This window comes from Rattus rattus, chromosome 7 (genome assembly GCF_011064425.1).
Source record: "Rattus rattus isolate New Zealand chromosome 7, Rrattus_CSIRO_v1, whole genome shotgun sequence".
Classification (NCBI taxonomy): Eukaryota; Metazoa; Chordata; class Mammalia; order Rodentia; family Muridae; genus Rattus; species Rattus rattus.
In genome coordinates, this window is record NC_046160.1 from 95,032,399 (window position 1) to 95,166,198 (window position 133,800).

A 133,800-nucleotide genomic window follows, 5' to 3' on the forward strand; every position below is an offset into this window, starting at 1 on the left:
GTTTCTAAAAGGCTAGGTTTTTAAAGGGCTGCTGGGGACCTTCATGTAGTGAAAGGTAAAGTGTCTGAAGTCAGGTTCTGCCAGGGGAATGTTGTCCTTGGCATTCATGGGAGTGCATTGTGGGTGAATATGTCACAAGCTATGAGTGTAATAAAAAAAGAAAATATGCAAGTCTTTCCATTTTGGAGAGTGATATATCTCATTATTTCATTTTAACCTACTTGTGGATTTCCTTCTGGGTTGACCGTTCCCATGTTTCTAACATAGAGGCTGAGGATGTTTGTTTAACTGTTAGACTTTCCTAATTAATCTCCCTTTTCTTGTCTAGCACTCTTAAAAGAAAAATGGAAGAAAAAGAAGAGAAAGTAACTAAGAATTAAGGAATTTGGAACAGAGATGCTCCTAAATAGAGCTCATCTGTCCCAACCCTCTCTTTCAAATGATGATAACAATAATAAGGATAGGTATTAATGATAATAGTAATTACCATTTCTGATGACTCATAATATGCCAGCATATGCCAGAAAAGCCATGGAGGTGAAGTAAGTAAGGAGACCAGGAGCCTGAGGTTCAAACATGTTGGATAATTATGCCAGGATTAGGACCGAAGGAGCCCCCCTTGTGAGGAGTCAAGTGTCTTTGTTTGCTGAAGGTCAGTTTTTCCAGGTAGAGGTGATACAGAAGCAGAGCCCACTTCTCTTGACTTTGACTTTTCATTGAGCACAGTTTTTGTTTTGTTTTGAACTCAAAATTCCTTCTCTGTGCTTATTTTCTCTCTTTTCTTGCTCTCTACCCTGTTTAATTTCAGTGAAATAGATGAAATAAAGGAAAGGATGGTTTAAGTTTGGGGGTTTTTTTGTGAGCTTTAAAGGTTTATTTTTAAATAGGCAGCCTTCCCAGACAGACTGGGAATGTAGCAGAAGGCCTGAGAACCAGGAAGTGACACAGACCTGTTTATATCATCCCACTTGAGGACCTTTGGAAAGCCATCCACGTAGATGGTAAAAAGTAAACACAAGTGCAGCAGCCTTTTCCTTTGGGTTTGCTATTTTTGACATGGAGGAGGTGTTTCCTGCACAGCCATAACTACTGTGAACACTAAAATGGCTCCTAAATATCCTCCCCAGTGACATATATAGATATGTATTTATTTCTTGTTACCAGACAAAAGGATTCTGTGATTCTACACAGACAAAATGAATTGCTCCCCTCTTCATCCTAAAAAAAATGACTTGGTCTTCTGAGTTTTTGTTTGTTTTGTTTTTGTTTTATCACTGCAAATAAGTAGTTTCTGCCTGCAAAAGATTGTTTTAGAATTGTGATCACCAGTGTGTGCTTGAGTTCAGGGTATAGCTTATACATATCCCGCCTGTACATAGTCTTTGCTCTTAACTCCTTTGTTTTCTCCTAGCACTGTAAAATATTTGTTTCTTTTAGGTCCTAGTAACATTGTGAATGCTGTAAATAAACAGCCTATTATGAGTTCCTTGAGAGCAAGATACCACCACATTTGAGCTCTGTGATTACCCAGACCTTGTACAGAGGACATCTAGTTGTCCTGAACTGCAGTATAATCGGTTCCTGGAAATGTAGAGGTGTGAGGGTGCAGACTGAACAAATTACTTTCTTGGATTTCTATTTGCAAAGTAAGTATCGGAGCCTTTTCAGCTCTGCTGTGAATCCTGTAGAGGGTATAATGACATAGAAGATCTATCTGTGGAGCCTAGAAACTAATCCCTACTGTTTCTGTGAGCATTTGCAACCTTCCTCAGACTTGAAGTTGATACAGCCCCTCCCCTCATGCTTCATGTCTGTTGCTGCTTTGCCATCTTTCTTGCACAAACTATCTGTGGGAGGTTTTTATCCCTTTGAGTTCAACAAGTATTTATTGAGTACTCTGGGTTGTGGAGAGAAGTAGACTTGGTGAAGTAGTCATTACCTGTGGTAGATGCAGCGTGTGGAGGAAACCTGTCTCTACCGCCTCCCAGGAGGGGGTATACTTGGTTGTCTCAAGGTAGAATTGCCTCAGGAGGCAGGGACAGCTTAGTCTTTTTGAGTTCAAGGACAGCTTGGTCTACACAGAGATCCAGGCCAGTCAGGGTTACATAGAGTGAATCCCTCCCCCCATCCCCAAACAAAAGAGCAGGGCACTCTTTACAAGCAGGCAAATGGGTATTTAATTTTTCATATATGCTTAGGTAAGTGCCTTTAAAAATATTTTGGAATTTGGAAAGAGCCTTGTTTAAGGTTGAAAAAGGAAGGTTTACTTGTTTTTTTTTTTTTTTTTTTTGGTTTTTTTTTTCGGTGCTGGGGACCGAACCAGGTTTACTTGTTTAACTCAAGTTGTTTTGGGGTTTTGCTTTTTTTAAATCTGAACTGACCTTGTGCTTTAAGCCTGATTTCCGGATGTTTCTAAACCACATTCACAGGCTGCCCTTAGAGAACCTTTGGGTATCAGCCACAGCCTGATGGAAGAAAGAACACTCACCGTCATGAACTGAAGTCAGTGTCAGATCCATTCTATAGCTCATGCTTCGTGTTTTCCACCTCACATAGTCCCAGAAGATCGGTGTCATCAGTTTGCAGATGGGAACTGAAAAATACTTTCCCTCGACCATCCAATTAATACTGTCCAAGTGGACCCGAGATCTGCCCTGGTCTGCAGTGCTGTTTCTGGGAGATACTTAGTGAAGCTTTTCCCTTCCATTGGTAAGGAAATAGAAGCATAGGAAGTGAAGTTTTTCATTGTAGGTCGGCCTATCAGTCCCTGGTAAGCCTCTGCCTTAAAAAAGTGGCTTCCTGGCTACACATTACACATTTATGGATGAGTTCTTCGCTTCCTCGATTTTTCTGTCAGAGTCAGTTTTGCTTTGTTTTCCCCTCCTCATTTCTCCTTCATTTCTCTCTCTTCCTTAGGCTCCTGCAGTGCTACATTGTTCTGCTGTGTTGAAGTGGTTGGCTTTTTGTTTTCTCTTTCTCTCTCTCTGTTAGATGTTTGTTGTTTTTGGAACACTATGTGCTAGATGCTGAGCAAATGTGCTGGTGGGTGCTTACGCTCTAAATGGAAAGTAGACTCTTGAGCTTACTGCAGTGCGTGGGGGAAAGACGCTAGAGTTCGGAAGATGGAGGTGGAGGGGCTGCTGGGAGAGATTTAGCATCTCTTCCTTTTAGTTAGAGTAGAACATCTGTAGAGTTTTTCAGAGGAAATACTTTTGGGTCACTTCTAGAAGGCTTTGAATTCCTTAGACCTGAAAGGGCCTTGGGAGCCAGCCAGGCCCATCCCTAACTAAGCACAGGGAAGACTAGGTGACTTGCTTGAGGACAGAACCACTGCCTAATGCTGAAGCTGGGCCTAGCTTAGCTGTCTCCTCCCGGGCCAGGTACCTGCTGTAGTCAAAACTGCGGCCAGGTCCTAGAAGACTGAGCGACTGAGCGAGGATATGGTAGTGTGTCACTGGTATTCCTGCTTGCCTGGGTCTGGGAGAAATGTGATGCACTGAGTGTATCAACAGCAAAGCAGCTTTTCTGGAGCATCACAGGTTGTAAGGAATATCAGAGCAATTCAAGAAAGTCTCTGGCACATTCCAGGAACGTTTAGGTGGCTTAAGAGGAAAGCTGAGGGTAATTTTTATAATTAGGAGCAGATTAAATTTCAACAAAAGTTATTTTTACCTAGGAGTGGTGGAGCATAGCTATAGTCCCAGCATTTGAGAGGTTGCTTGCAAATTCAACGACAGCCTGGATTACTACTCCCCCCACTTCTCTCCCCTTTCCCTTCCTCTCTCTTCCTTTTCTCCCCTCCCTCTCCTCCCTTCTGCTTCCTTGCTCTGCCCTGCAGTGCAATGGGTAAGGTAAGGTTCTGCCAAATGTTCCTCAAATCCCAATAGAAGAAATTGTGGCTGGTGAAGCACTGAAATGTTACTGACTCAGAGGAAATAGAAGTAGATGACTGGAAAATCCTGGAAATTCCAGGAGGAAGAAGGAAGGCACCTACAAAACCTCATACTGTTTATAGGGGTAGTAGGAGGTCTTCATGGTTCGAAGGTGAATGGGAGTGAAGGGGGAAATTCTGCAGTCCCTTCAAGGTAAGAGTTAAGGAAGGGCCTGGGGAGTCACCTTTTGATATTCTCCTCTGGGAACTTTGGGCTTCTTGTTACTATGTTCTGAAGTGTAATCAGGTGTTTCCATTCTGTTCAGACTTAGAAAATGGTCTTTGTCCTTTCCCATCATGTAGCAATGTGAGGGTTGGTGTAGATAGTTGCTCAAAGGAGTACAGTATCTTGTTCTACACTCTTACTCTCCCTCACCCCCTTCTGTATTAGTCTGAGATAAGAAAAGGTTTCAAATTGGTTTTCTCTTCCCAATCCCCTTTCCTGATTAATGGATACATGATTCATGGTTTATCTAATAATTCATCCTAAAAATTGTATGTGGACTGAAGTTAACATTCCAGTACCTGGGAATCAGGGTCTTCTGGGTCAGGCCCTTTTGAATCAAGAGAGGAAAGCTCAGCATGGCATGCATGGCCCCACTACTTCAGCAAGACTGACTTTCTCCACAGGAGTGGAGGCATCTGGGCAAGTGGACCAAGTGATGTGTGCCTGATCTACCTAGTGAATAGGGTGCCTGCTAGTTCTTGTTGCTCGACCAGTTGCTACTTTTCAAGCATTGAGATAGTTTTGAAGGTAACTCTTGGGCACCTTTAACCTTTCTTAGCCGGTTGTGTCATGAACCTGGACAGTAACAGTAAGCAAGTAGCATATAAACTGTGGGCTCAAGTTGCAGGTTCTGGCGAAGACTACACAGAAACCCCAGGTCTAGTTAACAGAATTTCTTCTCATTTTTCTTCTTGGACCGTCTGAGCTTCATCAGAACCTAGAAAGATAGTTAAGTAAATGATACCCCTCTCCCACTTTACAGAGGAGGAAACAGGTAGAGATGAGATAAGTGACTCCCCTAAGGTTAGAGTTACAGCTTAGGGATAGTATGGAAGTGTAGGGGCAGAAATGAGTGCTCTTTACATGGGCAGGACGCAGGTGCAGCCATAGGTTTATTGGTGTTGGTTCACAAACATGAAAGGCCAGCACCTTGTCTTTGTGGGGCTGACCATCTGTGATCTATAGCTCACGGAACTTATTGCTACTGCCTACTTTGAGGACAACAGCTATGTTCCTAAGAAAGAAAACCAGAACGGTGAATGTAGGCTTTCCATGTCTTCTCTTGCCCTGTGTTTTGGAGGGAAAAACTCTGCTTGAAGAGACCTGGGTTACACAAAGAGAAATATAAAAGCATTAAAGAAAAATTCTATGGATGAGATGAGACCTGAGAGTCATTCTTAGAAATGGAAATAGAAGCCAGAAAGCCTTGCTGTCTCTCACCCCTGCTCACCTAGAACTTCAATTGTCACATTTCTATGAGGGCGGACGAATACTCGCTTTGAAAATTGAGGTATGGCTTGCCTTTAATCCCAGCACTCACTTGGGAAACAGAGGCAGGAGAATCTCTGAGTTTGAGGACAGCCAGGGCTATGCAGTGAAACCCTATCTGGAAAAATAAAAACAAAAGAAAGGAAAAAAAAGAAGAAAACAGAGGCTTAGTTCCAGTTACTTGTTTTCAATCATGTATGGTTTGGGTTTTGTTTTTTAAATAGAGGCTCTAAGGCTGGAGATGATTCTGTGGTTTGAGCTCCTACTGCTCTTCTAGAAGACCCAAGTTCAAGTTTGATCCTAGCATCCACATCACATAGCTCACAATTATCTAAAACTCTTAAAACTACAAGGGTTTTGAAGCCCCTGGCCTCCATGGGACCTGCATGGGCGTGCATATACCTCTTACAGACACACAAGTATACGTAATTAAACATAATCAAAATAAATCTTTTTAAAAAGTAGAGGATGAAGCAGGAAGCACTATGGTACATGCCTGTAATTTCAAATTCCAGTTCTCTTTGGGAAGAGGGAACCTTAAGAAAATGCCCTCACCAGATTGTCCTGTGGGCAAGCCCGTGGTGCATTTTCTTGACTGCTAATTGATGTGGGATGACTAGCTCACTTGTGCAGTGCCACCCCTGAGTCATATAAGAAACAGGCTGAGCAAGCCACGGAGCAGGCCAATAAGCAGCATTTCCCCCATTGCCTCTGCATTACCTCTAGTTTCCAGTTTTCTGCCTTGTGTGAGTTCCTGCCCCTGACTTCCCTCAATATTAACAGTGCCTGGAAGTGCGTGTGCGTGTGTGTACGCGCGTGTACGCGCGTGCTTGTATACATGTATATGTACAGTCCTGACCCACTGACTTCAGGTTGCTTGTGTGAACATGGGTGGGAGATTATTTACTGGAGTGTGGCTGACTACTAAAGAAAGTGATACCCCTCTCCCAATTTGGTGTTGTTTGAAACAGGGTCTCTAATACCGTAACCCAGGTTGACCTTGAAGTTATAGCATTTCTGTCTTTCTGTTTTGAGTTCTGAGGTAATAGGTATATAGAACCATACCCAACTGAAGACTTTAAAATTCTGTGTTTAAAGCAGTTAATTCCTTATTTAGATCTGATTACTGTGACTTTTTGTCCAAATTAGCTGGGATTTCTTGCAGCTGGTGATATTCTGGGATCTTGCAAGTTACCTTTCCTTTGTTATTTGGAAGCAGTAACCTTAGCTCATCCTTCACATAAATACTCCATTGATGACACACGTTTGTTTTCCCATTTTGTAAAATCCACACACCACTCTGCATTTTGTATTTGATCAAGTACTAGGTTTTATTGGCCTCTTGGTTCAGGTAGCTGCCTAAGCAATAAGAGAGGCCAGCAGTTGGTGAGAGAGAACAATCGGGAGCTTGTACTCCTTCACCTTCTCTCCACTCTCTGTCTCCTCCCACAGTTTGGCAGTCTCCTGTCAAATGCAAGGGCCTATGCTATGCTAAAAATTCCAAAATGAGTGATATACTGTCTCCGCCTTCAAGGAACACTCAGTCCACTGAGGTGAGGTGGATAAATAGATTTACTAGCCAGTTCAAGTCGAAGTAGTAAAGGGTTCCAGGTAGCCAGTTCTCCTGGGAATAGGCATGGTAGGAAGTGTCAGAAAAGGACTCATCTGGAGATGACCATAGGGCTGACCCCTTAAAGTGACTATTCTTAGAAGTTTGTTGAAGAAATAGACACAAAAGTCATGCTACATTAAATTGATTTGTATTTTATCTCTTTGAAAAGTTAATATGCATACAAAGTACAGAGCTCAAGAAGATTGAGAGAATGCATATAGTAATTGTTTTTGTATTTTTTGCTTCTTGATTTTTAACCATTCAGTTCTCCTTTCTAAAGGCAATATTTCTTATGCATTATTCCTGAGGGAATTTGGTGTATATAAGTGTGTGTGTAACATACACCCTTTTAAAAACCCAAGCATGGGCTGGGCATAATGGCATGCACCTATAATCCTTGGGGGTTGAGGCAGCAGGATGCACTGAACAGTATTTTTAAGTACTATAACTAATTTAGCTTTTAATTTTCAGTGTTTTCCTTTTCTAAACAATGTTCTTGGGTGTCCTACAGATATATATATATCAGAGAATAAGTACTTTTCGGGACCTGTGTTATTAAGTTGCCTTCCAAAGGCATTATATATAACATAAAAAATGTTGAGATTATCATCTGTCTTGACACAAATTCTTTAAAATTCCTTCCAGAGTGGTCTTAAAAAATAAAATTGCTGTGCTGAGACAGAGAGGTGGATTAGTGGTTGAGAGTGCGATACTGTTCTTCCAGAAGACAGGAGCTGCCATATCTAGCAGCTCACAACTGTGGTCCTGCAGTTCCAAAGGATTAACACTCTTCCTCCAACCTCTGCATTCAATATGCATATACCTATACATAGAGAAAACATATATATATAACTTTAAAACAATAACTGTTTTAAAAATGTGCTTTTGTAACTTCCCTACTTAATACCCTTGTCAGTGTTACTTAATTTTCAAGTAGACTTTGAACTCCTTGGTCTAGCCTTCTTTTAACCTTTGCCAGGAGCACTCTCGATTCACCTGATATGGTAAAACCTCCCTGCTTCCTTCCTCTACAGCCCCCTCTCCAATATATCTCACACATCATTTAGGACTCAGACCAGCATCAGCTCCTCTGGGTAGTATTGTTTAACTCCTGATCCTCATGTGCAGGACACCTAAGGCATTACCTTACATATACCCACTCACCACTTAACTATGTATTGTGCATGTGCTGTGGTATGGCACATGCTGACGGCATTCTTGAAGTTTCTCAGCTGTTGCCTTAAAGAGATGACTGAAGAACTCCTCATAGGGTTATCTAGTGTGGATATACTGAAGTGGTAGCACCACGAGGCTCATTGCTCATCTGTCATTAGCCAGCTAGGGCACTGGACATACCCTGTAACATCTTTAACCTCTGACTTTAAATACCACCACCTCTTTTTGCATCTTGTCGAAAAGCAGTAGCAGCAACGAATAGGCTTAAATAGGCTGTACACTTTGCTTGAGTTAAAACCTTTCACAGAGAGGAAACTGAGCTAAGAGCTACAAGGAACAAATATTCCAATATAGGCGTTCCCACTCTCTGATTTGTATGAATGTGAACACAGCCTGCATATGCATAAACATACAGACCTCCCTGTGAACCCCTCTGTCCATAGCTTTAATGGCTCAGTTTAAAGTGAGTAAAAGCCAAGGACCAAAGATGCTTTTGTCACAATTGCCAGGGGAAAAGAGGTGAAGACTAGTTAGTGGCTAGCCCTGTTCTTGGTTTCTGACTAATGTTCACTGAAGAGTCTCATAACTGCTCTATTTATACTGAGAGAACTCCTGTTACCTCTTGTTTTCTCAGGGCAGGGAGGACATGGGTTTGAGTCAAGGCTTCAGACATATATTAAAGTCTGGTTAACATCTTTGGCCAATACTCAGGGAGTCCTTTGTTAGGATTGTAGATGGGAGGCCCTCTGATCTGTGCTGTTAGAGCTTTACATTGAGTGTATGGAAAAATTTTTTTTTCTTTTTTTTGGAGCTGGGGACCAAACCCAGGGCCTTGTGCTTGCTAGGCAAGCGCTCTACCGCTGAGCTAAATCCCCAACCCCTGGAAATTTTTTAAAAGGAAGTATGTTATTTTTAATTACCTTCTATAAGCTAAAATATATGAATAAGTAGTAAATAACTGAGTAAAATAGGCCCACTTTATGTTTTATCAACCCAGCATCTTCTCTACAGACATTTAGAAGAAAATACTCCTTAAATTCTTGACTGTTACTTGGTTTTGTTTGTTGTTTGATTGAGACAGGGTCTCTCTGTATTGGTTGATCTGTGACTCCTTTATAGACTAGGTTGGCCTTGAACTCACAGAGATCTCCCCAACTCTTCCTCCAGAACACTGAGATTAAAGATGTGTGCCACCACACTGGGCTTGATTTTATTTTTTTTTTTTTTTAAACGATACTTCTTACTATTCTTCCTAGGTCAGTCTGAACCAGAATGGGTGGTAGGGCCATTTAGCAACTACAGCCTATAACGTTACCCCCCCCCCCCAGTCATAGGTGTGTGGGTTGAGCCTTGAATAGTTTGAGATTCAGGGCTGTTGAAAGAGCTCCTCAGGGGCTTCTAGGCCTCTGATAAGCTAGCCTCCTTGCCCTTGGCTCCTGCTGCTGCATTCCTTCTCTAGGCGGTGTAGTTATTCCTTTAAGACGTGTGCTCACTCTGTTTTTCCTTTTGGTTAGCTGAAGTTGCTTTGAGGCCAAGTGACATAGGCGGAGCAGCTCTGTGTCAACAGCTGCTTTCTGCTGGAGCCCATAGGCCAGTGGTCCTGACAGAGCAGCCAGTTTCTGAAAGAGACACTGGCCTGGCCAGCCCAGCAGGTGATGTACAGGTGAGCTGGAACCGTCCCCTGTCCCTTTTCGAAAGGGTCTGCCTCCTAGATCAGATCCTGACAACAGCTGGTGGCAAGCTTTGGCAGCTCCCCACGAGGAGCTTCTGTGCTTGTCTCCTCTCGGCAGTGAAGATTCAGTCTCTAGAATTCTTCCAACTTTGTGTGTGATTGTGGCTTCCTTGCAGTGTTTGCATCTAACCGACTTACAGCTCAATTTTTCACTTTACTAAGTCTTTTCTGTTTATTTGTTTGTTTGTTATAGGTGAAGCTACTCCTCGCTGGCTTTAGGATTCTTCTGGATTTTAAAGTCGTTCTTTAAAAAAAGAAAAAAAAAAAAAACAAATAAGTAAAAACCTCGGACGGATAAAAGATGTGCCATGGCAGGATAGCACCAAAGAGCAGCTCAGAGTTTGTTGTGACTTCCGTCGGCCATGGAGTGCTTCTTCAACTGGTGATCCTTTGCAGTCTGCTGGGAGACGGATTAGCCTCCGGTAAGTCAGATCTGCCATTTGTGTTTGGGAGGGGAAGACTTTATACCAGGGTTTCTCCGGGAGCTTGTGTCTTGCTTTTTGTTAGGCAGTTCAGGAAGAGCTTTTTGTTTGATTGGTTGGTTTTGTTTTGTTTTATAGTGTGGTATGTACAGCAGGAAGCCAGTTCTTTGAAGCCTGATAGAGCGAGATGGGGAACCTGCTGCTGATTACTTTATCGTCTGTCCCCCCAGCTGTTGGCATCTTCAGCAAGAGAAAACCCAGGGGCTAGGGCACAATATACAGGGGAGGAAATGAGCTGAGTCAGACTGCCTGGGTTTAGAGCCCATTCCTATCACTGCCTGTGGCCCTGAGCACATCACTGCTACTGTGCGTTTCTGGTTTCCTCAGCTGCAGAGTGGGTTAATAACAGTACCTACCTCACTGAGGGTTGTAAAGGTATTATTAATGTTACATAGTAAAACACTTAATGATGTTCACTCTTTTGTTTTTGTTGTTTGCTCATTTTTCCCCTTGCTTTTCTATGCCTCTTCTCAGACCAGGTACATAGTTGAGATACTGTATCTTAGTGAAAATAGGGCCTAGTGACTGACGTATATATATTATAATTCTGGGCAAAGCCACCTAACTGTCCCATAGCTCATTTTCTTCATGTGTTAAGTGAAGAAGTTGACTATAGAACCTTGACTGTCATTTCTAGTTCCTCAGTCTGTATTTTTATAACTCTGAGAGCTTTTTTATTGAGGATGATAAGCTGGAATGTTCCTAGGAGAGACTGAGAATGCAGGAGTGAGCCATTTTGAATTTGTTGATTCTCGATGCATTGACAGTACTCTAAAGTCCCTAATCACTTCACTTTGTGCAATCCAGACCTGGCATTTCTTCCAAAAAACACATACTTGGATGTTCTGAGCAGACCACTGGATGGCAGGCCAGAACCATCTCTGTATCTGTGAGTCCTGGTGTGAACATTGGTGTTTGACAATAATGAAATCCTTGCCGGAGTTCCTTAGAACAACCGGGACGGCAGGTTTCTTGGATTTGTTCCCTGGAGCGGGATTGCAGAGTTATCCTGGAGTGGGACTTTAGTGGTGATGAGGCACATTATATATGGCCGAGGCCTTTCTCAACTCAGTGCTATCTCTTCTATTACTTATCATTTCTCGTACCCTCTTACCCATACATTCTGATAGGAGGGTGGGCTTATCCGTTTTTTGCATTATTCTGAACTGTTGAGAGAAACAGTTATTGACTCAGTTGTTCCCTTATAGCCTTCCCTACTATGCGCATACTTCTTTTCTGATTCCCCTCCTAGCCACGAGGAACCCCAGTACAACCTCTGGTACCATTGATGAATGGGATCATGCTTGTAGGAAAAGGAAAACAAGACTGGCCTACACAAGGTCTCCAGAAGTGATAGGTACAGAAACACAGTGTTAAAGTTGTCATGCTTACTGTTCTTAACTTCAGAGCAGAAGCTAGCAAACTGCTCCATGCTAACCCCCCACTATGTAGCGAGAGCTAGCCTGGAAAACTTGATTTAATGCTATAAGACAGGTTGGTCTTGAGTTTGAGGACCTCCTTCCTCTAACTCTTTAGTGCTGGGATTACAAATATGTACCACCACTTGGCTTGCTGCCTGCTTTGTATGACCTGCATGCTAACCATATTTTTAACATGCTAAAAAAAAAAAAGCAGAAAAGTAATATTTTATAACATGTAAAAATTACATGAAATTCAAATTTCAATGCCTATAAGTTGGATTTGAGTGGAACATGGTATGCTCATTCTTGAATATATATTGTTTCCGGCTACTTTTGTGCTGTAATGGCAAAAAGTTTAATAGGTATAGTAAAAACCAGTGGCTAAAGTATTTGGCTCTTTGCCTATAATCCCAGCATTTAGGAAATTTAGGCAGGAGGATTATCCATGAATTTAAGGCCAGCCTGGGCTGCACAGTGAGACCCTGAGTCAGACAGACAAACAGAGGATTGGGTTCTTTATAGAAGCTTTGTATTCCCTGCCCCCATTCCCCACAGTTAGCCTAGAACAAATGCTGCTTGGTAGGTATGTGCTTGAATGAGACAACTGTCAGAGCTAGAATAAGGGTGAACTGCTCAGCCAGATTTCAGAGGTTGTACATTTGCCTGAGGTCTTAACAGCTAATGGTAGGTCCTGGAGCAGAACCTGGACTAGTGCCTAGGAACCACTGCAAACTGCCTCTCCCAGGATTTCTCCTGGGAAGCCGCCCTAGCATGTTAAGCTGCATTGTCGCTGGCAGAGTATTGGAAGTCTTTAGCCCCTTTATTCTCATTAAGCCATCTCACCCTCTCCACCTTCCTTTTTATTGCTCTATGCTTTCTTCCTTCCATTTCCACCCATTTTCCACCTACCCAACCCCTTCCCTACTTTCCACCCAAAGTTTCAGACTGGCTCGATAAAGGAATTATTATTCTTCAATGTGGAAAAACTATCTGTTTATAATGTGGGCTCAGACTAGAATGGAAAAGTTGAAGCTGTTTTCTTTCCCTTCCTCACTGCAAAGACTCTTTCCTTCCACCCTAACATTCGAGTCATTTTTATTCCTCATGAAATATGTACTCTCTGGGAGCAGAGTGCAGACAGGGAGAAGGGGCTTCACCATTACTAAGATCCAGTGTGCCAACATTGCTGCCAGTGTTTTCTCTCTGTGAAGTAGCTTCTAGGGGAAGGTGATACTACTCTTTAGCCTGAAAACTCAGAGCACACCTGCAAGGCTGTGACTGCCATGAGCACTGTGTCAAGTGCGCACCAGGAAACCAAGACACTCAGATTCAGTGAAGCTAAAGAAGGGCAGTTCCTTTCAGGAAGAGCCCCTGCTTCCCCTTCGTGAGTGAGTGATGTGTGTGGAGGAAAGGGGGTATTGGGAGGTGTGCATGCATGTGAATGTGAGTTCCTATACCCAAACATGCGTGTGGAGGCCAGAATAAGACATTTGGTGTCTTCTATCATCTGAACTGCCTTGAGACAGGGCCTCTCACTGAACTAGAAGCATTGTTTTGGCTTCCTGGCTAGCCAGTGAGCTCCCAGGAGCCCCTTATTTCTAACCCACAGTATAGACACGTGTTTTACAAGCTTTTTATGTGGATGCTAGGGATTCTAACCTCGGTCCTCAGGTCCTCCAGCTTGAATGGCAAGTGATCTTAGCCTACTAAGCCATCCGCTCCAGACCCCACCTCCATTTCTTACCTGGTTTTGTAGCTGCTCCTGAACAACCTTTTCAGAGATATCTTAGAGTGAGGGTTTGTAAAAATCTGTAGCCTTGCCACCAGTGGACCTTAGTAGACAGTAGACATGCTCATATGTCATACGTATTCATGGCTGTGATAATCCCATTGGACCATAGATAATGCATTCCCTAGAGGCATTATGTGAGCCTAGCCTGTGATTATAAAATCACATAGAGTCTTGGCTATAATCTCAGCTTAGAAAGAAAAGAATCCAGTGTAAAGGGTCACTTGAGAGTTCTAGGGTAAAATTACATTATGTTTGGGGTTTGAGTTCCATAGCCATCCTGCCTGCCTGCCCTTTCTTCCATCTTCATTCTTCAGGGTGTTTGTTTGTTTGTTTTGGTTGTTTTTTGAGGGATATTGAGGCTGACCTTTAACTATTTAGTGATATTTCTTTTTCAACTTCTCTTTTTTTTTTTTTTTTTCCCGGAGCTGGGGACCAAACCCAGGGCCTTGCGCTTGTTAGGCAAGCGCTCTACCGCTGAGCTAAATCCCCAACCCCTCTTTTTCAACTTCTCAAGTGCTAGGATTACAGATGTGTGTTATCATATCTGATTTTGCCTCTCTCAGCTGTAGCTCAGGATTTGGGATTATACTAGCAAAAAAGTATTAGAGAAGCATTAACCAAAGGCCAAATTTTCCTTTGGTTTTTTCTTTAAACAGAGAAGATTACTGGAGAGTCCTTTTTTAGATATGACAGAGGAAGCATATCTTGTTATGCAGAAGCATATAGAAACACAAGTCATGGTCTTCATGGGAAGATCAGAATTAACAACAAACTGTGCGTATGCTACTCATATTGTTTTTCTTGGACTAGAGAGGAACTAGGATCCCACTGTGGGACAGTCTCTCCCAGCTCTGTCTCTGCTTGATCTGAAGAAACTTGAATTATGTATGACCTTGGGCAAATCACTTGACCTCTTCCCACTGCTATTAAAGAGGAACAACAATCTTTAAGGATGTCAGGTTGGTGTGTTGTATAGACTAATAAAAATGATTGGAGGGCACATGACATATGTAAGGCGTGATGTAACTTCTAAATAACAACAGAGTTGTTCTGTGACCTACGGTTGAGTCACTGCACAGGAGACTTGGAAGACAACACCTTTGCTCTCACGAAAACACGGAACTGAAGACCCTGAGTCACTGTTTGTCCAGGTTAAGAGATTTGGAGCAGGTGTTAAATTTGACTGGTGAGGAAGGATTGATTACTTGAGGAATCCCACTTGTTTTCTAGAAAGCTCATGTTTGCATATTTTGATGATCTCAGTTGAGGCGGCCTGCTGACTCAGATCAAAAGCTTTTCGTTCTCTGTCCAGAAGATGTTTACTGACAAACTCAGTATTCTTTGTTTCTGATCGCCCTCTCCCCTATTGCCATGATGCGTAAGACCATGTTAAGCATCACAGTTCACTATGCGATTTTGAGATAGTGGGAAAGGCAGCCATCTGCATCTCTACACAGCACAGTGAGAAAGAAAAGTACTTCATTTTGTTGAAGATAAAAGTGGTTGAGAACCAGATTCTCTGTGATAGGATGTGGCTTTGGCCCTAAGCGCTACCGTATCAGAGAGGTGTTGTCAGACCCCTTTGGCTCACCTTACCATCTCAGGAGAACCTGAGTTAGCTCTTGTCCACCACACTGGGGATGGTAGGGTAGCAGATAGGAAATGTGCATAAGGAGCACCATTTCTGTGCCTCGTGGAGAAAGGACCTGAGGTGGGTGTTGGGTAGCTTAGCTGGGCACATCGTTGCAAGTGGTGGGACTGGCTGATAGTTATGTGTAGTCTGACTGTTCTGACTTTGCTGATGTTGGCCTCTCAGTACTTAATAGTAGGTGTTCTTGGATCCATTTCTTAGGTTTCCTGATTGAAGGGTGAAGACCAGCTTCAGAGACTTGTTCTGCTAGTGAGTTAAGACTGTGTTCTTTCCTGTATCAAAATGGTATAGGAGTCATCTCTAGGTTCCATGTTTCCCTCTGAAGCTGTGTTCTTACCCACATGGCTGTTGGTTGTTTGGTTCCAGTTTAGGTACAGGGTTTGCCAAGGCAGTTCTATTCTTAGAAAACAATGGGGGCCATAGCAATGCGTTTCTAAACGAGGACATAGTTCCCAAAACATCCGCAAAGCATCTTCCTGTCAGCTGCAAACCCTTTGACAAAAGTGATGTAATCTCTCCATGGGGTAATTACCTGTGACTATAAAAAGACTGAGGATTGTGGTCGGAGGCTGGGTAGGTCAATTGCTGGGTTTGTCGAACCCTGATGTCATTGAAAAATTATTCTCCGTAGACTAATTGTGCCATGCTTAGAACATTCAGATACAGGATAACTTTGTACTGTCTTTCTGACAAAGAAGACCTGAGCCCACCAAACTGAATACCTGTTTGAATCTCAATTGGTTTAAAATCCTCATTAAGCAGAAACTCACATCTGTTCCCAGTTCATCCCTTTACTGTGGTCTAACTTGTTAACTTGGAGTTTTTTGGTTTTTTTTTTTTTTTTAACCTGTCTATCCTTTCATCAAAAGGAGACGACAACATGCTAAAATCAGAGGGGAGAAAAAGAAGAAGAAAAATTGAGTTGGTAATCAGAGTCTGTGATGTAGGTAGGTTTCTAGATGAACTCTTTGTATTACCTCCTACCCACTGGAAGATTCCAGTGTTCTTTGTCACTCACAGTATATGAAGGGTGTGAGCAGCTTCCCACTCTGGGTGGCTTATGTTACTATGGCTGTGTGCCAGGGCTGTGGTAAGATAGGCATGACCTTGGCCTGCCTGGTATTTACCTTTGGAGCCCAGAGAGACAGCAACATTTAGAAGACACCCTTTCCATGGTGCCCTGTGAATGAGACTTTATTGATAGCTTAGCGTTTCCAACTCACTTGAGCAAATTAAATACAAGGAAACCTGAATTCACAAGAGGTTAATATTAAATTAAGGTTAATATTAAATTCTTACAATTTATTTGTATAGAAGTGTGAATTGGTCAGATAGAGTCAATCCATGTGTACCTTCAGTAGCAGCTGTCATAGAGCCTCTGAGGTAGTATAGCTTTGTATTTATTGAATGTAGCTGTCATTGTGTCTGTATGTGTAGCATGTGTATATGTGGGGGCATATGTATATGGAAGCCTGAAGTCAACCTTTGGAGTCTTCCTTGATCACTGTCCACTTCATTCAGAGAGGGCCAAGGATCTCTTCTCACTTGAACCATAGCTTACCAATCTGACTAGTCTAGCTAACCAGCTTATTCTAGGGATCTTCCATTTTTTCCCCCCTTTTTTCTTTTTTTTTAAAAGATTTATTTTATTTATATAAGTACACTGTAGCTATCTTCAGACACACCAGAAGAGGGCATCAGATCCCATTACAGATGGTTGTGAGCCACCATGTGGTTGCTGGGAATTGAACTCAGGTCTTCTGGAAGAGCAGTCAGTGCTCTCCAACCCCCCTTTTTTCTTTTTTTAAACTAAATTAATTTTCTCTTCACTTTACATTCCAATATCAGACCCCCTCTCCAGTACTCCCTCATGCAGATTCTTCTCCCATTCTACCTTCCCCTTCTCCTTTGCAAAGGGGGAGCCCCCTCAGAGTGTTAGTGCCACCCCCAAATGCCTGACCCTCACTAGTCAAGTCTCTGTGGGACTAAGTGCATCCTCTCCCGCTGAGACCAGCCAAGGCAGACCATTTAGGGGAATGGGATCCACAAGCAGACAGGTAGCAGACTCAAAGACAGCCCCTGCTCTAGTTGCTCATAAGTTACATATGTACTAGGTTTAGCCTGTGCTTGCTCTTTGGTTGGAGATTCAGACTCTGAGAACCCCCAAGGGTCCAGGTTAATTGTTCTTCCTGTGGAGTCCCTCTCCTCTCCCCTCCCTCAATCCTTTTCCCAACTCTTCCATAAGACTCCTTGAGCTCTAGTTAATGTTTGCCTGTGGGTCTCTGCATCTCTTTCCACTGACTACTGGGTGGGAGCAGTTATGCTAGGTTCCTGTCTGTAAGCATAACAGTATCAATAGTGTCAGGTTCTTGCCCATGGGATGGGTCTCAATTTGGGACAGTCATTGGTTGGCCATTCCCTCCACCTCTGCTCTATCTTTGTCTCTGCACTTAGGCAAGACAAATTTTGGGTCGAAGGTTTTGTAGGTTACTGTCCTATCCTTCCACTGGGAGTCCTGCCTGGCTAGAGGAAGTGACCACTTCCAGATCCACATCCCCCCATTGCTAGGAATCTCAGCAAGAGTCACCCCATATATACCCTGGGCCTCTCCCATCCCAGGTCTCTGGCGCATCCTAGAGATTGCCACCACCACCACCACCACCCCCAGGCCAATTGCCCTTCTCTCTCTGGTCTCCTATCCCTATCCCCTCTCTCCACCAGGTCCTTCCTTCTATCAACATCTGGTACATGTTTTGTTTTGCTTTCTGAGAAAGATCGAACCATCTTCCCTTAGGCCCTCCCTGTTATTTGTCTTCTTTGAGTCTGTTGATTAGTGTGTGGTTATCCTGTACTTTATGGCTAATATCTGCTTATAAGTGAGTGCATACCATGCAAGTCCTTTTGGTTCTGGGTTAGCTCTCTCAGGATATTATTTCTAATTCCATCCATTTGCCTGTGAAGTTCATGATGTTCTTGTTTTTAATGACTGAGTAGTAGTACTCTATTGTATAAATGAACTACATTTCCTTTATCCATTCTTCAGTTGAGGACATCTGGGTTGTTTCCAGTTTCTGGATATTACGAAAAGGCTGCTAAGAGCGTAGTTAAGCAAGTATCCTTGTGAGGTAGTAGAACATCTTTTGGGTATATGATATAGCTGGTAGAAATATTAAGGTAGAAATTCCCAATTTTTTTGAGAAACTGCCAAATTGACTTTCAGAGTGGTTGCACAAGTTTGCACTGCTACCATCGGTGGAGGAATGTTCCCCTTGCTCCAAAGCCTCGCCAGCATGTGCTGTCGAGTGTTTTTGATCCGTGTAGCTCTGTATTCCATTTTTTAATTGGGTTATTTGGTTTGTTGGTGTCTAACTCCTTGAGTTCTTTATATATTTTGAGTATTAGCCCTCTGTAAGATGTAGGGTTGGTGAAGATCTTTTCCCAATCTGTAGGCTGTCATTTTGTCCTATTGACAGTGTCCTTTAACTTATAGAAGAAGCTTTTCAGTTTCATGAGGTCCCATTTATTAATTGTCGACTTTAGTGCTTAAGCCATTGGTGTTCTGTTCAGGAAGTTGTCTTCTATTCTGACAAGTTCAAGGCTATACCCTACTTTTTGTTCTATTATATTTAGTGTATCTGGTTTTAATTTGAGGTTTTGATCCATTTGGACTTGAGTTTGTGTACGGTGATAAGTATAGATCTATTTGTATTCTTTTACATGCTGACATCCAGTTAGACAAGCACCATTTAGTGAAGATGCTCTCCCCTTTCCAGTGTATGGTTTTGACTTCTTTGTCAAAAAATCAAGTAGGTACATGGGTTTATTTCTGTGTCTTCGACTTGATTCTATCGATCAATCTGTCTGTTTCATACCAATACCATGCAGTTTTCATTACTATTGTTCTGAGTACAGCTTGAAATCAAGGATGGTGACGCTCCAGAAGTTCTTCATTGGCCAGTGTTGTTTAGCTGTCCTGGGTTGTTGTTTTTCCATATGAAGTTGAGAATTGTTCCTTTAAGCTCTGTAAAGAATTGTGTTGCAATTTTGACTAGTCTAGCTAGCCAGCTTGTTCTGGGGAATCCTCCATTTCTACCTTTCCAATTCTGGAGTTAACAGGTAGGCTTTCATGCTCATCCAGCATTAACAAGATTCTAAAGGTCCAAATTCCAGTCCTCACATGTAAACAACACGCTCTTTAACCACTAAGCCATTTTCAACACAGAGTTCCTAATTTTAAGAGTCTTTTCTACCTAGATTCTTTGGCTTTCTAGAAATGGAGATTTCCCCTTGTTTGACTTGACTTGTTATCTTTGCTGATAGCTACATATTATTAACATACAATTGTTAAATTTCCAAGCAGCAATACAAGGAAAATAGATTTTTAGAGAGTAGAAAGTACTTTTGATATTGCAACTCTTACGGGTGGTGGGGCATATGTGGGTTTCAGAAAGGTAAGACTGAGTACATCAGGGTTACAAAATCTGCTATAGCTTTTATCATTCTGAGTAACAAGGAACACTTTATGAAATGTAGAGGGTGAGGTCAACACACGTCTCCTCCAGAGCAGGTGGAACATGTGTTGTCACTGGCTTAAGTTCAGCCTTGTTGACTCAGGAATGGCTGAGGACTGCTGCTGAGATTATTGCCTACAGACAACTGAGTGGTCATGATGGCAGCCTGCCCATGTTTCCCAAGCGTGGGGATAGGTGCAGATAGGGTCATAGGAAAAAGCCTCTCTCTCCTTACTGCTGGGTTGCAAAGGACCCAATGCTGGTTTGAACCAGTATACCTCACTGAGGTTCATTGATAGCTATGCACAGTTACTGAAACTTGCCAGTTCCTGTACTGTGACGTTAGCTAGAGAAAAAAGGAGAACTTTTTTGTTTTCTGAGCTTCCTGTTGTTTTGAGGTTGTTTATATTTAAGTTTCTCAGTCTTCAGTTCTTTTTTTCTTTTGGTTTTATGTGTATTAGCCCTTGATCTCATTGACGGCAGGGACAAAATTATATGTTGTTCCTTAGCTATACCCAGGCCAATAATAATCCCAAGAGTGTCCTGAGGAAAGTCCACTTTGGGTGTTAGCTCATTGTGGGTTGTCCTCTGTACGAGGACAGACAGAACTAATTCCAAGGCCCATGAGTAGTAGCAGCATGGGTACCTCCCTGTTGGTTTATAGTTCTTGGTAAGAAGATCTTTGTCCCCAACTTACTGGTGAGGAAGTTGAGAAGCATATGAAAGTTTTTTCAAACTGCTGGAATGGGAGTGGAGAGAAAAAAGAGAGGACTTAGTCAGATCCCAGAATCCATTGTAGAATGGGCTGATTTCCAGCCTGGGTAGGGATCTTGTAGCCCAAAGTAGAACCCTTTAGATCTGGAGTAAAGAAAAGGGAAGGGAGGAGAGAGGAGAAAAGAGGAAAATGAACAGGGTGAGGAAGACCAGAGTGGAGGGGAGAGATCAGTAGAAGAATATAAGTGAAAACCATGGCATCTCTGACCTCTTCCTTAGGCTGGAGTAGTGTTGTTTGAATGGGATTGACTTTATACTTTATCCATAGCCTCCTTTTTCCTGGCCACCTACCCTTTGTCCTTAAAGATCAAGGCTAAAAGGCATCTTATTCATCTTTGCTTGAAGATTAGCATCTTCAAGCCTATTCTCATCCTATTCTTCCCATGACTAGAATCCCACCTGCTTTCTCACCCTCCTTCCTACACATCTCTTTATCCTGCAAGATCCAGTTCAGGGTCACCTCTTTATAGGACACCACCTGTCCCTTACCACTTATGGGTTTGAATGAGAAATGTTACCCATAGGCTCGGGTGTTTGAAGACTTAGTTCCTAGTTGGTTAGGCGAGGTTTAAGTAGTGCATCCTTGCTGAAGGAAGCACATCTCAGTGGTGGGGCATGCTCTGAGAGCTCTCACTGTTCTTCCAGTGGCTTTCTCTCTGCTGTGTGCTTTTGATAAACCATGTGACCTCTCAGCTTCCTACTCCTGCTGCCATGCTTGTTAGTTGCTACCATTCCTCTGGAACCATAAGCCAAAGTGCACTCTTCCATTCACTGTTTGTGTTCATGGTATTTATTACAGCAATAGAAAGATGAACTAAGGGCTGGGGATATGGCTCAGTGGTTAAGAACACTGGCTGCTCTTCCAGAGGACTCAAATTCAATTCCCAGCACCCACATGAAAGCTCACAACTGTCTGTAACTCCTGTTCCAGGGCATCTGACACCATACATGCAGTCAAAACACCAATGTACATAAAATAAATGGCAAAATGTTTAGAAAGATGAACTAATAATATCTAAGGAACAAATAATATAATATGTACGTAAGTGGAGTGAACCAGAGTCTTTAGTCCTGGTCCTTTCTCTTAGGGGTATATCAGGATTTTCCCCAGGAATAGAATTCTAATGCCTGGATGTCTTTGATTTGAAAGAATCAACCAGTTTGATAAAACTTAGGAGATTGTGGCCTTGGAAAACTGAAACCTTTTGTTCTGAATAGTTGTATTAAAAGAGTTGTTCTAATTGTATTAAATTCTAAAAACTGGGGGCTGGAGAGATGGCTCAGCAGTTAAACTGAACGTACTGACTGTTCTTCCAGAGGTCCTGAGTTCAATTCCCAGCAACCACCTTGTGGCTCGCAACCATCTGTAATGGGATCTGATGCCCTCTTCTGGTGTGGCAGTATGTCTGAAGACAGCTACTGTGTATAAATAATCTTTAAAAAAAAAAAAATCCTAAAAACTTGTTCCAAACTCTAATGACCATGTGATGACTAGTAACTTGGTAGGATTTAGAATCATAATAGAATTATCTGGATATGTTTGTGAGGGGTTTTCTACTTTAGGTTAGTTGAGGCGGAAGACTTGCCCTAAATGTGAGTGGCACTGTTCTATAAGGCTGAGGTCCCCAAACCGAATAAAAAGGAGCAAGGAAAATGAGCAGCATTGCTCACGACTGCTTCTGACTGCCTGCCACACATGATTGCTGCTGCAACCGTCTGGTTGCAGTAGGAGCAGCTGTGTCACATTCTTGCCAACAGCCACAGTGGACTCTTCCCTCAGTGTGTGAACCGGAAGAAATCCTTTCTTCTTTATGTTACTTTTGTCAGGTGTTCTGTCACAGCAGCAGACAGATGACTAAAAGAGACCCAGACTTTCCCGGGTTGCTGTGCAACAGTTGGGTTTAGTATTTTCCTAATCAGCATCAAGTCCATTGTTTAGCAAGTTTGTGTTGACAGAGGTAAGCAGGAAGAGGTGTAGTAAGAGGAATGGCATGGAGGGCTCTCTGGGAGCCAGATACTAAACTGGTTTGTGATGGAAACTGTCACTTGTCAGCGCATGAGACCATCTGTGGCACCAGGAACAGCACCGTGCCCTGAGATTGAAGTGGCGCTATGGTATAGCACTCTGATTACTCTACAAGAACATGACGAGTGCAGGGCTAGGCTGAGGCCCTGCTCTGAGTTATGGTAGTTCCATGTGACATCTGCTCTAGTGAAGGAATCAAGCCCTACACTGGAATATACATAGAAAGGACTTCTGACAAAGATTGAGATAGTCACTGGGAAACTTTTTGTGGGGAGAGACCTGAAGGCAAACAGGAGTTAGTAGGCAGAAAAGGCAAGAAGGCATGGGAGGTCTAAAATGTCTTTTCAGTCAGGTTGGTTGGTATAAATAAATCCTAGTTCAGCCATGAACATGGTATGTTATTTTGAGCTAGATTCTCAAATTCTATCCCCTGTGGTTGAGTCTATAATGTTGGAATGGTACTGCACACACCAGGAAGGGTGGTGACAGATTAAATGTTGTGGATATGGTCACTGTTACAATATGGGGCCTTAAGGTAGCAGATCACAGCCAGCTGTTGGGGACCTTGGAAGGGAAGAAAGCAGTGTAGCATCTGCTGTGTGTCCTCTCAGAACTTGTCGTTTTGCTTTGGGGTGTGGGATGTTGTTTGTATTTGTGTGTACATATGCTTGTGGAGGCCAAATGGCTGGTCACCTGGGTGTCTTCCTTCATTGCTATTGATTTTTCTTTTTTGAGATAGGATCTCTCACTGAAGCTGGAGATCAACTAGGCTGGCAGGCTAAGACGTTCAGGGATCTTCAGTTTCTGTCTCCTCAGCAGCAGTTTATAGGCGCACCACCACGTCTGGGTTTTGACTGGGACTGGACTCTGAACTCAGACGTTCGCATGCCAATCAGTTTGCCAATTGGTACATCCCCTCAGCATTTCATTCCAGCTCCGTTAAAACTAGTAGTCAGGGAAACAAGATGAAACCTTAATGGAATCAAGGATACTGAACCCTGAACTGGCACACCCATTACTGTGGACGCTGAATGTATGATCACCTTCACTTTGGTAGAATATGTTCAGAAACCGAAGTTTCCAAAAAGAAAACTGGTGCCTGACCATGGCCTAAAATATTAATGAGCTTAAGACCACACAGCACTGAAAGGTTAGTGTCCTGAGTTTAGTGTCCTGCAGAGAGGCAGTGTGCTGCTGGTAGAGGTCGATACCGTTCCCAGTGAGTGTCGGAGCTGAAGAGGAAGAGGAACAAACTCTCCTGTAGGGTCTGAAGGATTAAAGCATGCAAGAAAAACAAGTGTTAAGGGATTGATTGAGTCTAATCAGGTAAGTAGGAAGGGTTAGAGGAAGAGAAAAGTACAAGTTGTGGGAGAAGACTGAGGATGGTAAGATTGGTAGTTGGTCTTCTATGTCCCTTTGAGACAGGAAGTGACAGGCTCATCTGTGCAGCCTGCCTGCGGGGAAGCGTCCACATAGGTCCCCCTTTTCCAGCCTCTCCTACCACTGCTCAGCTAGCCTGTGGAGACATGTCTGACAGAAGGTTCTTATTTCTCTGATGCACTGTGAAGAGTCCCCTGTGGATCTTGGCTAGTGTCATGGATTTCTTGGGGAGGCCAAAGGATGTGAGAGGTTCTTACTTGGTTAGGAAAGGGAGAATACTGAAGGTGCCATCTGGCCCACGTGGAGTCCTCATTTGAGATCTGCTCTCCTGGAGTAATTGGGGAAATCAGGTGAGGACTGCTCTATTTGATGTATTCTAGGTTGCAGAGAACTCTTAACAGAGATGGACTTTCAGTAAAGAAACCCATTGGTTCATACATCATTCTTAGTACCTTGTTAGGAAGCTCAGAGGCTTTGTGGTTCAGTTAGCTCTTCTTGCATTCAGAAGATAGGTCATTAGGCAATTTTAACAAATACAGTGTTGACCTTTTTTATGTCCTAGGTCATAATGGCTTTTGCTGGTAATCATTTTTAAAGTTGTATGTTTTATTTAGAGGATATTAATCAGTTTGTAATTTTTAATGTTAAAAAACAAGAGTGTGGGGGCTGGAGATTTAGCTCAGTGGTAGAGCGCTTGCCTAGCAAGCGCAAGGCCCTGGGTTCGGTCCCCAGCTCCGAAAAAAAAAAAAGGAAAAAAAAAAAAAAAAAAACAACAAGTGTGTGTGTGTGTGTGTGTGTGTGTGTGTGTGTGTGTGTGTGTGTGTGTATGTGTGTGTGTGTAAGTGTAAGTAGTGGCAAAACTATCAAAGTATGATCCAATGGAATTATTGTAGAATCATAATTATATGGAATTATTATGCTTTTTTCCTTCAAAATCTCTTTTCTGAATTAATATTGAGCTAATTTGCAGACTAAATTTATTGAGTGTATCTAGAACTTTCACATGTAATGATTTCTCATTTCTGAGAATAAAGAAAGTAAAAGAAGAAAGGGAAAGGTTATTGAAAAGGATTTTAAAACATTTAAAAATTTAAAAATTACGTGTGTGTGTGTGTGTGTGTGTGTGTGTGTGTGTGTGTGTGTGTGTGTGTGTGTGTGTACAGGTGCCTGCAGAGATCAGAGGATAGAATTCTCCTGGAACTGGAGTGACAAGCTATTTTGAGCTGTAGTTTTGGGTTCTGCAAACTAATCTCAGGTAGTCTGGAAGAGGAATATATGCCCTTAACTGCTCATCCAGCTCATCTCTTCAGCTCCCCAAATAATTTTTTTCAACAGACAATGGCCTATCAGACAAAGGTATTGTAGTTAGGACTGTGAATCTGGCATCTGTCTTTCTGTTCAGAATCAATCCTGTTGTGGACTAGAGAAACAAGAGTCCAAGGAAAGTATGCATGGGGCAAAGGACAGAGAGCAAAGATACCAGCAGAGTTGACAGTGTCGACCAGATTCCGAATGTGCATCTCAATACTGACTTCCTGGCACATACCAATGGAAACTCACTTCCTCCACTAGTGTGTACCAAAATTTGTCAGAGGACCCACAACATTTCTCATGATGAAACCCCTTATAAAAAGGAGTAGTACCTTCCTCGATATTATGTCCTGCCTCACTTTTGCCAGAAAACAAATACTTAGCCACTTTAGACAGGATTTGAGCAGAATGCCTTCATGCTAAATCTAGTCATTCAGAGAAGCTTGTGACCCATCTGGAACCTGGTCTCGCCAGTTAAAAACTGGTACAACCCTTCAGGTGGGGTTAGGGGCCAGGTATCAGACTTTTGTCCTAAGTCTATGCTGTCTACCCTCCAAATGGGGGTGCTTAAATGACTGTTCCATCATCACCTCGCATACTTGGAACCCTCAATGGCCTGGAACTCAGTATGTCCACCAGCTGGCCTTGAACTTAGATCTGCCTCCTGAGTTCTGGGGTTAAAGGTGTAGCCACCACTGCCCAGCACTTTGTGCTCATTTGCATGAAGTCTTGAGTGTTGAGCGGAGTAGAAGGGTGTGCTGGATCAAGAACCTAGTCCTACTTCAGTGGCAGTTATGTGGGCTCCAAACTAAAAATTCTGGACATTGCTTATGTTAAGAGGTTATATGTGAGGGAACTTACAGGTCATTTACCCCAGTGGCTCCCAGGTTTGAGTCTTCATACCCACTATAGTGTTTATTAAACACAGACTGTTAACCTGCACACAGCTTCTCATTCAGTAGATCTGGGATAAAGTTTGAAATTTTTACATTTCTCCTGAGTTCTGCTGGTCTGAGAATCGAATGTTAAGAACCACCAATTTACATATGGAGTGGACCTGTCTTACCCCTTTCAGAGCAAGTTTAGATCAGATGAGGAGAGGAAGTAAAGATCCTGAATCCACTCACCAACTTAATTTCATCTTTATGTATTTGGTAGGTAGGTTTGTTTTCGTTTTAGAGACAAGATGTGTAGCTCTGGCTGTTCTGGGATTCCATCTTGTTGACCAGGCAAACTCAACAGAGACAGACCCGCCTGCCTCTGCCTTCCAAGTGCTGGGACTAAAGGACTGCCCAGCAACAACTTAATTTTAAAACTAGAAAAATCTAAATGTTAAGGGAGGATCTGGAAGGCCTTTGCCTTGACTCCTCCAGATTTGCCTAGTTCTTGCAAACTATCCAACAGAAAGGGGCAGGACCTGGTAAGTCCCTGAGCTGGGTTACTTTGACCATTTCAATCCACCACTATTCTGCCCTTTCCGCAGACTGAGTTTTAAAAAGGGTGTTGTAGGGATCCTTTCCTGAGCTTGAACTTTGTGGTATGAAGGAACAAGAATCCTAACTGGGGTCCTGGCCATCGATAACCATTTCCAGGGACACTTTCCCAAAGGGCATGATGCCTCTAATGCTTAGATCTTTTTCTATGTCAGAAAGTTAAGCATGATTGTTAACTTGCTTTGATTTTTTTTTCTGTAAGGAGGGACTGTTAATATGCAGCACTGAATCAGAATGGCACCCAAAGACTGTCTTGCCAAAAGTGAGAAACTTGTGTGTTGCTTTCCTAATATCTGCTTCCAGAGAGGAGTGACTTAACATGCTGGTCATATCCCCACCCCTGTACCCCAAGGTCACCACACTACATTGCAAGGCCTCGTGGACTGATGGTCTGTTCTTATTTCCAGGGTGCACAGGATGATTAGTCAACATTCTCCACTGTCTGGCACAGTGTGGCTTGTGTGTGTGAGCCCCCCTTTCCTTACTGTAGTTTCTCCCTTAGTAAGACTTGGTACAGTTGTCTTCCTCTCCCTGCTCACTTCCATCCTTCCCTCCTTACCCAACATACTCCATAATTCCATTCTGTCAGAGCTGCTATGCATGTTGAGTGTATTAGCATATGCATGTTGATCACCAGAGATCATGTATAACTGTATGACATGTCACTCTAGGGCTCTCAGTTCCCTTCTTTTTGTCCATGTTATCCAGAGTAGCAGTGAGTTACAGAATGTTTTGTCCTAAGGGAGTTTGCTGTTGTGTGAGTTGAATTTGACCCTGTTTTCTGCCTTTCCTGCTGGAACTTGGTGATGTTTATATTGGCAAGCTAAAGGACTTCTGACTTAAAAGGAATTAACATACTGCCTCAGAACCATTGTCTTGCCCTGTCTTTCTACCCTGTGACTAGGGAGCCAAAGATTTCCCAGCCCTTGTTAATTGTTAGACTCTCTGATCCAGACTGGGCAGTTTTCAGGGAACTCAAGCACTGACTAGCCCAAGAACTTTATTGAAACAGGGAAAGACTGAGGTTGGTTTGATTCGTTTTAAGGAAAATCACCAGTCTTTTGATGATTCCATTAATTTCCTCCCTTCTAAACATGCTCTTGTTAGCAGTAATTGGAAACCATGACTGTTTCTCGTTTCCTTTACCACACTGCTTTAATCTAGGCAGCTGGATACTGCACACTGCCTTTTCATCTGCTGGAAGTATGGTTTGAAGATAATTTTAATGACTGTCTTTGGCTGGGTTTCCAAAAGTGGGACTGTTGCTGTGATTAAGTTCACACTCACCTGGAGCCTGGGTGGGACAGGTGGGGAAGAGTCCTACCACAGAGGGCTTCTGGTCCTAGAAAGTATGAGAGCATATTTTCAGAACCTCTTCTTGGCCGGCAGGAATGCGGAAGTCAGCCTCAGATTCCAGCAGGCCTGTAGTAACACCTGCGAACACTTTCACACATGTAGTTCTATTCTTGCACTTTCCTATTCTTGACTCTTAAGGAAAAATAAATGATACAAACCACTTCAAAAGGCCACAGAAGTGACAGATATTTGTAGTTACAGCTATGATGTAGAGCAGATTTGTGTGTATTTTATTGTGTTATTATATTGTTATCCTTGTAATAAACATGGCACAGGTCATACAGGATGAAGCTGGAATTTGAACCTGCATCTGCTCATTGTAGCCAAAATTTGTTTATTTTATTTGTATGAATGTTTTGCCTGAATGTATAGATATGCCTCATATGCATTCTTGGTGCCTATGGAAGCCACAGAGAATGTTGGAGCGCCTGGAACTGGAATTGTGGGTGGTTGTGAGCTGACATGTGAGTAACAGTGTCCCAGCCTTAGTTCCCTGCAAGAGGAGCAAGTGCTCTTAACCACCAAGCCCCTGAAATATTTTTGTGCTTTATCATTTTGTCTTTTTTGTTTGGAACACTGACCTCCCATGTCATTATCTAGAATTGTTTTAATAACTTAAAAATATTTTGCTATTCTGAGACGCAGGTTGGTCTCAGACTTGTCCCAGCCTCTTAAATGCTGGACCTGAAGGAGTACACACCTACCCCCAGCTACTTGAGTATTAAGGACCATTCGTGTATGTACTGGGTCCCCTCATAGGAAGAAGGGTCCTACAGTCTAACTGAGGAAAGGAGGAGACAGGAAATATTACTTTCTCTTGAGTAGTTTACACACTGAATGGCTTCTGTCTAGCAAGAGAAGAGCTGAAGCTTTAACTGGGCCTGGTAGACAGACAGGATCTAAATCAGGATTTTGGAGAAGGGGGCTGGGGTTTGGTCATTAGTTAGCTACTTGGCACTCTGGGGGTATAGAAAAGATGCTGACTTTAAGACTTAACAAAAACAGTGTCATTTGATGTGATGCTGTTACTGCTGGGCTATGGTGATGGTAGAGGGCCCCTTAGCAGTATCTGAATAGAAATTGTGGGTAAAGAAGTTCTTCAAGGACTGGAGAGATGGCTCAGTGGTTAAGAGCACTGACTGCTCTTCTAGAGGTCCTGAGTTCAAATCCCAGCAACCACATGGTGGCTCACAACCATCTGTAATGGAATCTGATGTCCTCTTCTAGTGTGTCTAAAGACAATGACAGTGTCATTTATATATATAATAAATAATTCTTTAAAAAAAAAAGTTCAAGTGTTGGTCTCTGGCAGCAGGCAGGTGGTAGCAAGTGGCACTTTGTATTGTTACAGTCCTGTAGACTGTCAACTCTACAAGTGTTACTTTGTGTGGTCCTAGGAAGTTGGAGAGTGATATTTGAATACATATTATCTCACCTGTACAAGTATTTTATCTGTATATATGTATATTCACCATGTGGATGTACCTAAAATATAGCCACATAGCTCTTAGCTGTGGCTGGCATTGCAGCTTCTAGGAAGACCATGGTATCAGGACTTCTCTAATCTGGGAGTTAGGATTCCTTAGCCCTTAAGACTGGCCTAGTGTAGGTTGTTGAGGTCCTGTGTCTGCTCCGCTACAGGGCTGGGGCCACTCAGGGACGCAGGATGCGGGAAGTTGACCATGCCTATTACCCCAGGCCACCACCAGGCAGGTGTTGGACTGTGGGAAGCCACTGGATACCACTCTGGGGATGGGGAAACACCATCTGAGTGCGGGACACAGCCAGAACTGAATTGGGGAGTCCCCAGGCCTGCGAGGAGGCTGAGGCTGTCAGATTCTCCGTCTCTTGGGCATCTGGTGCTGCTGGGATGCCGCAGAAGAGCTGAGAACTCGGCCTGGATGGCATTGGGATTGAGCTTGGTAGCTGCTGCTGCTGGGAATGCAGGGAGGCTTTCTTCAGGAGATTAGATCATGGCTTTATGGGCAAAGGCCTTCTCTGTGGCTCCCCACAGAGTAAAACCATACCCCACTTCTCAGGGTAGGCCTGAGATTAAATACCTTTCGCAGGGAGGAGTGTCTGGGAAGGAAAGGTGATTGGCTAGGTCTCCAGGCCTTTGGGTACCTCATAATAATGGAGATCTGTCTTGAGCCTATGTTACCTATGGTTATGTCCTCTACCTGTGGAGTGGCTTGTGGCGTTGTCCTTACGTGACTTATGGCCACAAATCTATGGAGGGCTGCAGCTAGTGACCAGCCTGGTTTCCTAGGAATCAGGTGAAATGCCTACCATCCCTTTCAGTGTCACCAGGGTTTCAAACCTCAACCAGGAACCAGGGTGCCTTTCAAGGTCCCATAGCCTAGGTTAACAGTTTTTGTTCCAGGGTTTAAGATCTTTAGCCTTTGACAGCTCTCTGAACTCTTCGGGCAACTAGAGCTTGCTGTTTCTTCTCTTTGGCTCCTTACAGCTTTTATCCTTCAGCCTCATCTGTCAGCCCTAACTTGTCTCTCTCGTTCTGTCTCCTTTCTTCCTGCCCTGGTTTCTTTTGAACTGTTTGGCTGCTTCGTCCTCAACTGTCAGGTAGGCGACTGCCTTGCTGTTTCCGAAACTAGTCCTGCCAACTGTTTGGCTTTCTCTCAATACAACTGTTTCTCAGCCTGTACTACTAAAAAGAGGCAAGAAAAGACCACTTGATGAACTTATCTGCCTGGTGCAGCAAAACTAAGAGGAGGCAACATAGGTGAGGTATTCCAGCTAGCTCAGCTGAACCTGAGCATCCTGCTTAGAATAGCCAAGCAAGGGATGGATGTTTGGACGAATCGCAGCCATTGAGGCTTGTATGTGGGACTAATCAGCATTGCCTCCTTAGTAATCTCTGCTAGGCCACCAGAAGTTCGTTCTTTCTGCCTAGGATTGCAAAGTCACCTAGAGTTCACTAGGGCTGCGGTAGCATTCTGGTGAAAACTGTTTTAAACAGCCCTTCCTGAGGCTCTACCTTTAGTAGCCCAAGCGATTAGTTGCAGTTTTCTCAAGGCTGGAGCATTGTAGATGGGGGGTTGGGGAGTGGGGGAGCTGGTATGAGATAGTTGGGTTAGCTATTTAACAGTTTTTTAAGGTAATCATGGCAGAGATTGTAACAGCTGCTAATGAGGTTGTCAAATTGCCTTACCATTTTTGCTTATTTATAAGAATGCTTTTAATAAGAACTCAACTTACTGTTAATACTAACAGTGACTTTAACAGTGCTTAACACCTGCCGGTGCCCCAGGGAGTGGTGGGTTCTTTCCATCTGCCCCAGTGCCTCTCTACATTTGCTGTGCTTTCAAAATCAGATTCCCATCCCAATATCGACCTGAAGAGCAGACCAGCAATCCACATCCTTTTAAAAATAATTTGAAATGTGAAACAATTTCTTAGATCCTCAGTTCTCCTCACAGAAGAGGCAGAAACCCCTCTGTCTCCATCATTCTGTGGCAGTTGGTGAAGGTGGACTGCACAAAGACACTGATCCAAAAACATTCTGGGGCCTTCTATGGTTTCAGAAAGCATCAGAGATCAAGGATCTAGATTTGGACATCATAAAGCTTGCCACCATTGAGGCCTAATTGAAATCGGGGCGGGGGGGGGGATGAAGGGGGAGGCTGTAAGAAAGGATTTACACTAAGTTGACTACAGTAGCTGGGTCAGTTGCTGGCCTCACTTGAAAGGCAGGTGGTAGGCCGTTGAGTTCTGGCTTGCTTCTAGTTGCTCCTGTTGCTCTGCCTGTTAAGAGCGCCTTTACAGATCCAATCCCACTTGGGGTCTTAGCTTTCACATGAAAGTGTTTTGGAGAGGGGCAAGGTTAGTTTCAGCATTGGTGGAAACAGGTCTACCATGGGACTTGGCAGTTTAAGTGAGTTCTTAGGATTTCTGTCTGTACTTAGAGAACAATTGGAACCTAGGGTACTGAAGATTAGAAAACAGTTTTGAAATTCCCAGATACCATGGTGAGAAATGATATGCATTGCAAAATACTGCCTATAAAGAATGTTCAGGGGGCTGGAGAGATGGCTCAGTGGTTAAAAGCACCGACTGCTCTTCCAGAGGTCCTGAGTTCAAATCCCAGCAACCACATGGTGGCTCACAACCATCTGTAATGAAATCCGATGCCCTCTTCTGGTGTGTCAGAAGACAGCTACAGTGTATTTATATACAAAATAAATAAATAAATCTCTACAAGAATGTCTTTCCTTTTAAAAAAAAAAAAAAGAATGTTCAGGTCACCTCTGGTAGCCTAAGGCAACAGCTGGAGCAGTTGTTAACCCCTTGGAAGGGGCCAACCCTGGCCTCAGCTTTCCTGTACTTGGTTCTTGGAAATACTTCACAGAATTGTGGCAACATTGCTTAAAAATATAAGAAATTATTGGTTAAAAATGTAGTAGAAGGAAGAACACTCATTTATATGTATATCTTTGGGATACTAGCCACTTTAAATCTGTTGCTTTTTCCAAAAAAAATGTGTAAACATTGAAAAAACAGTATGTATGCTTGGAGTCGCAACATGGGAAAAGGAGCTGAGAGAATTGCTTAAGTCCAGAAGTAAGAGACATGATCTCAAAAATAAATAACAGTAACAAACCAATTTGATAATACTTGGGTTCTAGGCTATTGTATACTTACACATATATTCTTATGCAATAGAGACTATGTGTGTTTAAATTTTTGTCAGATTTATTCATGTATTTTATGTGTGAGTGTTTTGCCTAAATGTATGTATGTGTACCACATGCGTGCGTGTGCCTGGAAAGGCCAGAAGAGGGTGTCAGAGCTCCTGGAACTGGGATTATGGATGTTGGGAATCAAACCTAGGTCGACTGCAAGAGCAGCAAGTGCTCTTGATTGCTGAGTCATCTTTTCAGCCCCCATATGTGTTTTAAAGTGTAGTAAGCTTTTATAACTTTTTTCACTTTTTTTAGATTTAGCAGTATTAAAATGTATATTTTACATATATTCTGCTGCATTAATACAATTATAGCATTGTACTCGTGATTATCATTAACAACTAAATTATAATAGTAATAAATAATTGTTTTAATAAAATAAAAATATTGTCATTGGTTGATCAGAAGGTGTTTTTCCTGCCTTTTAAAAACGCCACAAAGAACATATTGGTATATGTGTCATAAGATGTATTTATGTACAGGTCTGGGCTTCATAGTAAAGACCTTTAATCCCAGCACTTGGGAGGCAAAAGCAGATGGGTTTGTGTGTTTGAGGCTAGCATGGTCTACATAACAAGATGTAGGCCAGCCAAAATTACATGGTGAGATTCCCCCCTCCTCCTTTTTTTTAAAGAAAAATAAAAGTTATGTATGCAGGACTTCTGGCATATACCTCTAGCAGCAGGACTTTGGAGTGTGGGATTATATGACTCCTATACTGTGCATCCTGTCAAGTAGTTCTACTAAATAGTTATGCTTCTGCTGAAATGTAAGACAATTCTTTTTCTCAACAATTTTTCAGCATGCTTATTACAGTTGATATTATTAAATACTGAGTGTTGTCCATTTAATGAATAAAAAGTGAAATCTTCTTGCAGCCCCATAAAAACAACAATACCAACCAACCAGAGTTCCCAGGGACTAAACCACCATCCAAAGATATGGACAGACCCATCCTCCAGCTGCATATGTAGCAGAGGATGGCCTTGTTGGGCACCAATGGGAGGAGAAGCCCTTGGTCGTGCCAAGGCTGGATCCCTCCCCCAGTGTAGGGAATGTCAGGGCTGGGAGGCAGGAAGGGTTGGGGGTGGGAGACACCCTCATAGAAGAAGGAGGAGGGGACTAGAAGAGTGGGTTATAGATGGGAAACCAGAAAAGGGGATAACATTTGAAATGTAAATAAAAAAATATCCAATAAGGAATTTCAAACTAAAAAAAAAAAAAAAGTGAAGTCTTCATGAGACTTTTAATTTTTTTATTTTCTTTATCATCTCCTAATTTAAACATTTTCTGTGGCTGAGACTCTTGGAGGGGATTGACAAGGTTGAAATTGTTTTCTTATTAACACAGATGTTACTTGCCCACTTTGTACTCATCATGTGTGAAGCATAATTTACAGAAGTGACATGACATCTCATCACAATCTCACTAACAGGAATAGATTCTGCTTTAGAGGCTTTGGGCTCTTAATATTTACTATTTATTTATTCATTCATTTATTTAAGAGGCATTCATTCCCTGTGTTGTTCAGGCTGGCCCCAAATTCCTGGGATCAAGTGACTTATCTAGCTGCTTCAGCTCCTGGGTAGCAAGGACTACAGGCACAGCACAACATCTGGCCTACACATGTATGCATAGTACTCCCCCACTGCTGCTAATGCCTTTAATAATGGTAAAGAACCGAAAAACAAAGACTTTGAGAACCAGTGCTGTTTGAACTATTATTTTCCTAGCATTTTTTCCCCTCTGGGATATGCTTTCTTTGTACTGTTTCAAATAGTCTCTTAGGATATATGAGATGGCTCAGTAAGTAAAATGCTTGCCACGTAAGCCTGGTGGGAGGAGAGAACCAACTCTCACCTCACAGGCACACTATAGCATATGTGCCCACACATATAACATGTATACACACACACACACACACACACACACACACACACACACACACACACACTCACAATCATTTTTAAACTTAGAAAGCATATTCTTTTATTCTAGTTTTATAAAGATAGCCTCTTATTTTCTTCTGTAAGTTTTAGAGTATATTTTATGATGGGTACCTTCCATTTTTTTAGGACTTAAACTACTAAAATTAATATTAATTTTATATCTTTCCCAAAATACCCCGTTTGAGTAGAACATTTTCTATAATTCCTTTATGGGGAGGGAATGGGAGCAGGGTAGGCAGAGATTCTGCCGCTTTTTCCAGACCGTCTTTGCAGTTTAGGAGAGCCAGCTAGCATTTTGCAGATTGCACAGTGACTGCCAGAGGTGGTACATGTCACTTTGGATCCCTGGCTTTGTAGCTTTCTGTCCAGAGACCAGAATCTACCAATGATAGATACTAGAAGTATTGCCTCTCCAGGGGCACTGGTGTTCTTCCTATGGTATCTGTGGGAGTGGATAGGTTGGCATACAGCCAGGCAGGTAACTAGTCAAGGGCACAAATGACAGCCCACTCCAAGGAAAAAAAGCTGATATTCAAGGTCTTTTTCTTTAATTAAATTTATTTACTTGTTCACTTTACAACCCGACATGCGCCTTCCTCACCTCCCAGTACCTCCTCATGCAAGTCCTTCCCCGTTCCATCTTCTTCTCAAGAGAAGGAGGAAGTCCCTCTCAGAGAATCACTCCTTCTCAATCCCCCCCCCACACACACACATGAAGTAAGTCACTGCAAGACTAGGCACATCCTCTCCCACTGAGGCCAAGGCAGTCCATTTAGGGGTGAGGGATCCACAGGCAGGCAGGGAGGCAGGCAGGCAACAGGCTCAGAAACATCCCCTGGTCCAGTTGTTAGGGGACCCACATGAAGACCAAGCTGCTCACCTGCTGCTTATGTGTAGGGGGCCTAGGTGCTAGCTAGCTCTTTGGTTGGTGATTCAGTCTCTGGGAGCCCCCATGGGTCCAGGTTAGTTGACTCCTTGGTCTTCCTGTGGGGTCTCTGTCCTCTGCAGGTCTCTGCATCTCTTTCCATTGGCTGCTAGGTAGAAACTCTTTGAGTAGAGTTACACCAAATTCCTTCCTCACGCATAACAGTACCATTAATAGCGTCAGGGATTGTTTCTTACCCCTGGGATAGATCTCAGTTTGGGGCAGTCATTGGTTGGCCATTCCCTCCATCTCTGCTCTATCTTTGTCCCTGCACATCTTGTAGGCAGATCATATTCTAAATCAAAGGTTTTGTGAATGGGTTGTTCTCTTTATCCGTTCACTGAGAGTCCTGCCTGGCTAGAGGAAGTGGGCACTTCCAGATCCGCATCCTCCACTGCTAGGAGTCTCAGCTAGAGTCACCGCCATAGACCCTCTGGGGCCTCTCCCATCCCAGGTCTCTGGCACACCCTAGAGACTGCCCCTCCCTGCTTACCACCGATTTCCCTTTTCTCTCCCTACATTATGAATTTCGCAGGAAAATGGATGGAACTAGAAAATATCCTGAGTGAGGCAACCCAGACCCCAAAGGACATGCATGGTATGTATGCAGTTATATGTGGATATTAGCCATTAAATATAGGTGCCCGTGCTGTAATCAACAGACCCAAAGAAGCTAAATAGCAAGGAAGTCCAAGGGAGGATGGTTCGATCTTTCCTAGAAGGAGAAATAAAATAGAAGGAGAGAATGGGGTGGGAGAGGGGATAGGAACGTGAAGGAGTGTGGGGAAGATCATATGTAAGGATATTTAAGGTCTTATATCTTGTAATGGTTTTCCTGTCTCCAATATCTTCTCTGTTCCTCTCTCCACAAATCTCCCTTCTATTATGCTGCCAAAATAACTCTTAAAATCTCATACTTGTAGCATACACCTTTAATCCTAGCATTGGGAAGGCAGAGGCAGGCAGATCTCTGTGAGTTCAAGGTCAGCCTGGTCTACAGAGTGAGTTCTAGGACAGCCAGGGTAACACAGAGAAACTCCGTATTGAAAAAACAAAACAGAATCTCAGACTTGGAGAAATTATACACAAAGCAGTTTCAGAAGCCTCTGGTAGTCTATAGCAACATAAACTTCATCTTTCCTTCCAGCTTTTGTTCCAGAATTTACAGCTTCCTAGGCGCCATGTTGTTCCCCATCATACTTCACGACACATGCCTCCAGTACCTTGTTTATATTGTTTTCTCTAACTCAAAGTCACTCTCCATTTGCTCTCAGACCTCACACAACTGAACTCTCACCCTGAGAAGAAGATTTCCTTAGCGTTGAAGGTTTCTGAGTTAGCCCCCAGTACAGGGGTGGGGGCATGGTGTTTGTGCTCACTAAGCAAGGACTTGACCACTGAACTAAATCCCTGACTCCTCCAAGTTAACTTCTGTCTTTGTTGTCATTGTGGCTTTGTTAGAGGAAGAAAGATGATAGATCTCTAACCCCTCCCTAGTTCTTTCCCCATAAATTCTATATATAGGGCTGGCCCCTGCCATTTTCCAGCCTTTTTTCTGTTTTTGGTTGTAGCTGCAAGAAAAGAGGAATTCTTAACTTGTGGTTTAAGCAGCTGATGGAGGCGCCCTAATAGATTGTCTTTCAACATAGCTTGTCTGTAGGGAGGGGACACACTGAACAGACTCAGAAACATTTAAGCCCTTTCCCCACTATCAATCCACATACTGTTCATTTTAAAAAGTAATAGATAGTGATCTGGTATAAAAATGAGTGAGCTGTGCCTGTTAAATAACTGGCTGCCTGAAGGAAGGATCAAGTCAGAGAAAGGATTCTGGATGGCATAGCAGTGTTCAAAGTAAAATTTAATAAACTCAGGCAATAAAATTAAGGTAGATTAACTTTTGTTTTCTGAAATTGCTTTGTAGCAGGAATCCATATAAGTACCAAGAAAGGAAGCTCTGCTTTATGGTTAGGGCCCAAATGGCTGCAATAGGGGAAAGGTGACTGGAGAGGAGGAGGGCCCTGCAGGGAGGGCTACTTATGGGATCTTTCTGTATGTCCAGTAGAATTGGGTTTCTTTAGCAGCTTGTTTATAGCTTTTCATCATTGTTGACAGGAGCTGCTGTAAAGATGAGGTAAATAGGACATGTTCCAGCCATCAGGAAAACACTTGGGCTTGCTGGGTTGCAAGCTACCTTTTAGCCCAGGCAGACGGGCCAGATAGGGTGAATTCTCATGTTTAGTGGGGTGGGAGCCCGGGCGAATGCTGTGTGAATGTGTTAAGTGTTATCAACACATCAGGTTTTGTTTGCAGAGGAACCTGAGGGAAGTTTCCTTTGTGGATGGTGTTTTCCTTTTTTCTTACTTTAAAGAGTACTTCCAGTATCATAGTAATACGACTATTTTAAAAGTGAAATGTGGGAAACTGATAAGCCTTGCATACCAAGCAGAGTGACAGGAATTTTCTGTCTTTCCTAGTTTCTACAGACTTGTCCCTGTCCTGCCTGAAACCAGCTGCTCTGATGTGAGAAACCGGGGCTAAGGCAGTTAGGGCATTGGCTGCTCTTCAGAGACCTGGGTTCAGTTCCTAGCACCTTCATGGCAGCTCACACAGAATACATGCAGGCAAAACACCAATGCATTATAATAAACGGAGAAGAAATTTAAAAGAGAAATCCACCTTTCAATCTAACCAAATGTGTGAAATGCAAAATGTACCCTGCCTTTTTTTTTCTTTCTTTAAAAAAAAAAAAAGTGACTACAACAAAGGATTTTCCACCTCCAAAACAGTCGCTGTGCAGTTAAGTGACTGGTGCTGTGATGTGTATCTATGACTGCGTTTGCATCCACGGTATCCATTGATTCAGATAGGTGAAGAGGAGGGAAAGAGGAGGCTGGACCTCAGGGGTCATGCAGGATCAGATGCATTATCTGACAATGCTAAGGTTTTGGAAATTGCACTGAGTTCCTGTTTTTCTCCTACATGCCCGTGTCTTCTGTTCCTGTATAGCAGCCTTGCCAAGGATAAAGGGCCTGGATGTCAAATCCTTTCTCTCTGCCTTGGCAGGGGAGCTGTTGTGGTTTCCAAGAAGCCATTTTTGCATTGGGGATTTTTTTTCCTTTCTCTTATGGGAAGTTGCTTCATCGTTTCCCAAAAATGTCCAGCACCTCTTGTTTAAACAGGTTGCCCTTTCAAGAGCTTTAGAGCCTGCAGCAGGGGTGGGGTGATGTGAAATCTTTTGTTTGATGCTTGATGCAAGTTGGAATGTAAACTGAGTGCAGAAGTCCCCTCGTTGGCTAGGACTGGGTCAAGAATGGCCTGTAGAAAGGAGAGACTCGCTGAAAAGCTAGAACCTTGGGTGTTTTTGAACTTTTGGCTTATGAAGAGGTATCAGCCTCTGGACACAGGCTCTACTTAAATATGCTCCAGGTAGTGCAAGAAGGTTCTGTTATGAGTAGCACATGGCTGCTGGATTCTTCTAAAATAGTACACTTTGGCAGGAGAGATGGCTCAGTGGTCAAGAGCACTAACTGCTCTTCTAAAGGTCCTGAGTTCAAATCTCAGCAACCACATGGTGACTCACAACCATCTGTAATGAGATCTGATGCCCTCTCTGATGTGTCTGAAGACAACTACCGTGTACTTATATATAATAAATAAATCTTTAATAAAATAAAATAATGAGCATAATACTATAGGATAATCTTTGATTGCTGGTATTGGAGATGAATTCAGAGAAGGAAATTTCTGAACACACAGCTAGCATTTGGTTTGAGTTGAACTGTGGAGAGGCACATATTTGGCAGAAATCCTGAGACTTGTAGAAGAAAGTGGCAGCATTTGGAAGATTCTGGAAACATGAGGAAAAATGTGTGTTTAGAGAAGGGTTGCCTATGAGAGTAAAGTGGAATATGCCTCCAGGTAGGAGCAGGAAAGACCCCAGCTGCCCATAGTTGAGAAGAAAATCATGAAGTAGGCATTGAGAAAGAGGGTGGCAAACGGAGGCTGCTGGTTTTGTCCTGTCTTGGTGATCATGTAGTGGTGGTACCAGCTCCTGCAGTGGGACCTAGCAGCTGAGGCCTAGGTTGTCGTGGCTGAGAATGATCAGCTGTTGGGTGCCACCCAAGTAAATCTTTGGTGATCCCAGTAGAGCTCAGCATAATATATCATTTTAGGATGAGACTGGCTAAGGACTGCTGCACAGGTCGTGGGGACATCTGTTGCCTCATATTTAGTTGGCAGTGAAAGAGTGTTGCTTCTGAAAACCCTAGCCAATGTTGAGTGAAATAGCCTTCCTCTGTAGCTGTCCGATTACAAATTTTCAGTAAGAAACTTAGGAAGCTTTGGGCTTTTAAAATAAAAGAGCTAAGTCAAAAGGTGTTTTATATAGAGAATCTAGCTATTGCTCTTGGTAAGAAATGGAAATAGGAAAAATTAATACTTACTGAGAGGTTGTGTGGGAATGAACTAGCGTAATATACTCATCTCAAATCTGTGAATTCCTCATAGACCTGGGGAAGGTGAAATGAAAGTGAGCACATTTCCCTTCCAGCTGCTGTTCTGGGTGGAGCTGCCACTCCTCACAGGCCTGGCTCAGGTGTTTGGCAGAGACCCATGGCATGCCCTGTAGCTCTAGAAAGTGAATCAGGCCCATCTGTTCCCCGGCCAGGCTAAGGCTTCACTGTCCTGTGTTTCTCCACCAAGGAGTTTGGGGTAACCCTGACTGAGTTTTGAACATGCGCCCTATTTACTGCTCTTAAAGATCAAAATCTTCTTCCCCTCGTCCTGAAAGCTACTGTTCGGGGTTGCACTGTGAAGTATCTCAGAGTTGAGTAGCAGTTCTCCTAAAACAGCTTCTCTGCAGAGTTCTGTGGAACTTGTGCTTTGTCCTTTTTTGCTCAGCAATGAGAAGATTGGGTGCACTCAGGAAGGGCAGGAGGAGAAAGCATCAGGCCTACAGCATCTATGGCTTTTTCAGCAGAATGGTTTTGCTTGGTTTTGCAGGCAAGGACTGACCTTAGAGGACATTGTCCATTTGTATGGAAAAGCAAGCACATTGATTCTGTTTACCACAGGCTGAGCTGCTCTAAACTGGAGAAGAAACTTGTGCTATTAATGTTATTCCCCAGGAGGCCTGGCTGGGAGCATCTGGGAAGTGTTTAGGGCTCTATCTGCACAGTTGACAGGTCTTTTTCAACATTTGAGTAATAGGCTTGTGGAATTGCTGATGAATTTGACTTTTCTTGTATCATTGGCCTTGTATCATCCTTGTTTGCAGGTGAGGATACCTAAGAATTTGTTTTTTTAGAGTTTTATCACTATGACTCTGAGCCCTTGGGAATGAGGGCTTCCAGAGCAGAATTGAACAGTTTACTTCTGGACATTTAGGAACAACTTGCTTTCTGGTCTGTTGTAAATCAGCACCCAAATGCTTCTGGGTAATAAATTTGGACAGTTGTACATCAGCTGAGAAAGAACTCAACAGCATCCTGTGAAAGCCGGCTTATACTTTCCCTCTGTGTGGCCATCTGTGCTGCAGCAGGAACTTTTAGAATCAAACCTTTATTTTGTTAGGTTAAATAAACTAAATGGAAATGAAATTGCTGGTTTTAGTTAGAAGAAGGGTAGGTCTTGCAAAGTTGACATACTTGAAAAAGAATTTTGGAATTTAGTCAGTGAATGTGCCAGAGGTGGGGTGGGGGTGGGGAAGGTGTCAGTGTATTTAAGTCAGCAGTCCTGCTCAGCTGTGAAGAAAACACATGTAACAGCTACAGACTATTGTTTGGAATACCCAGATTGCACTGTCCATGGTTATAGTCAAGAGGCAGGATATAATTAGGCATTTTAGTCTCTTTTTTTCTGGCTGAAAATATGACTTCCTTATAATATATAAGCTTTTTTTTTCTTTTACTTTGTTGGACCATTCAGGAAGTAGGGAGGCAGGTTCTACTATACTTCTACTCTTCACTGGAGCTGTCTTCAGACACACCAGAAGAGGGCATCAGATCTCATTACAGATGGTTGTGAGCCACCATGTGGTTGCTAGGAATTGAACTCAGGACTTCTGGAAGAGCAGTCGGTGTTCTTAATCACTGAGCCATTTCTCCAGTCCCTACTATAACTTTAAGACTCATATAGAAATAAAATTTCTTTGTAAATATAAAAGGTCCTTCCAGGACTGTCAGAGTATTTTCTGAAATATATTAAGAGAGTACCTAGTCTCTTCCTGTATTAATGGCTGCACACTGTACTCATTCATATATGTTCAATTCTATCATTCTTTATTCCACTTAGATATATATTTAACATGTTATTTTAAGTCAGTTAAATAAAAGCTACCCTGTTCAAATATTGTTGTTAGCTGTCTCTAACTTGCAGAGTCTCAAGTTTGGAAGAGAACCACCAAACAGTAAACCAGCTTCTAAACTGTGAACTTTTTTTTTTAGCCCTTGTCCCCAACTTTTTGAGTATAGAATTATTAAGAGTATACTTTAAATAATAAGTTTTTAGGAAAAACTAATTAACATCCCACACTGGGTTACCATTATCTTAGAAAAACCTCTCTAATTATAATAGTATTTCCAGACTCTTCAATGCCTGGCTGGTCACTGAGTAGCGTTGATAAGCATACAGTGTCTTTCATACTTGCTGTTACAACATTTTAATTAAGAGAATTCAGCTGTGGTACCAGCTGGGGATGTGTCTGGCATTGTGGAAGACTGCAATTAGAGGCTGTATATTATATCTTCTTTCTCCCTGTTCAGCTCTGGTAGAATGCCTTTGAGAAGGGGCTTTTAGTTTCAGCCGTATAAATACTTTAATATGCCTAACTGTAACCACACAGTTATACTCCTTTACATACACATCATTTTATAGATTCTTTAATCCTTTTCTAATACTGAACTGTCTAGCCTGCTTTTTGGTTGGAGGCAGACATGCATTGGGCAAGAAAAGGAGAACCAGAGGCATTCAGTGATTTTCCTCTGGTTATGTTCTATCCTTTTGTCTCCCTACTTTATGGTTGATGTCCTTTTATGTCTGAAATAATTAACATCTCATTTTCCTAGCAAATTCCAGGCAATTTATATAAAATTAGATTTTATAATAAACGTATCTTCTATTAATTAACAAATGCAGTATTTTAAAGTAAGTTGTTTCTTTCTTCTCAGTCCTCTGTTTCAAGTAGATGTAGGGTGTAAGCCTGGGATAGGAGAATCTGACATACAGGCACAATAGGAGCCATTGATTTCTGGCATTGAGCTTTGTGCAAAGCCTGTCACTCCAGCTGTTAGAACTAGACCCTGGGAGCAGCTGCTTTCTGAGATGTAGTCCTCTAGGGATGCACTCCATCTGCTGCCATGTGACAGGTCCTGGGAAAGAACGTGACCCCCAACTCATCTTTGTATTCCTTTACTCACCACCCTCCAGTTCTTTCCCTGCCTCTCTGCAAACCTGAGAAACAAGATGACTGTACTGAAAACTTCTATGATTTCCCCTGTACTCTCCCTATTCCTCATTCTACCATGCTGCACATTGGGAAGCACTTGTTGCAGATTTAAATGCCTGACTTCTGGAGAATTAGTATCATAAAGCAGACTTTCATTTTATTATGAACAATGCACTTTTATATTTTAGGGCTAGAAGGATTTTTAGAACACTCATTTCTTGGGAGAAGGACCTAGGAGTTCACATTCTTAGTCTTGTATTTAGGACTTTCCCTAATATTTTGAATCAGACACCAACCTGACATCTCTCCTACTGCTTTCCCTCAAAGTAGGCCTGTCTTGAATTTGCAGCCTGGTTGAGGCTTCTGAGTGCTGAATTAGAGGTATTCGATACTGCTCCCAGTTTACCAGCCTGATTTTCTAAACCTCTAAACCTCTATCTTCTGCTAGTACCGGGCACATTTGTTACTTTCCATACACAAACAGCCTTTTTTTTTTTTTTTTTTTTTTTGCTTCTCTGCCTTTGCTCTGATGTCCACCCACAGTGTGTTCTTCCTACTCTGCTTATTCTTGTCATGATCCTTTTTTTCCATGGTCACAGGTTCTACTAACCCTCAAATTGGAACTTAAATTTCTTCCATCTCTTCTCCATTGGACTAATCCTTGCTCAAAACCTCCTGTATCCCATACTGATTTTTGCTGTGGTCACTTACTAGATAAAAGCCCCCAAGAGAGGTCACTGTACTTTTCATCGTTCTCCCTGTCTTCCTCCATTGCCGGCCTGGCACAGGCCTTGGCACTTGGTAAAACCTTTTCAAGGTTTTGGGTGGATAGTAGATGGATACATGCAGTTCTTACATGAGCTCCAAAGCGTAAGCAGAAAGTCGATGCTACCATTATTTTAACCTACTTGCAAGTCTTTATTTGTAAGGCAAGAGAGACTAGATTCTCTTTAAGGACAGATGCTGTCTCATTTACTCTTAAAAATCTAGCACCGGGGTTGGGGATTTAGCTCAGGGGTAGAGCGCTTGCCTAGGAAGCGCAAGGCCCTGGGTTCGGTCCCCAGCTCCAAAAAAAAAAACAAAAAAAAAAAAAAAAAAAAATCTAGCACCATCTTGGGGCATAGTATTTACAGGTGATTTCTAAGTCAATGGAAGAATTTTCAGTAACAATAAGATGAATACTATTAATTTTTCATTGTTTTCTAGGTAAAGGTTATTAAATCTGGATTAAAGGATTTTTGTTTATTAAATGTTGCATTTGTATATTACTATTTGTACATACAGAAAGTAGGGGATAATATCTCCTCAGATAATATCTCCAAACCAAGACTGTTTAACTGGCTAGTCCAAAAAACAAAACACCAAAAGTTTCTTTAGAAGCTGGGTACAATGTAATGTATTATATTTTGTGTATGTATATACATATATACACACATACACACACATGCACTGAAATCCTAGCTACTTGGCAGTTGAGGCAGGGGGAATCTCAAGTTTTACTGTGTAGCAAGGCCTTATCTTAAAACAACAACAAAAACTTTCCAGGACTTAAGAGTTGCCACAGAAGGGAACAGGGTCATGGTCTTCAACCTGATTTAAAAAACAAAATGAAACTAGCTGGGCATAATGACGAATGGCTTTAATCCCAACACTTAGGGGACAGAAGTCAGCCTGGTTTACATAGAGAGTTCCAAGCTAGCTAGGGCTACATGGTGAGACCCTGTCTCAAAAACACTAAATAAGCCAGGTGTTATGGTGCATTCCAGCACTCAGGAGGCAGAGGCAGGCCTCTGTGAGTTCAGTGCCAGCCTTGTGTACATAATGAGTTCTAGGACATCCAGGGAGACATAGAAAAACCCTAACTCAAAAAACATATTAATAAAACATTGAATTGAGACTATATAATTCATCTAGGCTCAAGGTTTCACAGAGCAGTTGCATACAGGCATAGGTGATTGTTTGATGTACTGTGTAAGTATGTATGTATATGTTTTGTTTTGAGACAAGGTCTTACTCTGTAGCTCAGGCTAGCTTTGAAATTTGTATCTCCTCAAGTACTGAAATTACAGATATATGCTACCAGGCTAGGCTCACAAATTGATGTTGTGAAGTTGCTGTATGTGGTGGTCAAGGGTCTAAGCCATGCCAGAGCTAGACTGGTAAGTACAGGCAAGTCCTAGACCTTTAGTAAAGATCAGGCACTTGCTTTGGACTTTGTATGAACTTGAACTGGTCTTCAGGCAGCCAAGACTACATGATGAAACCCTAATCTTTTTTTTTTTTTAAAGAATCATTCTGTGTGTGTGTGTGTGTGTGTGTGTGTGTGTGTGTGTGTGTGTGTGTGTGTGTACACTGTAGCTGTCGTCAGACACATCAGAGGAGGGCATCAGGTCCTATTATAGATGGTTGTGAGCCACCATGTGGTTGCTGGGAATTGAACTCAGGACCTCTGCAAGAGCAGTCAGTGCTCTTAATTGCTGAGTCATCTATCTAGCCTGAGACCCTGCCTTAAGAAAAGAAAAGAAAAGAAAAGAAAAGAGAAAGAAACCTAAGCGGGTTGAAGACATGGGTCAGTAGTTAAGAGCACCTACTGTTCTTGCAGATGACCCAAGTTTGGTTCTTAGCATTCCATCTTGATGGGGAAATATTACCTACTGATCTATGAACCTAGGAGGCTTGTATGTACAAGCAGACACCCAGATCTTTATTCTCCAGACAGGAGTTACAGCAGCTTATATCTGTGTCTATCCTCATGTAATGTATTGCATTGGGAGGAATTTTTCTTGTGCTATCTATAATTGGGAAGATTCCATGTAACACTTAAGGGCAAATCAGAGTTTGAATCCATATTCCACAGTTTAGTAGCCATGAGATATCAAGCCATTACTGAATCTGTTAGAGCCTTATTTCTTAGTCTGACTAAATTATCATTATACCTTCCTTGTAATGTGGGAGAATTGAATAAGATCAGTGTAGTGCCTGTTGGTAAGTATTAGTTCTTTTTCTCATTTTTACCTGTGGGCAACAGAGATTAAGTTTGTTTTACTTTTAACCGTGTGCTTCTTAAATGGGTATGCCTAGACTATATTCAGATGGCCGAGAAATGAACCTACAACTTCTGACCTTTATACCCAGGCCTCTAACTCTAGCTTAGACCCTGGCAGCCCTCAGTTTATTATCATAGTTACCCTCTGAGGTAGGTTGGACAGTGTCTGCGCAGCTGTCTGGGGCTTCCTTGTTAAGGTGGATTCTGAAGGCTGCAGCATGCCATTAGACAGCTTACTTAGGAGTTAGGTTGAAAGAGATAGATTGGGTAGCCATTGCTAATGAAAAAGTAAATATCTCAGGCTTCTCTTCACCCTTCTCTATCACCCCAAAGCGGCACAGTAATATAGTAGCACACCCAGAATATCCTGACTCCTTATATTGTGGTTGCCCTTCCACTCTGGGCATAGAGGAGAGCTATGAGCTGTGCTCTGTAGCTCACTGAGCTGGGAGACTGGCTGCTAGCACTGAATGAGCCAGGCCTGGACTGGAGTAGCAGGATGAAGGAGAATGTCCTTCTGCCTGACCCTCTTTTAGCAGTCATAACAGTAGGAGGGAGAAAGGACACTCCAGCTGCCAGCCTGTTCTCCCTGCTTCTTAGCTGTGAAAACAAGGAGAGGTGAAAGGGTAGCAGACCATATGGAGGCCATTTGTCAGCCAAGTGTAGCCTGAGCTCTGCAGCTAAAAAAGGAAATGGAAAAGGGTGCAAAGCGCAAGCAAGGGAGGAGCTCCCATAGTGCTTCATGTCTGCCTATCCCTCTCAACATCAAGGAAGTTCTGAAACAGTCCTTTCTCTTTGTAAAGTCTTTGCCCTTCCCCATTCAAAAATCAAAAATATGGGGTTTAATTTGCTCTGGGAAAGTAAGTGGGAAAATGTCTTCACGCCTATTGTATGTGCAGCATGATACGGGTACTTTCATGAATGTTTTTTAACCAGTTGACTCATCACACTGGTAGAACTAGGTACTGTTGTTAAATAAGACTCAGAGGAGATAGGACACAGAGTGAACCCTTGGGTCAGACTCAGCTTCATTTATTTGACACTTAATAGCACACTCTGATTCCCTTCTGGCCTGATCCTGCTAGGCAAACAGTGTCTCTTCATGATTAGCTAGATGCTGATTTAGAGAATTAGAGATTTTCTACTAAGTATTTACTGTCATGTCAGATTCATGAAGCACTAGAGAATAAACATGAGCAGAAAAAGCCCCTATCTTATAGTGTGGACACTGAGTGGGGAAATGAAGGAAGGGCAACCCTGTGGAAAAATAAATGCAAAAACAGTATGATAGTAGTTCCTCCAGAGGAATGAAGTTGTTAAGGGGAATACAGAAGAAAAATTATAAAGCTTACTAAACACTTAGCATATAACAGACCCTCTACTGGGTACTTGTCCTATATATTGATATTAATCTTTACAGTAACAGCATGAGGTAGATACCTTTGTATCCCCTTGTTCTAGGAAACTGAGGAATAAATCTTCATAGGACTGTGTAATGGGTAACTTTTAAAGGCAACAAACTAGCTGGTATCTAATTCTCAGCCCACACTGGCAAACCCTCTGATCTCTGGCAGTGGCTGGAGAGGTGTTAGGAAGCTACAGCCTTAGAATTCTGACGTGCAAAAGCAGGAGTTTCAGCTGGGTGTGTACGTTTTATAAGGTCAGGATCCTTGGCCAAGGATAAGAATACGTTATTCTTAATAACTAAGGGGGTTTTGTGGCTCTCTCCAGGTAACAAGGGTTGCCATGTGGGGCAATAAAAGAAAATGCTTTTCCTCCTCTGTCTGAGGCTACTGGTTAAGAGAGGAAGGGAGGGGGAGGAAGCTAGTTCTAAAACAGGGACAGTCTCCAACTAGACCTATCTGCCAGTTGCTGATGTCCCAGAACTAGGCTTGTGTTAGGCCTTTCTTGGGAAGATGATGGGCCCTAGGCCTGTGTGGTTCCTCTCTTTGCTCTCATATCCCAGCACAGTACCACACCCTGAGAAAGACTTGAGCTATGGCAGACTGGCCCTACCCCCAGCGCGTGGGAAGTTCTCCTAAGTAAAGAAATTCTGGCTGGACAATGGCCTTCCTGTCTGACTGCTGGGAAGGTTTGTTTCATATGAGGAGAGAGAAGACTGCAAATAGCATGAGAAATCATCTTGATCCCCTCTCACTGCAGCCTGTTTTAGACTTTTGACTACTCAAATGGTGATCAGTAATTCAGAAGGCCAGGAGACCCATTCAGAAGCAGCCCTGGTGTCTTCTAAGTAATAAGATTACTGTTTTCTGGCTCCCATGGCAAGCCTGTGGCAAGAATCTGGTCCATTGAAAGAGCTCTTTCCTGCATGGACACAAGATTGCTGCCAGCCTTTTATACTCTGAGGTCAGTTTAAACCCACGTAGCTGTAGGATTTTCAAAAATGAACCTCTCAAAAAGGTGTTGAGGCTAGCCACATACATATTTGACTTCAGACAGATTTTCAGAGTGACCTCAGATATATTTCAGTTTAGTGCCTTCGTGTACTAAAACAGACCTAGTGATGGCATCAGTGTTTGCTTACGGTATCCAGGTTGTCCTTGTTGCTGTACTGCTCATTGAGACACCTATGATCAGTTGAGGACTCCTCATTGAGACACCTATGATCAGTTGAGGTTTGGAAGAGAAGCTAGGCTCTGAGACCCTTACCTTCTAGGAAGCACTGAACAAGTATCTTAACCTCTCTTCCTTAATTTGTTCATCTGTATTGTGTTCTGAAAGTATGAAAGAGAGAGAGAGAGAGAGAGAGAGAGAGAGAGAGAGAGAGAGAGAGAGAGAGAGAGAGGAGAAAGGGGAGAGAGAGTGTGAAATGAACACACACACACACACACACACACACACACACACACACAGTGAAACATAAGGGAGTTAGTTCCACATGTAAACTGCTTAGAATAGTGTGTGGCATATAGCAGTAAGCATGAACTGTTAAGACTATTTCTGAAAGAGAGTCTTCAGAGAAGCCTTTTGACCACCACCAGATGATTGAGATGATTGTGTTCTCTCTCTCCCACTCCCTCCCTCCCTTTGTATTTTTATTGCTCTAATTCCAACTTGGTTGGAATGCTTTTCACCTTCCCTTTGAACAAGGTATGGGCAGGTCAGCCTTAGGGAAAATCACTTAACTCAAGTGAATGAGCCTTCTTGTTCTGTGTGAAATGGTTCATGTAGAAGGAACTCAGGAAGGTGGTGCATTTAGGAAACTGTGAACCTGTTTACTTTCTGTAATCCCCTTGTTCTTTCTCTGTCTCTGTTGTTAACAAAGTGGAATTAGAAATTGAACCTTTATCAAGAAAGTGAATAATCCTTTCTAAATAACCATAAAGGGTCCTCTGCTGAATGTTGGGTTTTTACACGCTTTCCTTCCTTCCTTTTTTATTTTTGGGGGAGGGGGGCAGTGCCTCACTGTATAGCCTAGTCTGCTACTCTATCCTTGGACTCAGAATCCTCCTGATGCTGGAATTATAGGAGTGTGGTACCATACCTGGTTGTGTCTCGTGCCCATCAAGTAGATCTTTCTGTTTTGGGATTCACAAACCTATCTTCCAGTACTTCAAAGAATTCCTTTTACTAAGACTGCAAACCATTAACAATAGTCTTTACTAGCCCTATGTTATTCAGCTTTCCGTTATTGTGAAAAAATAACCAAGAAAAGCAACTTAGAAAGAGGAAAGGAGTTAGTTTTGGCTTACCTTTTCAGTCCGGTCACTTGAGGCTGTAGCAAGGCAGAACATCGTAGTAGATAGAGCACACGATGATACAGAGTGGTTTTACCTGGAGTTAGCCAGTAAAGGACAGATGGGAGCAGAGTGAGGGAAGGACGGGAAGAGGTCATACGTAGGCTCTCTTCATAAGTGTCGTGCTCTACCTTGGTGAGATCTTTATAGCCCTCCTAAAGACACATGTGGAAAGGACCCACTGGAATTATAGCCCAGTAGGACATTGGCAGTGCTATTTCAGACCTACTCCACTGACCATCTCTCTAGAAATGAAGCTTGGGCCTGGGACCCTCTTTCTCTCCCCTCCCCTACTCTGTCTTCAGGAGAGCTTCTCTCTGGCCATCTTGTCAACACCTTCATCAAACACTTTTTTTTAAAGATTGATATTTACTTATGTATTTATATTATGTATGAGTGTTTTGCCTCCATGTATGTCTGTTTGTTAACCCTGTGTAGCTCCTGTCTTTGATAGCGTAGTCTTTTCTTTGTATCTATTAGCCAGAAATCTCTTTTGTTGAGTCTTTTGAAAGTATTTAAATATATGCCTGCCTACTCACCTCCAATCCGTTAGAGACTGGTGTCTGCATACCCCTATTTTCTATAACTTCTTACTTGTTTTGAAAGGGTTGAGTATCTCTGGAGGGAGCTGAGTGGACATCTGGCCTTTCATTGTACATGTTATTTTTAGCTCTATACCACATATATACTGATATCCTATGTATTTATGAGATTTACAGGGGAAGAAAATGTGTAGCAGAGTAGTCTTGGCTCTAGAATCCTAGCCCTTTCTCTGACAGCCTCTTCCATGCACCATGGCCTGCTTCTGTGTGGGTTCTGCCTGCTCTCAGGAGCTGGCCAGAGTGGTCAATATTAATTATGTCCAGGAAATGAACCAGTTAGACACAGTCTGCAGAGAGCCAAGAGTCAGTAAGAAGGTCTGAGGGGGTTACTACTCTGATGGGTAGGAGATGGGAAATGAAATAGTAAAGCAACTGTCTGCTTGCCAGCTGTCTGAATGACTTGGCTACCACTTAGGGGACTACAGAAATGTTTTCATTCAATTTTCTCCTGCTCAGGACTTTGAGCCAGGTGGGTGGTAGGGATATCAGAGGTGTGGATATCCTTTAAGGGGATAGGGACTCATATTTGGATTCATCTTCTAGTTTCATAGTTTCTGCCAGACTTTTAGATTCTTTGGCAACTTTTTAAAATTTGTTGAGCTGAAACAGTAGCTGGTGGTAGAATGTGTACTACTATGTGTGAGACCCTGGAATTGATCTGCAGTACTACCAAAGGATCAATAATGGGAAAGGGAATGGGATTGCCTCAGAGATGGACTGCCTGTCTAGTCAGCATGGACAAGTCCCTGGTTCAATCCCAAGCATCTGCCCAAGAAAAATTATAAATGTACTTAAATGATGAAACAAAAGAAAATGGCACGCCTTCTACCTACCCCTAGGGATGTGCAGCCTAAGGGCAGGATTGTTTTGCATCTGAAACTGTCCCCCAGCCAGACTTGATGTCAACCTGCATAATAGCATCTGGGTCAGAGGTTGGGAGGCTGCAAGGGCACAGCTGTACGATATGATCCATGGAGTGTTCACATGGGAGGGAGCCAGGGCCTTATCCGGATAGTCAGATACGCCTGTGTCATTCCCAGTCACTCTGAGCCTGGTAGAGGAAGTGAGAAGAGGAAACGACCACTCTGATTCCCACACGGATGTCTCTGTGATACTAGGGATAGACTGGCAAGGAGTCAGCAAACCTGAATTTCCTCTGGAAAAATCTTTGTTATATCTTGTATTTATAAAAGATTTGGAAAGTTGGAGGGAATGAGGGCCTGATCACACTGTCTTCGCCATGCTAGACCCTGAGTGACTCCTTAGTGCACCATGGACTAGGTACCTACCTACACACACCACCTTGATTGCTTGCCTTGGGTTCAGCTCTATAATCTGTCTGAGGTAGAAATAGAGTATTCCCTCACCTGAAAGCTGCTTGGACCTTCCAGCTCCTATGATAGACTTTCTAAACCACCATCCCACCACACCTGTCTGCCATCTCTCTAGTTAACGAGTTTGAGGGGTGAAAGGCAGTGATCTTGATATACATAAACTTACAAACCAGCCAGCTCATGGGTTGGGCATTAGGACTCATAGGAAGAAGAGCTGGATTAGAATCAGAGGACCTGACTTTGGTCCCAAGTTGACTATCATCCTGCCCTAATCCTGACTAAAAGCTGCTTCACTTTGGTGGGACTTAATATCCCCATCATTAGAGGGAAGAAATGATAACTATCTCACAGAATCCTAAGAGATGGCAATGACTTTAAAACTAGATTGTCATACCTAGAGGAGAAATGTGGGGTTTACTGTGGACAAAGACAAGTGAAGGCTGTCAGCCAAGAGACGATGCACAGGGCTTTGGAAGCCTCCCAGGAAAGCTCTCTGAAATCTTCTCAGAAGCCAAACTCATCCAGGGAGTCTTTCCTGGAATTGATGTTGTAAACAACCTAAAACTTGCCCTAATGAGTTGCTACTTAACCCCCTAAGTCTGACTCACTTTTAGTGGATGCTGTTAGAATCAGGTGCAAATTACAGCAGGTACAGAACATTTCTGGAGTCTACTAAATACTGTGGGCAGCCAGACTGACCAATTGGTAGTGCATTTTCCTCACTGTCAGCGACAACTTGAATTCCATACTAGTTTAACAGGCTTTCCCAAGGACTATGTCCCCTCGTGATTTGGGGCCATGCTACTAAGAGAAGATAGATACCCATTTGAAAGCTTCATTGTAGTACCATCTCCCTCTGTCTTTGCAGTGTGCCCTCTGCCGCCAGAGCCAGAGAATGGTGGCTACATTTGTCACCCCCGACCCTGCAAAGATCCTTTGACATCAGGCAGTGTCATCGAGTACCTGTGTGCAGAAGGCTACATGTTGAAGGGTGACTACAAATACCTGACCTGCAAAAATGGCGAGTGGAAGCCAGCCATGGAGGTTAGCTGTCATCTCAATGAAGGTCAGTCTGCAAGTAAAAAGGGGTGCTGCCTGGGTCCTGCTTTTCCCTTGCTCCTGAGGAGTAGCACATGCTTTCTCAAGAGCTCCCTTAGACTGTGTTAAGCCCTTTGTGTAATTCCATGTCTTTGTAGAAGTCCTTGGATTTGCTGGTGCATGCCATGTTGCATTCCTCTGAACCACTGAGGGGCTCTGTGTCTATTGAGGCTTCTGCTTGACTATGTAAAATCCCTTTGATGTCAGGATTCTGTTTGCCTAATCAGGTGCTGATGCCCTTAGGCTTGTTCTGCTAGCACAGTGAGCAGTGAGCACAACACTAACATTTCCAGTGTCTCTTCCATTTCATTTTTTCCCCTTAAATAAAAAATGATGGTTTGGTTATGAAGCTAAAGTCCTGCTATACAGAATACTTTTTTCCTTCCTGCCTTCTCTTGCGTTGCATGACAGGAAAAATGCAGGTTTCTAAAGGTACGTGTGTGTCATATGATCATCTCTGTGCTTCATTCACAGTTGGGCTTCAAAACCATAACATACTTATCCAGTAATACCTCAGAGGAGCGTAGGAACTGTAGGCTTAGATTTTTTTTAATGTATTTTTAATACGGGTTTTTTATATTTTTAATGTCCCTTCTAGCCTTTCACCCATCAGAGGTAGTGGAAAGGAAAGGTTAATAGAGCAAAGGAAAATGTGGGCCTGTTTAGAAATAGTTCTTTGGAGCAAATCTGATCTACATTGTCAGGATATTCGGTTCACACAAATTAGTAGCAACTCGATCCATTCACAAATACCATTTACGAATTAGCAATGGCAGGACTCATAAACATCATTTATGAATTAGCCATAGCAGGTCAGTCTGGAAGAATCACAAGTCTCCGTCCAATTGGCCCAACTCCGCTGAAGCGGCAAGAAGCCGCTGGAACACCAGCAGAAGTTTTTTGGTGTGTTTCTCTCAATGAAGTCATGACAAATGATGACCAATAAAGAATGGTAAGGTGTGCCAATACCACCCAGTGTAGTCAGTGAAAACCAGTGTCAGCAAAAAATGGCAAGGCATACCAATACCACACAGCATCGTCCACTCTCTGTTGGGCTATATTTATATTCCTTCAAACATGATGTTCTTTCAAGCATCTGCTGTAGCAAAACATCATCTGCCCTTTTTCTAGGCTGCCTCCAGAAAAACACCATGTGTCTGCTTGAGCAAAAACACCCTTTCCTAAGACAGAGGATATTTCCAGAAAAATATCAATCAAGTCTCTAAAGAAACCAGAAATTTTCACTTCAGGGAACCAATATGGGGTTTACAGTGATGACGGAAGGGCTTAGGATACGAGCTTGTTATTGCCCACTTCTTAATTACCCTGCTACAGAGGGAGAAAACATGGTGGAACTTAAGGTGGTAGAAAGATGTGGCCCTTTTAATGGTTGAAATTCACCAGCCATCTAGTGAATTAAGGTACCAGATGGGCTTCAAAGGCTAGAATGAGGAGGGATCTTTTATTCAGGGAACAGGAAAAGGAAGTGTTTCCAGAAACACCATACATGCATAAGGCTACTTTATAAGATTTTCCTGAAAAGGCCCAACTGTCAAATAGATGCTTCTGTATTGTACCATGCAGGGAATATTTGACTCTATCATTTGTAGAATTCATGTTTTGTATTTCTGGGTACCAGATGCTTATGATAACTTGTTTTCTTAGACAAAGAAACCCATGCATCACTTGGGGTCCCTGCGCTGTCCATAGTGGCTTCCACTGCCAGCTCTGTGGCACTCATTCTTCTCCTCGTGGTGCTGTTTGTACTACTGCAGCCAAAGCTGAAGTCTTTCCATCACAGCAGGTAAGCACAGTGTTGGTCAAGCATCCTCAGGATGTCAGCCTGGGACCAGTATAAGAAGCTACTAGCTTATAGCTTCTGTTAGCCTGTATCTTTGGGAAGTGGAGAGGAGGGTCCCGCTGTGTGTTAAACTCATACATGTGCCTGGCACTGTCCTTTTTGGTGCACATGCTTCACTTTGATTCTATTGGGAACATTGCAGACAAAGAAAATCTCAGAAGGATTGCAGAGCTGGGATTTGAAGCTCCATGTTTGTTCACCTCAAAGCCATGGCGTTTCTGTCTCAGCACTGTCTCTGGTGTGGTTCCAGCAGCGCTGGCATCACCCCTGAGATGCTTTGGAACTAAGATGCAGTGGTAGAAAGTACAGTCCTCTGTGCGCTGCTTGTGTTTGAAGCTATGTCTTCTTGCTCCTGGTTTCTAGTCCTTAGTGCACCTTAGTGCAGCGTCCCTCATATTCTCATTTATTTGGTTTGGAGTGGGATCCTGGCCTTGTCATTTTCTGGAAAACTTCTCAGATAGCTATGACGTATAGTGACAATCCAGGACCACGATACCATTGTGAAATTAAAAAAAGTGGGTGGGAGATGGAGGTAGCAGATGGTGGGGCCCTAGTGGGAGTGACCTGAGTAATCTCTGATAAGAGCCTTTTACCTGACCTCCTTGGCTTCTATACCTGCTCAACCATGTGAGCACTTCATGCCTTTGAAGACTATAGATCTTTTATATTTACTCATAGCCCTACATCAGTCATTGCCTCAGGAATCAGACTAAGTCACATTCTGTAAAATGCTTCAGATATGAAACTTATAGATATGGACTACCCTAAAGTGAATTTCTATACAGAAATATGATTTTTTTTCTCCTTCTTCTTCTTCTTCTTTTTTTTTTTTTTTTTTTTTTTTGGAAGGAAGGGGGGGTGGCAAATATTTTAAAAAGTATTTATTAATTTTATGTGAGTGCTCTATCTGCATGTATACCTACACACCAGAAGAGGGCATCAGATCCCATTACAAATGGTTGTGAGCCACCATGTGGTTGCTGGGAATTGAACTCAGGGCCTCTGGAAGAAGAAAAGGTGTTCTTAACCACTGAGCCATCCCTCTAGTTCAGTAGCAATTATTTTTAAAGAGGTATTTTGAAGGGAACTATTTATTTGAAAAAAAAAAAAAAGAGCTATCTCCATGTCAAGTCACACTTTTCTAATCTGTTTTCCATCTTGGTGGAGCAGTGTAATTCCCTCTGTAACCACTGAGTCTGTTAAAGCTAACCAGTTGATTCTGGTTTGCTTAAGTAGAAAATTGATCGGGTTTGTCTGAATACCAAATGCATGTACAAACACTATTTTTTAAAAATATATCAGCCAGCTGGTGGTGGCACACGCTTTTAATCCCAACCCTCGGGAGACAGAAGCATAAATCTCTGAGTTTAAGGCCAACCTTATCTACAGAGTGAGTTCCAGAATGGCCAGGGTTACACAGAGAAAACAACAAACTATGTATTTTAAATTGTATTTACTATTTGTATGAGCCACGCCATACCATGGTACACAATGTCAGCATCAGAGGACAACATAGGCTAGGTGAGTGGGTGAATGGAATAACCTTTTTTTTAAGTTTTATCTCTGGTTATTTTAGGGATGCTAAATGCTAATTGTCTTTCTTTTTTTTTTTTTTTTAAGACTTATATTTTATTATATGAGTGCATTGTAGCTGTCTTTAGATACCCCAAAAGACATCAGATCCCATTACAGATAGTTCTGAGCCACCATGTGGTTGCTGGGAATTGAACTCAGGGCCTTTGGAAAAGCAGTCAGGACTCTTAACCACTGAATCATCTCTCCAGTTACGATAATTGTCTTTATTGTATATGTTATTTGAGTCAGGCAATATAGATTGTGTCTGCCAAGTACAGGTAAAGAAATAATGTTAACCAATGGTAGTATAGGCTGACATCTGACTACTGTGCCTCTCAGTTGTAGAAGATAGATGAAAGAACACATCCTCACTAGGGAGAGTTCTTTATGAAATTTAGCTTAAACTTAGTTAAAAGAAAACATAATTATACATATCTAGGTGGTGGGACCTCCTACTAGAAAGCTAGCATGGATACTTTAAAATTATCAAGGCCAAGGCTGGAGAGATGACTCAGCAATTGAGAGCACTGGCTACTTTTCCAGAGGTCCTGGGTTCAATTCCTAGCATGCACATGATGGCTTACAGCCACTCTAACTCCAGTTCCAAGAAACCTGACACTGTATTCTGGCTTCTGGGGATGTTGTACTTATGTGGCACACAGAACACCCATACACATAAAATAATTTTAATTTTTTTAAAATGTCAGTGTATAAAATATAACTAGTGGATATTCTAAATTAAGGAAATGAAAGGGACAGCACAACTAAACATAGACTGTATGTGTCATAGTTTGAGGTACTTGCTGTGATGAAACACTATGACCAAAAGCAAGTTGGAGAAGAAAGAGTTTACACTTCCGCATCTGTCTTAGGGTTTCCATTGCTGTGAAGAGACACCTCGACCAAGGCAACTCTTACAAAGGACAACATTTAACTGGGGCTGGCTCACAGGTTCAGAGGTTTAGTTCATTATCATCAAGGCAGGAAGCATGGCAGTGTCCAGGCAAACATGGTGCTGGAGAAGGAGCTAAGAGCTCTGTATCTTGATTCGTGGGCAACCGGGAGAGACGGCTTCCAAGCATCTAGGAGGAGGGTCTCAAAGCCCACCCCTACAGTGACACACTTCTTCAACAAGGCCATACTTACTCCAACAAGGCCACACCTCCTTATGTGCCACTCTCTGAGCCAAGCATATTCAAACCACCACAACATCCATAGTTTATCACTGAAGGAGATCAGGACAGAAATTCAAACAGGGCAGGAACCTGGAGACAGGACCTACTTTCTTATAGAACTCATGACCACAAGCCTAGGGATGACCCTACCCACATTGGGTTCGACCTTCCCTCATCAATCACTAATTAAAAGAATGCTTCCGGGGCTGGGGATTTAGCTCAGCGGTAGAGCGCTTACCTAGGAAGCGCAAGGCCCTGGGTTCGGTCCCCAGCTCCGAAAAAAAAGAACCAAAAAAAAAAAAAAAAAAAGAATGCTTCCTAACAACCCAGTCGATGGGGGCATTTTCTCAAGTGGGAATCCCTTTTCTCCTATGACTCTAGCCTATGTTAAGTTGACATAAAATTAGCCAGCATGGAATGTTTGATTCTGGATAAAAACAACAAAGCCACAATGGATAAGTTTGCCAACAGTTTGGGAAGTTTGTGTAGCACACCATTGTTAAGTTTCTGGAATACATTATGGGAAAAGAAGTTCTGAAACTAACACAAATTATGGGATGGGTGTGAAGTATCTAGGCTACAGTTCCTGACCCCAGCAGGAGTATCCACCCACATAACCGCTGGATGATGCAGGGGGCTTTATGTCTACTTTGCCACATGTTCTTTCCTGCATTTGTGTTAAAATTAATTTAAAAAAAAAAAAAAGACAGATTTCTTTTTATGTAGACCAGATTGTTCTAAACCTCCTGCATCTGCCTCCCTAGTGCTGGGATTGAAAGTATGTGTCACAAGGCCCAGCAGGATGCCTTTCTATTTTACTTATGTGTGTGGGTGTTTTGCTTGTATGTATGTCTGTGCATGATATATGTACCTGTATCTGCTGAGGCTAGAAGGGTGTAAGGGATTCCTTAGAATTGGAGTTACAGTTGGTTGAGCACTGCTGTGTGGGTGCTGGGAATCAAACCCCAAGTCCTTTAGAAGAGCAGCCAGCACTCTTAGCCAACCCCAAGAACACAGTCTTTAGAAATATGTAAAACTGGAATCGATCCTAAATCTACCCCTCATCAGCTTTTTGACTGAAATTTCAAGAACAGTTACTTACCTCCTCTGTGCCACCCCTGCATTCCTGTTGAATCCCTGGGTGGAAGGACTCGGGTGAGGATCCAGTGTGCTTAAGCGTTTAAAGTGCCTTGGACTTGCTGGCATATAATAAGCGCTGGGAAAGGATGGGTTTTGTTGATACGACATCATTTATTCAACTCTGTTTGTTACTGTCTTTTTCTTTTCTGATCCAGGCGTGAACAGGGGATTTCTGGGGACCAAGTCTCCATCATGGTGGATGGGGTCCAGGTTGCACTACCCTCATATGAGGAGGCTGTGTATGGAAGTTCTGGTCACTGCATGCCACCGGCTGACCCCAGAGTACAGATCGTTCTGTCGGAAGGGTCTGCACCTAGTGGGAGGAATATGCCGAGGGAGCAGCAGCTGCAAGGCCAGGCGGCCTGCTCCTCTGCAGGTGGAGAAGATGAGGCCCCGGGCCATTCTGGGCTGTGTGAAGCCTGGGGTTCCCAAGGCTCAGAGACTGTGATGGTGCACCAGGCAACCACATCTTCCTGGGTGGCCGGCTCAGGGAGCAGCCGGCAGACACACAAAGACACTGCAGATTCAGAGAACAGTGACATACAAAGCCTTTTATCCCTCACATCAGAGGAGTACACAGATGGTAAGTGGTCTTTCCTAAACATGAATTACTAACTGTTAGAGTCCTTGCTAGGAGTGAGGAAGCCCTGTGGGCCACTCTAGTAATTGGTGTATTTTCAGGGGGTGAGGGATAATAACGTGTTAGCTTACAAAGTAGGACTTGGTCTACGTCAGATAGAGCTTTGGGCTATTACCTGTGAATTCAGATGGCTCGCAGACTATTCACAGCTCTGCTAAACCAACTGAATGGGGTTCAAGGTATAGGACTATTAGAAAGTTTTATGTTCGTGAAAGGCAGACAGTAAGACCTTGGGCAGTGCTGCTGAGAAAATAGTCTGCTTATCTTGTGGAGAAGACAGCCGCTTCCTTCTATACAGAAGTGTACTGCTGGCCTCCTTGTGTTCTCCATTACGGTTAAGCTGGGCAGTTAAGAGTGGTAGATATTTATGACTGTCAGCATTTTACAGATGGAAAATATGGGACCTAGTTTCACTTGTCCTCTATCCACTGGTAATTGACAGCTGAGATTTAAAACTAAATGACTATGGCTCTAAACCAGCATTTTTTTTTTTAAGATTTATTTATTTTATATATCTGAACACACTGTAACTATCATCAGACACATCAGAAGAAGCCATCAGATCCCATTACAGATGGCTGTGAGCCACCATGTGGTTGCTGGGATTTGAACTCAGGACCTCTGGAAGAGCAGTCAGTGCTCTTAACTGCTGAGCCATCTCTCCAGCCCTAAACCAGCATTCTTAACTGTACAGCACCATATTGGCTCCCAGATAACTAGTTCCTTTTGTGTCACACAGATCATAGAGTGCAGTGTTTACCTACTGACAGTCTGCCTTTGCCAGAGCATGGAGAGTTTAGCTATAATTTGAATCCGTCACTTTAAAGAATATTTGTAGGTGAAATCCCAGTGTGGTTCAGGATTCAGACAAAACCTAGGAGCTCATGTTGGTAGTAATATTTTCTGCCTTCATAATGCCTTTCTGAAAGAGCTCCAGGGGAAACCTAATGAGTCCTGGTGTCCTGGATAGAGTCTATGTTGAACATTTTGAAATGTGTCTATTTGTAGTTTGCCTTCTCTTCTCTTTGTTGGAGAGAGATGACAAGGATGCTGTAACGACCCAGTTTGGATGTGGCCTCTGAATCCTCGGGCATGTATTTTATGAGATGTGGCAAAGGGCACGTGGCTTCCCTTATCCTTCCTCAAGAGCCAAGGAGGTTCCCTGCTCTTTCTTATTGGCTACTTGTTTGTGTAGCAAACAAGTTTTTGGTTTGGGAGCTGTTGTTGTTGTTGTTGTTGTTGTTGTTGTTGTTGTTGTTGTTGTTGTTGTTAGAGTCAGGTCCCTGCATAGCCCAGGCTGGCTTTAAGACTACTGTCCTCTTGCCCCAGCCACAAGTGGATGAGAGCAGGGAACTGCCATGATGCTGGGTTAAACAGCCTTCTTTAGTAAGCTAGAACCTTACTATGTAGGCTTGGCTATCTGAAACTCAGTATGTAGATGAGGGCTGGTTCAAACTCCCAGAGATTGATCTGCTTCTGCCTCCAGTTAAAAGTATCCTGCTGGAATTACACCTGGCCTGAGCAGACCTTTTTGAAAGCCACATCATGTAAAAGTCTGCTGCTGGGTAAGGTTTCAGATTTGACTCAAAGAGGAAGTACTCTCTCTGCCTCATTGAGTATCAGTTGGAAAGTCAGTGGGGCCTGCACCAGAGAAATAATGGAACCAATAATTGTAGGACTGCCTCAGGCCTGCAGTCATAACACTTCAGCAAGTCGAGGGTAGTTTGAACTGCACAGACCCTATCTCTCAAGTAAGGCCAGCAAGCTGACTCAGCAGAGAGAGAAGCTTGCTCCCAAGCCTGATAATCTGAGTTTGATTCCCAGGCCCCACATGGTGGAATGAGAGAGCTGACCCCCAAAATTGAAGAACTCCTACTATAATGAGGTATTCAGAAAACAGGGCCTCTGTTAAAACTGATGTCCTAGAAAGTCTAGCACTTCTCTCCTCTGGCAACATATGAGAAGACTAAGACACACTGGTTTGGTCTAGAGTGATTTGTCCAGGTTCACACAGATAACAAGTGGCTTAAAGAAGGGGAGTGGGGGTGAGGGGGGGGAACTTGAGAGCTTTCGAAAGTAACTAGAGCAGCAGAGACTCAGGTGGGAAGAAGGTGTTTGGATGCCAGGATTAGCAGTGAGATTTTATCATACAGGCAGTGGGAAAATAGAAGCAGAAAGGCCAGAAATAGAAAGCAGGAAATGTTGACTAGTTTAGACATGTATAGGGAGTGTTTTATTTCTTTAAATGAGGGCTGTTTGATGGTCCCTGAGGTGGGGTTGGAGGTAACACTGAGGGACACCTTTAGGTCACTGCTGTACTTCCCTCCCTGTCTCTGCAGATATCCCACTGTTGAAAGAAGCATGAGGGCTGCCACTGGCCTCTCTCCTCTCTGCCCGTCCTCTCTCTTCCTGTGGGTTTGAGTACCATGTCCTCTCCAGCTGCCCCACCTGGATACCTGAGCTGCCACCTGTGTATCTCCGCGTACCTGAGAGCCTGCAGGCCACCTCGCTGGAGACTCAAGGAAGATTCTCACCATCTGCCCACTGGACAGCTGGAGGACCTGGCTCTTTGCCTGGCCCAGCCTTCCCATCTGTCAGGGACATGTCTGAATGTGCTGGATTGAACCCTCCCTTTCCCTCAGCCTCTGGGTCCCTTCCAGCCAGCTCTTGGTGGCAGCCCCACGTCACGAGGGCCTGAGCACTGCTGTGTTTACTTGTGCCTTCCCCCACCCTGTCCAGGTTCCCTGTTGTGCAGGTGGGTTGCTGTCCACAGGCCTTAGTGGCTATGCCACCTGTACCCAGGGGCTAGACCTGAGGTTGCAGAAACAGACTGAAGAGTAGTAAGGCACTCAAAGCAGGAGTAGCTCATGTTGGGTCCAGATGTGGGTCCCTGAGCTTGCCCTGTGTGTTGACACTGATGGCATCTTCCTTAACTGAGCATAGGTTTGGGAAGTCATGCCAAAGCCACCCAGCACTCAGCTGACCAGCTCTGTGCAGGCTCCTGGCTCTTTTGAGAGTTTCCAAGAAGCACCCAGAAGACCTGTGGGAGGGAAGAAGGGTGTCAGATAATGATTGTCTTCCTAATATGCGAGTTCTCACTTCCTGCTTCCAGCACTGGCTGCCTTGGCCCTTGGTCTCTGTTCCTGGATAAGGGAGTCGCATGCTGTTTCCTGGACCTTGTCCTAGGTAGCTCTGGCTTCCTTGCAGCCCCCAGCATTCTGAGGTTTGCTGAGATACCCACAAAAGCTCACCGGGCTTTTGGCAGTCTGGGCAAGCTGCCCATTTTTAGGTTTGTGGTGATGGAGGACAGGCTGAGATGTATAGGCCAAGTCCCTGGTGGCTGCAGGCAGCTCCGGCCAGGTCCTGAGGATCCTCTTTACCACAGTCATGTGCCTTAGTAACTATGCCCAGGAAGTGGCCTGCTGTGCCACTGCTCCTGCTCTGTCCTCCTCCCTGCCTGTCCGTGTCATTGCCCACAAGCCACTCTTTATCTTCCCTGCCAGCTGATAGACATTGTTGGCTACTAGAAACCTGAGATGTGCTGGTCTAGAAGAAATGTTCCAGCCATTTTGCTGGGGCCTCCTGTGGCCCTGTACTGAATGCTGACAAGTCTGGGTAACAGAGCCCCACCAGGCTTCTACCATCCTGAGAACACAGATGTGGCATTAAGGAACGTGTGCTTTTTCTTCTCTTCTTCCTCCTCTTCTTCCTCTTCCTTTTCCTCCTCCTCCTCCTCCTCAAGCCTTGGGGCTGGGAAACTTCAGAGCCAATCTTGGACTGCACCTATGATGAGCCTCTCTGGGGTGGTAAAAGTAATAAAAGCCCAGAGTATTTATAGTTCCTGACACAGCAGGGTTAGCTCCAGGCATCAGTGGCCTCAAAAATAGGGGAATAACTTCTCCTAGCCCACTGCCCACTGCCTCCATTCACAATGCACTTTAGTCCTGTCATGCCTGGCTTCCTGCCACCCTCATCTCCTCTCAGGGTAAGGGCAGTGCCTGCTGCCCCTGCTGGCCACTCCCACACTTACCCAGGAGGCCAGTCCATTGTGCCCAGTGTTCAGGCAAGTATGGTTGGTTGAGGAATGGGCTGGAGAAGGTGCTCAAACACACCTAGCAGATGACTAAAACACACCTAGCTGTTCCTGTCATGGTCTTACCTAGGGCTGGGTTCCAAGGCCCCAAGCCATCTCACCAAGGCTCTTCTTCAGCTTCAGTGGTATCCAGCCTCTTCAAGGGAAAACTGAGCAAGGAGCAGGGGTCTTCTGAATGGGTCTTCCCTTTTTGCTTACTGCTCTTCTAAAATCTGAATTCTGTTCTCGGAGTTTCAAAATGGAAGATACTTCCCTTTCTGTCTTTACTCTGGGCTGGTACCCCTGACAGATTGCACTTTTCCTTTTGGACTTGTTTAGCCTTGTAGGTGACTGGGCTGGGCCTTGGGTAAAAGACCCTCCTGGTGCCTCTCAGCATCCATTAGCCTGCTCTGGGGACTCAGGCCCAGGCTTGCCCAACTGAAAGTTAAAGGCCATCCATGGTCCCCATCCTCTTGTCACTGGCTTTTAGAAGGTCTTTTCTTGAGGTTTCCCACCTACTACTGTTGCTGGCATCTGTGACTTCTTCCTACATTGTTTCTTCTAAAGCAATTTCTTAACTAACCATCATCATGTGCTGTGGTTTCTGGGGCATCTGGACTTTGTCCATTACAGAAGGACTGGGGGACTTAATTGCCTTGAAGTGGAGCCTGACTAGAAACAGGGTCAGTGGTAGATGGCAGACTCTTGGGCAGGAAGAAGCTTAGAGCAAGTGGGAAAAACTAACTACCCAGCCTACTTTACTGGGCTCACCTCCGGGGCATCCCGAGACTTGTCCAAAAGAGGCAGTCAGCACCAAAGGACTTTTACACAGGGTTTTTTGGTTTGGGAGATGTTTTTGCTTTTTCATACTTAAACTGACTCGATGCAGGTTTTATATCCTGGTGACTTGCTGTCACATTCTATCAGTTTTCAAGGGCCAGAATGATGAAATAAATAAATAGAAAATTCCGTCCTTCCATGCCTTAGTTTAACAGGTAGGCCCAGTTCTGTGTTTTGTGTGTTTCGCTGTGCAAGAACTGTGAAATGGGCAGACGACTTTGTGGGTTTGTTTGGTTTTTATAAGGCATTTCAATGTACATTCTACAAGCACTCCGTTTGCAAAGAGAACTTAAAGTCACTGTCTTCCCCATTCATCTTGCCCTCCTCCCTGCACCCCCAGCTTTACAGCTCTGTAAAGAAGCCAGGCTACAAGACAGACAAAGGTATACTTTTCCTGCTTTGAGAGTGGCCAAGTGGGGATAGATAGCAGTTGGCCTTTTCCTCCCAATCCCATCAGAGCTCTTGAATCACTTGGCTTCCTGCATAACAGTATCTCCTCTGTCCTGAGGAACATTCTAGCATAGGAAATGGGATATGCTGCAGACATTTCTAGATCCTCCCTCCCTCCCCCTCCTTAGAGAGCAGAGAGGCTAGAAAGGACACATGCATGCCTACTAAATAGCCTAATCCAGGTATGCGGGTGCCTGACAGGACAGCCAGAGCCTCCTCTGTGGGGCCTTAGAGAATATGTTACTTGGCATGTGTTTAGGCTGAGTGGTGAGGTAGATGGTTTCCTGGGAAGCCAAAGGTAGCAGGCCAGCTTTTCTAAGATGTGACTTAATACTTGGCTGAAAACCTAGTCGTTTTGAACAAAGCACCCCCACACACACACACACACGCACCCTACCCTGTCCTCTCCCAGTAGCAGAGCTCACCGTGGGGAATGCGGAGTAGGGAGAGGAAGTAGTTGAGGGTTGCATGGCTGTATCCACACTGGCCTGGCTTCTTGAGGCTGTGCACCACTATGGGATCCTTTGCAGAATGGTACTCATGTCATGGTTTAAAACAACACATGCTTAATTGACTGTGCAGGATGTCAATCTGGGTTTGCTTTATTTTATTTTATATATATATTTTTTGGTATCCTGTACATTGCAGTGGGTATGAAGATAGTATTTTAATATTTGTACAAAGTTTAATTTAATTTTAATTGTTCTATGTATATAACTGCATTTCTAAATAATAATAAAAATTCTTATGAAGGCAGATGTGAGATGTAATCCTTTCCAAAAATAGTTTTTACAGAACTCTAGATGATTGAAGAGAGTAGGTGTAGGGGTTAAGCCTATATATGCTAGCCTTTTGTGTGAGGACCTAGGTTCACTCTCCAGCACCACAAAAGGAAGGAGAGGAGAGGGGCGGCTCAGTTGGTAGTGTTTGCAAGCATTAGGACCTGAGTTCATATCCCTAGAACCCACACAGAGAAGTGGAAATTTCCTGCAGTCCATCCGGCATTAAGAACAGAATCAGGAGTTTGCTGGCCAGCCAGCCTCCTTAATTTGTGAGCTCCAGGTTCATATTTCTCATTCTGAAAAGGATAAGTTAGACAGCAATAGAGAAACACTCAGTGTCATCCTTTGGCCTCTGCATGTGTACCTACACACATATACCGTACACACACACACACACACACACACACACACACACACACACACACACAGATGTAGGCAAGAGCTCATGAATAGACATGCTAGCTCTGAAGAGGCTGCTTGCAGGAGGTTATGAAGGTGGAACAGATTCAGAAAGTACTCATTAAGAACAGACAGTTTGGTGATTGCTTGGATCGGGGGGCTTCTTGGGGGTTCCAGTGCAGAGGATGGACGCCTAGGAGAAAGACCACCAAGTATCATCAGTAGAAACCCACTGTCTCTTGTTAAGTGCTGTCTGTCAGGGCGCCAAACATTTGAGCCTAGTTTGATGGTTGAGCCAGTGTAGAATGTCAATTGGGCCAGGAGGGGACACAATTAAAACGTGTATCATGATTGATATAATCTGGAACCTACAAGAAGATGGGATGGGGCACTCTAAGCCTTCAGACGAAACACAGCTAAGGTGTGTGAAGGACCAGTACCATGTGCCTAGACAGGCTGAGCATGAGTACAACCTATGTCTGGGCTCAAAGGAAGCTATGTGTACATGATACATGTAGTATAAGAAAGAAGTTGCAAGCTAGGCAGTGAAAAAAGGAAAAGGAAGAGAGAAAGAAGTTGCTGGGGCTGGAGAGATGGCTCAGAGCTTAAGAGCACTAGCTGCTCCTCTAGAGGACCTGGATTCAATATCCAGCACCCACATGGCAGCTTACAACTGTCCATAACTCCCGTGGAACTGGAGTGATTTGGACCACAAGGAGGTCATATGGAGAATGGAGAGTCTCAGCAGCCCACTGGGAATGTTTGCACACCCTCTGGGCATGGAAATCACCTTGGCGGGTCTCAAATGCTTTAGCAAGATCTAAAGTTGGAGGGGTTAGGAGATGGACTCTAACTGCATATAAAGAATAGGTGTAGGGATATAGGACCCTACTGAGCTGGGGTGGGGTGACAATAGGAGCTCTAGGAAGATGCTGTTGGGATAGAGAGAAGTTGGTAAATTCAGTCAGTACTTGTTAAGAACACAAAACAGGTGACTGGATGCAGGGGAAAACACATCTCAAGGGTACATAGATCACTGCTGGCACTACAGAGGAGAGCTGGACAGAAAGACCAGGAGTGTGTTGTGTGCCTTTAATGCCACCCTTCAGAAGCAGAGGCAAGGTTGGGGGTTCAAGGCCAGCCATGACTGCAGTGAGACCCTGCCATTAAAAGAGGGGAGGGGTATGTAGGTCAGTGGAACAGCACTTCCCTGGCATTCTTAAAGCCCCCAGAAGTTTGAACCCTAGCACCACAAGAAAAAAATGTATTTCAGGGAGAAGGCAGTGAGGACTGACTGAATTAAAATAAGGACAGCTGGGAGTGGTAGTGTACACAGATCTCTTGAGTCTGAGGCCATCCTGGCCTACATAGCAAATTCCAGGCCAGCCAGGGATACATAGTGAAATGTTAAAGATGGACAGACAGATGGACAGATGGATGATAGATAAGTAGATAGACTGATTATGTGATAATGAAGGACATCACTCAACAGACACAAGGCAAAGAAAACAGGAGCTTAGGTGCAGTGGAGATGTGTTTGAAAAGAGTCAAACTCAAAAAATAGCAACAGAGTTACTATGAAGTGCACTCTAGGCTCAGTCTGCACTCCTCCAGTCCCTAGCAACTTATGGGGCTGAGGCGGGGATTGGGGTAGTAGCATGATGGTGAACCTGAGCTTTGTAAATAAAGAAATGGGGGATTGGGGATTTAGCTCAGTGGTAGAGCACTTGCCTAGCAAGCGCAAGGCCCTGGGTTCGGTCCCCAGCTCCGAAAAAGAGAATAAAAAAAAAAATAAAAGAAATGGGCTTAAAATTGTAAATGCTGGGGTAGTGGGACCACAAGTTCAAGGCAAGCTTGGGCTAAATAGCAAGAGCCTGTCTCAAACAACAAAACCCCAGATCAGGGTTGGGGTTGGTCTAGGAAGCACAGAATCTTGGGTTCTGTCTTCAGGACTGCGATAATGATTAATAACAATCAGAAAGTGCTCTGTTATAAGGTCACACTGCTATAAAGTGATGGAAGCTAGAATTCAAACCTGACTGTCTTCCAGCCCTCATTCTCAATATACGCCTCAGGGAACTCTACCCATAACCCCAACCAAGCTACCTCAGGATGCAAGAACAGAAAACCACTCAAAACTAGCTCTACCAAGAGAGCTTGAAGGTTGTTCCCCCAGTGTCCTGGAACTCAATCTTCGTCTCACTTCAGTGTGTAGGGAAAGACAAGCACAGATCTCCCCAGTTCTGCGGTTCAAGATCCAACCTGCCCAGCTGTCCCTTCTGGCCACTTGGTAGCAAAAACGGGAGGAGCTGAGTGCCACTCTCAGCAAGTCTACATTTTTGCTTGGCTTTGTTTTTTGTTTTGTTTTTTTTGCGGGGTGGGGGTGGAAACTTTTTTAATTGAGAAGTTTTCATACAATGTATTTTGATCATGTCCCCACCCCACTCCTCCCAGATCCTCCTCATTTCTTTATCCATCCAACGTTTTTTTCTTTATTTTTTTTTTGGATATTTTTTATTTACATTTCAAATATTATTCCCTTTCGGTTTCCTGTCCATAAGACCCCATCCCATCCCCATCCCCCTCATTCTATAAGGGTGTTCCCCTCCCCAACCATCCCCCTCCCACCTCCCTGGCCTAACACTCCCCTACAATATCTACCCAACTTTGTTATCTATCTATCTATCTATCTATCTATCTATCTATCTATCTATCCATCCATCTATCTATCCATCCATCTATCTATCTATCTCTTTCTCCTTTCCTCCCTCTTTCTCCCTCTCCATTCCCCACATGTCCCTGGCCAGCCAGTCTCTTCCTCTCTCTTTTTGTCCTCCTCTGTCTCCCTTTCTCTGCCTCTACCCCCTTCCCCAGGTCCTCTTCCCTCCTGCCCCCCTCCCCCGAAAAAACCAAACCTTCCTTATACTAGGCCTGTCATACGACTGAGTCCTCTGAGGGAACACCTTGCCCCGCCCTCTGAGGTGCTCCCTCCTGCTGCATTGCACCACCACTGTTTATAAAACACAACACTTAGAATCTTTCTGCATCCTCTTCCACATAGATCTCTGAGTGGGGGAGGAGGGTTGCTGGTGGAGTAGTGATGAAGTCATCCCATTTAGGATTGAGTGCTCCAAAGGTTTTTCACTTTATCAAAGTAGCTATGGGAAGGGCTTGGCTTTGCCCCAGCAGTCAGCACCGTTCCTGATCCTAGGAGAGTCGGGTGAGCCAGGAGCCACCCTCTAGCTCCTGTCTACCCCTGGCCCAGATGAATGCTCTAAGTTCCCCGTCTTGCTGCTTTACTTCAGGATATAGTGCTGTCATTAGAAATCACTTTTCTGCTATGTTCTGATAACAGAATAACAGTTTTAGGTTCTCTGGCCCCTTGCCGAGGCCTATAGTCTATTTGGACTCAGGATCTTGGTCACTTTTGGAGTGGACCTTAAAGCCATTCAGAAAGTGGTTGTTCACTCCTGTGGGTGACTCTTGCACCAGTATAGGTTGCAGGCGGGCCACTGTAGGTTGCAGAGGTTGTAGCTGGGAGATGCTGGCAGTTACCTTTTACCTCTGATGGTATGCAGAGCACCTTCCGTGCTTGAGTGCTGGTCAAGAGGGGTGACACTTCTAGTTAGACACCAATCAACTCTGATGACGTATTACTGTCTTCAGCAATAGTACCTTATCTTCAGGTTGTAGTGAGTAACCAATGTCCTTGGATCTGCTTGGCTTTTGTCCTCCATCCTCCTCTCCAACCTCACTTTCCTCTGTGTGCAGAGTGCCTACTGCTGCTGGCTCAGAGCTACCTCAGGCAAGCGGCAAGTTCAAAAGAAATTTCTCTAACACTGGGGAGCTCTTTCCTTCCCGCCTGGCTTCCTCAGATAAGGCCTAGAGAAAAGGCACAACGAAAGGAGAGCCCAGCATAGATGGAGAACATATCCCAGATCTGTCATCCTAGGCAATGCCTTCATTTAAAACCCTGCCTCTTGGGCCAGAGAGATGGCTCAGTGGTTAAGAGCACTGACTGCTCTTTCAGAGGTCTTGAGTTCAAATCCCAGCAACCACATGGTGGCTCACAGCCATCTGATGCCCTCTTCTGGTATATCTAAGGACAGCAACAGTGTACTTATATAGAATAAATAAATCTTAAAAACAAAAAACCCTGCCTCTCTGCTTCCAGATTAGATCTCAGTGTGGAAGCTTTGACTGATCTTCAACCTGGAGCAGAGAGAGGTGCTGAGACAGAAGGGAATAGGCAACCATTGTTCCCAGCCCTGGAAGTGGCCGGTTCTACTGCTTTGAGAGAGTAGGAGGGGGAGAGCTGAGATTTGCCACTTCTGCAAGAGGGTACCAGGCAACCCCCACTCAGAATGCCAAGGCCCCGCTGGAAGAAGATATTCTCTTTGTTCCCAAAAGCCTTGGACGTAGAATAAGAACCAGAACAGTCCACCCCATGGGGGAGTTGGTGGCCTGCCTTCTCAACTAGCCCAGGATCAGAGAAACATACTGTCAGGTCCTGCCCATGCAGTGAAGAAGCTCAGCCTTGCGTGCACAGTCTCGGGTCTGTCTTCGGGACAAAAGATGTTATTGCTAGTCACTTGAGTCCCAGCAGGGACTGTTGTATTTAAAAAAAAAAAAAAAAAAAAAGGAATACGTTTAGGTTTAGGTACGGTGTGGGTGAAGGGTGCCTCTACGGGCCCTTCCGACTCATCCCTTCCCCCTTAGGGGCCAGTCACACAAAGACAGAGTATAGAATAGAGTTTATTTAGGGCATGGGGAGGAGAGTTGAAAGGCGGGGTGTGTGTGTGTGTGTGTGTGTGTGTGTGTGTGTGTGTGTGTGTGTGTGTGTGTGTGTGTGGAGGGTAGAGGCTGTCAGGTAGAGAGGGGGGAAGGGGAAGGGAGAGAGGGAGAGCAGGAACAAGAGAGGAGGGGCCAAGCAGCCCCTTTTATAGTGAGTCGGCACCTGGCTGTTGCCAGGTAACAGTGGGGCAGAGCCTAGACGAAATGCCAACAGGGACAGTGGCCTGTGAGGAAGCCACTTTAACAAGGCAGAGATCATTTACCCATTTCACAAGTGGAAAAAAAAAAAAAAGTAACTCAGACAGGTCCAAGTGCAGCCCAAGACCACGTAAGTAACCAGTCTCCCTCTGAGCTAGGATTTGACTCCAGGCTCCTAGAATGAACCCCACGGGGACCACTAGTCACGGCTAAATCCCACTTCCTCCTCTCCTTGACTTCTTTGGTCACTACTCCCTGGGAACACTTCCCCCAGCACCTGGTCCTAAGTCCATGTATTATCCTGACCAAAATCTCCTCCCGCGAATTTCCAAAGCCAGGCAGCCATTCCTGGTAAAGCTGGGCCTTCGGTGTCCAGGGTGTGGCTTTGCTCTGAGCAGTTAGCAGGTGAACCCCCCTGCAGTTCCTGTCTGTTCCTAGCCCAGAGGAATTCTCTGAATTCCAGGTCTTGTTGCTTCAGGAAATAGTGCTGGGGCACTGGCCGGGGTTTCCCCTTTTATTGTTAAATGAGATGTTATTTGACCGTGAACTTGTTCTGGGATGGTACACATTCCTGAGTAGGGCTTGGCTCTCCTGCAAACTGCTGGAGATAGAACGTTATAAAACCACAAGAAAGTCTCACCCCACGCCCTGGAGGGGAACAGCTGCCTGGTTTTCTGGACTTCCCCTGACACCCCTGCGTCCTGGGAAAAGGAAATTTCGCAACATGGAGGTGGCCCCACCAGTCTGCGGGGGCAGCTTAGACTTTGTACGTCTGAGATAGCTGTTGGGTCTGGGCTTCTCAACTTAGCCCTGCAAGGCAGAGGATTTGGCAAGTGTGGACATCTCCCCAGCGGAACTTCCCTGGGGGGAATAACAGTCTGGCCTCCAGTGAAGGCAGCCTGTTTGTAGATGAAGCTCGCTAGCTGAGTTCAACATCTGGAGAGACTGGGGGCATGTGAAACAAGGACTTTGGCTCAGCACGAACACACCAGACTTATGCTGCCTCATTTCTGGGGGCCACTAGCTGTTCTCAGAGACTTGGTGGGACTTAGTGCCACAGCCACTCTACCGGATGGCCGCTCCCCACCTCTGTGCCAGTCTTTTCAGAGTTCATTCTGTTTTGAATGGGTTCTGTAAACTATTGTGTGACATCACACAAAGCCTGGCACTAGCTTCTCGGAAGACAGAAGTGAGACTCAGTCTACCCTTCAAAGAGTGTGTACAGTGGGGAAGAGAGGAGTGTTAAAGACAGGGCTTTACGGAAAAAGAAAACTGTAAGAACCAATCAGAGATGTGGCTGCGGAGTGACAGTGCTTTGGGGGAGGAACATAGAGTCCCCCATGAAAGAAGATGCCTCTTGCTTTGTGTCTTAGAGGATAAATTATGTTTTAATACTTTTCACAGAGAAGTCAGCAAGGGGCTATTGGATGAAATGGGAAGAGGAGGGTCTTTCAGGCTGTAGATATCCACAGGAATAGTAAGAATTAACGAACTACCAGAACCCAAAGTGAGGAAACGCAAGAAATTATTGCCCCCCTCTTCTTTTTCTTTTCCTTTTTTTTTTTTTTTTTTGAGATTTTGAAAAATAAGGTCTGATACGAGGTAAATCAAACTTATGATAATCTTAAAATCAGCTCAGATTAAGAGTACCTTTCTTGGGCTGGAGAGGTGGCTCAGTGGTTAAGAGCACTGATTGCTCTCCCAGAGGTCCTGAGTTCAATTCCCAGCAACCACATGGTGGCTCACAACCATCTGTAATGGAATCTGATGCCCTCTTCGGGTGTGTCTGGCAGCTACAGTGTACTTATATAAATATAATAAATAAATCTTTAAAAAAAAAAGTCTATCTCTGGAGAGGGAAAAAAATTTTTTTTTTCTGGAGCTGGGGACCGAACCCAGGGCCTTGCGCTTGCTAGGCAAGCGCTCTACCCCTGAGCTAAATCCCCAACCGAGAGGGGAAATTTTAAATAAATAAATAAATATTTTAAAAAAAAAAAAAGAGTACCTTTCTCCTCAGGGATAGACTTCAATATTCCCTTCTGGCTGTCCTGGAACTCTGTAGACCTGGCTGGCCTCTAACTCTTAAATCCTCCTGCCTCTGCCTCCCAAATGCTGGGATTAAAGGCACAGGCTTCCCTCCCGAAGCCTGTGGCTTACTAACAGCTGAGCAGAACGTCCTGAGGACCAGCTGCTCCCGCCTCTGCAGAAGGAAGCCTCCCAAGTGCCCTGTACACACCAAACTGCTTTCTCTTGGGCTCGAACAACATGGTGCATGCACTGCTTGAGAGTGAGTTTCTGTCAGCGACAACCAGGGTGCTCGCTACTCAAAGTTAAAAATTGAACTTTTTACTGTTCTCCTTAGTGATTTCCTATCTAGTCAGAAAGCTGAGACAAGGGGATTGGAAACTCAAGGCCTGCCTGAACTACCCGACTTAGTTCAAACCCAACTTGGCTAACTTACCAAGACCCTGTCTCAAAATCAAAAATAAGATTTAGAAACACAGCCCAGCGGTAGAGTGATTGTTACAGTTTCGAATCTCGGCCCTGCCAGGACAGAAAATACTAATACGTGGAAGGTTTAATGAAAGAAGAGTAGAAGAAGAGAGAAAAAGTAGCCGGCCATGGGCACGTGTGTGGGGGGGGGAAGGATGGAGCAAGAACAGAGAAGAACAAAGAGCAAAAGGGGGAAGAGAGGGTAAGAGGGAATAAGAGAAGGAGGAGGGGGCAAGCAGCCCCTTTTATAGTGTCAGGCACAGCTGGCTGTTGCCAGGCAACTGTGGGGCGGAGCATGCCTGCCTGCTGCCAGGCAGCTGTAGGGGTGGAGCTTAGATGAATACCAACAGTGGTGCCTAACGTGCTTGAGGCCCCAGGCTCAAACCCCAGTGCTGAGCCAAGAGAGACAGTCTAACCTGGAGGGACAATACTGAACTCCACTGAGGAGAGTACTTCTATCCAGTCACGCGCTCTTTCCTTGTCCATTTTTCACTAGAGGCATCCAGAAACGATCGAGTCATCTAATAATAGCAACCATCGACCCATCAGAAGTTATATCTCTGGCCTTCCAGGGCAACAAAAGACACAAAGAAAACAAGAGTAAAAATGGAAACATTCCTCGTGGAAAGCAATTTGAGGATAGCCATTAAAACCACAGCACCGCTCCTCTTCTCTTTCGACAATTCATTCCTAAAGATACTGGCAGCCAGGGATGGAGAGATGGCTCAGGGGTTAACAGTCCTCGGTTTTCTATTAGGACCCAAGTGCTGATCCCAAGTGCTAAGAGGGAGAGGGAGAGGGAGCAGGCTCACAAACACCTGTAATTGCAGGTGCAAGGGATCTTATAGTTCTGGTCTCTGTACACACTCGTCCTCCCCATCCCCCACATGGTGGTTGACAACCATCTGTAATGGGATCTGATGTCCTCTTCTGATGTGTCTGAAGACAGCTACAGTGCGCTTATATATAATAAATAAATAAATTTAAAAGAAAGAAAGCCCCTAAATGGTGCTGGCTATGGTAGTTCTTTAATCCCAGCATTCAGGAGATAGAGGTAGATGAATCTCTATGAGTTCCAAGCCAGTGTGGTCCCAATGTGAGTTCCAGGCCAGCCAAGGCTATGTAGTGAAACCCTGTTTCAAAAATAAAAATAAGCGCTTGCCTAGCAAGCGCAAGGCCCTGGGTTCGGTCCCCAGCTCCGAAAAAAAGAAAAAAAAATAAAAATAAGGAGCTAGAGAGATGACTCAGCACTTAAGAGCACTGACTGCTCTTCCAGAGGTCCTGAGTTCAAATCCTAGCACCCACATGGTGACTCACAACCATCTGTAATGAGATCTGATGCCCTCTTCTGGTGCATCTGAAGCTACAGTGTACTTACATATAATAAATAAATAAATCTTAAAAAAAAAAAAAGGCTGGAGAGATGGCTCAGTAGTTAAGAGCACCGACTGCTCTTCCTGAGGTCCTGAGTTCAAATCCCAGCAACCACATGGTGGCTCACAACCATCTGTAATGAGATCTGATGCCCTCTTCTGGTGCATCTGAAGGCAGCTACAGTGTACTCATATACAATAAAATAAAATCTTAAAAAAATAAATAAATAAAATAAAATAAATAAACAAAGCTTTAAAAAAAAAAAAGATTTTATGTGTCTGAGTGTATGTGTATCACATGTGTCCCTGGTACCTGTGAAGGCCAGAAAAGGGTGTTAGATCTCCTGGAACTGGAGTTACAGATGGTTGTTAACTGCCATGTGGGTGCTGAGAACCAAACTTAGGTCCTCTGCAAGAGCAGCAAACGCTCTTAATTACTGAGCCACCTTTCCAGTCTGTTCAAGTGACATCTTAGGGCCAACTTAGAGACAATTAGATGATCAAAATTATGCTAACAATGATTTTTTTTTTTTCTTGGTTCTTTTTTTCGGAGCTGGGGACCGAACCCAGGGCCTTGCGCTTCCTAGGCAAGCGCTCTACCACTGAGCTAAATCCCCAACCCCTGATTTTTTTAAAAAAAGAAAAAACATACCTAAAATGTCCATACATCATAATAGCCATTCCCTCTAAATTGACACCTTTCCCTCTGCAGGCAACAGTAAATCACATAAAACTCACAGGAATCCAACAAGACCAGGAAGCTCACTGGCCTTCCCCCACAGTCAGTTATGAAGCAATAAACAGTTGTTGTGAGGAGAGGACTCTTTGATGGAAGAGCTGCTCTAGCAACCCGTGCTGGGGTGCGGGACTTCTTGGTGATGCAGCCCCTTCTCAGTCACGCATGCTCGCTAAGTAACGCTGGTAAATTCGTCCGTTCCCCTAACCTGGACACCATCTTTCCTTTGTTCCGTTATCAAACGTGCTGCCACTGGGGCGAATGGACACTTTTTCTGTGTCCCCTGGGAGTAATAAGGCAACACCACGGAGAGAATTTTCACAGTGAGAAGAGTCTGGCAGACTTCACTTTGAACAAGGGGACAAATCAAAATTATCTACCACTTGACAGGGGCGCATCGAGAGATGATAGCGCTACTCACTGGGTTTCCTATGGAAATGCACCCAAATCCACCCAGCCCACAGACAGCCTTGCTGGTCCTGTCCTGATGTGTAAGTTATTTACTGCAACTATTAGTAAAGCAACACTCTGGATAATTGTAACATGGGCTAAGTGCACCTGATACCTTACATGCATAATGGGTACGGGAGAGAAAATGAAATAGCTAAGGATACCTTTAAAAAAAAAAAAAAAAAAAGAGGCATGGGCTGGAGAGGTGGCTCAGTAGTTAAGAGCGCTGGCTGTTCTTTCAGAGGTCTTTAGTTCGAATCGCAGCATCCCACATGGTGGCTCACAACTGTAGTCTCATGAGATCAGATGACCTCTTCTGATGTGCAGATAGATGTACATGCAGACAAAACATATATAAAAGATAAATAGGTCTTTTTAAAAATGAAGCAAACCCTCAACTTAAGTGATATTTGATAGACTAATTGGCCTGTGGTCCCCAAATGTCAAGGCCTGAAGACCAAAATGAGACTGAGGAACTGAGGAGCTGCTCCAGACAAAGGAAGCGCAGAGAGACGCGAACAGAGTGTGGCCTGTGATTCTCAACTGTGTCTCTACATTTTGCATGAAAGCCATTTGTTATCCGGTTAAAAGTTGAATGGGGGTGAAGGTTAGGAGGTAATGGTGTGTGTGTGTGTGTGTGTGTGTGTGTGTGTGTGTGTGTGTGTGTGTGTGTGTGTGTGTGTATGTTTTAGTTTGTTGGTTTGTTTTTGTCCTATAGGAAGGAAACACATTACAGTATTGGAGAAGGTTAGAGGGTTAGTCATATGGTTCAGGAAGCTTTCTGTACATATGTGGTTGTTTCTAAATAAAATTATTGACTTTAATTGAGAATTACTGTAGGGCTAGAGACATGGCTCAGTGGTTAAAGAGCACTTGCTGCTCTTACAGAGGACGCAGGTTTGGTTCCCAGCACCCACATGCTGGCTCACAACCACAACTCCAGTTCCAGGGGATTCTAATGCCTTTTTCTGACACCCCCCCCCGTGGCACCAGGCACACATATGGTACACATAAAATTAAATAAATAAAAATTTTAAGCAAAAGAAAACAACCACCACACACCATTTTACCTGGGAGTCCTATGCCATACACAGTCCATCTGCGTGGCTGTAACACAGTCTGTCAAGCTGGGTGACTTATAAACCATGGAAAGTGACTTCCCAATGTGTAGAGAATGGAAGGCTCAAGGACCTGGCTTGTCAATGTCTGCTGGGATCCTGGTCGCTACACCATTTGGTTCTTTCTCATAGGTTGATGGACATCATAAAAGAGATAAACACATCCTCAATAGCAGGAGGAGAGATGGACGTGCCCACAGGTCCTAGCTCGTTCACCCCAACCCTTTTACCAGGGCACTAGCACTAAGCCCACGGGCCGTTCACCCCCACAGGCCCCACTTTTCATCTTCACCTTGATTTCCAGCATATGAGTTTTGGAGGGACACACTATCTTCCACCTGGGAGAGCTTTTTCTGAGGATGTCCTTGCCCGTTTTTATCTACACTGTTTATTGAAACTATTCAATGAACTAAAAATGCATAACCCCAGGAGTTATCAGCCTGGGCTAGTTAAATACATCTAATGTACCCAAATAGACAGTGAATACCAGAAAAAAATACACCCCAAACTAGAATTACTTAAGGGGCCATCTACAGAACATATTGTGGTCTGAGAGAGACCAGGTGCCTAGTGGCACATAGAATGCTAGAGAGGGGGGGGGGACAAGAATGTATTGGGTGAGGGACTTGGATGGGGGGCCTGGAGGGGGGGACAGCAATCAGGATGTAAAATGAATAAAGAAAAAGAATGCATTAGTGTGCATGTTTTTCTGTAGACAGAGAACCCCTAGAGTTAATGCATCCGCATTTACAATGCTTATAGCACTGAGCTCCTCTGAGGACCAGTGCTGGAGCCCGACGGAGTGGTATGGGAGGAGAATCATCTTCCAATCTAGACTCTTGAAAAGACTTTTTTAAAAAAATTATGTGTCTGGGTGTCTGGGTGTGGGTATGTGCACTTGAGTGCAGATGCCCAAAAAGACTAGAGGTATCAGGCTTCCTGGAGCTGGGGTTGCTGCCAGTTGTGAGCTAACCTGATGCGGGTGCAGGGCGCTGAACTTGGATCTCCTGATATATGTATCTATTGGGCCTAAGATTCCTGGATGACGAGATGAGGAGACAAAGATACCCAGACGGAAAGGCCAGAAGGATTACAGCTCTAAGGTAAGAGGAAACCGCAGGTGCAGCTTGGTGTGAACTGGCTTTGGTTCACTCTTTGGAAGAGAGCATTCCGAGGTCCACACCGAGGGCCAGATGGAACATGTGGGACTCAGGCTGTGACCAGGACTCAGAAAAGGCCCATCACATTTGTTCCTGGGAGATGACCAAAGCTTGTTTTCAGGTGACGTGAAGGTGGCTGGGTTTGTGCAGGGTGGGTGTAGGGAATTCAGAGGGTCTGGAACAAATCTGCTTGTGAGGGCAGAACAGGGGCAGAACGCAGCTCCTCTGTCTCTCCCCATGGAACCCAGTGTTTTACAAGGTCTGATGCAAGCTTACTACATATTTACATTCCTGGGATGGAGAGTCACGATATTCCTGGAAACACACGCACTTGGGTCCTCCTGGGCCAGCTCTGACGCATGGTAATTACCAGATATGTTATTACCAAGCTGACTATAGGGCATGAACTCTGTGCAAACTCTACAGGGCATCAGGACACCAGAAGGGAACGAGAGCCACACAGACGTGTCTTAAGAACTGGGTGGTCAGCCCACTCAGGACAAGACTCCTTGAGGGGATGACGGTTGGAACTTAAAACTACACAGGCATGAACTAGATGAGGAGAACATGGAATGGGATGTGAAGGCTGGGTGGCTACTGGTGAGCTCTGGAGTCGATGGTTGTGTCATGATTACATGGAACTTCCTTGCTCTTTTTTTTTTTTTTTTTGGTTCTTTTTTTCGGAGCTGGGGACCGAACTCAGGGCCTTGCGCTTCCTAGGCAAGCGCTCTACCACTGAGCTAAATCCCCAACCCCGAACTTCCTTGCTCTTAAGAAGCACATAACTATTTGGAGGGGGCCAGCCATATGGTTCAGGAAGCTTATTGTAAATGTATTAATTAATTAATTAATAATTATTATAGTTATTATAATTAAAATATTAATTATTATAGTTATTATAATTAAAATATTAATTATTTTAATAATTAATTATTAATTGATTAATTAATTAATATGTGTGTTTGTTTTCTGAGATGGGGTTTCTCTGTGTGGCCCTGGCTGTCCTGGAACTCACTCTCTAGACCTGGGATGTCTCAGTGGTTAAACATACACGCTGCTCTTCCAAAGAACCCATGTTCCGTTCCCAGCATTCACATGGCGGTTCACAACTACCTGTAACTCCAGTTCCAGGGGTTCCAGATGCCTTCTTCTGGCCTCAGTAGCCACTAGGCAGGCTCGTGGTGCACAGAGGTACATGAAAACAAGATAGACACACACACACACACACACACACACACACACACACACACACATACATAAAAATAAACGTAAAAAGAAAATGTTTTAAAAGGGACCCACAGCTCCGGAGTGAATTCTCTGAGACTGGGGGACAGAAAGACTGAGAGTTCCCACCGGATTTCGGCAATTACAGATGCTTGTGACGCAGCGAAAGAATCCTGTCAAGGTAGCATTTGAACATACTGAGTTCTGCCCAAACTCCCCTGGCAAAGCATGTCTGCATACTCGGGCCGTGTGGCCCACCGCCTCCTGGCATGACAAGCAGCCTTTCACCAGCCTGGGAGGCCATAGGTCCCTGAACATAGGTCACTTAAAAGCTGAGGCTGTAAGGTTGTAAAGCAGAAAGCGGAGTTGTCAGGGCAGTTTTGAGAGGAGAGAATCCAATTTCAGCTCCCTGACAAGACAAACGCCATTTTCTCTGAAAAGAGCTTGCAGAAGCGAGTACCCAATCACCAGCTTGGATTTAGGTTCCCATCAAGTCACACTGCAGTGCCCTAGAAACCAAACCTTTTAGGCGCCCAAGAGGTGGCGCTGGCACATCCCTCTAGCTCCACCTAGCGTTGGTGAAGGAGATGGCCTTCTCCAGGTCTAGAGGACTTAGGCTGGGTCTATCCTGAACTTTAGGTAGTTGGAGCCTGAGGATGGAGAGGAGAAAGAGTCAGGAGTCCTAGATAAATAGTTTCCTAGAACTGCCTTAAAATTATCACCACGTGGGATAATTTAATATTACAGGATTGTATCGTCTCGGTTCTGAAAGACAGACGCCCAAAATCAAAATGTTGACAAAGGTCCTATTGCGTCTTGAAGGCTCAAAATTCTGCCCTTTCTTCTGCCTAGGTTCTGGTGATTCTTGACCGTGGTATTCTCATACCTGCTCCACTCCAGTCCCTCTCTGATCTTCTCACTGTGTGATGCTCTCCCTGTAAGGTCTCCAATCCCCATTCCGGGGTCTCCCTGGGCTGGTACAATCTCATTGTAGCTTGCTAACATCTGCAGAGAACCTATTTCAAATTAAAGCCACATTAGCAGGTACTGGGGCTGAGGAGGGACTTGAATATAGTCCACCTATCACAGATACAGTTATTTCAACCGATGCTCCTCTAACGTCGGCCCTTGGCGGGGTGAGGGCTAGGCACAGCACTTTGTAGCTTTCAAGTGTGCGCCTTTAATAGCCGTCCGTGATCTGTGTCTTCCTCTGCTACCCTTGTCTCTTCTGTACCTGGAGGGTCCCAGGGACTGTATTTCATTGAGTGTGGATGAAAGAAAGCAGGGAGGGCAAAAGGGAGTAATGGAGGCTGTGAGGATAAAGAAAAGGCAGAGCGCACGGGAAGAGGTGCAGAACGGTTGGCTAGAACTTTCTAGAGTAAGAAGGGATCAAGATGGCAGAAAAAAGATGGCGGTGGGGTAAGGTCTGCCTTGTGGTGTGGACAGGGTTCTAGGAGAAGGGCAAACTAGGATGGGGTTGAGGAGGATGAAGGCCACGCTGCATGAACTGGGAGTCCGTGGCTCCACGGCAAAGGTCCTCAAGGACGTGAAGAACTTCCTGTAAGTAGAAGAACGCCATACAAGGCTTTAATGCACTCTCTGGGTGCCATAATTACCAGGGATCAGGCAGAGACCTTTGAAACCAAGGTCTACTTCCTAGATTAAAGTCATTAACACATCCAGAGCTCGCAGATGGGCTGGATGCACACCAGGAGAAGGCCAGGAAGCTCCGCTCCCTCCCACTGCCTTCCTCTGTGTCCCGCAAACGCTAATCCCTGTCACTGCGAAGGAGAAGGTGGTGATTCACAGCCGCTGTAAGTGCAGTTCCAGAGACTCCGACGCCCTCTTCCGACCTCTAAGGGCACCAGGTGCACATGTGGCAAACACCCATAAACATAAAGTAAAATAAATAAATCTTTACACACACAAAAAAAAATCCAGTCCCAGAACTGCTAACTTGCTGTCAACACTACTAGTCCAGAATAAAACCACATCTCCACACACTCTTCCACAAACCCTTGGCACAACCAACTTCCTAACAATTGCCTTAGAGCATCCTCTGGCTGAAGAGGCAGCCCTCCTAGGGCAAAAAGTGCTTAGACACCCAACCCGCATGCTTGACTGTGGGCATCTGTAGAGCGAAGGAGGTTTCTTTTCATCCCTTGATTTCTGAACATTCTTAACGATGAACGGTGTTTCACACCATCGGGTGCTTTTTCTGTAACGATTAAAATAGTGTGTTTTCTTTAATAGGGTTAATGTAAAACCTCACTTTGCGTACTGATAGAGTCTCTAAGGGAACTCATCCCTTCGAGTCCTGCTAAATCTGCTCAGCCGTAATAACTCACACCTAGATGTGCATTCTAAAGTACCCCGCCATGCGTTAGTTACTTCTCTATCTTGGTAAGTGAAAATGCCTGTGATTTTCTTGTTCCTATCCTTGCTTGACCTCCAGGTAATAACCTCAAAACATGAAGTGGGGGAGGGGCTCCCCTTTCCTAGTTTTCTGAAGCAGTTATTTGCTCTGTAGCCTAGGCTGGCTTTGAACTTGAGACCCTCCCACCTCGACTTCTCTAGTGTTGGAATTATAGCTGCGTGCATCTAGGCCTGTTGACTTTTGATGGGAGACCTCTGATTACGAATTCAATGTCTTTTTGTTTTGAGGCAGTGTCTCGCTGTGTAGCCCTGGCTGTCCTGGAACATGATATGGAGATCAGGTTGGCCTTGAACTCAGAGAGATCCTCCTGCCTCTGCCTCCCTAGTGCGGGGATCAAAGGTGTGCTCCACTGAGCTTCTCTGAGTTCTGCATCTTGATTGGTTATCAACTTAGATTTCTCATTTTATTAAGATGATTTTGTCAATTAAAACATCTATTTTATTATACCAGTTTTTAAATGGGCATTTATTATTGTGTACATAAATTGTGTAGTGAAGAGTTGTGTTTGTGTGTACCACAGACACACATGGAGGTCAGAGGACAACTTTGTGGAGTATTTTCCTTCTCTCTTTGCATAGGTTCTGGGGATCAAACTCAGGTTGCTGGCCTTACACAGTAAGTACTTTCACCTGCTGTGCTGGTTTGGCTAGGAATGGCTCCCATAGACTGGAGTTTGTGAATGCTTCACCCATAGGGAGTGGCACTAGTAGGAGGCGTGGCCTTGGAGTGGGTGTGGCCTTGTTAGAGGAACTGTGTCACAGCATAGGTAGGCTTTGACGGCTCCTATGCTGGAGCTCCGCCCAATGTGGAACACAGTCTCCTGCTGCCTGTGGATCAAGATGTAGAGCTCTCAGCTCCTTCTCCAACACCATTTGTGCTTGCGTACCTTCATGGCTCCTGCCATGATGATAATGGACTAAGCTTCTGAAACAGTAAGCCAGCCCCAATTAAATGTTTCCTTTTATAAGACTTGCCTTGGTCATGGTGTCTCTTCACAGCAATGAGACTCTAACTAAGATACTTGCCGAGCCATCTCACTGGCCCTTTAATGGGTTTAGAAAATTCAAATTTGTATAAAATGGCCCAAGGTATTATTTAGATTTTAAATGTTTTATTTTTGTGTAATCATGTCTTTTTTTATATTTCTATGTTCCTGAGGTTGTTTGTAAGCTCTCTCCTTTCTTCCTTCATTCCTTCCTTTGTTCATTCGTTTGTTTCTTTTTTTCTTTCTTTCTTTTCTCCTTTGGTCTGTCTCACCAGATATTAGATTACTCCGTTAAAATTTCTGTCATATACTGCTTTATTTTCATTACATGTTTACTCAGGATCTAGGACACGCTAAGCCAGCCTTGAATTTGCAGTGTAGCTGGGGAAGACTTGACCTTCTGATTCTCCAGCCTCTCCTCCCAAATTCACTATAGGGTTCCCCCCTAAGAGACAGGGCTACTTTATGCTAACTACATAGCTCAGTTGTAGAGGAATTGCCTAGCAGACACAAGACCCTGTGTTCTATCTCTAGTATCACATAAAACGTGTGCTGGCACACAGCTACCATTTCCTGTTTGCCCTGGTTTTGCTTTTGGTTTTTTTGTTTGTTTGTTTGTTTGTTTGTTTGTTTTGTTTTGTTTTGAGGCAAGGTTTCTTTATGTAACAACCCTGGCTGTCCTGGAACTCAACAAGCTGGCCTCAAATTCACAGAGATTCACCTCTGTCTCCAGAGCGCTGGGATTAAAGGCATGTACCACCATGCCTGGCCCAAGTGGAACTATACGCATTTATAGTAAGAACATAACATTTAGATATTATGAGATGACTAGATGAAGCTAGTGTATGAGTGATCTCAAATACTGTGTTTAGTTTAATTTTCGGTTTAGCAGTTTCCAAATATATAGTATTAGGTGGGGATTGGTCAAGGTGTTGTAGACACAAAGGAATAAAAGAGAATTCAACAAGGGCAGATTTTCCTTTAATTGGAACAACGAAGGACCTCCGTCTCTCAAGAGAGTGGCACCAGGCATGGGGCTTTTGTATGTGAGAGAAGACTCCACCTGTGGGTCAGATCCCTGCAGTCTGAAAGTGGTAAATACCAATGTGGTTGGTGCTTGGATGCCAACAGCACACAGATGTTACCAGTTGTACTGGCTGGTTTTGTGTGCCAACTTGACACAAGCTGGAGTTATCACAGAGAAAGGAGCCTCCGTTTGGGAAATGCCTTCATGAGACCCAGCAGTAAGGCATTTCCTCAAATAGTGATCAAGGGCAGAAGGGCCCATTGTGGGTGGTGCCATCCCTGGGCTGGTAGTCTTGGATTCTATAAGAGAGCAGGCTGAGCAAGTCAGGGGAAGCAAGCCAGTAAGTAACATCCCTCCATGGCCTCTGCATCAGCTCCTGCTTCCTGACCTGAGACTGAGACTGTTCCCGTGAATTCCAGTCCTGAGTTCCTGTGGTGATGAACAGCAATATGAATGTGTAAGCTGAATAAACCCTTCTTCCCCAGCTTGCTTCTAGGTCACGATGTTTGCGCAGGAATAGAAACCCTGACTAGGACACCTGTCAAGTCAACTTTCTTGTCCCACCTGAACAGGAAAGGTTTAGGTCATTGACCCTTCATACAACACAGGGTCATTCATTGTAGGTAGTCATGAGCACATACAGAATTGTACTTCTTCCTGTGGTGCTACATGCTTATATTCGGAGTACTTAGGAAACCAAGGCTAGCCTTGGCTACATGCTGAGTTCAAGATCAATCTCAAAACAAAAAAACAAAAGCAAATAGATAAACGCCCCAGACAAAAGCAAACAACGGCAACACACCAGGGTCTGGCTCATCAGCTTGGTGGTCATTGTTGTTGGGAATCAGTCAGAGAAGACTGCTCAGTGTTGGGTTTAAGCCAATAGAAAGTCTTTATTAACTGACTGGCAACTATACTGGGTGTTCAGGACCCCAGTGTAGCCCTGAGCCTCTCTCCAGGGTGAGCTTTTAAGCACAAAGCCCATGTTCTGGGCTGACATACTTCAGTTAATAACTATCTTAGTTGGGGTTTCTACTGTGGAGAAGAGACACATGACCACAGCAACTCTTATAAAAGAAAGTACTTAACTGGGGCTGGCCTAGAGTTCAGGAGTTTAGTGCATTATCATCATGGTGGGTAATGTGGCGGCACACAGGCAGACATGGTACTGGAGAGGTCGCTGAGAGTGCCACATCCAGATCAGCAGACGACAGGGAGCTTCTAGGCTTACCTTAAACTTCTGAAACCTCAAAGCAATATGAATGTACCTCCTCCAACAAGGCCACACCTCCTAATTATGCCACTCTGCTTGGGCCTATGGCAGCCATTTTTATCCAAACCACCACAACAAGAACAGTTAGCCCAAAGTAGAACTACAGAAGCCAAAAAGCCAAGTTAGTACATTTTGAGACTGTCCCAGCAGCATGGACTTTGATGGATCCCTGTAGGGATAATCTCTTGGGTACTGTGTGGAAGCATCACCTGCCAATAAAAATCTGATGGCCAATACGCCGAAGCAGGATCAAAAGTGGGACATTGGCAGAGAGAGAGGAACTCTGGGAAGTAGGTGGGAAGGTTTGCCACCCATACTCGGAGGAAGTCCCACGTAGGAAACCGAGGAGAGGTATCCAACCATGTGGCAGACAGAAAGCCTCTAAGTCGTCATTCAAAACCTGTGACGTGGGTGGAAAAGCCCGCAGTTACAAATGGCACCCAATATGGGACTCAGAGAATCCAGGCTTGGAGTCTGAGAAAAAGTCCCAGGTGGAAAGGCAGGAAACAGACACCTCCCAGGGCAGTTTCCTAGCTGGGTGGAAGATGTTCCCTTTAAGAGAAAGTGAACCAGGGGCTGGAGAGATGGCTCAGTGGTTAAGAGCACTTAACCACTGCTCTTCCAGAGATCCTGAGTTCAATTCCCAGCAACCACATGGTGGCTCACAACCATCTGTAATGAGATCTGATGCCCCCTTCTGGTGTGTCTGAAGACAGCTACAGTGTACTTCTACATAATTACATAATAAATATTTTAAAAAAAAGAGAGAAAGTGAACCAAAAGCCACCAGGAGAGGCTTATTATTATTATTATTATTATTATTATTATTATTAACCTTTATTGACAGGTGCTTGCAGTATGTTGACCTTTTTGAAAAGATCAAATTAAAAATGAAGTTCTTGGGTTGGGGATTTGGCTCAGTGGTAGAGCGCTTGCCTAGCAAGCGCAAGGCCCTGGGTTCGGTTCCCAGCTCTGAAAAAAAAAAAAAAAATAAAAATAAAAAAAAAAGATATATTTAAAAAAAAATGAAATTCTTGGGAGGGGGGAAGGAAAGAAAATGAAGTTCTTAAAAATCTCAACTTAACCAGACGTGAAATAATTTAAAAACTGTTAAAGGTGTATTAAGAAGCACCAGGCCAGGGTTGGGGATTTAGCTCAGTGGTAGAGCGCTTGCCTAGCAAGCGCAAGGCCCTGGGTTCAGTTCCCAGCTCCGAAAAGAAAGAAAAAAAAAAAAAAAAAAGCACCAGGCCTTTTTTTTTTTTTTCTTAAAAACCACATTTGTTGTTACCAAAAAGAGACATCTTTAGGTAAAAATAATAAAACCCCATGCTGCATAGATAATGCTCTTTTAAGAGTTGGCCCATGAGCTAGCTCAGCTGGAGCTACACTGTGATGTCTCTCAGGATGGAGCCTTAGTGCACTTCCCAGGCATAGCAGAGAGACTGAGCAGCCTGGGCCCACAGGAGAAGCCAGAACAGGCAGTGACAAGGCCACGGCCCAGAGCCACCTTCCCAGAGTGGGCAGAGGTCAGAAGACAGACCTGGCCCAGTGTGGCAGGGCACATGGGCCTGGAACTGCTGGCAGGTGCCCTCCAGTGAAAGCCTGCAACTGCCCAGAGTCAGTCAGAAAGACCAGAGTGGGGCACAGCCAGGAGCCAGCAGCTTGTGAGATGTGCTGAGTGGCAGAGAGACTTGGTGGACTCCAGCCAGTGAGAGGTGGAAATGGCAGGAAAAACTGAAAAGTCAACAGATTTGGTAAGATACTTGGGAAGTCCTTAAGAAGAGCCTTAGAGATCAAAAAGAAGATATTTTCTGTGTTAAAATATGGAAAACTCTATGACACAATGCATCTGTACCCCATTTAATTTGATTTTGCTTAGCAACATAAAAATAATTATATATTCAATAATGATTGTGGTTTTTTTTTTTTTTTTTTGGTTTTTTTTTTGGAGCTGGGGACCGAACCCATGGCCTTGCGCTTCCTAGGCAAGCGCTCTACCAATGAGCTAAATCCCCAACCCCATGATTGTAGTTTTATACATCTACTTTAAGAAAGATCAAAAGAAAGCAGACTTAGAAAAGGAGAAGACTGGAAGATGAAATGCTAGGCTGGAGGCCATAGAAAGGAGATTAGAAGACTCTTTAAATCAGAATAAAGAGTCTAAAGAGTCTTCAGAAGAATAGACTGGAACCTACCCACAGCGACAGGTATTATTCTGATATTGCACATTTATCAGAGGAGATGACAGTCTTGGAAATGCCTTTACAGATTGAAGTTGATGATGTTTTGATGTATATATGCATTAGAATACAACAATGTGTTAGACATTATAACATTAAACATGTTACTGGGGGCTGGAGAGATGGCTCAGTGGTTAAGAGCACTGACTTCTTTTCCAGAGGTCCTGAGTTCAATTCCCAACAACCCCATGGAGGCTCACAACCATCTGTAATGAGATCTGATGCCCTCTTCTGGTGTGTCTGAAGACAGCTACAGTGTACTCATATATTATAAATAAATAAATCTTAAAAAAAAAAATCGTTCCGGATAGCAAGGTCGTGAAGAAAGTAGGGTGAGGTGGTATGGTCATTTCTTCTGCCTTCCGTCTCTGCGACTCTCGGAGAACTTCCAGCAGCAGCATGTTGGGCCAGAGTATCCGGAGGTTCACCACCTCCGTGGTGTGTCGCAGCCACTATGAGGAGGGTCCGGGGAAGAATTTGCCGTTTTCAGTGGAAAACAAGTGGCGGTTACTGCTTATGATGACCGTGTACTTTGGATCTGGATTTGCTGCTCCTTTCTTTATAGTAAGGCACCAGCTACTTAAAAAATAAGGATATTTAATTCATCCCATTAACAGAATGAAGAAAGTTTAAGAGATATGATCTGGAAATTGGATTAAACTCTTGAACTCTTATACTAGAAAAAAATGTAAATAAACTAATGATATAAATAAAAAAAAACCCAAAAAAACATGTTACTGGTATATCTTACAACCCTACAAGACAAGCAATTGTAGAGAGATCTAACAGGACTTTAAAGGAAATGCTCATAGAACTGAAGAGAGAAATGGGACCTCCCAAAGATAGTTAGAAATACTTTATTTACCTTAAAAAAATTTTAATTTTTTAAATTTATTTATTATGTATAAGTACATGGTAAGCTGTCTTCAGATGCACCAGAAGAGGGTATCAGATCTTATTACAGATGGTTGTGAGCTACCATGTGGTTGCTGGGATTTGAACTCAGAACTTTTGGAAGAACAGTCAGTGCTCTTAACCACTGAGCTATCTTTCCAGCCCCTACCTTAAAAATTTTAAATGTCGGGGTTGGGGATTTAGCTCAGTGGTAGAGCACTTGCCTAGCAAGCGCAAGGCCCTGGGTTCGGTCCCCAGCTCCGAAATAAAGAAAAAAAAATTTTAAATGTCAATGAGACAGCAGAACTGCTGAAAAACACTGGATTTTAGAAAGGACTGCTGAATTAAATCAGCCTATAGATGTGTTACCTTCAGAATGGAAGACAGAAAATGGGTTGTGCTGGGGAAGAAGTTTTGTATTTGTTTCTACAGGAGGAGAAAAGCTATGGATTCCGTCAAAATTAATAAAGATTAGATTTGACTCAGGGAGACCTGAAAATCTTGGCAGCAGACATGAAGGAAGAAACCAAGAACAACAAAACAGGGAAAGTACATGCTGATCTCTACCTGGGAACAGCTCTAAGACTGGCTGAGGCATGGATGTGTCCGGCCAGGACTTCAGCTGTGCATAGCCAATAGATCTTGTTGGCTACCGAGTCCTCAAGACGTATCATGCCATCCTCTCATATGGCATGGCTGGAGATTTATATTACAGTTGGGATATATGGTCCTAAAGGACTTCTAAAGTTTGATGTCTTTTTTCTGATTGAACACAGAACAAAGAATCATCTTTAGCTGAATTGTGCACAATGCACATTCCATACCTGTGCTAATGCAGAAATGTATCTAACCTTTGAAAGTGTATATGTTTGCAAAGCAAGAGAACCAGACGCCAAAGAACAAGACAAGTAGCCCAGGTGACGCCAAAGAACAAGACAAATAGCCCAGGTGATCCTATCCTACAAACTGCCTCAAATGCTGGTTCCTCAAAAACAAAACAAAACAAAACAAAACAAAACAAAACAAAACAAAACAAAACAAAACTGCATCCAGGGGCTGGAGAGATGGCTCAACAGTTAAGAGAACTGGCTGCTCTTCCAGAGGTCCTGAGTCCAATTTCCACAATCACATGGTGGCTCAAAACCATCTATAGGGGAATCTGATGCCCTCTTCAGGCAGGTGGGTGTATATGCAGCAGGGCACTCATACATTAAATAAATAAAATTTAAAAATATATATTTTTTAAAAATCTGCATCCAGGGGGTTGGGGATTTAGCTCAGTGGTAGAGCGCTTGCCTAGGAAGCGCAAGGCCCTGGGTTCAGTCCCCAGCTCCGAAAAAAAAAAAAAGAACCAAAAAGAAAAAAATCTGCATCCAAAACAAGCTTAAAAGGGCTTTCTCAGTTGGTCCAGCCTTACAGACTGTTCCAGCCAGGACTTCCTTAAGCCCTGCACCTTCCCATCACACAGAGAATGGACAGCAAATCTTTCCTATGATTTGGCCATTATCCCATTTTCTTAGGACACCACCTCCCAAAGAGATAATTGCCCCCAAACAGCAGGAAGCAACTTTAGAGAACAGTGTCCCATTCCCAAGAGATAGGGTGGGTGGTTTTTGGTCATTGGGTGGGTGACAGATATTTGTTGTCATTTTGGGGGAGGGGCTTGGTCACAAGCTATTAGAAGTCTTGGTCGGGGATGAAACTAAGGAAGATTGGATTCAGGAATCTCTTTTTTTTCTTCTATCCTTCTTTCTCTCTTATCTAGTGTCAGGGAGAAAGGATGAAAAGAAAAAAGGGGGAATAAAGGATAAAAGGGTAGACTATTAGAACCACTTTTAGACTAAAAAGCATTAACAAACCACATACTTACCTTTGGTATAGACTTTGTATATTGATACACTTTTAGGATTATATTTTGCTACAACATACTATGTATATATGTTTTAACTCTTGTATAAGGTATTGTATCTATGCAACTCGTTTAAAAATACAATGTAATAAGCTTTATTTAGTCTCATATAGATGTTTTCAAAGTCAGTCAGATAGTAAACAGCTAGAAACAAGCAACATTTGCCTATTCTGATATACTACAGATATATATGTTTTTTTTCAAAAATCTCAGGGATCTACAGAATATAGCACTTAAAATGTTCTATTCTTTAAACACACACACACACACACACTGTAGCTGTCTTCAACCACACCAGAATAGGTGCATCAGATCCCATTACAGATGGTTGTGAGCCACCATGTGGTTGCTGGGAATTGAACTCAGGACCTCTGGAAGAGCAGTCCGTGCTCTTAACCAGCCCTAAAAGTGTTTTATTAATAAAAGGTGTGTGTGTGTGTGTGTGTGTGTGTGTGTGTGTGTGTGTGTGTGTGTGTGTGTGTGTGACAGTGAAACACGTCTGTTCCTGGCAGCACCCCCACACTAGTTCAAAGACGAGGATGAACATCGAAGATCCTCCTTATGAAGTTTGCTTCATATGTGGCAAGCTAGACACTGGGCAAGGAACTGCCCTTGCCTCAACGGCAGGCAGAAGGCTGTCCAAAATGGACAAACAGGATGCAGGGAAGTTGACTGTTGGACTTTGCAAGGACAAGGTAGGCAAGTCCTTCATTAATTCCTGGTTCACAAAAACTTCTGTGAGATATTCTGGGCCAGTAGGCTGAAGATGGTGCTCCAATGTTGCAGAGCAGTGTCGGGTGACCGTCCCCAGAGCCAGCAACCTCTGCCATTTCTAGGGAGTTGGAAGCTGCTTGCTCTGTACTTCTGCTTGCTCAGGTAATGCTTGTCCTTCTCAGGTCTCTGAAGGGGACGACGACTGGAGAATTACAGTTTCACAATTAAGCTTTGGTTGTTTGGAGTTTAAGAAGATGTTTTAGGGTCTAAAAGGGTATTGATAAATGCAAGTTATGATAGAATATGATTTAGGTACTAAGTAAAATGAAGAGAGAGAGAGAGAGAGAGAGAGAGAGAGAGAGAGAGAGAGAGAGAGAGAGAGAGAGGAAAATAGTCAGGCAGGAAGATTTGCCACCTAGACTTGGAGGAAGTCAGACATCAGAAACTGAGGAGAGGTATCTGACCAGGTGGCAGACATAAAATAGTATAAATGGGATAGTTGAGTTACAAGCTAGTCAGGGAATAAGCCTAGCTTGAGGCCTAGGCATTTATTAATAAAAAAACAAACCTCTAAGTTATTCTGTGTGAACTGGGGCACGGGTGGAAAAGCTCACAGTTACAGATTAGGCCTTTGCTTTCCTCTTGACAGATGGTGTTGACTACGTGCTGATCTTTGCAGCCTGAATGATACTTTCATCCTGGAGTTAGTCGTACCAAGGTCTGGAGTTCTGTTGCGGTTAAGAGCGCTCACGGCTCTTTCAGAGGACCCAAGTTCAGCTTCCACCAGCTACCTCATGACTCAACTGTCTATAACTCTGTTTCTAGGGGACCTGACGACTCTGGGCTTCCTTGGGTGCCTGTATGCATCTGGTACAAGTCAACTCACATAGACACACATACATATACATAAATAAAAATAAAATATGAACAACAACAAAACAATCAACAGAAAAAGCCCAAAGCTACAAAACCAAACAAAAATCAAAATTGTACTTTTTTTCCCCCTAAAGACAGGATTTCTCTGTGTAGCCCTGACTGTCCTGGAACTCTGTAGACCAGGCTGGCCTCAAACTTAAACATTCACCTGCCTCTGCCTCCCAGTTGCTGGAATTAAAGGAAAAATTATATTTCTATTGTCCCAAATATTTCCAAAGAATAAAATCTTGCCTTTGCTTTTAAATTTGATTTTTTTTTTCTGGAGCTGAGGACCGAACCCAGGGCCTTGAGCTTGCTAGGCAAGCACTCTACCACTGAGCTAAATCCCCAACCCCTTAAATTTGACTTTTAAAGTATGTAGTTTTTGAGTCTGTGTATCCCTTCTTTTCTATTTCTTCATTTACTTACTCCACCTCCCTTCCTCTGTCTTCCTTTCTTTGATGTTGTTGTATTTTGTTGCTTTCTTTTTCTTGAAAGATTTATTATATATGTGTACACTGTCACTGTCTTCAGACACACCAGAAGAGGACATCGGATCCCATTACAGATAGTTGTGAGCCACCATGTGGGTGCTGGGAATTGAACTCAGGACCTCTGGAAGAGCAGTCAGTGCTCTTAACCACTGAGCCATCTCTCCAGCCCCTTTTGTTGCTTTCTTAATTGCACAGCTCTGCCAGGTGATTTCTGCATCTGCTGCTTCTGTCTGGCACCACTACTCTTCATATTCCTACCCCTTTGCTTACTGTATACTTCACAGACGCAAGCATTCAAAACCACAACCACAACCATGGAAACGCATTCCCTGCACTGTACAGGACAACACTATGCCCAGCCTTTGTTTTTTGTTTAGATTTATTCTATGTTGTCTTTGAGTCCAATGCCATTTATTTTCACATATTTACAAAGTTCCCCCTAAATATCCCATTAGCTCTACCCCATTAAGCTAGATTAGTGGTGTATTCATGGCTTAGTTTTAAATAAGTATAGCCAGGAGTCACTAAGAGCAAGTTTTTAGCTATGGCAATGGTGGTGCACGCCGTTCATCCTAGCAGAGGCAGACAGAGAAACAGTGGCAAGTGGATCTGAGTTTGAAGCCGACCTGGTCTACAGAGTGAGTTCCAGGACAGCCAGGGCTACACAGAGAAACCCTGTCTTGGGGGAGAAAGGAGAGGGGAAGCAAGTTTTTAAACAGCAGGTACTGTTCTCCTAGAGGACAGGAGATGGTTACTAGCACCTGCACCATGGCTGCTATCAGCAGCCTGTAATCCTAGATCAAGCGAATCCCTCTTCTGGCTCCTGAGGGTATGAACTAACCTGGGATGGTTTGTATATGCTTGGCCCAGGGAGTGGCACTATTAGGAGATGTGGCTTTGTTGGAATAGGTGCGTCACTGTGCATGTGGGCTTAAGACCCTCATCCTAGCTGCCTGGAAGTCAGTCTTCTCTTAGAGGTCTGCAGATGAAGATGTAGAACTCTCAGCTCCTCCTGCACCACACCTGCCTGGATGCTGCCATGCTCCTGCCTTGATGATAATGGACTGAACCTCTGAGCCTGTAAGCCAGCCCCAATTAAATGTTGTCCTCATAAAAGTTGCCTTGGTCATGGCGTTTGTTCACAGCAGGAAAACCCTAAGACATAACCCAAGCCTATATACACATAATATGAAAATAAAAAATACCTTGTTTGTTTTCAGTGTGTGCTCTATTCTTGGTAAAAGATTCTATAGTTAGGGAAAATACATAGAATACTGTCCAGCACTTAGTAAGCCCTCATTGGCTTTTAGCTTTATTGCATTACAGCTGCTTTAATTACTTGCCTAGTTATTGAATTAAAATAAACAACAAAAGCAACTTGAGACTGGGTTTATTCTAGTTCACAGTTTGAGTGCACAGACCACAGTGGAGAAGACGCAGTGGCCTTGAATGTGGAACAGCTGGTCCTTTCATATTACAGTTCAGAAACAGAGTGAGAGGATTGGAAAGGATATTAATGCTCAGCTTGCTCTGTGCAAATGTGGAGGATGTACACCTGTGTTGAAAAACACCATCATCAAGAATGATGAAACCAACAAACAAAAAACTTTCTTTACTGTGAGGCAGCATGACTGCAAAAATGTCATATAAATCACAAAAATGTTCACCTTGTCGTTTAGCTAACCCTTTTTAAAATATAAGGACTCCCCAAATTAGGCCTCAATATTTGCAATTAGTAAATGAAAACCAATTATTTGTTTCTGTGTCACAAGAACTGCATTAACAGGCTATATATAAAGTCTTTAGCAAATTAGGTTTTTAAAAAATTTATATGAAACTACACACTGAAGGCTCTCTATCCACGAAAATTTTTCAAATTTTAAATGTGATGAGCAGAATGTAAACTGTCACTATGCCACACTCTTGCAGCCAGAAAAATCTAACAAGGTCATGTCTTAGTCTGCTTCCTATTACTGTAATAAATCACTGGTCACAGCATTTTGAAGAGGAAAAGGTTTATTTCATTATACAACTAACTGTCCGTCTTGAAGGGAAGTCAGGGCAGGAACTCAAGGCAGGAACTGAAGCAGAGACCAGACGGTGCTATTTTCTGGATTACTCTCTGTGGCTTGCTCAGCATGCTCTCTCTCTCTCTCTCTCTCTCTCTCTCTCTCTCTCTCTCTCTCTCTCTCTCTCTCTCTCTCTCTCTCTCTCAATATTTATTTAATGTATATGAGTACACTGTAGCTGTCCTGAGACACATCAGAAGAGGGCATTGGATCTTATTATAGATGGTTGTGAGCCACCATGTGGTTGCTGGGAATTGAACTCGGGACCTCTGCAAGAGAGTCAGTGCTCTTAACTGCTAAGCCATCTCTCCAGCCCTCAGCATGCTTTCTTAATGTGTAGCAGTTTTCTCTAAGATTTAAACATTCCATCTTGTAGGAAAACTCTTTAAGACAGGAAATGACTAATAGCTTCAGGAAGTTCCTGAAACTGATCAGATTCACTAAGATCCCTCCCTCCCAAGAGTTAACAATAAAGACAAGCCTAGCTGCAAAGAAACTAAACTACAAATAAAAAGCAGTGACCAACCAAGATGTCTGGAAGGAGTTTAGGGCCAAGGTGGAGGGTGAGTTGGGGTGAGTGTCTCTATGACCTTCATGGCCTGCAGAAGGCAAGAAAGCAGATTAGTTCAATATACCTTTGTAAGTGATGGTTCTGACTTCTGGAGTGGTTTGTTTCAGGTATTTTAAGCACAATTTGAAAACTTTCTGGTGATAATTAGCTCAGTCCCACATGTACAACAAAGTATACATAAGTCTCTTTGAGAAACAAAGAGAAATAAAGGTCAGATATGACTACTTTGAAACTCTTTATAATGCCTTCCATAAAGATGGGTTCTATAGACTGACAGAGAAAAACAAGATTGTGATAAGGTTTGGGGGAGGATCTGATGCCACCTCAGGTCACACAGATGGGACAAAGGTTACCAGGGTGGAAAGTACATCAGTTCCCAGCATTCTGAGCAGATAACAGGCCTTGCATTCCTTCCCTTGAAGAAACAACTCTGCACTTAACATTCTAGGTCCCCTGAGTGCTTATCTGTGAGCACAAAGACCTCCATGCCCCCTACAGTTTAGACCAACTGAGTCACCCTAAAGGGAGTCTCTCTAACCCACTGAGGTACCTGTAGACTGTACAGTTTGTTTCAGGTTCCCAGGTTTTGCAAATGTTACCCATGCTGGAGTGGGTTTTGGTGATGAAATGTCTTTGATCACTTCTGCTCCCATAAGTAGCCCCAACATAATTCATTGGTTCCCCAAGTTAGACTTGGGTAATATTGGTATTTTGGTCAATCATGGACTCCCTATTTGGGCTGAGTAGACATGTGTGTTGCATCTCTCCAGAAAAAGTCTTGTCACACAATATAGTTGGTGCCCAAACAGGAACGGGATGGAACAATGTTGGACCTGAAGGACCATCACCAAAGATCTGCTCATCCCCAAAGACTACCAGAGTCGAGATTCAATGCAATCAGCAAGAGGTTTATTCTGGCCTGGCAGGGTTCCTCAGCCTTCAAATGGGAGAAGGAGAAGAACCCCGTCCTACAGATACAGACTACTTTTAAGCACAAAAACCACAAAAAAACACAGGAATGGGGATGGGTACATAGAGGCACACAAGGATTGGTTGGGACCATTTGCCCTTTAACTTCATTGGTCCACATCGTGGTCACACTATCTTTGGTGAAAGTCCCTGCCAGTCCTGCCAGTCATGAGACTACCACCTGTTGGTCATAGGACCATGAGGACAGGGTGTAACTAGGTCATAAAACTACAAATGAGGCACAACTGGTGGGATTTCCCGGCAGGGGAATTTTTCTTAGGGGAGGGGTGTAGCTTGTGGAATATTCCTTTGGTTCCACAACCAAAGACAAGTTGTGGAGGAGTGAGTGTTAGGTCCTGGGTAACCTAACAGGGGAGCATCCATGGGGAAAATGTATAGCCATCTTTTCCTGTATGATGTAACCTCTAAGATGTTTGCAGATCTGGAAGGCCATCAGAAAGACATACAGGTGCATTTAAAGGAGCAAGGATGGGAGATCAGTCTGCATACGGTGCAAGATCAAAGAATAGCTGCAAAATTCTTGGGGGTACTATGATCTGGTAAGATATATATGCTACCTGACAATGTTGTTGACAAAATCACCCAACAGCCTATGCCTGTTGTAAAGGACCTATAGGCATGGGGGTGGGGGTGGTTCTTGGGATCTTGGTAGATTGTCATACTGTGGTGGTTTGAATATTCTTGGCCCAGGGAAGTGGCACTATTAGGAGGTGTGGTCTTGTTGGAGGAAGTGTGTCTCTGTGTGGGCGGGCTTTGGGTCTTCTATGCTCAAGCTATGCCCATTGCTGAAGAGACAGTCTCCTGACTTCCTGCACAAATGACTCTTCTCCTGCTGCTGACTTTGGATCAAGTATAGAACTCTTAGCTCTCACAGCATCCTGTCTGCCTGAACACTGCCATCTTACCATGATGATAATGGACTGAACCTCTAGAACTGTAAGCCAGCCCAATTAAATGTTGTCCTTCATAAGAGTGGCCTTGGGTTGGAGAGATGGCTCATTGGTTAAGAGCACTGTCTGCTCTTCCAGAGGTCCTGAGTTCAAATCCCAGCAATCACATGGTGGCTCACAACCATCTGTAATGTGGATCTGATGCCCTCTTCTGGTGTGTCTGAAGACAGTGACTGTCTGACCCTCCTGCCCCCCCCCACACTCCCCTCCGGCAGTGTTTGACCCCTGCTGAGCCTTGCTGATGCATGTGGAAGTCTTTTGTTCCTAACAAAGGGATGCCCTAACCTTTCTGTTTGCCCTAGGTTATCACCGCTTAGGTGGTACACCTGGGTGGTAACACTCTTAAATCGGTTCCTGGTTTTTTTTGTTTGTTTGTTTTGTTTTTGGTTTTTTTTGTTTTTTTTTTTTGTTTTTTGTTTTTTTTTTGTTCCTGAGGGCATAAACCTGTTTTTCCATTGTGCTTCCTGGATTTCTCCACTTTGTGAACTTGGGGTATATATTCAGTGAACCACAGTAAAAACTTTGGCATTCTTATAACTCGAATGACCCAAGTATGTGTTTTTTCTTAAACCTCGAAGGTTCTCGGTACTGTGGCGGTGCAGGCACCGACAAGTGACAGTGTACTCACATACTTAAAATAAATAAGTTTTTTTTTTTTTTTTAATGAGTGGCCTTGGACATTTTGCCTCTTTACATCAATAACACCCTAAGACAGAAGGTATCAGAAGTGGGGTATTGCTGTGATAATCCTGACCAGGATTTTGTTTGGAAGAATGTGGATTTGGGGACTTTGGATTTGAAAAGCAGTGAAATGCTTTAAGTAAGGCTTAATTAATGTCATCCCAGTAGGAATATGGAAGACATTAGTGCTGAAGGTGGTTTGAATTCTGGGAGCCTGGCTCAAGAGGTTTCAGAGGAGAAGACTTTTAAATGTTTCCTAGTGATCATTCTTGTAATATTTTGGTGAAGGATGTGACTGCTTTTTGCCCTTGTCCAAAGAGTCTGCCTGAGGCTAAGGTGAAGAGATTTAGATTAATTACATTGGCAAAGGAACTGTCAAAACCTAGCTTAGACCTGTCCTGTGATTCACTCTTACAAGGACTATTTTGATCAAACATAGCAAGCTTAGGAAGAAAACCACAAAATGTATGGTTCAAGTAATAAAGCAGCACCAGGAAGTAGAATGGAGCTGAACCCTGTGTTTGAGGAGATAAACAGATTAAGGGAGGGGCGACCTCAGGACAAGATTCCACCTGGCTTAACTTATTGTTTATGTGTTGGTGGTTGAGCAAGGGAGAGTTATCTCTAGGCGTTATTATGATGTGGTTGCTATTTTCAGTTGTACATAGGAGATATGCTGCATATCAAATTGAGAAGAGATAAATTGTGATTATTCTAGGTTGTCAAGTTGACTACATCTGGAATGAACTACAATCCAGAAGTGGAGGGAACCCCTGTGATCCAGATCTTGAGGCTGGAAGACACAGGCTTGAAGCATTGTGGCCATAGAAAGCTTAGGTTCAGGCATGGTGGTGCATCCCTTTAGTCCTAGTACTCAGGAGACAGAAACATGCAGATCTCCGAGGTCAAGGTTGGTCTACAGGGCAAGTTCCAGGACAGCCAAGCTTAGGCAGTGTAATAAAGATGTAATAAAATGAGGGGACCATGTTCCAGCCCCCGAAAGCAGCAGAACTTGGCAGCTTCAGCCATATGACTCTGGCTTTAGCATCAAGAATAGAAAGGACTACTGGGACAATTGATGCTGGTTAGCTGGAGCTAAGAAAAATGATTGGTGATTAAGAAGAGGCCAGCATCACTGAGGTAAAATCTTCTGGAGTGTTTTCTGAGAGCACAAAGAAGCTGCATTCCAGAGAGAGATAACCCAGGTTGAACCTTGTGCTGCAGCTGGACTTGGTAACGTTGTAAGAATCACTCAGATGGTACTGGTTTTGAAGGCAGAAGGGATCATGGAGTACAGTTGTGGCTTGGCACCATGAGAGGTCAGAAAAGGCTTGAATAGAAATTTCTGGTTTCTTTGGAGACTCAGTTGTGTCATGTGATGTTTTTCTGGAAATTATCTTATGAGAGGGTATTTTGCCGAAGCAGACACATTTGCAAATGTTTTGCTGAGAACAGACACATAGTGTTTTTCTGGAAGCAGCCTGGGAAAGGGGCATGTGATGTTTTTCGAGAACAGACACTTGAGATAACATGTGATGTTTGGAAAAGATATAAATATAACCCAACAGACAGTGGACAATGCTGTGTAGTATTGATACACCTTGCCACTCTTTGCTGGTCATTGCTTGTTGTAACTTTGTAGAGAGAAACACACCAAAGAATTTCTGGTACTGTTCCCATGGCTTCTTGCTGCTTCTGTGGCCTTGAGGTCAATTGGCAGAGCCTCGTGGTTTCTTCTGGATCGAACTGCCATTGCTGGTTTGTGAATGGTGTTTGTGAGTAGATCATGCTGCTGATTCATGTGAACTGAGCTGCTGATATCCTGACAATGCAGATTGGATTCACTTTAAAGAACTATTTCTAAACAGGTCCATGCTCTCCTTTGCTCTATTAACCTTTCCTTTCCATTACCTCTGGTGAGTTGTGGGCTAGAAGGGAAGTTAAATCATTTAGGTACACTTATCAAAGTAGATTTTGAAAAAATATAATCCTACAAAGGCTATTGGTGAAGGTGCAGTTCAGTTGCAGTTGATGGCCCAGGACTGAAGAGTCATGCAAAAGAGTTGAAGCTTGGCACCATGGAGAGAGCATATAAGAGGTTATTGGTAAAGCCTAGTTGCAGTAGAAGAACCCAGAGTATTGGAGATGCCAGTATCATGGGATGACCACCAAGAATAGCAGTAGCAGTAGAGTGAAGTCTACCAGAACCTGGAGTGCTACAGAAGGAAGAGCTGTAGATGTGAACCAATTCTTTTAAGGAGCCCAGAAGATCATGTGTGGATCCCAGACATTGGAACAAGAAGCTGTGAAGTTGAAGTTGCCTTTGAGATCCCAAGATATTAGAGATACAGAGCCATAGGATACCTGCTGAGGAAAGGTACTAACAGGGAGTGGAAGAGAAAGAATTGTGTTGCAATCAACAAAGCTGAAAAGAGTTGGATATCAGACACAAAAATGGAGTTTGGAGCTTGCCCAGCTGTTTTTTGGTCTTCCTTTTGTCCAGTATTTCCTCTTGAAGATGGTTTGGAATGTTCGTGTGTTTCCTATGATGTTGGAAGTACTTGGTCTACTTTTTTATTTTTACTTTATACAGACTACAGTATAATCTCAGAAGAGACTTTGAACTTTGGACTTTTAAACATTGTTGAAACAGTGAAAGACTATGTACATTTGAAGTTGGACTAAATGTATTTTATATTATGCTACAGCTAGGTGTGGTCCTTGTCCTTGTTAGGATTTTATTGCTTTGAAGAGACACCATGACCAAGGCATATCTTATAAGGACAACATTTAATTGGGGCTGGCTTACAGTTTCAGAGGTTCAGTCCATTATCACTGTGGTAGGAAGCACAGCAGCATGCAGGCAGGCATGGTGCTGGGAGAGGAGCTGAGAGTTCCACACCTTCATCTGAGGGTATCCAGGAGACTCCCTTCTCCAGGCATCTGGGAAGAGGATCTTTTCCCAACTGGGTGGAACTTGAGCATAGGACCTCAAAGCCTACCACCACAATGACACATTTTCTCCATCAAGGCCACACATACTCTAACAAGGACACATCTCCTAATAGTGTCACTCTTTGTGGGCCAAGCATTCAAAGGCATGAGTCTACAGAAACCAAAACTATTCATACCACTATAGTCCCATAGACTCATGTGTTTGGATAAGCCTATGGGGCCAGGGAGTGGAATGTGATGGTTTGAATGTGTTTGGCCCATAGGAAGTAGCGCTATTAGGGGGTGGCCTTGTTGGAGAAAGTGTGTCACTGTACAGGCAGGCTTTGAGGTTTCCTCCAATGTTCAAGCTCTGCCCATTTTAAAGTAAAGTGGGGCTACTGAGTCAGATTTTATTAGCTTAAGGAGAAGAGCAGATGCCAGGACCTGTAGGTAAAGAGGCTACTCTCAAGTAACCAGCCAGGTAGTTTTTCAAAGATTAATAGGGCAAAGGAGAACGTGGACCTGTTTAGAAATAATTCTTTAAAGTGAATCCAATCTGCATCGTCAGGATATCAGCAGCTCAGTTCACATGAATTAGCAGCTTGGTCTACTTACAAACACCATTCACAAACCAGCAATGGCAGTTTGATCCAGAAGAAACCACGAGGCTCTGCCAATTGACCTCAAGGCCACAGAAGCAGCAAGAAGCCACTGGAACAGTATCAGAAATTCTTTGGTGTGTTTCTCTCTACAAAGTTACAACGAGCAATGACCAGCAAAGAAAAAGTATCTCAGCCTTTTGGGTTGGGAGGGCTAGGATCTGGCCTTGATTGGCATGAACAAGGAGGGAAAGGGATTTAGTAGGGTTTGTTAGGTAGACTGAGGGTGCAGTATGAGCTAAGGTCTATTTGAGAGACTGAGTTGTAGTTTTTAGTGAGGAGGGAGTGAGGAGGAACTCCATGGAGGTCATGTATAGGGGGTGAGCTATGAGAGAGCAGTTGGGAATAAAAATATAGAAGCTAGTGTTCCAAAATCATGGTGGGAGATTCTCTTTCAGAGAAGGTTGATGTGGGAGTAGGAATATTCTCTCTGAGAGAAAGGACCTGAACTGGTGAGTGTTGGATAGACCCAAGTGTTGGACAGCAGTCAGAGTGATTTGGGTCTTGATTTTGGTGACCCCAGGCAGCCAGGACATTGAGGAATTTAATGGTGTGGGCAAGATGGAGTTCCTGGGAGGGGCTACAGAGAAGGAATAACACACAAAACTGTCCTCTGTCCCCTAAATCTGTGCCCATCTGTGCCCCACGCAAAGCTGCAGATGTCAGAACGCATGCATGCTCTTTCTCTCAGATATATAGCCCCATCAACACTAACGTTTTAATCTTACTGATCATATTGCTCTGGTTTCTAATATCTCTGCTTGACTGGAGACGTGTGGCAATTTTTTCAGCCCACAATTGTTAACTATTTTAACTGTGGGCATGTGTGTGAATGCCGATGCCATAGAGGTCACAGGTTATGGGTCTCCTAGCAGCCACAGTTACAGGTGGTTGTGAGCTCCCTAATGTGGGTTCTGGGGACCAACTGAAGCCCTCTGCAAGAGCACACTATGTCCTCTTAACTGATGAGCCATCTCTCCAGTCCGCCTTCTTTTTCTCTTGAGACAGGTTTCGTTGTTACTCAGACTAGTCTCGAACTCATAATCCTGTCTGTTGTCAATGGCCTATGTCAAGGTGCTCTCCCATGTTCTCATGAACACATACCAAGCAGTGTGCTTCTTCATTTGCTTGCTAAGCTCTCCGCATTCCGATGGTTTAATCACTTAGGATCATGGATGGCTTTCACATTAAAGTAAAAATGCGGGGCTAGAGACATGACCAGTGAAAATGTTGGTGAAGGTTAGAAATAAGTCGAGATACATAAAGGGATCGTGAGCAAGTAAAAAGAGTCTGGTAATGAAGGGCAACTCTTGTTTCTGAACCTTTGAAGGGCTCTTCAACATGACCCACGGCCCACAGCACGCAGCACGCAGCTTAGGCAAACTGAGTTTACCACCAGGGGGCGCCCTTGTCGTCGATGTGGACTTAGATCCGCCCATCCTAATTAAGAAATACTGGGAACCGGGTCGGGAGAGGAGAGGCCAATGAGAAATGAATTGTATGTATGCACAAGGACCAGCGCTCGATAAGAGAATGTGAGACCTGGGAGGATCCTGTCGCTTGTTTTTGCAAAGATAAATGATCTAGAGTGTCGAAACACAAACACTTTAGTTTGCTCAACCATCTATCCAGCCAGCCACGGACCGGACCGGTGCTCACTGAGTATGTCATCAGGGACTTGGCAAGGTCACATTGCTATCTGGGAACAGACCGTCTGGTTGGGAATAACAGTTCCTGGAGTGATAATGCAGTGATATTGTAAACTGATTCAAGAGGTGTGTGTGTGTGTGTGTGTGTGTGTGTGTGTGTGTGTGTGTGTGTGTGTGTGTGTGTGTGTCTGTGTCTGTGTCTGTGTCTGTGTCTGTGTCTGTGTCTGTGCTTGTGTGGTTGGGAATAACAGTTCCTGGAGTGATAATGCAGTGATATTGTAAACTGATTCAAGAGGGGTGTGTGTGTGTGTGTGTGTGTGTGTGTGTGTGTGTGTGTGTGTGTGGTGTGTGTGTGTCTGTGCTTGTGTGCACGCACCTGTCTGTCTATCTGTCTGCTTGCCTGCCCGCCTGCCTGCCTGCCTGCCTGTCTGGTCTATGTGTCTGTGTTGAACACAGATTGACTTCAGGTGTCTTCCCCAATCAGTTTTTACTGCATGATCATCATCATCACCACCATCATTACAACATCCTCCTCCTCCTCCTCCTCTTCCTCCTCCTCCCCCTCCTCCTTCTTCTTCTCCTTCTCCTTCTCCTCTCCTTCTCCTTCTCCTTCTCCTTCTCCTTCTCCTTCTCCTCCTCCTCCTCTTCTTCCTCTTCCTCCTCCTCCTCCTCCTCCTCCTCTTCCTCTTCCTCCTCCTCTTCCTTCTCCTTCTCCTCCTCCTCTTCCTTCTCCTCCTCTTCCTCTTCCTCCTCCTCCTCCTCCTCGTCCTCTTCTCTTCTTCTTCTTCTTCTTCTTCTTCTTCTTCTTCTTCTTCTTCTTCTTCTTCTTCTTCTTCTTCTTCTTCTTCTTCTTCTTCTTCTTCAGACAGAGTCACTTACTCAATCTGGAGCTGGACTGGCTAGACTGGCTGACCAGCAGGGATCTGTTGTCTCCACCTCCCCAGGCCTGGAATGACAGGCAGGCAGCTTTTTATATGGGTTCTGGGGATCAAACTTAGGTCCTTAAACTTGCACGAGAACCACATTATTGACTGAGCTATCCCAGCACCTAAGGTCTTTATCATCATGAAACCAAGGTGAGAGTCAGCTTTGAAAACTTGGAAGTCGGGAGAAAATGATCGTTTAAAACCTGCTTAATTGGGGTTGGGGATTTAGCTCAGTGGTAGAGCGCTTGCCTAGCAAGCGCAAGGCCCTGGGTTTGGTCCCCAGCTCCGAAAAAAAAAGAAAAGAAAAAAAAAAAAACAAACAAAAACAAACCTGCTTAATCGACATGAAGGCATATAAAGGTGTTCCTAAACCTAACATGTTTTATTACTTCATAACGTAATTTGTCTTTAACAGTGTATTTGAGTTCGCAGCTTAACTCTGAATCTTTAGATTTAAAAAAAAGGGGGTAAAATAATTTAGGTAAAGCAGTTATTAAGTAAGTAGCATTCCCACTGCTCTCCTGACTAGCCATGCTGTAGATCTGTCTGCCTGCCCAATGTCACCTGGACCTGGGATCCTGCTCTTGACTCTGTCTCATCCCTACAACTCCAGGTTCTCACCGTGTGGTATTAGCCCCTGATCCACACAGAGAGTCTAGCACCCCTGTCAGTGTCTCAGCCTTGGCTCCTCAGGCGCCTTTGAAATCCCTTTTAATTGAGGCGGGAACTTAAATCATGGTCCTAGAGTCAGGAAGTGAAGCAGAGACCATGGAGGAGTGCTGCTTGCCGGCTTGCTCCCCAGAGCTTGCTCAGCCTGCCCTCTTATATTACCTGCCATGGGGTAGCATTTCCCACATCAATCATTAACCAAGACACACATACATACATACATACATACATACATACATACATACATACACACACACACACATACATACATACATACATACACTTATACCTACAGGCAGTGTTAAAGAGGCAGAGCCTCAGTTGAGGCTCCCTTTTCCCAGACAACCCTGGCTTTGTCAAGTTGGCAAAAACTAATGAGCATAAAATATGAATTCCTTTGTCTTTCCGCAGGGTCAGTTTCTCAGCTGTGGCTTCTTAAACGACTAGATGGAATGAAAGACTGTGTTCAGCTCCACCATGGGTGTCAAGGGAAGCAGGAGTATCAGGCTAACTTCCTCCATCGATATGCCCTGCATTGTTAGCCCATAAGTTCTGACAGAAAATACTTAAGGTGTACTATTGTGTACCTTTACCAGGGTTATAAAATTAACTGAACTTGGGCCTGTAAGATGCCTTAGAGGGGAAAGGTGCTTCCTGCCAAGCCTGACCACCTGAGTTCTATCCCCGTGGCATCCGTAGTGGAGGGAGAGAACTGATCCCCACAGGTTGTCCTTTTACCTCCACAGGGGCCCTCTTATCCAACACGTACACAGAAAAGTAAATATGATGAATTTTAAAGAAATTAATCAAACAATATATTTTGCCACTAAAAAATAAATGGGCAATAATCACAAAGTGAGTCCTGTTGTGTTTCCATTTCTGATTATAAATTTTACAACTTGACATTTGATTACAGCCATAAAAAATTGCCCAGCACGTTGGGTAGTGGTGGTGCACACCTTTAACCCCAGCACTTAGGAGATAGAGGCAGATGCATCTCTGAGTTCGAGGCCAGCCTGGTCCACAGAGTGAGTTCCAGGACAGCTAGGGGTACACAGAGAAACCCTGTCTTAAAAAACCAAAACCAAAACCCACCCTCCCAAAGAAAAAAAAGAAAGAGAAAGAAAGAAAGTTAAAGAACTACTCTATTTCTGTAATGTGGCTTTTAATTTACTTTCCTGCCTGGTGTTGTGTGTCAACTTGACACAAGCTGGAGTTTTCACAGAGAAAGGAGCTTCCCTTGAGGAAATGTCTCCATGAGATCCAGCTGTAAAGCATTTTCTCAACTAGTGATCAAGTGGGAGGACCCAGCCCATTGTGGGTGGTGCCATCCCTGGGCTGGTGGTCCTGGATATAAGAAAGCAAGTTGAGCAAGCTAGGGGAAGCAAGCCAGTAAGTACCATCCCTCCATGGCCTCTGCACCAGCTCCTACTTCCTGACCTGCTTGAGTTCCAGTCCTGACTTCCTTTAGTGATGGACAGCAAATGTGGAAGTGTAAGCTGAATAAACCCTTTCCTCCCCAACTTGCTTCTTGGTTATGATGTTTGTGCAGGAATAGAGACCCTGACTAAGACACCCACCCTCCCGAAAGAAAGAAAGAAAGTTAAAGTAATACTCTGTTTCTGTAATGTGGCTTTTAATTTACTTTCCTAAACTAGAATCTATTATAACAGCAAGATATTACAACAAATCAAACTAGTATGTACAGATAAGTTCTATTAATTTAGATATTAAAGTCTTATCTTCCTTAGAATTAGAACTAGCTACTCCTCAGGCCATAGCTATGTTCTCAGACTCGCCAAAGAAAAGGTAACACTAAAAGAGAAGGTTTGGTTTTGTTTTTGAGGCAGGGTCTTACTTATCCCAGGTTGGCCTTGAAGTTGTTAAGGATTACCTTGACCTGCTGGTCCAAGAAGTTTCCAGAGATCGATTCATTGTAATGAACTCATGCATTTTAAAACATCACATACCTAGATTAAGGTAGCTACTCAAACCTTTGCCCGGTCTCAAACTCCGCTGTCTCCGTGAACTTCTGGCCAGCTAGAATGCACTCGGAAGCCAGCAAGTAATGCTCAGCACGTCATGGTTTCTGTATCAGTTACGTTTTCACAAAGGCCTTCGCCACACCTTGTCCCGGTTACGCATCTTTTATGGCCATATTCACCACACACAGATGCACACACAAAAACAGGACCAAACCCAAAACAGAAACAAACAAGAACTATGACAGAGTTGAAACCAGGCAAACAATTAGCTTTACATTGTCTTTCACAGCTTGTGTGTCCCTTGTCTGCTGCATCGTGTCCTTCCCTGGTTTCCTTTCTAAATGTTACACTTACAGCTGTTTACATACAAATGTGTATACATGACTGGCTAGGGTCCCCTCAGGAGGGAGAACATACTTTTTCTTTCTAAGTTTGGGTGATTTCACTTCATATTATACATTCAAATCCACCCCTCCCCCTTTTCCCTTTCAGGTCTGTCTGTCTTTCTTCCTTCCTTCCTTCCTTCCTTCCTTCCTTCCTTCCTTCCTTCCTCTCTCTCTCTCTCTCTCTCTCTCTCTCTCTCTCTCTCTCTCTCTTTCTTTCTTTCTTTCTTTCTTTCATTTGAGTACACTGTAGCTGTCTCCAGACACACCAGAAGAGAGCATTGGATCCTATTACAGACTGTTGGGAGTCACCATGTGGTTGCTGGGATTTGAACTCAGGACCTCTGGAAGAACAGTCAGTGCTCTTAACCGCTGAGCCATTTCTCCAGCCCCCCTATTTTTCTTCTTAATTATGTGTCTTCCTGTGTGTCTCTGTGTGGGTTTGTGCTTGTGAGTGTAGTGGCTGGGGAGGCCAGAAGAGAACATTTCAGCCCCAGGGATTACAGGCAATTTAAGCTTGCTTAGCATGGGCGCTGAGAACTGAATTAAAGTCCTTTGGAAGAACAGTGTATACTCTTAACCTTGAGGTCTTTTCTAGACCAAGATTTAATTTTTTTTAAAAAAAGATTTATTTATTTTATGTAAGTACACTGTGGCTATCTTCAGACACACCAGAAGAGGGCATCGGATCTCATTACAGATGATAGTGAGCCACCATGTGGTTGCTGGGATTTGAGCTCAGGACCTCTGGAAGAGCAGTCAGCGCTCTTAACCACTGAGCCATCTCTCCAGCCCCAAGATTTAATTTTTTTGACAACTGAATACTATTCCTATTTTGATTATGGAGCACATTTTTATTTATCCATTTATTTATTTATTTATCCATTCATCTGTTGGGTGGCATCCAGGCTGGTTCAGTGTTTGTGCTATCGTAAAAAGGGCCTCAGTGAACATAGATGTGTAAATAACTCTATGGTAGAATATGGATTTCTCTGGATCTATTCCTTGGTATGGAATAGCTGGGTCATATGATAGTTCTATTTTTAATTTTTTTAAGGAACCTTGAAACAAATGTGACTGCATTAATTTGTGCTCTCATCAGCAGAAAAAAATTCTAAATATATTATAAAATATTTCGTAGACTACAAACATCTGGAGATTGTATGGAGGACATATAGATAGAAATATAACAATGTGTGTTTGTTGTGGGAATCTCCAGATCACTGCACTGCATTTAAAGCAAGAAAAGCAACTTGGCCGCTCTACAGTCAGAAAGTCTCAGAGCTGGCAGGACCTGTCTGACAAAAACCTTGTCTTGGCAGACAGGTCTGAGGAGAACCTTTGAAATCCACTTTGTTTCCTCAGGTGTGAAAGAGGGTGGGGCTGCGGGTGTCCTCCTTGTTCTGGTGAAACAGAACACCCCAGGCAGAACCTGGAGGTGGGGTGGGGGTGGGGGTGGGGTGAGAGTGAGGGTGGGGAGGTCCTTCAGCTTTAGGGATAGGGTGTGCACATGTAAGTGGCACAGGGGGCCAAATGGCCAGGGTCCAGTATTTGACATGAGAGTTTGCTTGGCTCTTTGCTGTTTAAACAGCTTGGCCATGGAAAACAATGCAGAGACCAGGAGTGAAATCCTGACAGTAAAAAACAGATAGATCAGGCTGGAGAGATGGCCCAGTGGTTAGGAGCACTGACTGCTCTTCCAGAGGTCCTGAGTTCAAATCCCAGCAACCACACGGTGGCTCACAACGGTCTGTAGTGGGATCCAATGCCCTCTACTGGTGTGTCTGAAGACAGTGACATACATAAAATAAGTAAATAAATCTTTAAAAAAAAAATGGATAGATCAAGACAACAATAGGGGTTCCTCCACAGTGCTTTCATTCAAGAGACCCAGTGTGGCCTAGAAAACAGTTCCACTTTCAAGTGGCTGCAACCCAGGAAGCAGAAAGGGAGAAATGCTTACAAGGAGCCTGGAGGAATCACATTAATAACATTATCAGCAGAAGCTGCCATCCACTGGGCTCCTCACTCCAGGCTCCTGACCTACCATACTTTGTTGATATTGTGAGTTGATACCCACCACAGCCTGCTGTGCAGAAGACAATGGCTCCCCAGCCAATGGCTCAATTCCTCTGTAAGTTTACGAGAAGGTCCTAGTGCTGGTGATTTGCTCAAAGCCTTCCTGGGCCACGTTTTCGCCATTGTGCCAAGGTGGAACTGGTTCACCAACCCTTGCTGAGAATCCCTTCAGCTCTCTGGGGGCTGAAGACAATCCAGAGAGTTCGCAGAGGTGTCTTCAGACAGCTCAAAGTTCTGCACGCTGTGCTGAGTAGTTTGGGGGCCTCTAAGCATGGATATGGTTTCATTTTTAGAGATGTAGTTTTATATGTATTTACTCTGTGTGGAAGTGTGTGTGTGTGTGTGTGTGATGTGTGCAGGTGTCTGAGGAGGTCAGAAGGATGTTGGGTCCCCTGGAGCTGATGTTACTCCTGGTTATGACTTCAGACATGAGTACTGGGGACTTGAACTCTTTCCCTCTGAAGGAGAAGGAAATGCTTTTACCTGCTAAGCCACCTCTCTGGACCCTGACTGTGGATTTACACTAGAAAGGTGACAGTCGAGAGCGACATCATTGGCTGTAAAGTTTAAAGACCAAGCTCTCCTTTTTTTGGCAGGGGTGAAGGGTGGGTGGTGGTAGGGTTGAGACCCGTTTTCTCTGTGTAGCCCTGGCTGTCCTGGGACTCACTCTGTAGACCAGGCTGGCCTCCAACTCACAGAGATCCACTGCCTCTCTAGTGCAGGGATTAAAGGTTGTGCCACCCCTGTTCAGTTCAAAGACTAATCTGGAACATCTGATTAACTTAGTATTTAAATGTCCGTGAACCCTGTGTGATCAGACTGTTATTTAACTAAAATAAGATCCTTCTAAAGGGTAGACGAAGAAGGCTAAAGAGATGGCTTAGCAGTTTAGAACATTTACTCTTGCAGAAGACCTGGATTTGATTTCCAGCACCTACATGGGGGCTTACAACCATTTGTAGCTCCAGTTCTAGGGGTTCCAGTGCCCTCTTCTGACATGTGAGGGCACCAGGCATGCATATAGCACACATACAAACATACAGGCAATGCGTGGAATAAATACATCTAATTATTTTAAGCCAACAAAACAAAAAGCAAGCCAATCTTAGTGCCCAAAGTCTTGTTCTCTCAATGATGAACTGAGAAGTTTTGCTACTTGAAGTTGTGTCCGTAAGAGATGCATCCCGTGCTTGCTTTCCGGGTTGTGAGCCGTGTGAGCTTCTGTAAGAGTATGGAGCAGCTTCGATTTCCAGCCTCGGTTGGATCAGGTAAGGAGTTTTTGGATGCAATACGAAACACTGAGCTTAATTTTGTAGTTGTCAGGAAAAAATTGTTGTAGCTCTGTTAGTAGCCAGACCTGATGGTTCTATGTTCATTTATTCACGTATCTGTTCATTCTCTTGTTTATTTGCTTTGTGTGTGTGAGGTTAGAGAACAACTTACAGGAGTCAGTTCTGTAACTCGTAGGCCCCCAGACCTCAGCACAGCTGACTCCATGATGGACAGCACCACTTGCCAAAGTGAGAACAAAGATCTAATCCGTCAAAGTCCACAGTTCTGGGAAAATCTCTATAGCTCTGCTTCTGGCTAAACGTTCTTGTTAACTAAAGTATGCATAGTTGTTGTGTTAAAAGCTCACTCTGAGAAAGGTTCAGGCCTACACTGGTGACCCAGCACCTAGTGTAGCCACTGGTCAGCTAATAAAGACCTTTTGTTGGCTTAAATCCATGTCTAAGCAGTCTTCTTTGGTGAATACTTCACAGGGGTTCTCTCTCTCTCTCTCTCTCTCTCTCTCTCTCTCTCTCTCTCTCTCTCTCTCTCTCTCTCTCTCTCTCTCTCTGTTGGAAGATTTATTTATTTTGTGTATGTGAGAACTCTATCTGCATGTGCACCCACATGCCAGAAGAGGGCATCAGATGACATTATAGATGGTTGTGAGCCACCATGTGGCGACTCAGAATTGATCTCAGGACCTCTGGAAGAGCAGCCAGTTCTCTTAACTGGGGAGCCATCTCTCCAGCCAGTTCTTTCCTATCATGTGGGCTCCAGGAATCAAATTCAGGTCATGTCGGTGGCAGATGCTTGTATCTATTTAAACATCTTTACCTCTGGACTTGCCCTTTCTAACAACCTAGAACAGTGTTCTTAAGGGACTGTGTGGGTCTCCCTTTCTTCGGCAGGGGATGGGGGTGGGGGGTTGCTGGCTACCGGCACACAAGGGCAAAGGGAGCAGAAGCTGCTAGCAGGGTTCTTCAGCCCAGAGGGAAGGGCTGAGGCGGGACTTAAGTGCTGAGTCATGCTGTGCTTGCTGGAAGCTCTATGCAGGGTCATCGTCCAGATTAGACCAGGCACCTGTGCTCAGAGCCGCTCTTCAAGTAAGGTTAGGCAAAAAGGGAAGCCCCACTGAGAAAGGGAGTCCTCCGTTTTGCACCGAGTTTGGAGAGCTACCCAGACATGGTAGACTGACACCGTAATACCTAGGTTCTCCAATAGGACTGCAGCCAAGGTCTCATGACTTCTTGCCCTTGAAAGTATTGCTTTCTAGCCAAGAGCACACTGTGCCTCTGTCTCCTGCACGAAATAAGGTTTCCTTACAACACTGTCCTTGTTCCTAATGATACTTCATTGAGACTTGTCCCTGCTCCCCGGAGCTCCAGCCTGACCCAGTCCCCTAAATCCCTAGTCTTGTAAACCCCCCCTGACTCCTCATTGATGGGCTGCCCCTCCTTTACCATGTGTATTTCCTTCCCACCAGGTTAACAACACTAATTTCGTTGTACTGTATGCACAGGTCCTTGTCCATTTTCTGTTGCTAATAGCAACAACAAAAACTAGGCAGCTTACAAAGAGTTTTATTAGGTTCATGATTCAGCCACTGGGTCAAGGGGTTCCATCTGATAATATTTTTTCTTGGTGGAACGTCCTGAGGAGGCACAGGGCATGACGTGGCAAGAGATAGGCAGTGTTCCAGAGGCCTAGCCAAAGTGGTTTTATGATTGACTCATCTTTGAGATAACCCACCAAGGCACCAACTGCTTGAACAGTTGAATGGATCCATTCTTGCTCCGGTTTTGTCATTGTTGTTTGTTTTTGAGACAAGGTTTCTCCATGAAGCCCTGACTGTCCTGGAACTTGCTCTATAAACCAAACTGCCCTCAAATTCAGAGATCCACCTGCCTCTGCCTCCCGAGTTGAGTTCTGTTTTTAAAGGCATGTGACACCACTCCCAGCTAATGAATCCATTTTGGAGAAATTCCTCAATGTCCCATCTTTTTTAGACAAAGTCTAACTCTGGCTAGTCTGGAATTCTCTATGAAGAGTAGACTGGCCTCAAACTCACATAGATTTGCTTGTCTTTGTGTGTTCTCAGCTCTCACCTCTTAAAAAAAATACAATTCATTTATTTATGAGTGTGAGCTCAAATATAGCAGGGCGTGTGCATATAGAGGTCAGAGGACAACTTGGAGAAGCTGGTTCTCTCATTCCACTGTGTGAGTCTAAGTATTTGAATTCAGGTTATCAGGCTTGGTGGCATCTCAAGAATCCTGGTCTCATTTCTTAGTGTCCCACAATTGGCATTTAAACCACAGGAGTATACCCCTGTTGACTTTTTTCTTTTCTTTTCTCCTCCTCCTCCTCCTCTTTCTCCTCCTCCTCTTTCTCCTTCCCCTCCTCCTCCTCTTTCTCCTCCCCCTCCTCCTCCCCCTCCTGCTTCTCCTCCTGCTCTTCCTCCTCCTCTTTCTCCTCCTCCTTCTTTTTCCTCTTTCTCTTCCTCCTCCTCCTCTTCCTCTTTCTCCTCCTCCTCCTCTTTCTCCTCTCCCTCTTCCTCCTCCTCTTCCCCCTCCTCCTCCTCCTCCTTTTTCTTCTCCCTCGCCTTCTCCTCCTCCTCCTCCCTTCTCCTCCTCCTCCTCCTTCAGTTTGTTGTTGTTGGCTGTGGGTGTTTTGTTGTTGCTTTTTGTCTGTTTGTTTGATTGATTATTTTGTAGCCTTGGCTGGCTGTCCTGGAACTTGCTCTGTAGACTAGGCTGACCTGGAACTCAGGGATCCTGCCTCTGTGGAATTAAAGGCATGTACCACCGTGGTGCCCACCTAGCAGCTGCTGCTGCTTCTTCTTCTTCTTCTTCTTCTTCTTCTTCTTCTTCTTCTTCTTCTTCTTCTTCTTCTTCTTCTTCTTCTTCTTCTTCTTCTTCTTCTTCTTCTTTCTTCTTCCTCTTCCTCTTTCTCCTCCTCCTCCCTCTCCCTCTTCTTCTTTTCTTCTTGTTCTTCTTCTCCCTCTCCCTCTTCCCCTCCCCCTCTCCCCTCCCCCTCCTTCTTTTTTAAGAGGAGAAAAAAGATTTAATTTTGAGAGTCCTAGAGAAAGGGTTCTGTCTCCAGTAGACTTCATGCACCTCAATGAGGCATATCTCTACTCTGTGATATACCATGCTGCTTTACTCATGTTTAAGATGAAGACTCTGACGTCATCTGCCCAAATTACACTGCCAGCAAACGGTAGAGCCTGGTTCTGTGGCCTGGCCACCCACCAATAGCAGCCACCGTTCACTGAGCTTTTATCTCTACAACTTCTGCGTTGGGAACATGAGGGGAGGAGAGAGTCTGGACTGGGAGGTTTTGGGAAGGTCAGTACTGCAGGGAAACCGTGCATCGCACTGCTGCTGTCTGTCCATCACTGAGCGTGAAGGATTCCAACCATCAGGGAGCTTCCCATACAGATAGCTGGGAAGAACTGGCTGCCACTGTGGGCTTGAATGTGACGTGGATACTTAGAGCAGTGACTTGAAACCTGGGTCCAGGTCAAAATCTTGTTTCAAACTTGCTACAAAGTAGGAGATGCTTTAGAAGAAAGAAAGAAAGAAAGAAAGAAAGAAAGAAAGAAAGAAAGAAAGAAAGAAAGAAAGAAAGAAGAAAAGAAAAAGAAAAGAAAAGAAAGGGAAAAAAAGAGCCGGGAGTGGGGAGGGAATAAAAAAAATGAAGGTAAGGGTGCCAGGCTGCAGTGTGGCAGTCCTTAATCCCTGCACTCGGGAGGCACAGGCAGGTGGACTTCTGGTCTACAAGGTGAGTTCCTGGACAACCAGGACATAGAGAAACCCTGTCTCAAAACAAACAACAACAACAACAACAACAACAAAAACCAAAAACCCCCAAACCCAACAAGAACAACTAAGGCAAAGGTTGTGGAGAGATGGCTCAGCCCTGAGAGTGCTAGCTGCTTTTGCAGAGGACCTGAGTCACAAAGGACCCGAGTCTCTTCCCAGCATACCACATCCAACTCTTCATAACTGCCTCCAACTCCATCTCCTGGGGATCTGACTTCCTCCCTGAGCATACACATAAGCAATAAACCACCCAAAAGAAACAGTAACAACAAAGCCAAACAACTAAGACCAAGCCAAAGCTGGTCTCTGGGCAGAGGTGCTCGCTTCTTTCTTTGTTTTGTGAATCGGTGTCATTATAGTCCACGCAGGTCTAGACTGCACTAGAACTCAAGGACGGCCTTGAACTTTTGATCCTCCTGCCTCTGACTTCCAAGTGTTCAGATTATAGTCCTGTTCTACCATACCTAGTGTAGGAGGTCCTAGGGGTTGAACACAGGGTTTCATGCATGTTAAACAAGCATTCTATCAATGGAACAATATCCCCAGCCCTGGGGAGACACATTTTTAAAATTACTTGTTTTTGTGTGCCTTGGTGTTTTGCGTGAGGGCATCAGATCCCCTGGAACAGGATTTGCAGACAGTCGTGAGCTACCATGTGGGTGCTGGGAATTGAACTCAGGTTCTCTGGAAGAGCAGCCAGTGCTCTTAACTGCTGAGCCATCTCTCCAGCCCCATGGAAAGAGACATTTTGAAGGAGAAACTATAAGATATATTAGATTGTGAAGACTGAATCGGCAAAGGTGTAAAATAGCACATTAGTGATTCCATACCTGTTAGAATTTAGCTGCAAAGATCGGAGTACCTTGTCAGGTCTGGGCCAAGGTATGCTGCGAAGATAACCCACCAAGGTTCTTTGCGGTCTGCCCCTAAATCCAAACAGCACTGTTTCTATGTTGAAGTGATGCTATTTTAGATTTATTTATTTAATTATGTTACAATCAGGTGTACCCCCCACAAATCACATGAACACCAATCTCAATCAGACAGGGATGGTTTATTGAACGCACACCCTGAGACCGATCAATCAGTAAGTATGTAGCTCAGACTTCAAGAGCTGAGGCTACAACCTGAACATTCCTCCGGGCCAGCTTAAAGGCTAAAACCACGAAACCACGGTGAGCCCATACGCAGGTGCAGGAAGCGCTGCCGCGAGATTCAGACTTTCAGGACAAAAGCCGCTTTAGGGAAGTACCAGGTGGCTGGGACGTTAACACAAGGGTCTAAAGAATTTAGGTGTTCCCCGTTCCAGGAAATGAGCTAACAGCCCTTAGCAGTGCCCCATCTGCGTGAATGAGCTAACCGCTGTAAGGACCGGATCCTTCACCACCCCCTCTGAGTGCCAAAGATATTTCCCCACCAAGGGCCTCCGATAAATTCAAAGGGCAATAGGTGGCCACCAATGAATTCAAAAGATAATAAGCCCCACCAATGAGAAATAACCAACTCATGCTGTAACCTAAAGCCTATACCCTGAAAAAGTATAAAAAGTGTGTGCTTTTGTTCTTTGGGGTCACCTCTGTCCCGATTACAGGGCCACCCCAGTGCACCGGATCATTAAACCTCTTGCTTATCGCATCGATCTCTGCCTCTGGGTCTCTGTGAGTGGGACATCCTAGACATAGGGCTGGGGCGGGGGTGGGAGGCGGTGCTTCTCAAGTCTTACACTGCCTGGTAGTCAGCTCTGACTCAAGCTACTTTGTTTAGGGGTTGGGGATTTGGCTCAGTGGTAGAGCGCTTGCCTAGGAAGCGCAAGGTCCTGGGTTCGGTCCCCAGCCCCGAAAAAAAAAAAAAAAAAGCTACTTTGTTTAGACGGTTTAACTGACCTTTCTTTTGACTGGTCCTAAGTGGAGCTAACAAACTTCGGAACACACAGAACATAACAGGGTAGGTAGTCAGCATGACCCTGCTCTGAGTCAAGTTATCTGTGTCAATGGCTGACAGGCGTATTATATCAACAACATGAAATAGCTGGCGAGCATGAGCAAAATGGCTACAGTGATGCTAGGTGGGCAGGCCTGAAACAAATGGCTATAGTTATTTCTAAGAAGTAATGGCAGGGAACCAGTTTAGAGAAACAGACTTCAGCAATTAAAATATATTTTAAAATGGAATTCTAATTAAAATATATTTTAAAAATGGAATTCTATTTAAATTTTACCTTTTAAGAATAGAGTTTCTAGGAAATCTTATATCTGTGTCTTATTTCTCCTGGACAGTGCTGGTTTAGATAATCACTGTTAGGCTAGAGACACTTTTTAAAAAGCAGCTGAGGAATGTCTAGTTAAAGATTACTAGATGAGGGCTGGAGAGATGGCTCAGTGGTTAAGAGCACTGGTCAGAGGTCCAGAGTTCAATTCCCAGAAACTGCATGGTGGCTCACAACCATCTGTAATGAGATCTAATGCCCTCTTCTGCTGTGTCTGAAGACAGCTACAGTGTACTTATATTCGGTAAATAAATCTTTTTTAAAAAAGAAAGCTACAGTATATATATTTTTAAAAAAATTACTAGATGCCTCCCAGGACTGGTTAAAGGTCCTTGGACTTCTCCCAGGACCACAGCTAGCAAGGAGAGCTTCCCATAATGGCCTCTTTAGCCCATTCAATGTCTGTTAAAATCCAGCCATACTATAGTGTACCTGTAATGCAGAGACAGGAGGGTCACAAGTTCAAGGCTATAAACAAAACCAGCCTAGCATAAAATTGCTCAAGTCCTTCACTAGGAAGACAAAGGTCAGGTCCCATTTAGACCATGGAGTTCTTCTCTGGCTGGGATTTGGAACAGTCTGGATCTGCTGTCTTGGGTTAAGGAAGGCGCAGATATTGCACTGTTGACGAGACATCACTGGACTGAACCTACTGCTTCTCTAAGTTTCAGAAGCATTGACTGTAGAAGGCGTTCTCAGTGGGGTATGACACCGTTTACACTCTTGTAAGCTCTTGGGACACAGAGGCTGAAGGGTCAGGAGTTCAAAGTCCCTTGACGCAGTGAGTCTGAGATTAGCTTGGGATACATGAAACTGTCTCAAAGGAGGAAAAAAGGTGCTCACTTAGGTTTATTATAATCTTGCCAGTAAAGACACGCCCAGGGAGGAAACTAAATTGGCCCTTTGGGCCATGTGCTTAGAGAATGTCTCTGGGAAGTAGGGTGAGGACTGGTGTGAGGACAGGGCCCTACATTCTCCCTGGGGGATCTCCGTGCTTCACCCTACTTCTCACGAAATTAAATTTAGCCCAGTGATCCAGGCAGCTAGGCTTCTCTCTCTCTCTCTCTCTCTCTCTCTCTCTCTCTCTCTCTCTCTCTCTCTCTTTCTGTTTACCCGTTCTTTAAGAAAAATTTGAAAACAAATTTAAAAAATAGCCTTTTCTCACCTTTTAGGTTAACATCTAGAATTTTAAGTCATTAATATAAAGAATTCCAGATAAGGGACTGGAGAGATGGCTCAGGAGGTAAGAGTACTGGTTCCTCTTCCAGAGGATCCGGGTTTGATTCCCAGCCCCTACACGATGGCTCTCAACCATCTGTAACTCCAGGGACTCTGACATCCTCTTCTGGTCTCTCAGGGCACTAGGCAAGCATGTAATTTACACACATACATGCGGCAAACACATCCATATACATAAAACAATACCCTGCATACCAAGGAGTCTCACTTTCAGTTAACCTTGACTTCCTATACACTCTGGCATCTCCCTTGATCCCGTGAAGCTGATCGGAGAGACAGTAATGGCTGGCGTCCTGGCTGAGTATCCTGTGACCCTCCCTTCTCTCCATTTAATAGGAATGTGGCTCAATTATCATCTCCATAGACTAGCTATCACTGTATTTGTACTGCTTAAGTAGTTGTTGCCATGACTACTTAACTATGATAGTCATGACTGTAGTAGTCTCATCTGCAAAATAGTGAAGTCCTGAGGACAAAAGCCATCCTATGAAAACAAGACACAGGATTCCACCCTGCAAATCCTTCTATTCTGTATGATACTCTATATAATAGCTGACCTCAGTCCAGAGAGGGAAAAATGGACTTTCAGTTTAGTTGATGTGGGTTTGAATCCCACGCTGTGGCTAGTAGTGCTGAGCTTGGGAAATAAACCCTTTGAAACATCATTCCCTTTATATCAAAGAAGGCTAGCACTTGCCAATGTAAGGGTCCAAAAATCGTTGAGGAAGACCCCAGACTTAGACAGTATGCAAAGACAAAGGGTATGTATTCTGCAGAAGCAACCAGCATGGGGAGGTCAACCATTAGTTTTGAAATGGCAATCTAGACAAAGTTGCACAGGCCTTCGGATAGGGAACTGGGGGAACTCCCTAGAAGGATTAGGTGATCTAAAACTTCATTGGCGGGTGATAGGGGGTCACAGATGGTAGTGGTCTGCATTTTTCTGTCAGGTACATTTAAGTACGGGATGAGATAGGACTTGCCCAGCACGGATGACCCATCCTGGGAAAAGATATTTTCCCATTCTTGTGGTTATCCCCAGGATGTTCTTTGGGAGGGGGTTTTATGATCTCATTCTGGATTTTATGGTCTGGTTGGTGCCTTATGACCTTCTTTTTGAAATCAGGCCTGGTTCTTAAATGGAGATAAATGGTTTATGTTGGCTTTCACCATTTTAGGACTCTTGAGAAGATCAGATGAGATAAATCAGTGAAGTCAAATGGACAGAATCTAGCACGCAACTGGCATCCAGTTACTCTTGAATGTTACGAGGTACAAAGGTAATTATTAGGCTCTCTTCTTGTGATAGGGATAGTGAAGAAACACTGTACGACTCAGGCATAAGTAGGCTCACACATCTGCCAGTGCGGAGCCTTAACACTGGGAGGTAGATGGGAAGGTTTGCACCACTCTGCTGGAAAGTAAATGGGTGGTTGCAAGATGTACACTAGGCTCTATATGGATCTAAGCCAATCGAAGTTGAGTTTCTCGTTTATTCAACACCTGTGATGCCAGTTGTTGAGATCAATCTTCCCTGTCATAAATTACGTAAAGCAGTGTTTTGTTGGACTGTGTGTGTTTTTTTTTTTAATAAACTTTTGACCCCAGTCTCAAGATGGAGGAAGAAATGAATAGTATTAATTGTTAACTTGACAAGCTCTAGAACCAACTGGGAGTTGGGCCTCTAGAGATGCCCACGATTACCTTGATAATGTTTAATTGAGGTGGGAAGACCTGCCCACTATGGGCGTCACCATTCCTTGGCTGGGACCCTGGACCATATAAGAGGAGAAAGGGAGGGGTTGGGGATTTAGCTCAGTGGTAGAGTGCTTGCCTAGCAAGCGCAAGGCCCTGGGTTCGGTCCCCAGCTCCGGAAAAAAAAGAGGAGAAAGGGAGCTGATTAGCAACACACAGCCATTCATCCCTCTCTGCTTCTGGATTATTCATATGAAGTGGCCAGCTACTTCAAGTCCTGCTGCCTTGACTTCCCTGCTATGATTGACTGTACCTTTGAATCATGAGAATAAAACTTTTCTCCCTTAAGCCTTTTTTGTCAAAGCATTTTTATCACAGCAAAAAGAAAAGAAACTTAAGACAGATGATGACTGTGCACCTGAGGGGCCAACCAGCCATGTGGTCTTGGGAGTAGAGATGGTGCCATCTTATAAGTTTATTGGGGTGACCTGGGACTGAAGAAGTGCATAGGTATTTATTAAAAGCATCTCAAGAAAACCAAGCCTGCCTGATAATTCACCAGACACATCATCCTGAAGAAAGAGTAACTCCCTTACCTGGACCCTATAAAGAGGTAGATACGTAGTACATCAATACAAAAGGCCCCAGCGTCCTGTCACTGATGCATGGATCAATGGACTAACTGGTAGAGAACTCTTGGCTGTCCCAGGAGTTCAGCTCAGCTTGGTCCTGTTGTTGACACTGCATGCTGAAATTGGAAATAATATTTAATTCTTATCTCTGGCAATGCCAGAGTCTATGTACTCTGTCCAGTTGATTACCAAGTTTTTATAATTGGCATTTTCAACCCCCTCCTTGTCACCACTGTCATATCCACCTCCTGTGTGCTTCAAACCTGGGACAAGTGACTGAGGTTCTTTTTAACATATCAAAGGGGACCTGGCCATTAGGTTCTGTCAGCATCCTTTAGTCCTACCTGTCTCCCTTCCCCTTCCTCCTCTACCCACATGGTTTAGGGTCCTGACCATTCTGGACTCTCCCAGATATGTCTGCCTTTGGCTGTGTTCTCCTACATATTTATAATAAATGTTCTCCACCATAACCAGGAGCAGTCATGTCCTTTCTTTTTTATTTCTTTTTTTTCCCCACTCAATGTATATTACTCAATCTTTGTTTAAAAATATTTTTTTTGGGGGGGGGGACTGGAGAGATGGCTCAGTGGTTAAGAGCACTGACTGCTCTTCCAGAGACCCTGAGTTCAAATCCCAGCAACCACATGGTGGCTCACAACCATCTGTAATGGGATCCAATGCCCTCTTCTAGTGTGTCTGAAGACAGCTACAGTGTACTTATATATAATAAATAAATAAATCTTTAAAAATATTTTTTTAAATTTAGAATAGGAGATTTTTAAGGGAATTAGCCCTCATGATCACAGGGTCTAAAGAGTCTCACAACAAACTGTCTGCAAGCTGGAGAGCTAGATAAGTCAAGAGCATGGCTTAATCCAAGAAGCCAGAGACTTTAGAATCAATAAGACCAGCAGTGCACACCACATCTAAAGGCAGAGACTGAGCAGCTGGAGTGTGACGGGCACAGTAGGAGGCAGTGCCAGAGTTTTCCCCCCTCCATTCCTGTTCCATCTGGTCCCAGCAGTTGGGTGGTCCATACTGAGCTGAGCCACATACACATGTCTGTGTCTTGTCACCATGATGTGCTACTGTGTCACTACAGACCCAAAGAAACCTGGCTGATTACAGATTGACAGTTCTGCAGCCATTATCCGTAAAATTCAAGTAGACGTAGATGATTCAATTGGAAACAAGGAGACATTAGGGAATTGACAGAGCTTCTGGAAAGGATCAAAGATGCCTCCACGGAGGGGACTGGAGAGATGGCTAATCAACGAAAAGTGCTTGTTAGGCGGGCATAAGGAGTTTGGACACCAGCACCAATGTAACAAGCCATGTGGCCAAGCATGCCTGTAACCCTGGTTCCACAAGGGATGGAGACAAGCGTCACTGGAGCTTGCTGGTTTCCAGACTAGTTGGGGAAACCCAAGCATCGGAGTCAGAGAGACCCTGCCTCAAAGGAATAGCTGGAGAATGGTAGAGGAGAATGTCACCCTCTTCTGGCTTCCATAGGTGCACACATCTGCAAACACATGTATATGCACTCTGGAGCAGATACATACATAAACAGATCTCTTAAAAGAAGCATCAATGGAACCTCAGGAGTGGGTGGTTTCAGAATTCCAAAGGCTGAGGCAGGAGGATAATGAGGTCAGGAGGAGGAAGACGAGGAAGAGGAGGAGGAGGAGGAGCTGATAAAGCAAGCCAGCCCCAGAGTGAAGCTGATTCTTGTAGGAAGCAAAGCCAAAAGCTGGAAATACCACTTGGACTCTAAATTAATCTAAGCAGACAGCTAAGTTAATTCAAGACAGCTAAGCCTGTCTGTAAAACACTCACTTATATAAACCAAAAAATAAACCTCCTTTTTCCCTATGTATGAGTGAGCTTTGTACATGCCAACAAGCCCTCTATCCTTTTTGGTTTTTTTTCTTTTCTTTTTTTCGGAGCTGGGGACCGAACCCAGGGCCTTGCGCTTGCTAGGCAAGCGCTCTACCATTGAGCTAAATCCCCAACCCCTAAGCTGTCTATCCTTGAGAATGTTTCCAGCCCTCTTTCTCAAGATACCTGGGCCGGGGAGGGGAGTTGAGGGGGGCTGGAGAGATGGCTCAGCGGTTAAGAACACTGACTGCTCTTCCCGAGGTCCTGAGTTCAAATCCCAGCAACCACATGGTGGCTCACAACCATCTGTAATGGGATTTGATGCCCTCTTCTGGTGTGTCTGAAGACAGCTACTGTGTACTTATATATAATAAGTAAATCTTAAAAAAAAAAAAGATACCTGTGCCAGATTGTACTAGAATTATGTCCCCTCACCTACAGAGTCCCAGCTGGTTCTGGCTACTGTCTCTCTCTTAGCCTCGCCCACCTAACACATGAACTGTAAGACTCGAAGTGAGTCTTAACTACCGGGACACCCTCCAAGTGATACACAAGAACGGAGTTCGATGCAAACACAAGAGGTTTATTTTTCTGGCTCATCGGGGTTGACCTTCAATCAGCCCCTCATGTCAAGTGACTAGAGGGTGACCCTGAATGGCTATAACAAGTAGTTTCTATACTTTCTAGGGGTACAGGTTACATTAGCAAGGTTACCAGTTTAAACTGATTGGCTCAGCATATTGAATCTATTGGCTAGTAAGCATATGACTTGCATTCGAACTCTGTCTAGGACTGGAGGGTCAGGTGACTTATCAGCACATTCTGTGGTTTTTCATGAATGTCCCTGTTCCTCTGGAGAACTGTGGGTAGAGAATGGAACTTGGCCTAGCCTTGGCCGGAGGCGGGAGGCTGATACTTAGCCTAATCTTGACCTGAGGTGGTGAGTGTAGGATCCTTTACAAGAACCCTATAACCTACCTACTTTCTACCAGGCCAAGCTTCTTAATAGCTCTTATACTTCAGTAAGAGCTAGGGTCCTTCAGAACCTGCTCATGTCATGTCTTACACAGTGCCTTGCAGCTCTAGTAATGTCCCTTTGGTAGCGTCCAGGCTTAGGAGGATGCCCTAATTAGAGCCACGGCGACTTTATCTCCACCTCCCTTTCTTCTCACCTTGTCTCTTGTTTTGAGCATCACTCAGCTATCTATGCCTTACATCCTTGCCCGGGGTTGTGCTGCACACCTTGAATCCCCGCATGTGGGAGGCACCGAGATGCAGAGCTCTGCGGGTTCCAGGCCAGCCAGGGCTACATAGAGTTCCAGGCCACCCAGGGCTCTATAGCAAGACCCTATCTTAGGAAAACTAACATACTTACTTACAAACTAAAACAAATCCCAAAACATTCCTTATGACTTGCCCAAAAGGGACAGTGACGGGGAGTTTAGTCACAGGTAAGGCAACAGAAGCTATGAGAGAGACGACCCTACTCTCTTACCTAATCAGATACCTAAGATCTAGTTTCAGAAGCTGGACCAGTTTTCTCTGCCAATGAGATCCAGACTTCTGGCTGCTTTGGTCTGATTTGATATGTTGGGAACTTACTCCTCCAGTGCACTACTGTTGGGAAGTAGTCCCCTCACGAGGGCTCTTTCCTCACAAGTGGATCGATGCTAATATAAAATGGCTCGTTACAGAGGGAATATGTCCCTCTTGCCCTTCCATCGTCCTCTTTGAGTGGACACAGAGGTCCTCCCTTCCAGTAAATACAGCATTTGGGGTGCCATCTTAGAAGCAAAAAGCAACCCTCGGCAAACACAGCCCCTGCTCCCAAACTTCTGGATTCTCAGTTTTACTAACAGCGAGAAATAAATGTCTGCTTTCGTCTGTTACACAGCACAGATGGACTGAGGCGCTGGCTTCTGCCAGACTTCGTGCTTCTGCAGGGCTGGGTTCCTAACGTCTCTCTGTGACCTCGGAGTTTTCTAAAGAACTGGACATGTTCATGCATATTGCCTAGAATCCAAACTCTTAAGGGAGGAGGCCATTTATTTTAGTGCAGTGTCCAGGAAAAACTCTGGTAGAGTGGCCCATTCCTTTTTCATCTGGTCCTGCATGAGACTATTTTCCTTACTCTCTCTGGCCCCCCTCCCCTTTTAATATTTTATGTCTCTTCTCAATCTGGGATTTGTTTCGGGTTTTGTTTGTTTGGTTTTTTTTGTTGTTGATGTTGTTTTTTATAATTTTTAAACCTCCTGAGTGGTTCAGTTTTTGGAAAGTTTCAGTTTTTTGTGTTTTACCTACAGGGAAGTTGGGACCTAAGAAAGAAGCATCCACGTTCTTTTAGCCACTGCCCTGTGTATCTCTTGGCTACAGCGGCTTAACTACCACTGACTTTTGTCCTTTCTTCAGGGCTGCCAGTGTTAATTATTATGGCTGAATTGTGCTGAGTATGGCCCATTACATTCTGTCACCACATTCTGGTAACAGGGCCATAAAATGCTATGTTGAACTACTTTTCACACAAGGAAATCAGTGCTTAGGAAGGTCCAGAACATTCCTAAAATCTGAGATCTACTCTTTGATGCTGTCAGAGTTTACAATAGCAAGGGTCGTACCTGAAGCAGCAGCTCCCACACCCCTGACCCCTTCTGCTTTTAGCTGCCTTGACTCAGTTGCTTCCCTGGTGGGATCTGGCTTAGTGACGTCATCTGTAATGCTGTCTATACCACTTACCATGCTCTGATCTTTATTAGTGATCACTAATGCTGAGTTCATTTGTACATCACAGGTCATACTGTTAGGACACACAGAGGAAGATGTGTAAACACACCAGTGATGTAAACTGTCTGAATGAGAAAAAGAAATGAAAAAAGGAAAGACATGACTGCTCCTAGGTATGGCGGAGGAGAGAGTATATTCTAGATCTAATCTAATCTTCAGGGAGAGCACAGCCGGAGGAGGGGCACCCGGGAGAGTCCAGAGTGGACATGACCCTCAGACTCGTGAGGAGAGGGGTGAGAGGTCAGATGCAGCAGCCAGGATGCCCAAAAGAGAGTAGATGAAATGAACCAGGTAACCAAAATGGTTGCATTGTATAGGGAAAGGCAGTTGGGAGAAAAGCAACCCAGCCCCCAGGCTAGAGAAGTTTAGGGTAGGGGGCAGGTATTCCTTGCCAGGAGGGCCCAGTAGCAGGTAGGGACTGAGGGATGTTGGGAGAACATGGTGGATAGGTCTGCTTTGATATATTAAATAGGCACCCTGGCCATTTGTCCCAGGTGTGAGCCCTAACAATATTCTCATTTGAAAGTGCTGTAAAGTTTGTTTTTTTTTTTTTGCTTGTTTTCTTAAGAATGATTTTTTTAAAAATTATTTTTATGTAGATTGGTGTTTGGCCTGTATGTATGTTTGTCTGAGAGCGTTGGATCCTCAGAATGAAAGTTAGTTGTGAGCTGCCATGTGGGAACTGAAGCACAGTCTTCTGGCAGAGCAGTCAGTGCTCTTAACTGCTGAGTCATCTCTCTCACCCACACCCTCCCCCCTTCTCTGTGTAGCCCTAACTGTCCTGGAACTCACATAATAGACCAGGCTGGCCTCCAATTCACAGATATCCTCCTGCCTCTGCCTCCCAAGTGCTGGGATTAAAGGCATGTGCCACCACTACCCAGCAAAAATGGTTTAATATATGTATTTTTATATGAATCTCTCTCTCTCTCTCTCTCTCTCTCTCTCTCTCTCTCTCTCTCTCTCTCTCTCTCTCTCTCTGTGTGTGTGTGTGGAGGTTAGAAGAAGATATCAGATTCCTCAAGCTGGTGTGAACCACCTAACTGGGGTGCTGGGAACCAAATTAGGATCCTCTGCAAGAGAATTGTGCACTCTTTTCTTTCTTTATTTTATTTTATTTTATTTATATGAGTACACTATAGCTATCTTCAGACACACCAGAACAAGGTACTGGATCCCATTACAGATGGTTGTGAGCCACCATGTGGTTGCTGGGAATTGAACTCAGGACCTCTGGAAGAGCAGTCAGTGCTCTTAACCGCTGAGCCATCTCTGCAGCCCCGAATTGCGCACTCTTAACCCCTGAATTATCTCTTCAGCCCCACCATGCCCAGCTCACTTCAAGGTTTTGTTTTGTATTTTAAGATTTTTAAAGTTTGTGTGTGGTGTTTTACCTGTAGGCATATCTGTGTTCCACATTCATGTAGTGCCCCAAGGAGGAGCTACAGCCTACTGTTAGCTCCATGTGAGTGTCAAGATTTGACTTTGGGTCCTGGGTCCTCAGTCCTCTAGAGCAGCCAGTGAGTGCTCTTAACCAGTGAGGGGCCTCCAGCCCCTGCTGTAAGTGAGGGCTTTGACACCCCTGGAGGAAGTCCTTGAGAAAAAGTCTCAGAATCACAGGTTTGCCTTCATTCACGCCTCCAGCACTTGCCAGCTCTTGGGACTCTGAGCTTTGGTTTCAAAGCTCTTCTTATGCTTTTGGGGCTGGGGGTGGAGTGAGTTGTGCAGTTTGACACAGGGTTTCTCTGTGTAGCCCTGACTGTCCTGATTGTTCTGTAGATCAGGCTGGCCTAGAACTCAGAGATTTGCCTGCCTCTGCTCCCCAAAGGCTGGAATTAAAGGCATGTGCTGCCACCTCTGGGCTCTGGTTTCAACTTTTCTTTAAGGGGAGAGTATTAACTGGTGTTAGTCGGGTAAAGGCCGAAGTAGGCTAATTAATCTAATGCTCCGAGCACTCTACCGTCCCATAATAAGATGAATGGCAGTTTTGATGAAACTGGATGATGGTTATGAAGAGGCCACTGGATTTTGCAATTAAGTTGAAGGTGAACTTTGAGACCAGTTTCTGTGGGAAGGTGGGGAGGAAGTAGCAGAGGCGTCTGAGAGCTGGTGAGTGAGAAGCAAGGAACTGTGGTGGTGCCTGGGAATGGTATTGGGGCAGCTTCGTGGGTTAAGAGGAGATACATTATTTTAATCTCTAAAATGTAAGCTAAGCATATTTGAACATTCAGGACTAAAGTGGTTGTGGACAGGGCTAAAACAGTCAGGGTTTTAAAGTCTTAGTTCAGCCTGGCAGTGCATGACCGCAAGTCCCTGCCCTGGGAAGCAGAGGGAGGAGATTTAGCTCGAGGTGATCCTTTACTATGGGCAAGTTTGAATGGAGCCTGGGCCAAGTGAGAGTCTGTTAAATAAGAGGCTAGAGAGATGACTCAGATTGTAAAAATGTTTGCTGCACAAGCCTAACAAGCTGAGTTTGTTTCCGGGATCCACAGTGGAAGGAAGAGAACCAACTCCAAAAGTTGTCCTCTAATCTCCATTTGTATGCTATGGCATATGTATGCTTACACACACACATATACACACACACACATGCACACACATATGCACATACACCCACATACATACACACATACATACAACACACACACATACACACATGTACACACATACATACATACATGCACACACACACACACACCCCCACACACACATACACATCACCCACACACATACACACACACACACACACACAGACACACACACACACACACACACACACACACACACACACACACACACACACACATACACACACACACACACACACACACACACACACACACATACACACACACATAGACACACATACACACACATACACACATACGCACACACATACACACATATACACACATACACACGTACACACATACACACAACATACACATACACATACACATACACACATCACACACAGTACATAGCACATACCACTCACCACACACACACACACACATACACCACATATCACACACACACATATACAAACCACATACCACTCATACCACACACCCACTCCCCACCACACACACATACATACACACACATACACAGATCACATCACACACAGTACATAGCACATACCACTCACCACACACACACATGTGCACACACACACACACCACATATCACACACACACATATATACAAACCACATACCACACACATACCACACACACACACTAAAATAAAATTATTTTTAAAAGCAACAGTAAAATAAAACAAGTCTCAAGAGCTGAGTTTAGCAGTGTACACCTGCAATTCCAGCATTGTCGAGGCTGAATTCGGAAGACTAAGTTTGATACATTTTTTTCTATACATAAAAAACAAACAAAACCCCCTCACACCTTGGGAGAATATCCAACAGTTTAAGGAGCAAGAAACAAATATTTTCAGGGCAGCCTATTTCCCTTTTGGCTGTGAAGCGGGAAGCACCCTGCTGGCTACTTTCCAGGTGTCCTCTGATCACTTCCTGGATTTTGCTGCCTGTGTTTTACTCTCCAATGTTGAACCGGGGCTGAACTGTGTATGTGGTAGAAGCTGTGTGTTATGCATTGAACTGTGTTCTCGCAAAATCGGTGCTGAAATCCTGGCCTCTAGTACCACAGAATGTGACCTTATTTAGAAGAAGGGTCGTACGGACAGAGGCAATTGGGTTCCACGGAAATCACTGGGGTAACCCAGCTCTGACAAGACTGGCATCCTTTTTAAAGGGAAGAGAAATTTAGACACAAACACAGGTTTGCAGAGAAGGAAGATGACATAACAATGTGGAAAAAGTCAACCCTTTGCTTGGAATGCTGAACTCTACAAGCCAGGAACATTAAGGATTGCCAACAAATACTACCATCTAGAAAGAGGAAGGGCAAGGACCCTCTGAGTTTTGACTGTAGCCTCCAGAACTACTAAATGTCTGTTGTTTGTTGTTTGAGTCCACAGTGTCGGTGCCCTAGAAAAAGGAATATAACTGTGTTACAGTGCATGAAGACTTTGTTCCTGAAACTGGAATACAGTCACTGTAGCTTCTATCTCAGATGCACTGTCTCCTAGAAAGCACCCTCTGTGGACAGCCAGCCATGACACAGGTAGCTTACAGAAAGGCCCATGTGGAAGAGAAGTGACCCACCGTGAATGGCAGCAAAAACTGAGGTGAGATGCATGGCTATTCTGAGTGAGCTTGGGAGCAGATTTTACTCTAAGTTGGGAAAGTGGGGGAAACCACTTCAAGTGTCACCCCTGAATTCCTGATTCACAGGTAGAGGAGTGAGATCATTGAACAGCTGATGTGAGCAGTCCAGGAGTGAACTAGACAATGCAAACGAAGTCCTGACAGCTAATCAGTTAACCCCGCAGGTCTAAGAGCTAGAGATTCCAGAGTCTGGCTCTTCTCGGAAGGTAATCTGTATTTGTTATGTGTCAAAATGACTTTAAAAAAAAAAGAATTATTTATTTATTTTATGTATACGAGTACACTGTAGCTGCCTTCAGACACACCAGAAGAGGGCATCCAATCCCATTACAGATGATTGTGAGCCACCATGTGGTTGCTGGGAATTGAACTCAGGACCTCTGAAAGAGCAGTCAGTGCTCTTAACCACTGAGCCATCTCTCCAGCCCAAAATGACTCTTTTAAATTAGAGTAAAATGTGGGGCAGAAGGAGAATCTAAAACAAGAATTGAAATTGGTGTTGGGGTGTAGTGTAGCTCATTTGATAGGGTATCTGCTTAGCAAGCTGGAAGATTTGGGTCTGATCCCTAGCATGGAATAAAACAAGACTGGGGACCTATGCCTGCCAACTCAGCACTCAGGAGGTAGAGGCAGGAGAATTATGAATTCGAGGACAGACTGGAGAGATGGCTCAGTCTTTAAAGACTAGGTTCATAACCAAAATGTCAAGAAACTCAAGGTCATCCTTGAAACTTGAGTGATGGGCTAGCCTGGGATACATGAGACCCTGTTTCTCAATCAGCCAATCAATCAAATGGCCTTGATTCATAGCAAAAATTGACACCAAACACTATGCATGACTCTGCAAGAATTCGAGTTTTGCCAACAACTTCTGAATTAGTTGGAATTGCTGCTGACTATCTCTGCTTAAGAAGATGTTTCTTGGGCTGGAGAGATGGCTCAGTGGTTAAGAGCACTGACTGCTCTTCCATAGGTCCCAAGTTCAGATCCTAGCAACCACATGACATGGTGGCTCACAGCCATCTTTAATGAGATCAGATGCCCTCTTCTGGTGTGTCTGAAGACGGCTACAGTGTACTCATATATAGAATAAATAAATCTTTTTTTTTTAAAAAGGTTTCTTTTCTTTTTCTATCTATCTCTTTTGTCTATCTATCTCTTATTTTCTGTTAATTAAAAAAATTTTTTTTTCTGAGACAGAGTTTCTCTGTGTAGTCCTGGCTGTCTTGGGACTCTCTCTGTAGAACAGGCTGGCCTCCAACTCAGAGATCCCCCTGCCTCTGCCTCCAGAGTGCTGGTATTAAAGGCATTCACCACCTTGCCTGCTGGGAAGGCATTTTCAGGCTCCCTAATGCTAACCTCTGTTCTCCCTCTCTCTGCAGAGTCTGTGGTATTTCTCCCTCAGTTTCCGTTCTTTAGAGAGGCTCTGCTTCTCTGAATTTCTGCCACCACCCAGACATCTCTGGCCTTACTGATAAGGACACTGAATATTTGTCAGTGCTGGCTTCTGTTTTTATTCCTGGGGCCCCTTTAGTGCACAGGTCATGCCGTGTTCCGTTGCTGCTTTTGTGCCGGGGCCTAGGAAATCGGGGAAATCAGGAAGAGGCATAGTTGGGCAGAAAGATTATGTTTTACTCTCAAACATCTCAGGACACTTCTGTGGGAGACAGGCAGTCCTGAGACTGTAATGTGGGTAGCATGGTGCTTTTGCATAATGGCTTAAGAGTTGGCAGTTGCCAGTATCAGGAGGGTTGGGGAGGAAGTGCTTAGGCACCCTGAACAGAAGTTTTTGTTTTTTATTTTTTTCCCCAGTGTTAAAGCATGACTGTCTTTTTTTTTTTTTTTTTTTTTGGTTTTTTTTTTTTTTTTTTCGGAGCTGGGGACCGAACCCAGGGCCTTGCGCTTCCTAGGTAAGCGCTCTACCACTGAGCTAAATCCCCAGCCCCAAAGCATGACTGTCTTATCTGAGCCTCAGAGAAAAATGAATGAGGAGGATAAGACAGAGCCAGAGATGAAGTTAGGCGGTTTGTCTGCTGTTTGAGTGTAACAGTTCCCCGAGCCCTTTCTAACAAACTGTGCTTCTCATCAGACCATTTAAATCAACATTTCTGCTAGCAGGGATCCAGGTGACAGGATGCTATAAACATAGCCAGAGTGATGTCATATGAGAACCGCATCCGCAGGTGGTTTGGTCACTGTGTGAACACTGGTGAGTGTACTTACACGAACCCACATGGGAGAGCAGATGTGTGGGCTGCTGCAGTGTGGCATTATGCAGTTACGCAGCGTGCTGCTTAGTTTTTGTTCTCTTCACACAGACCAGATTCATCTGGGAAGAGGAAGGTGTTTCTGCCTTCATATTGGGTTGTAGGCAAGTCTGTGGGGCATTATTATGTTAATTAATAGTCGATATGGGAGGACCTAGCCACACTATAGGCAGTGACACCCCAGGCAGGTGGTTCTGGGTTGTTTAAAAAAGCAGACCGAGCAAAGCCTCGAGAGCAAGCCAGTGTAGAACTGGAGGCCAATATTGGATTACTCCACTATTTTTTGAATATTTTCTAAACGGCCTCCATTGTGACTGAGAAGTATTCTCTAAACAACTAAGTATTTTTCAAATTTCTTGTATGTGAATTCTTTCAACTTTAACCTACAGACACAAGTTTCTCCAGATGAGTAATGGTCTTTGCTTCAGTTCCACCCCTGACTTTTTTTGTAATGGATGGTGAACTGTAATAAGCCCTTTCCTCCCCAGGTTGGTTTTGGTTAGTGTTTTATTACGTTAATAGAAAGCAAACTAAGACACACAGTAAAACACCTTTAAAAAAGAGAACTACACTCTAAAACAATAATAGTAAATATATAGTCGTTTATTTTAATTATCAAGTACTACATACTGTACAGTAGTACTGTGTGTTCTTTATGACTGGCTGAAGGGCAGGCTTGTTTACACTGGTGAGACCATCACCACAAACATGTGAGGAATGCCTTATGCCTAGATGCTGTCCTGGCCACATTGTCCTTAGGCGATAGGAACGTTCAGCTCTGTTGTGTGATGTTACCTAGACGAGAGGACATCAAAGAAAGACGCCCACTCAGCTTTAGCTTGGTGAACCAAAGAGCTTGCTGGGGTGACTTACAGTGCCGTGGGTGAGTCAAAGGCAGCCTACAGTACCAGGAAGCCCTCCCCAGTAATCCTTTACTACTAATACAGCTCCAGAGAGGGCTACCTGAGCTTTCCTTAGTCCTCCACGAAGAGGGTAAATAGGCTTGACTCCCTGAGAAGCCCCCTGAAGGTGGTCAACAGCTGCTCTGAGTCAACGAGGGAATGACCAACTGGAGAAAGCAGTTTGACCATAATCAGAGAGGACCAACATCAAATAATGTGATCTACAGTTGACAGGAACGAAATGTCTGTGTTGTATGACTCTAGAGACATTGGTATTTTAAACATCATGTAGACATTTTTTTTTTTCGGAGCTGGGGACCGAACCCAGGGCCTTGTGCTTGCTAGGCAAGCACTCTACCACTGAGCTAAATCCCCAACCCCTTATGTAGACATTTTTAATAATGAAAGAAATCAGTATTTAACAAGTAAAAGATAGACCTATATAGATTCAGAGACAGAATCAATCTCTTTCTCTCTCTCCCAGACAGGGTTCCACAATATGGCTCTGGCTGATCTTGAATTTACTATTTAGAGCTGGCCACCTCCTCCCTCTACTCCCAAACACTGGGATTAAAAACATCCCTATCCACCAGGCCTCGCTACTGTAAGCTTTCTTATCAACTCCTTACAGATTCAGGGAGGGTGTGGCCTCAGGTCTGTGATGAATAATAAATGTTCTCTTGATCTGTGATCTCTGCATCTCTTCTCTACTAAATATCCGTTATTTGTTTGAATGTCTTTGGAAAGGGTGCCCTTGCACCTAAAGAATGACATGGGAAAAATATTTATCCAAAACTATATAGATAGTTATTCCCTCTTCCCCTAGACATTTCTGGTATGATACAAAGTTTTTTTAGTGAACATGATGTGTGTCTTTTTACATGCGTGTGGAATCAAGTGTGTGTGTGTGGGGGGCGGCAGAGGTTAAGTTCCTTTGTCTTTCTCAGTCACTCTCCATCTTTTTTTTTTTTTTTTTTTGGAGCTGGGGACCCAACCCAGGGCCCTTGCGCTTGCTAGGGCAAGCGCTCTACCACTGAGCCAAATCCCCAACCCCAAGTCCTCTCTATCTTATATATTAGGGTCTTTCACTTGTTCTCAGACGTCATTGATTCTCCTAGTCCAGCTAGCCAGTGGCTCCTGGGACAGCATGCTGGGCTTACAGGTGGACTTCCATGTTGGCCTGACACTTAAGTAGGTGCTGGGATTCAAACTCCTGCCGAATCAGCATCCTTTTTAACTCCCAAGCCTTCTCTAGTGAGCTCTTAAACATTTTATTTATCAAATGTATATTTTGTCTCAAATCCATCTTTAATTCCTCACACCAAAGATAACTACGTGTTTTTCTTAATGGACCCACCGTTGCCGTTTTTATTTGCTTTAAAAAAACTGAATAGACAAGCTTATCCCATCTGAATGAGGTCAGACCCAGGGTTGGTCTTCTCCTTCCTGAGCTATCAGTTCATTTCTCTGTGACCCTATTCTAGGTACATCTCAAATCTAGATGATGCTTTGCATTACAGATAAAAACATTAAAGAGAAGTACCCTTTCCACAACTGTCTTTATTATCAGCGTTTCTAGACCTCCCAACTTCACTAAGGAAGGCTGGATAGAGTTACAGATGTGAAGGGCTGTGTATTACATTCACGGTGGAAGCACCATTCCATTTCTGAATAACTGTTGACTTGGGGTTTTTTTTTTTGAGTGTGTTTTTGTTGTTGTTTGTTTGTTTGTTTGTTTTTGTTTCCGAGAAACAGGGTTTCCCTGGCTGTCCTGGGCTTTGTAGATTAGGCTGTCCTGGAACTCACAGGACATACTCCTGTCTCGGGCTCCAGAGAGCTGAGATTAATGGCAGACACCACCACCTGAACTTTGAGGCCTG

General features: G+C 44.0%; 2 protein-coding genes across 2 annotated transcripts; both read left to right on the plus strand.

The window, feature by feature from the left end:
• The first annotated feature begins 4,443 nt into the window (after positions 1-4,443).
• Susd6 (sushi domain containing 6) lies at positions 4,444-65,511 on the plus strand. Its single transcript, XM_032908043.1, has 6 exons — positions 4,444-4,685; positions 10,140-10,368; positions 52,773-52,970; positions 54,668-54,806; positions 58,909-59,336; positions 61,733-65,511. The coding sequence occupies exons 2-6, from the start codon at positions 10,248-10,250 to the stop codon at positions 61,756-61,758; spliced, it is 912 nt and encodes a 303-aa protein (XP_032763934.1). The 5' UTR covers positions 4,444-4,685; positions 10,140-10,247; the 3' UTR covers positions 61,759-65,511.
• A 22,236-nt stretch (positions 65,512-87,747) lies between these two features.
• On the plus strand, positions 87,748-88,164 carry LOC116905229 (cytochrome c oxidase subunit 7C, mitochondrial-like). The gene has a single exon (XM_032908044.1). It carries the CDS (start codon positions 87,787-87,789, stop codon positions 88,033-88,035), a length of 249 nt encoding a protein of 82 aa, XP_032763935.1. The 5' UTR covers positions 87,748-87,786; the 3' UTR covers positions 88,036-88,164.
• The last annotated feature ends 45,636 nt before the right edge of the window (positions 88,165-133,800 follow it).

Coding starts and splice junctions, on each gene's coding strand:
- LOC116905229 (XM_032908044.1), top strand. CDS start 87,787: ATGGTCATTTCTTCTGCCTTCCGTCTCTGCGACTCTCGGAGAACTTCC.
- Susd6 (XM_032908043.1), top strand. CDS start 10,248: ATGTGCCATGGCAGGATAGCACCAAAGAGCAGCTCAGAGTTTGTTGTG. Junction 10,369..52,772: donor GGGAGACGGATTAGCCTCCG/GTAAGTCAGATC, acceptor CTGTCTTTGCAG/TGTGCCCTCTGCCGCCAGAG. Junction 54,807..58,908: donor AAGTCTTTCCATCACAGCAG/GTAAGCACAGTG, acceptor TTTCTGATCCAG/GCGTGAACAGGGGATTTCTG.